This window comes from Neolamprologus multifasciatus, chromosome 4, assembly GCF_963576455.1.
Source record: "Neolamprologus multifasciatus chromosome 4, fNeoMul1.2, whole genome shotgun sequence".
Lineage (NCBI taxonomy): Eukaryota > Metazoa > Chordata > Actinopteri > Cichliformes > Cichlidae > Neolamprologus > Neolamprologus multifasciatus.
The window spans coordinates 6279212-6423390 of record NC_140442.1 but is presented as its reverse complement, the minus strand read 5'-3'; the positions used below and the strand labels follow the sequence as shown (position 1 = coordinate 6423390).

At 40.0% G+C, this 144179-nt stretch overlaps 1 protein-coding gene across 3 annotated transcripts; it reads right to left on the bottom strand.

The window, feature by feature from the left end:
* Positions 1 to 26714: 26714 nt before the first annotated feature.
* Positions 26715 to 143216, bottom strand: spop (speckle type BTB/POZ protein). Of its 3 annotated transcripts, none has more exons than XM_085158240.1 (11): positions 143098 to 143216; positions 127952 to 128087; positions 94322 to 94525; positions 90899 to 91020; positions 87113 to 87264; positions 75428 to 75555; positions 58281 to 58458; positions 50010 to 50065; positions 46958 to 47080; positions 45085 to 45227; positions 26715 to 42458 (listed from the first exon to the last, which is right to left on the bottom strand). In XM_085158240.1, exons 3-11 carry the CDS (start codon positions 94406 to 94408, stop codon positions 42314 to 42316), a joined length of 1134 nt encoding a protein of 377 aa, XP_085014366.1. In that variant the 5' UTR covers positions 94409 to 94525; positions 127952 to 128087; positions 143098 to 143216; the 3' UTR covers positions 26715 to 42313. The 3 variants fall into 3 exon arrangements, with proteins under 3 accessions (XP_085014366.1, XP_085014368.1, XP_085014367.1); XM_085158242.1 differs by lacking the exon at positions 143098 to 143216 and adding an exon at positions 129424 to 130136; XM_085158241.1 differs by lacking the exon at positions 143098 to 143216 and adding an exon at positions 129452 to 130136.
* Positions 143217 to 144179: the final 963 nt, after the last annotated feature.

The window sequence follows — 144179 nt, the reverse complement described above, 5'->3', positions numbered from 1 at the left end:
GCGTGTGGTGGCACAGGGGGGCCACTCGATGGCCCGTCCTCGCCTGTGCACAGCTGGAGCTCGCCCAATGACAGCGTGTGCCACCATTAATAACATACAGAAATTACTGTGGCGCTTATTAGAAAACAGCATGACACTGGAGATCGGATGAAAAACAATCTGCTACAATAAAGAAGAGAAGCCCTCAGAACGGACGGGAGTGATAAATGATGTAAAATGAGGAAATAGCAGATAAATTCAATGGTCCTCCGTGCTATCTGACAGCGGGTGAGGACCTAGGCATAAAAGATCAAAGACAACTGTGGGAGTGTGAAATCATTCTGAGAGCATGCATGTGAGTATTCTTGGTGGGCGCGTGGAACTTTAAGCTACATGTAAACAAGCGGGAGGGAAAAACAAACGGGGAACGTGCAGATGAAAGTGTAACGTTCCGTCAGGTGATAGAAACGGTTCCGTGATGGTCAAACAATTAACGAGCAACGCTTTTGCAATTAGCACGTCGGCCATATCAAGGAGGAAAAAAAAAACCTAAACAAAAACAAACCATTGCAATCATCTCTGCTTTAATAGTCTTGGTGAGGTCCCCTGAGTGTTTACTGAACAGAGTGATTGCAGTGGAGATTTGAATATTTAATAACAGGAAGAGATTGGAGAGGAGCTGTGTCTGGGGAGAACAACAATCCGTTTGGATTCACTGGGCAAATGAGGGAAACTAGGCTGAGCTCATTGAGTTTGTCCCTGTGGTATTAATGAATTTTAAATGAATTTTAGGGAATAGCCATAAATACACTTCGAAAACAGTGAGCGGGAGTGCTACTCTGCTTCATATGGTGACAGAATAACTGTCTCTTTACATTAGAAACTGGTGCTCTTTACAATGAAGGTGCCCTGCAACTACAGCTCTGGGTATTAGGGAGCAGACAGACATATGTAAGACTTATCAGGATTGGAAAAACTCTCCGAGGTAGATTTGATAGAGACATTTATTCTCCGCCAGCTGCAGTCGAAAAGCCCTCTCCACTGGGGCACACATATTTTCAACTCAATATATTCCTCAATCCAGCACATCCATCATGTTGGCCACTTACAGGGATCAAACTCACCTACACATGTAAACTGGGTTATAAAAAACACCCCACCAAAAACAAAATATGAAGTTGCACAAGTTTTAAGTTCGCAGTTCTTTTTGAACTCCTATCAGACCGGCGACAGATCCACGACACCCATTAAAACATCAAAACACCGCCAGTGTATAATATCTGCAATCGGAGGAGAGCTCTGTACCTTTAACCTCAGTCCAGGGATGTTGCCATAGAAACGGTTTAGATATTTTTTAATTACATGCAAGTGCCTCGCACACAGATCAGCACAAGAAAAGGTCATGCGTCGTTCTATTGTGTTTTCAATTTAAAACTTCTCAGCTTTTAATAAATCACTTTACGGGGAAAGCATGTTTTGACAGTAATTAAAATCAACTTACAAACATATTTGCACATCATAGTGCTCGAAAACAATCTATTCAATCAGTATTTTTCACATTTTCAAACGCACCTTAATGGTAATGTTATGACATATCAAAGGTGTTGATTAGCATGTACTGTAAACTGGAAGATTTCCCACATAGTCTTAAAGTTGCTTTTAAGTGGATGTGGCCAAGTTTGCAGTTATTCATAGTTTTCAAATGATGTCACATTGTTATACAGAAAAAGAATGCTGTTTCCCCCCACTTTCTTCTTCATTCAGTTTCACAACTACACGGAAAGCACTTCACAAGAACCCATTGCTTAACCCTGACATGCAGGTGCGCACTCAGCTCCTCTTCGTCAGCAACTCAATACCATCAATGCTGGGTCATTTAAACTGATACTAGGTATACATTTGTCATATAACTTATCCACTGCATTGTACTAGACTGTCACCAGTGCCAGAGTACGGTAAATATAAAATTAACCATCCACGATAGCTAGCCAGCTTTAGCTAATAAGCGCTAACCATTGATTTGATACTAAAGAATATCTTACCGTTTATTTTCCAAAAGGCAAATGTTGTATTTTTGAATGGTTTCTTCTGATGGCAGTAAATGGGGAAGACTCTTAACAATAGAAAATATCACCACGGTGAAGTTCAGGCAGGGGTTGCTGTTTTCAGTAATCAAAATGCTGCAGAAAGGTTGTATTTGGCTAGCAGGTGCTCAGAACTTGCAGACTGCGACATATGCTTATTTTATTTTTTATCTATTTATTTATTTATTGACGTAAATACAACCAACTTAAAACATTTGAAAAATCACCAGAAGCTTGCATTGAGGAGTGAATACAGCTGCTGATCTTCTGTATAAAAAATGAGCTATTAAAGGTGCTTCTGACATCTGGTTAGGATTCTACCTGGAGCTTTCCTGTGCACCCCCAACTGGGAGGTCACACTGGAGTACACCCAAAACTCTCCGTACACATGATATATTTCGTCTGGCCTGGGAATGCCTCAGGATTCCCCAGGGGGAACTGGAAAGTACTGATGAGGGAGGAAGACATTTGGGATACACTGCTTGGCCTGCTGCCCTCATGACCAAACTTCAGATAACCATAAGACAATGGAGGGATTACATAAAATACTACCCTTGAATTATTTCCATTAACAGGGGACAGCCAGCATTGTTATATATTATCAGTAACCTTTATAAATCATTAGTCATTTCAGTAAATGCTCCAAAATGAAATATACTTATGTTCAGGTGGTAGCAATACCTATGATAGGAGCAAAGAAGGAGGTCAGAGCTCAAGCTATAATGGTCAGGTTAGTAGAGACCAGTGTTTGTTCTCTGTTCAAACCTAATCCACCTGTAGGGTGGATTCATAGTTGATGCACTGGAGTATGGCGACGTATAGCTTTTGCGTGGTCCATACAGTAACAATGCATTAGAGGGCTCAAGGATATCCACAGGGAACCTCTCATTCATATTCCCTCAGGTGCTGAATGCATAACACCAGCTCCTGTAACCATAAATTAACATTTAGCCAGTGTTTGTTACTGCATGATCATGACAGCCCTCTAAGCTTATCAAAGCTTTCCTTTAAACACGTGGAGCATATCTGTTGCTTCCAGAAACTCAGACAGACGTTGACTTTTAAATAACACAGATTCCAGTAGAACACAGTTAAATGTTGGACGTATGAACAGCACACACTGCCATATGTGCACAAACACATACAGACAAATTCCATGCACACACTCACTCACACAGAGTGAGGCGATTTCTTGCAAGCCCAGTCCAGGTCTATTAGTCAGGCATCAGGCATTCGCTGTGGGCCAGGTCTGGCTGGGCTCCCAGGTTAGAGGACGTCTCCTCCTGGCCCTCTCTTACCATCTGCTCTGTCCAGAAGGCCTGTACCACTGGGGGAGGAGGAGGGAACTGCCCCACCAGATACAACCCAGAGGAGGAGTAGGGAGGGATGGAGGGTGGTGTGAGGAGAGATAGGGATGGAAGTGTTCAAAGGGCTGGAAGAGGGCTTGGAGGTGGTTGGTGGCAAGGCAGGTGGGGCAGGGCAGGGCTCATGTGCCATCAGGGGAGGCACAGGGTCGTCTGTTACCTGTCCACCTCTAACTAAAGCCATCTGCTGCAAGGAGAGGGAGGAGGTAGGGGGCAAGAAGCAGACACCTGGAAAAAACTGGCGAAAAGGTGAAAAAAAGGTGCTGATGTGAGATCTAAATTTGTGTTACGCATTTAGGGTTTAATTGGTATTTCATATTGTTCCCAGCCTTTTCCGTTTTTCTAACAAGGCAGGCTAATTAAAAAACAGAAACGTAATTGAGAACGGGAGGAAATAATATTAATGATGGATTGAGAGGGTGAAGGAGTGAGGGGAGGAACAAGAACGCTATTATTCTTTCTGCATGGATATGAGAGTTTAATTGGACACTGTGCTTTTGACTGGGCAGATGTAGGTGCGGATGCTGACGCAGGGAGTTTTGGAAAAATTGAGTTTGAAACAAGAGGCAAATTTCTTCGCTGAGAGATGGAATGATATGGGAGAGCTAACACCAGACAAAGAATCAGGCACTGCACTTCATCTGCACATTACTTTCTACCCACGAGCTGATTCCCATTCCAAATTACATGCACAGAAATACACAGAAGTAGCAAAATAAATATGACAGTATTACATACAGGCATCGGATTTCTCATCCACATAATGCCCATCTAAAGAATGTACACCTTACAGCTGTCTTATCCTATTGTCCTGCTCATCTGGGGCACCGTCTAAGTCGATCACAAGGTGATGGTTTAAACTGATACCAAATACAAAGCTGTTGAAGCTTTTAAGATCTGCATTGCTGGAATGCGTAGTTATATTCCTGGGAATATATTCCCACCCTCTACTTGGAGTACAGAGCTATGGTGTAAGCTACGCTGCAGTTTTAACACAGTATTATAAATCAAGCATTAGAGATTTAGCATTTAGCCACTCATCCATCTAATACTTAATAAGTTGACATTAGAAAAGCATTATGTCCTCTGCAGTGACTGTATTGTCATTAGAGTTTACATAAACTTCCCTTTTATTATTTTAATTTTTTCTCTAGTATGCCACATGTCACACAATTTGTAAAATTAAATAAATAAATAAATACATTAACCAGTCTTGTTCGTCTTCTCTTGGCTGGTCCCTGGATTATCTGCCTCCATCTCATCCCTCCTCTAGCATCCTCTTCTGTCACACCAGTCCTCTACATGTCCTGTCATGAATCTTCTCTGTGGTCTTCCTCTTTTCTCCCAGCCTGGCAGCTCCATATTCAGCATCCTTTGTCCAATATATTTACTATCTCTCCCCTGCACATGTCCATGCTATCTCAGCCTTGCCTTCCTATTGTAAATACGTTGGCTAATAAAACAAAAATGTCACTGGTAATAGAAATCTGAACAAACATAACAGAATGATAGCAGGAAAGCTATCTAAATTTCTTCAGCAGATCAGAATGCAAGTATAGCGTTTGTGTGCAGTTCTCGTCATGGCTGCAGACATCATCACAGTTGTTTTTTTTTTTTTGAGGAGCAGGAAAAGTATGTGGCGTGTGTGCCGCTGTCCCTCCAAACCTGACAGACTGGAGTGTGACAAGACTTTCACTCACCAGCCACATTACCACAGGCACTACTTCTACCCATTTCTCTAAAAAATGAACAGACATTGATGATACTCTTTGAAATGAGTCCCAAGAGAGATGTTCGTCATATCATTTATCATCGTAGGACAATTTTTTGCCAAAAAAACAAAACAAACCCTCAACATGCACAATAGCATTCATATTGCAGGAGTGACGATCATCTTTAAACAAGTAAACATGATTTATTCTCATTTTTAAAGCAGATTGTTGTTGTTACTCTGCACCAAAACAATGGCTCTCTTTACTAACACTGCATACGCACAAATCTGTGATTTATCAGTAATTTTGTACTTGAATTTTCTTGCACTGAACTTTACAAGCAAACTCAGAAAGGCCTCTGATTGCACATATGAACAAATGAAGACTTTGCTTCTTTAAAATTGAAACTACGGTACTACTAATAAGAAGCTACTTTAGGCTGCACACTTCATTTGCCAGGATTTTTACACTGGATGCTCTTCCTGACACAGCAGAAAGGAATCTGTGGGCGTGGCAGTATGCAGAGTCTATGCAGATTGCCAGGGCCAGTTCAGAATGAGTCTGGTTTAGTAAAACACACACAGCGGTAAGAACAAAACAGGGCATTGCACACATTTCATAATTCCAACAGCAATTTTGTGTACGCTCTTGTTTTTTGCGCAGGGTAAGAATGTTTCCACGCACATAGTAGTAAATGAGGCCCAATGAACCTCATTCACTTGTATTTCCATGCAAATTGCACAAGCTTGTCCACAGCTTGTGCTCGCACACAGATTTGTGCCTACACGCTGTTTATGAATGAGGCCTAATGTAGCATGTGTGCAAAACGGGTCACCATGGTCTGTCTTATTTTGAGAGTCTGAGGATCTTATTTTACCATGCTGTCATGATTTCTTTTTCATTGATGTCGCAGTTCACATACTTATCTGCAAAGAATCGAAACTGACTATATTAAACTGTAGAATAGTCTTGGGGAGCAGCTGGGAAGTCAAAGCTTGAGTCAGCATTCTTCTACATCAGGTAGTTAGAGTGGTTTGGTGGCTGAGTTTTAATTGGCCACTCAAACGCCCTACACAGTGAGCTTTTATCTTCTGGATAAAAGTTTATTAGAGAACAACACAGTGTAGAAGTAGTTTTGTTCATGAAACAATACAATTCTGTGCCAAAGTCTTGAGCTACTCCTCATTTCTGTAGAAATGGGAAATAGTTAAATAGTATGAGACTAACAAATAATTACTACTTAATAAGCTGATTTATTAAAACATCTACAAAAATGTATGAAAATACAGTATATAAGGCAAAAACTGGATTTTTACAATTCTAACTAGCTTGAAAGTTGATATTTAGTACAAGGACCTTTATTTTTCAAGAAATTTCTCAGGAATAGTTCTCTATGCTTCTTTAAGGACATTTGAAGCTCCCCTTGAATTGTTGGCTCTCTTTTGTTTGTTTTTTTATTGGCCAAGATGATCCTGCAGTACTGCAATATTGTCAAGGTCCAGGCTCCGGGGAGGCCAATGCATTACTGATGGTGTTCCACTGTGTGTTCGTCCAAGTATGCTTTTACTGCGTTGGCAGTGTGTTTGGAATCACTGTCACGCTGAAACGTGGTGAAAGATGAAATCAAATACATTCCAGATGGTGGTGGATCAAAATCTGATGGTATTTTTCTGCATTCATAATTCCACCAGTTTTAACAAGATCCCCGACACCAGTGGCTGAATTGCAGCACCAAAGCGTGATCGAGCTTCTGTTATGTTTTACAAATGTAGACACTTACTGTTGTACTCTGTTATGACCTCCTCCATAAATACTGATGATAGTTTGAACCATAAAATTCAGATTTGGATTCATCATTCCACAACACCTGTTTGACTGAATAATACGGTGGCCCTGAGAGGCCAAATGGACTGCAACTTAGGAAAACACCAGCAATAAGAAAAATGTTGCAAAAGCACACAAAACACAACGGAAACAGGAAAAACGACAACGGAAATAAGAAAAACGGATTTCCAAAAGCATAAGGGAAGTGTTTCTGGGGAGACAATAACCCGACGGACCAGTTGCAGGAACCCAAAACATGGTAGGTGTGTTTTATCATGATTCATATAAAACCGATGATGGATTTTTAGGCTAATAGTTAGGCTAACACACTTACCTCTCATCTTTTCTTTCCTCACAAAACCGATAGATCCTTCGCTTCTTTTAAGTGTCTCCCAGCGCAATTCTTAGCATATTTTGGTTACTGCAACTGGTCCTTTTTTGTTTTTTCCTATTTCCGTTGTCGTTTGCTTTTGCAGCATTTTTCTTATTGCTGGTGTTTTCTTAAGTTGCAGTCTGTTTGGCCGCCATAAATTAATTGATTTTCAGTCCAGTTCTAGTGTAACGTGGTGTACCTCCGTCTTTCTCTCTGGTTACCTTCCTTGGAGGGTCTTCTTCACAGCCATTCCTCTATTGAGACCATTTGTAATGAGGCTTCAGCAAGCAGTAGGAGTAGCAACTGAAGGGCCAGATGTATCTCTCAGGTTCTGCATCAGGTCTTTGCTGCATTTTCTTCCTGTTTCTTAAGAAAATGATTTTCAGACACTGTTCCCCTCTTCCAGCCCTTTTGAAAACTTTAAGGACATACTGCACACCACTCCAAGATGTGCTGCTGCAAGTTTTCAGGTAATAGCTCTTTGAGAATCACGTCACAGAAATTTGAACAAATATGTTTCTGCAAAAGCTGCTAATACCAAAGTGCCTAAAGATACAATTAAAAATTGGTTTCTGTTTGGGTTGTTTTTTATGTACAGACACAACACTACCTTATCCCTTGAATAAGGTGGCTGTTTTTGGCTAAATGACTCATACTTCATTGTGAAGTGGTTTAAAATTCTTCTTAACGTAGTCAGGTACGAGGTCTGAGTTGACAATGAGTAGAAAAGAAGCCAATTTTGAAAGAAAAAGCCATTTAAAAAGACTACAGAACTTTTGCTCAAGACCAGTTTAAAAATCTTTGAAAAGTTTGGGGTTTTTGCAGGCAAACTACGGTGGAACCCCGACTTACGAAATTAATTCGTTCCCGAGGGTCTTTTGTAAGTCGAAAATTTTCATAAATCGAAGCACCCATCACGCCTTTTGGGTGAGGCGATGCTGAACGATAGGCTATAGGCTAACTAGAATAACAATACGTCGTACAAGTGGAACAGCGAAGCACAAGTACGAAAGCCAAGGGGTTGTCACATGATTCGGAAGGCATTGTGGGCATTCTGGGTTCGGCCAATCAGAGCCAGCGGATTTCGTAACACGGGCAGAGATATTGCCGTTCAGTGCCTTCATAACTTGAATTTCATTTAACGGGGTATTCGTAAGTCGGGGTTCCACTGTATATAAGAATTTTGCACAGTATTATATATGTGTATGTGAACTTTTTGTTTTAGTTATTAATTTTTATTTGACCTTTTCTTTAATAAACTGAGATGTTCAGTACCTTGAGTCCTTTTGCATAATGCTGTATTACGTTGGCTGTGTTATTTGTAAAATGTTTACCAGAGGAGGATTCAGCGACTGCAAATTAAATCTACTGATAGGTGCAAATAAACCAACTTGAACCTTCAGTTAAGCAAGTGCAAGTACAACATGGACTGGAGGTGCTCTTACTGCTTGAAAGTTTCTTCTGAGGAGTTTTTTTTCTGCTTTATTTCCTGGAGGTAGCATTAGTGATTTGTTTGAGATGCACATCTGCTTTATGTGACTCTAAACTTAGTCTAATATGCCATGTTTCTCACAAAAAATTGCTTCAGAAGAAATATGTTTATGGATTTACTCAAAATATTTAGAAGTTTAGGCTGGTCGGGGATGGGAAACGGCACTGAACAGTTAAGCTTTAACATATTCTTCACACTTGAAAAAAAAAGAAGAAGAGAAAAACAGCATGAAAATTGGATTTTACTTCAGCCTTTAAGTTATTCAAAGACTTGATTTTCCTCCTCATTAATCTGCGATGTACATGTTTGATTTAGATTTTTGCATTTTCAAATATCCAAAATTCAGTGGGCAAAGGTGGAGGTCATAAAGAATAATGTGTAGGCAGAGGTCAGGCCTTTTGATACTGCAACTCCCAGTGATCACCAATAGAGGTCAATAACAGACATATTTCATTTAATGCCCAGTTCAGGGTAAAAATCCATCAAATGAAAAGTTTTTCAAATATTGCACAGGTTAGCACTCTTGAGTTTAAGTTTTATTAAAATGAGCCTGCAAAGAAGTAGTGGTGACCCACACAAGTGATTTTTTTTTTAAAGTCAGAGCAACAGAAGAAAAGTTACAATATTTAGTTTCAAGAATGCATCAAGGTCGAAAAACAGGGCACTATGAGTCCCACCATGCAATTTAGAGAACTTTAACTTTCTTTACTAAGCGTCTCACTCTTAATCAATAGCCATTTTCTCCCATGCATCAAGTTAGCAACACAGTCTGTGGTTCATCTGGACTCCTTCTTGTTTGGTATTTTTGGTAGGTAAATAGAAAGATGGGGGACGTGAGTAGAATGAAGACCAGAGGTTGACGACCAAAGGTCTACCTTTGACCTTTTGTGTTTATATCTCTGAGCACATTAAGAGGATGTGCAGTGACTTCAATTTCACTTTGGGAAGGCTGCAGGTTGTAAATAATGAAACCAACAGTGTTTAGTGTTAAAACTTCTAAGACACTACTTCTGTGTGACCACAAATCCAAAAAGTCACAGCCAAGTGAGGGAGATTTGATTTTTTTAGGGAATTTCATTGCAAATGTGCAACAGTTTTAGTATGAATTGTCCCTTTAGCCATGACACTTATGTAAACATTGTTTTTCAGGCTGCCTTCCCAAACACACAGAAGTTGAGTCAACATCCTGATAGATGTAGCTAACAGATGAGGGGCCATGAGCCTCTCAGCCGGCGGGCAGTTGCATTGCCAGGCACGGCTGGTGATATCCAGTTTTTAGCATCTCACCCCTGCCGTGCCACAATTAGCAGTCATTAGTAGCTCTGGAGAACAGGGGGGGTGTGGGGGGTTGGGGAGCACCGAGGTAGGGGACAAACTCCAACAGCATGACAAGATCTTACAGCGCTAATCAGGTCTGCTTCTCCATCCCTAAATGCTACTCTTTCACGCCCCCACAGCAAACAGTCCTTTTGATGTGTGTCTGTGCGGCCATGAATGTCCACAGAGAAGCATATCGCAGGCAGTGCCACACACAAATGACCAAGTATGTACACACACACACACACACACAGTCTATGTCTGTCATGTAAAGATTGAAGCCAATGAGAATGAGTACTTAACACAGTCTAGAAATCCCACAGGATCAATACTTAGCCAAAGTTATTACTCGGTGTATTACATTTGTAATGGCACCACAGCTTAAAAAAAAAAAAAATTACTACCCAAGATGAACCATGTGAAATTGATGTCAAAGGTGACTCCACACCCGAAGAAGCATAAAAAATAATGAGGAAGTAAAAGCAAATAAAAGCAGAATGCAGACGACAGGTTAGCATCATCAGTATAACGGAGCAAACATTGATGGCCGTTCTAACAGATAAATACTCATTCGATGACCATACACAACAAGTGAGACTGTGAAAATGACATTGAATGAAGGTGCAGAAGATGAGTGCCTTCTCTTCCATGGCAAAAGACTGGCAGCTTGTCCTTTTGCTTGGCCCTCCCTGGCTCTCTGAGCGGCGGGACGGCACCATTTCGTCTATCCTGCTGTGATTTGTGCATCCGATCACAGAGGCAGCCACTTTTACAGCTGCTATATTGTCAGGACTAAGCAGGATGTAGCATGTGGAGCCACTGCTGTGTGTATTTCTCCATGTGTGCTGTGGTTGTGTAGCTATTTGTGAAAGGAGAACATTAATTTGCTGTATCATTTCATGCTGGGACAGTCACCCCCCCCCTCCTTCTTCCCCACACTTTTTTCTGCTCTAAAGCTATAGCATGGCTGGCCTGTCTGCCATAATAAACAGCTTGTGCTGGAGAACTGAATTTAAACCAGGGCCATATTGCATATTTCTGTACATGAGAGGAGGGGGGCTGAGAGAGAAACACATCAATAAAGATGACACCGTTTAAGAGGCAGACAACCTTTACAAAAGAGCGGCGGGTTTAATGGGCTGGCCGTGTGGCTCATAAACCACAGCCGCATCCAACTGCAACAGAAACCGAGAGCCAGCTTTACTCAAGGCTGCAGCAGAGAAATGGTACCACTCTAGATGCTAGACCAGCTGTTTTTCTGTGAGTCAGGCAGCTGGTCACAACTTCAAGCTATCACACAATCAAGACCCAAGTAATACCAAGCTATTAGCTAGGTGAAGCGCTGCAACTGCATGTCTCTGTGTGCTCAATTCAATTCAGTTTTTACTTATACAGCAGCATAGCTAGATTTGCTTTTGGATAATAGGGAGCAATCAGAGGAATTTTGGACAACTTAATACTATTACCTTAGTGCATTTCTACAAGTAGACTGTCCTTTAGGCTAAACTTAATCTTCTATGCGTAGCATGCTAAAACCAGCAATAAAAGTCAATGTTTTAGCATTGGAAAAGTTGACATTTAAAATAAAATTTCATCTAAACATTCCTGCTCAGTGTTGCACACGTGGACAGAGAGAACCTTCCAGGCACGCATAAATTTTGAATAACTGCCTTTGCTTGTTTTGTTTTTTGTTTTTGTTCAGGAAACACAAAAACACAAAGACATCAGTACAACGTGACTGCACTCTGCAGGCTGCCTGTGGAGCAAATGACACACATAAATGTTCACGTTCCTTCAGAACTGTATCCTTGTAAATCCACTCACACGGGCAATATTCTGCACACCCGAAACCTCGGATTCAGGATATCCGAGTTTATAGCAGGATACAGATTGTTACACTGCTGGTTTTCTTATTAATCAATCACTACATGAAGCATGTTTGACGCAGTATGTTAATGTACGCCGTAATGTTGTTTTCAGATTTGTGATAGTACATTACTCTAGGACACGTTGGTAAGCTTGTACATCTTTTTATCACTTCTGCTCACCTGGCAGGCTGGCATAAAAAAAGAATACAAGCACATCAGATCAATATAGCTGCACTCAGCAGGCTGTCCATGCACGAAATGATACAGGCCCCCTTAAGCTGCCCCAAGTGCCTCTATAAGAAAATCATAGGTAACCTACTAAAATATTACAGTTGTTATTGGAAGAGGTCAGCGGGAGGCTGTAATGCCAGCGATGATTCCTAAAATTATGTCCCCAAATAATGAAGCTGCATTGCCAGTGGAAACACATTTTATAACTGCCACAATTGTTCGTAGCTTATAAAAACAGACCTATTTTAACCTAAATTATGAAAATAAAGTTTAAATTTAAAATATAACATAACAAAGTGAACACACATTAGCTGTATTATACATTTAGCCAGGGTTTTGTGAGTGGCCAGGTGTATTTAGTGTGGGAGGGCTAAGACAAAATAGGTCAAATGAGATGAGATTTTGACTGTACTTACTTATCTGCTGCTACACGGATCTGAGGCGCAAAGCAAAATTAATACAGTTTACTGGTTTTACATTCTAAGACCAATACATTATCATAAAGATCATCGCCGATCATTTACAGCCACTCAAGGTTTATTTCTATAGAGAGGGACATCGCTACATTGGCCAGAGTCATCGGATAAGCCATTTATAAAAGACGCAGTGTTTCTCTGTAAGTGACGAAAACAACAAGGGTTTTTACAATTGGGCGATCAGTACATAAATTCAGATAATTGAAAAGGAAACAGTGGCTGCAAAAGAGACAGAAAGCCACTGGAATATCTGCAAGTATATCACATCATTTAGATGTAAATGCATGCAAATACATGCAAAACCAGACACTGACCTCAACTCACCAGACACAAGAGCAGTAAATATCCAAATTTCCAAGTTTTAACCATCTTCTGCTTTGCCACCTGCCAAAAACACTCAACATTTTTTCTCATTAATATGCAAATGTGGGGAATCAGATTTGTGTGTTGGATTGAATTAATCCCCGCCACCCCTTCTGCTTGTGCTGTAATCACAAATTACAGACAGGCGTCTGACGGTAGGCTAAAGCTTTGAATCCTGTCGGAGGGTCTTTTACCTCTGGGGAGAAATCCCAATCAACACAACTGGTCAGACACACAGATACGGCAGCAGCATAGTAATTTGCCACATCCGCTGTCAGTTTCAAAGGGATATTAATTTTCCCTTTTCTCTTTTCCTTATCTCTCTGTTCTTGTAGCGTCATTGTGGTAACAGCTACAGTAGGCCCACGCTGTGGCCAGTTTCCTGACGTGTTAATCAGTGGACAATTTGTTCACATTTAGCAAGGGGGATGTTTGAGGAGATAACGTATCACAGGATTCTCAGTGCACTTCCTTAGAATTCAACATTAATAAAGACAGTGCATGTGAAAACTTATCAGATTATAGAGACGTGCATGCTATTCGTCCTCCTTCAAAGTTATCCAGACAATCCAGATGCTCTTAATTGTGTGTTTGTCTTATATCACCGGTTGCAAACATATTCATAACATATTTTGATCCTTTTGTGAATCCTAATTCAGCTGAACATGTGGATATTGTCTCTCTTTAGGAGTCTCTCTCAGACCCAGATGGTTGCATGATGAAATAATAAATAGACATGAACATCCGCCTGTAAGAAGAATGTAAGCTGTGCAGACTGCTGAGGCATTCATAAGCAGAGTCACACTGAAGAGTGAAAGTGTGATGTCCCCCGTGAGCAGCATCAGTAGTTACATCTGTGAGAGAGGAGACACAACAAGAGGGGAAATGTAACATGCCTCATTCAGATGACAAAGAGGGACAGACAATGGGTGAACAGGCATTATTTCAGCTCCCCTCTGACAGTACTCTAATTTAATGAGGTGCACTGTGAGAGTGTGCAGGTGAATCTCTGTCTCACTTTGTCTGAAGCAAGGTCAATCTGCAAAAGCAAGGGCACGCGGAGGAAATAACAACAAAACAAAGCCAGGCCTTGTAAAGGGGAGGGGGAAAAAGGAAAAGTCAGATTACAAACCACCAACAGTGCAAACAAGAAAGCCCGCACTGGCAGCCCAGAATATCCCAATAATTAAACTGTAATAGCAGACATGCTGTAAACAGCGTTTGCAGTGCAGAGAGTGGTAATAGCATTTTACAGAGAAGCGGACTGGGCCAGATTATTAAACAGCGCTGTTCACCTCCCCTGATGTGCTAAAGTGCAACCCAGCAAACACAGCTACCACAGCCGAAGCGACAACAATCTTCCAAACAAACACACGCACAGACTTGGAGAGACTGTAACTCCAGCCTCTTGGCTTCACCACGTCCTTCCTCTCTCCATCTGTCTGTCACCACAGACACGCACGCCATTCTAGGCAGCAGTCGCCTGGCAACATGGCTCAGCCTCTGAACATATTTCCCAGTTCGGGTAAGATATACACTTTCAGCTACAGTGTTATTTCATTAGAACAGAGCATGTGGGTTTGTGTTTCTGCATCTCTGTCTCCAGCCACCTGCTTTTATTGGAGCCTGCCCCCGGAGTGTTTGCTGGGGGAATATTAAAAAGACGACTGCCGTTGAACGGGATATTATAACATAATTAGCAGGGGTTCCGGGCTGGCACACCACACAAAAACAGATGGCCTGCTAATTCTATTAGCAGGGCAAAAATGACCGCATAGCTTTTAGCAGTACTAGAATGCTGTGACCTTCAAGACCCTGGAAGAGGACCAGTGCGCAGAGCCCCAAACCATTACAAGACACTTTCAGTGACCCCAGACACTTCCTATTACACTTTTTTTAGAAACTGGCAGTGCTTGCGTGGGAAAACCTTTACAGTGAAGAGAATTTGAGGTCACATGATGTAGTTTTCAAGCTGTGTTATTCATAAAGGTTTATGCAAAGATAACTAATACTTTCTCTAACAGACTAATTCTGCTCCACTGCCACAAAGACCGATAAAGGAAATGTTTCACATGTAAAATAATATTGTTCCAAATGTTCCAAATAAAGGATAAATAAAGGATTTTTCCTATTCTCACCCTTTAGCAACCTCTTCTTGTTCCTATGGCATCAACTACTGCCATACATACTCTTAAAGCCAGTGGCATCTCACAGATACACACAAGGTGTCACTTGGAAGCTGCGTGTTGTGACAATACCAGACTATGAGAGCAGACAAAACAAAGTTTGCATAAGGATGCAGGGGATTTGGCAATATCTTAAATCACTTTTCTCCATAGGGTGCCTGGGCTCAGCCTTAAAGATGCGGTAAGGATGTCGGACATCTGGAGAAAGCTTGGAGGAGATGAACTGCTCCTCTGTGTCAGAAAGAGCCAGTTGAGGTGGTTTGGGCATCTGGTTTGGATTCCTCTGGGCACCTCCCACTAGAGGCTTTCTCAGCATGCCCTAATGGGAGGACACCCGAGGGTAGACCCAGAACTTGGTGGAGAGATTACATATCTCATATGGCCTGGGAATGCTCTGAGATCCCCCAGGAGGAACTAGGAAGTGTTACGGAGTAAAAGGACATCTTTCTACTTAGCCTGCTGCCACTGCAACCTGACGTCAGGTAAGAGGATGGATGTGGTTCTGTGTTATGTATGGAACCTTTGTTTTTACATTTACTTTCTGTATATTTTCTTGTGTTATTAAATGTACAAAACTACTTGGTTAGATTTAGGAAGAGATAATTTATGTTAGGTGACACCTAGTGACAACTCAGTACTCAGTTTATTTGTTGCCATGATGCCAGGTCTCTCTTGGAAATGAGATTTTTAATCTCAATGAGATTTTTTACCTGGATAAATAAAGGACTGATAAAAAAATGTGAAGCCTGCCCAGGACTTGTGACCAAGGGTTTTATATGGCAAAGTGTGTTGAGACCAAGCTTGGTTAACACCTAAATTTATATCCCCAAATGTGTGATTAAACTTAATGTGCACTATATTTATTAAATATAAGTACTGGCTGGTTGCCTGTCATAATATTGATTGGCATCACTGTCACCACTGTAATGCACACAATACTTATTTTCACCTGTCATTAAAGACAAAGCACAGGTGTAACTGAAAGCATTGATGTGATGCAAAATAGAAGTTTGCAGCCAATCACAGGGCTAATGGTAATATTTAGTGCTGCGCGATACTGCACATTTAGGTATTGATCTTTAAAATATTTTGCTTCCAAGGACCCAGATTTTCATGTCATTTTTTTAAGTGTTGTTGAGCAATAGTTCTCCAGACTTTCTGAAAGTCTTTCAGAGTTTTTCTTTGGACACTGGCTGCTTTTCCACTCATTCTCAGTCCAGTCCTTGTACCTGACCATTTTCAAAGGATTTTCTTTTCCTCTTTGTTGATAAAGATACCTAACATTGACCTTTCTGTCCATCAAGCCTTAAAAAAAGGCACCGAACCCGAGGGATGAACCAGAATTCCAACTTTAAAGATCAAACTTTAAATTGTGTCTTTAGGCCCTTTTTAATAGCAGCCTGCTGCAAAAAATAAAAAATTTTAAAAAACATCATAAATAAATAATAGACTGTATAAACTCTATTTATATTCATAGCCAATTCATCACCTATATGTCATTTTCATTTTAGGAAAAGATAAAGAAATGAGTTGTAGGTCAATACTTTTGCACAATACTTTATATACTGTTTGTTCTTTGTTTTAAAGTAAAACAATATAAAATGTGAAACAACTGGTTATAGCAATTTGAGCACTTGGATTATATTACAGTAGTTTCTCCTGTCCATTCTCTGACAGGTCAGCACCATCTCCTGACAGTCAGCAGCACAAGATTGTCAAATCAACTTTTCCTCCATGAAAGGAGGATGCAGTGATCACAGCAGCTCCTGTTCAGTTAGGATGTGTCATCAAACTGATGCGACACGCCTTCTGGTAATGCTGATAATTTGCTATTTTTATAATGCAGCTTTTAAAAAAGAGTATAATAGGGAAGATAAAGCACATGGGTTCATCTATTTAGCATAAAAATGAACAGTGGAATTACATATTGTATATTACCACTGACAATCCTGCTTCTCAATATATTTAATCATCTTTCTTCACTTTAATATCCCCATTTTGGGTCACAAAAGTACTAAAAGCAGAGCTTTAGAATACTATCAGACCATGAACTATTACATAAAAAATATATTCTTTTATGTTTTTATTAAAAAAAAAAAAGCGCTGCAGACGACATTCATGTGCATGAATTTTTAGAAACACTGCCTGAGCCTGGTCAAAGCATTTCTGTTTCTATATTCAAAGTATTGAATCACTACAGTGGATCCATGGTTCTAAAGCAGCTGAGCGCCATTTGACTGCCCAGATCCAGACCTCTGCTCTGCCCCGAATACTGAGGAGCTTCAGCCTTTGACTGTCATTCTCACACCCACTCACTTTTCATCTCTACCTCAGACTTAACGTTCTCCCTCCCAGGTTTCAATATGCCGTCCTTCATCCTTCATTTCTCAGAAGATTCCATTTACCTTCTCTATATATTTCACTGACACATTTTCAAGCCCTTTTCGCTTTTTCTTTCAGCCCCCTTCGCCACCCCTTCGCTGTCCCTCTCCCTCTAAAGCAATCATCCTTCTTCCTTTCTCTCTTTATTTACATGACACCAAGGTTCTCTCTCAGGCAGGTGCGGATGGCAAAAGGCAGGCTTTTACAAAACGGTTCAGGTTTAATATCTTTCCCTTGCTTTTCATCACAACCCAAGAGCTTCGTAGCAGAACTAACAGTCCTCTCGTAATCGCATTGTCCTTCTGTAAATATCATGGGCCCAGTCTCATCTTTATTTTATTACCACCTCTATCACTAAAGACCCCCAGTGAGGACCAATATTGTCTAGGCTTGAGGGCCAGTCGACGTCAATCTTATATCACCCACCCCTGCCCTGTATGAAATATTGCATGTGAAACACAGACGACTTCTTCAGTATGTCACGAACTATAGGAACCGTTATCATTAGAATATCACCCAGATATGACAATAAATAAAATTGGTTTGGAGAAAATATTTCCTGTCAACTTTTAGTTTAAAAATGTTTGTATTATCAGCTTGTTTGTGACTCAGCGTTTGAATGGTTTAAACAATGCCATTCATTCTTTTTTTGAAATGCACAGCTGAATAATCCTTCAAAACAATTACAGAGCAGAAACATTCTCCTCAGACTACTGCTCAATTTACAAAGAAAAACACAAACACTGTGGGAAGGGTTTTTTTTTAAATCTTTTATGGCACATTTTGTGAATAGATGGATTGGATGGACTGGGCACTTTGGCTCCACAGGTAGACTGTGCTATCTACTAATTGCACAGTTTTCATTTTGATTTCCAGCTTCAGATTTCAAAGTATTTTTTAGCAACTTTAGACACAGAACGCCAACAGATCTCGATGCTTACACCAGTGCCTTGCATGGCAGAGTATCATTGCATGAATTGTTGAGCACTTTAAATGAAACGAAAACATAAATACAGCCCATCAACAACCTTTTAAACCTCTTAAATTGTATTAGATGTTGATCAAATACATAGGCTGCCCTGCATTTGTGAAATGTAAATTTGCCTCCGTATCTTTGTCACATTAAAGAAACAAAAGATAAATGTAGAGCTATATATTGAAATGAAGATGCTTCTTAGAAAAGATTAAAAAAAATGTTTTCTATTACATAAACCTACGGATTGTGTGGTAAAGACAAAGAAAATCAAATCAGCATCTGGTGTTCGTGACCTTTAACTAAAGCAGCACTCGTTCTCATACACTTATGCAGATTTTCAAGAAAGTTTCTTCCAACCATCTTGAAGAACTTTACCCTGTTCGTCTGTGGATTACAGCTCTTTCGATATCGTTTCACGTAATCACCAAGTGGTTTGATTAGAGTTGCAGAACTCCTTGTTCTTTATTGCAGATAGTTAGCTCATTAGTTCTCTGGCTTCACTGTTATGTTTTATATTTACATTGTGACATATCAGATGCATCTATTATGGCGAAAATCCAAACCCCTAAAGCACTTACAACTTCTGCATAGTGCTGTAAATGCCTCAAAGTCAAATATCAGACTTTAACAAAGTCGGGAATGAACGATCTATGGCGTATTGAAGTAGAGCCCAGTTTGACATTAGCTTTTGTAGAGTAGTCACAGTCATTTTCAGTTCCGTTTTTAATTTTTCTGTGAGAACTAAAATGACCATTTCTGTTGAATCAGACACAGGGAGAGTAGCAAGTGGTTCACTCATGCAGAAACCTGGCCTAAACTTTACCTACTGAAGCAGACCATGAAGGTCCCAGTGCACACTTTTTATTCTAAAGGAGGTTTGGGAGTCTGCAGCCATTAAGTCTGCAGAGCGTTGGTGACTTTTGCGTACTGCATGCCTCAGCACTCAGCCACCACTCTGTAACGTTATGTGGTTTGCCACTTCTTGGATCAGTTGGTGTCATTCCTGCTTCCACTTCAGAATAATCATGGAAAACATAGCAGGGGAGAAATTTTACTGAAACTGAAATTTTGCTATCCTATTACAGTACAGTGCTTGAATTCAGTGAGCTCTTTAGAATAACCCATTCTTTTAAAAAAGTAAAGACAAATGCATGGCTACGTATTTGATCTTATACTTCTGTGTTAATGGGGCTGGAAACACCTGAGTGGGGTTCAATATTTTTGTCTATATGCATGTCTGGGTACTGCTGGGGATGAAAGACTGAAAATAACCCATTAAATTATGATCACAAAGCTCATCTGGACAGTGTTGGGGAGTAATGGAATACATGTACCGCCGTTACGTATTTAAAATACAAAATATGAGTAACTGTATTCCATTACAGTTACCGTTTAAAAAGGTGGTATTTAGAATACAGTTACTTTGTTGAAATAAATGGATTACACGGCGGTACTTTCCTGTTTCATATTGTCGCGGGTCAGGACTATTTGGGTTTTGTTTGACAGCTACGTTCTGTTGTTCCAGGCGGCAGCGTTACGGTTGCCATGGTTACAGGGTGACGCTCTCTCTCTGCGTGTTTCATGGGTGAGAGAGGCCTTTTTGTTGTTGTTGTGCTAAGCTAATAGGCAGAATGCTACCGGTATAGCTCTAAAGAATGTAGCATCATAGGCAGTGTAGTCCATGCTGCAGGGAGAATGGACTGCCATACACGTTATGTGTCTGTGAGCGAGGGAGGGAGAAAAAGGAAAAGTACGAGCTGTCATCGAGCAAAAACGGGAGCTGGAAGCATGTAAATATAATAATAACCACTGCAGCCAAGAAGAGTGCCTGACGAGCCCAGTTGTAAGTAAGCTATTAAGACTCGACTGTACACCGTGTTCGTTCCACGCCTCTCTCTGTCTCTCGCTAGCAAAGTTGACCCAGACAACAAAGTAAAGCTAGTTTTCGGCTACGAGCCCGACACAGAACCCACCGTATTAGCCAGAGGTCCCTTTACTACGGTTCGGAGCCGCGGACCTTCAGTAACAGTAATAAATCACAGCAATAGTACATTCACGCAGTTGTAAACAGCATGATAATATATTAAGTAATCCAAAGTATTCAGAATACGTTACTCTCATTGAGTAAAGTAACGGAATACGTTACAGAATACATTTTGGGGCATGTATTCTGTATTCTGTAATGGAATACATTTTAAAAGTAACCTTCCCAACACTGCATCTGGATCATGAGTCTTCATATTGTTAAAAAAAAAAAAACTTCATTCTGCTGATTGACTTCAACTCTTTCCCCCATAATGATGACATTTGATACCTTCCCCAGTACCCTTATTAACAGGTTTTGACAGGTTCTTTTAAAGGTAGCCCTAGTACACCATAAAGCAGACATCAGCCTCATTAACTTCTAATGCACACCCAGTCGTTTTGTTCTGGTATGATGCCTTAAATTTGACTGAAACTACTAATTTCTGAAAAAGGAAACAAGGGTTAACCCTACCTGGCATCCAAGGGGGCAAGAGTCAAATAATTATTTAATGTAATAATCATCTGGAGCATTAATAGGGCCACATATGCAAATCCCTGTGCAAAACTAACTTGTAAATAAAAAGCTGCACATGCAACACTCACAAGTTTTATTTCACACTCCTCCTGAACTTCCACAGAGGCTGAACAGATGTTTAGTCCAACAGAGATCTGAGCTACATCTTTTCCTCGACACAGAGGAGAGGAGGAAGAGAAAAAGTTGGAAGAAAGCAGAGAATCCCCATCAGACTCCATGTAAGCTGGCCATTCTGTAAACAGAAACTACTCACACCCACTGCTGGCCATCTAAAACGCAGCATGCCATTATAGGTAACTTTTTTCTTTCTGAGAGGATATATATAAAATATCTTTGCCAGTGTGCAGTCATGAGATATGTTTCTGAAGAAGCTTTTGTGAAATCCTTCATTATAATCAACCAGCACAATCTCTCCCCGCCGGTTCTGGTTTATAGCGTGTGTCATGTTGTCAGCTGTGTATTAATGGATTCCCACAGGAGCAGCACTGATTGCCGCAGCACAAGAGCGATCCAACCTATTTACCGTACGACCACTTTATGAAAACCTTCACATTGACATTTACCTTTCTGGGGGGTTTTTGTTAATCACATTGTGTTGGATTTGGGAGAAATGATGGAGAGATTGTTTTTATTTTAACAAGAAAAAACTGCAAAGAAAGAAACTTAGCGATAATGTCAACATTAGAAGTATGAGATGTAATACTCTAAAGCTTTAATCTGTGGCGAAATATTTGTTTAAACTCCAGACACACTGCAATTACACACGCTATATTAACAGCGATAGAGCGCTGCAGCACATTGTACAAGGCATCATGTTCATAGTCATTAGCTAAAGCGACAGCACAATGATTATTATTATTATCCCCGTCATTGCACACATACCTTTGTGGATCTACTGTAATTCATTTATTTTTCTTATTCACTCTGGATTTCATAATGATGTGGTTCATTAGCAGAACGCAAATCACCATGCATCACGTTTTAAAATAGAAAACATATCCCACAGAATGACAGGCCATGGAGACGTCGTGAACTAAAATGAAAGTTTGCATGAGCACGCACCTGCATGGTGGAGAAGTCTTCATTCGAATGAAAAAGAAATTGGAGTTTCTGAGGGAGAGAAGAGTTTGTTTCACCGTCATAATCTGCTGCTTCCATTGGAATGATTTTTTATCATGAAGCACTTTGGAAAATTGTTTTCCATGTGAAGCTTATTATCCATGTCTTGCCCTAATGAACCTCGACAAAAAAGAAAAAAAACATGCATTTGTCTTTCTGTTTCATATGTAATCAGAAGGAAACAGAAGCACCATGGTATTTTTAAAAGATAATGGAGGTTATTATAAAGTTCTACCCAATAAATAATGTCACACAGTTAAGCATTACTAAGGTATTAGTAAGTGCTTAACTGATCATTTATAAAGCATTATTCGGCCTTAGTATATAATTTATAAATAGAATAGAATAGAATAGAATAGAATAGAATAGAATGCCTTTATTGTCACTATACAGTTGTACAATGAGATACAGAGCATCTCCTACTCAGTGTAAACATGCTGGGGGGGGGGGGGTACAGTTCTGCAGCGCTATATACATATGGACAGTATTAACATAGGGAAAAAGATATATCTATATATCTATATCTACATATCTATATATCTATAGATATAGATATATATCTATAGATATATAGATATGTAGATATATATATAGATATATACAGATATATCTATATCTATCTAGATATATCTATCTAGATAGATATATATAGATATATAGATATAGATATATAGATATCTATCTATATCTATCTATCTATCTATATCTATATCTCTATATCTATATCTATATCTATATATCTATATCTATCTAGATAGATAGATAGATAGATAGATAAAACTTTATTAATCCCTCGGGTGGGTTCCTCTGGGAAATTTGGTCTATATCTATATATCTATATCTATCTATATCTATATATCTATATCTCTATATATCATATATAGAGATATAGAGATATAGATCTCTCTATATCTCTATATATATATATATATATAATGTACAAATATACAAGCCATTTAAAAAAACAAAAACAAAAAAGTAATATGTAATAAATACTAGTGTTGTGTATATACAGTTGAGTTATTGCACATAGAATAGATGTATATATAAATGTTTATTCTTGATTAATGAGCTCATATATAACATACAAGTCTAAATAAGTGATTAACAAAGTATTTGGAAGCACATTTATATCTATAATGATTATGATATATGCTCACTGTGGGAGTGTTAATATTGTAATTTATGGGTAATTCAGGAAGTTACAAGTTATTTGTTAAGTACGGATATGTTTGCATCTGCAATAAATATTTGTATATTCTGTATCTGGATTCTGTATTTCCACTTATTCCTGATCATAAGATGGAAAATGATGAGCTATGTGATCTGCAGTAGAAGGTAAATGAGCGACGGCCCCAGTGCCAAAATGTAAAACAAAGTTCACAGAAACAGACAGATTGTGTAATTGGGCCAGTGCAGATATGATATTTGGATTTTTCCCACTGAGAAATAACCGCACCCCCGGAGCACTCGTGAGAGAGGGAATGAGTGAGAAACAGAGAAAGACAAACTTGCAAAGCCTTACAAGTCAAGATAATTCTCAAGTGCAGTAGGGGGGAAATTGGCAGATTGGGGAGGTATAAGTGAGAAAGGCAAAAATCCTTTGCATTTTAATGAAAACTTTGAAGTGAACGTAAATAAAGGAAGGAATACAGCGGTATATAAACAAAGGAGGAGAAAAAACTCAGCGAAAACCGCATCAGCTTTGGAGGTTTTGATGGAATTTTTAACCGAGCGGGAGTGTGTGTGTGTGTGCGTGTGTGGGGTCGGGGAGTGTTACGCTGTCATGATGAGGAGGACTGACACACAAACTCACCTCACCCAAGTGTGAGGAGAATGTGTGATGACTTCAGCTCGGACCCATCAGCTCACCTGAATGATCGGGGACTTCTGCAGAAGAGGGCAATCGGGTGTTTGAAGAATTCATGAGGTCTCGACAGCAGCTTCTCATAAGCAGCAACTATTTCACAGAGTCAGCTGGACAGAGATATTTTACAACTAATGAAGGGTAATAGCCAAAATGATGGACCAACATTCCTCACAGTGACCTTTCAGGTACACAGAGGCTTGTTTGGGAGGTTGTGTGTATGTGTGCGCGCGCATGCATGCGGGTGTGTGTGTGTTGAGGGAACAGCAAGCCTGATAAAAGCGGTTAGAGCAAAGCTTCTTGAAGGACGAGTGACCTCATACATCACGCTGGCATTCCTCTGCACTGTGGTGAAATGAGGGATTTTCTGTCCCACTCCCTTCTCTCTTCACATGTGAGCACACTCTCTCACACACTCACACACACACACACCAAACAGATTCCTCTATACTTGTGGGGATAGTCATTAATACATTCTCCTGGCTGTCACTAGTCTCCCACATGGCTAACCCCAAAACTTTGCTTCAACCTAAACTGAACCTAACACTGACTGTGAAATCAATTTTACCTTCCTCTTTACTGAATGTCATCCCGGGGCTTTAAATGCTACCACTCAGTCAGATGCTGCCGGCTTCACAGAGATACAGACAAAGTGCACTTTGCCACCAGCACCTTGACACACTGGCCAGGGCAATATTAGACACCAAGAGATTCCAGCCCTCCTTAAAGAGCTGCAGTCAGTGGTTGGAGGCTGGAGGGGTGGAGTAAGTCACAAGCTCCCCACCTAACAGAATAAGGTTCATACTCTCTTAAGAATCTCCATTGCTTTGTTTTAATTTACTTATATGTTTTAAGTTGCTTTTTACTTTCACTTTTACACACAAGTTTGGTTTATATAGAAAAATCTAATTGTTTAGCAAAAGGTTGTGTGTGTTTTTTCCCACTTTTCAATGTTACAAACTGGGTCGAACATCCATGCCAAAAAAGATGCACAGATGCCAATTATAAGAGACCGTTTAAGTTCATCCCTTTCATTTAAAATAAACAAACCATGGTGCGTGTAGTCAGTACAATTAGTGGTATAAATGAGCGCATGGGTGAACAAGTGGTGTAAGCAATGCTGTTTAGTGCAGAAAACAAGGCCAAAAGGGTTTCTCAGAGAGGAGAGCCATGCAGAAACTGTTCTCTGGGGGCTTTTAGAGAGCACTGGCACACTGGGCCTGGGTGTGGCCAGTATTAATGATGAGAAATGAGCCACACCACCCCTCCAGCATCTGCAGTTGGGACCTGCCACATAAACTGGCTGAAAGGAAGGCAGGGTGGATTGGGTCATCACACCCAAAATGTAACCTGCGTGGCGTAAAATTAGGCTTACCCACCAAGTTTAACTGTGACATCAAGGGGTCCTTTATAAGCATCTATATGAGACTAAAAGACCAGAGGGGTATACTTCAAACAAAGTTCAACACAGCCAAGATTTTTATAATAATTGGCTCAATAACACCTAAAACCCCAGGTATTGTGGCGATGGTTATCAACTTTATCTGTTATACTGTTTTTTGCGCTACAGGCTCTGTGAGTGCTCACATAAAAAGGGGACGTTTCAGGGGTCACGTGACACTTTCTTGGCACAAAGTGATCCCTATGAGTGTCGCCGACTTCAGAGATGTTATCGGATGACGATCGTTATAAAATGGTGATTAAGAATCTACAGTATAAAGAACATAAAAATAATAACAGTAAAATGCAACACTGTTGCAAATAACAAGAGATGAATGCTTCAGAAAATCGTTAATGCTGAGATTTATTGCGCAGAGCTGTAAAAAAAATTAAATTAAAGTTTATGTATCGCTGAGCGCACTCTCAGTGCTGCTGTTTATTTCTAAAGTGACAGCTGCATGTTAGAGCTCTGAAACTCTGAAAATAGACACCTTTAAACGTTACTGTCCTATGGCCTAATAAAGGAGATATGGATTTAGTTGTTAGCAAGTCAAAGTGAAACTACTTAATAGGTATTCTGTATTCTACTTGCAGCAATTCCAGCAGGGTAAAAGAGACTTAGAAGTAAATCAGAATAAAATATAAAAAAAATTTTTTTTAAATAACAATAAATGAATATTAAATTTATACACAAACATTGCCATGACAATGTGACACACAGTTTGCACCACTAGAAACGTACCACTTAACATCTTGCACATTAAAATTCATAATGCACTTGCAACATGCTGTAAATGAAAGAATCTGTGAAAATGTGCAGCTTCCTGCAGATTTTAAACTGAACTCAGAACATAACCTGCTGCCAACCCGGTTAAGTGTTACCACAGTGATTTAGCCCAGTAAGAAGAAAGCCACTTTCATATCACTGAAAACTCTGACTTTAAGCTCGACGTAGTTTGCCAAGCCATTAATCTTGCTTCGTAGTACACGGTCTGTTGCACTGTTACCTTAACCCAGTGCATTAGATACCAATGACAAATGACACAGCCTAATAAAGGAAACTTAGTACCAGTAATATCATTGTAGAATAAACAAGTCACAGTTAATGCAGACATATAGAACATTACAGCTACAATTATGTTGTTATTGGCATTACAAAGGATCCTCAATTATCTTCCTGATGGTGCGACAGAAAAGAAAGGGAAATTACATTTCTCTTCCAACACACTTGAGCTCCAATCAGCTGATTTCAGTTCATGTGCAGAGTGAAGGAAAATGGAGTGGACAATTTTGAGGGGTGGAGACAGAAAGGACTGCATTATGCTGCCAACACAACTTCAGCTTGTTGCAGATATCTTCACAGACAGATGTTTGCACTAACACAAAGCTAGCAAAGAGCCCAAAGTGATGTTAAAGCTTAGTCTGCCCACCACAGCCTAGCAGCCAGAGCCTCGTCTTCAACAGGTAGTAAAGACAGTGACGAGCAGTCAGACTTTCTGTATTGTAGCCTTCATTTCTACCTCTACCGTGGAGTACAGTTTCTTTAGGGCTGGTTTTCAACCTTTGTGTTGTCAGCTGTGAGTTCAAACCTAAACGCTAAAAGAAAGATTGCATGTGTGTCCTCTTTAGGACAGGGATTTGTGTCAGTGTGTGGGAATGCAGCTTAAGGTTTACACTGCAGGATGCATTTCAGAGCATATTATGGAGAAACCAAAAGCAATGTAAAGAATAGTGTAGGGAATTACTTTCTTCGGGGAATAATTAAGCTACATAATGCATGAAAAGGAAAGAGGAATGTTTAATATCTCATCTCTCTCCTTTCTTTTTTTTTTTTGTTACAACCCCACATTGGATAAAGGTAATCCTCGCTCTGGCATAACAGAGCCACCAGATCCCCCACTAAAGAGGCCATGGATTTTTCCTTTAATCTGTCACCCGTGCGGTATGCTGAAACCACAGACAATTAAGAGGCCGCTGGTCTCTGCCCGTTTCCATGACACTGCCAACCTGCGGTCTGCCCTCAAACCGACTATATTTCATCAAACCATAAACACGTCCAAGTGACTGTATAAGCAAGTGGACGCACGCACACCTACACACAGAGATTAATCCGTTTTGTCTCGTCAATGAAGCTGTGTGACATTAGTGTGCGGTGTTGCTATCTGTCAGTAATCTGGAGATGTAGCAGGAAGCTCAGCAGTACTTCATCTGAGAAAAACCTGCTGATTAGCACTGGAATTATCCCATTAACAGAAATGATTTCACAAGCTTCAGCATACAAATGAGTCACTTACAAAACTTTCATCTGATACAACTGCAAAACTTATTAGATCATTTAATTGTGAGATTAAAGTGGGCTAATTTGACAAACCAGCACTAATCACAAATGACAATAGGACGGCCTCGAGGACTGAGCGGGGAGCGTGCAGCCTTGTGCTTATTTATATATTTCTAATGAGAGCGACTAAAGGGATACAGGGATGTCGGAGAGAAAATGAGGTAAACCAAACAGCTGAAGCTGCAACGAGGAAGAGAATGAACAATTAATAAATGCTTAAAGGGAAGAAGAAAAAAAAGAGTGTGTTTGGTTGGCCAGTTCAGAGCTAAGCTCCGAGACAATCACAATAAAGGCTCAATTGCTGCACGGTGAAGCAGACACACATGCTCAAAACAACGTGAGAGCCAGAGATGGTAACGCTGGAAGTAGCGGACTGTGATTAATCAGTGACAGCTAACCACTAATTACAACCCCCAATCAATTACCTCAACGCTCATTATCTAGTCAACACACCACCTGGAGAGCACTAATGCGCTTTACTTGCTGTGGGCAGAATCAGACTATATACTCGGTCTTTTGAAAGCACTGCCACTGAAAGTGAAAGCTAGCTTTGCTGAAGAACAACATTTGACAAGTGTGCAGTTGGTGTGTGTAATCCAGTGCGTTCCGGTAGACTCATGCTTGAGTAAGGGAGCAAATGCATAATCCCCTATATGTTTTTAGTGCACTGTGTCTTTATAAAAGAAGGTGAATATGCAAACGTGTGTGGTAAAGGGAAAAATCTCTGCTGTGTCCCAAAGCCTCCGGCGTTTGCTTTACATTTTAAGCGAGACTAAAGATTAAAGCTCTTCTCCCGGCGGTTCGCTTATAGAGAACAACCCAATTACACCTCACCAGACCTGCACCTACAACCAAAAGGGGAAGAAAGGCAGAGATGCACAAGAAAGAGAAAAGAGACAATGAAGACGCTGGAGACTACAGGGAGTAATAAGTGAGTTGCAGGGGGGGGGAAAAGAAAAAAGGTAGATGACTGTGGAGGGGAAAAGGACACAGGAAAAGATGTAGTTGATGTGAGAGAAGGGCAGTGTTGAAGGAATGAGTGCAATGCAAAGGAAGGTGTTAGAACAGAAAGTGGGAAGGGGGATTGAATGGAGAATATCAGAGGCGGGAGGAAAGCAATGTCAGACGTCTCCTTGGGGGAAAAAATACTGTGTCCAGTTAAAAGCTGGGACTCCGAATGACAGAAAGAGTTAACTACTTGAAACTTGAAGACCTCAAAAAGCATGAATCATGCAACATGACGTCAAGAAGTAGACAGTTTGCTCATGTTTCGCAAGCCAACTGGTCTGTTGGCTTCAGGTCACGGCTTGCAAACGAGAATGGACCCACAAAATGTGCAATGTTCATTTCTTTCAATTTTTTGTAAAGCTGTTTTATGGGTATAACTCTAAAGATGGCAATCTCTGGGTTTTTATTGGATAGATTGTCATGAGGTTTTGTGCAGATATCCAAAGTGCACTGCTAGCATACTAAACGAAAGGTAAAGGTGAGGGAACGGATCGCTATTCAGATCATGTAAGCGTGGTGATATTGGCATATTATTCAGACAACTGCAGTAGAGCCCTCACACAGCAGGATTGCTCTTCAGTTTTTTTTTCTGCTCTTCTTTCGAGCTAAACTGTTAAATTGTAAAAATGAACTCCACTATTTTAGTATACATACGGGGGAGAGACAGAGGCCGGACTTTAAACAGGGCACAGCCGATCTTTCCTTTTTTCGTTGAAAGTATACATTTCAAGAAGCGCCTTTGGTTTTTACTGCTATTCCAAATTCATCAGTACACAATTTATTCTGTGTGCAATTACTTTCTTGACATACACAGCATCTATCAAAACAGCCACGCATAATTTATTTAGCTGCAGTTTATCCAAATCTGATAAACCGTAGAAAGGCTAATTTAGATCTTTAGTCTTAATAAATACCACACTTAAATGAAAAATGGCATTAACACAATATTTTGCACTCTTGACAGAAATTCCAGGCTTAGTAAATATTCCCCTTGGTCTCGTTTAGTGGTGCCCCCTGGAAGTCGATGCTTCGAAGCATCAAGTGTAGATCCCACATGGCAAGCGCGCTGTGCTGGGGGGGTTGATTCATGAAAGAAGATAAAATCTAAGGCAGAGTAATACTTACCAACCGAGCCCTTCCCTTTAAGGGACCCATATCAGACATGAATCCAGTGTTGTAAGGAGTGAGTAGTAATGTTACCAGCAGCAGGTTTTTTCCCCCCAACTGTCACCTAAAACATATTTTTTGCATGAATGGGACCTTTTCTTTCCTGTGTTTGTGTGTGTGTGCTTAGGTGTGTTTGTGTTGTAATACAAAGGCTCAAATAAGGTAAAAATAAGAACACAAGATATTTCTAAAAATGCAATCAGAGGACAAAAAAAGGAAATCCAGTTGCTCAAATGAAGAAAAAACAATTTCCTACTATATCTACATTAGTCAGCATTTTCAGCTGAATAAAGCAAGATAACTCTCTTCTCTTTGGTTGGCAAAACATGAAAAAATATCACTCAGTGAATCAGATGTCAACAAGGTAGGTCAAAGGAAGGTACCTGAAGTTAAAAGAATTAAATTAAAACATGCAATCATAAAATAGTTTGGATTTCTGATGCTGAGAACATTTTTCCAACTGAATATGAGAGAAACCACACTCGCTGTTTCTAAAGCTAAAATTTCGTGTAGGCAGCATGCTGCAGACTGAATAGACACGTGTGATTTTATGAAGAAACCCATTTTTGAAAGGGCTTTTTTTACAACACAAATCTCTAAATTCTAATCCAGAAATGACAGAAACCTCCTCTTCACTTTCCTCCCTCTTAACATCCCCCCCTCAAAATGTTCAGAGTAATTATACAGGTGATGATTGTAGCTGTCAAAGAGTTTTACACAACAAACCCAAACAGAGAAGAAGTTGAAGAATAGAGATGAAACACGGGGAGAGATTAAAAGTGTGCGTCTGCTGTCTCCAAGCTTTACTTGCTTCTGGTAACAGCTATTCTTTACTCAGAGCCAGCAGAGTTTATCTGGTCTTCTGTAGCTGACTGATGATGTGAGTTTTTAGAAGCCAGCACCAATTTATCCCTAAAGTTGCAAGCTGGCCTTCGTGTGTTCCTGTGAGCTGGATGAACATTTGGACCCTGGAACAGAAATGGATTGAAATCAGATGCTTTAGAGTTTTTGGGTAATACATGGAAAATGTGTATAATTTAACACACACACACACACACACACACACACACACACACACACACACACACACACACACACGTAAACATTTCATTGTTGTCAATTTGATTCGTATGTGATGCAAAAAGAAAAAAAGTTTGTATTTCACACAAATCATCTTCAATTAAAGACTCAGATAAATATATTGCTCGGCATTCCACCTACTGACTGCAAGCACCCTCTTGCAGCCACTCGCCAGTCGGGTTGGGGAATACATAATTTTTCCTAGCAACCGGCTGTTACCGGGGGCCACTGAGCTGAGCCACTGACTGGGGCCTTAGCAGACCTCTAGCAACCACTCACAACTGGTCAGAGAATGCAGAGTTTTCCCTAGCAACTGGTGGTTGCTAACGGTACAGTCTGCTGCAACTGGAAGCAGTCACAACCCAAAAATAAGGAGCCACTGAAGACGACTGCATAATTCTTAACGGTTTCCGCTGGTTTTCTCACAATCTATAATTCCTTTCACAGCTTTGATTCATTCGATTTATTCTGCAAACAGATATAATACTACCGTGTCTGTCTCATTTCATTTTAAATCATAAATCAGACTTGAATAAAAGAAAACTAAAGTAGTAAGGATTCATCCTTTTTTTTAAACCAAGGAAAAATAATCTCATAGATAATTTGAGGCACCAGTGTGGATCAAAACGAAAGATCTCACTTTGAGACATGTGGCCAGCAAATATTGATTAGTACAACTTTAAATATTTGTTCAGCTACTGGCATATGAGGCAATTGACTTTCAAATTTAGGTGTGGATAAATCTGACCCCGTGGAGCTCGTCTAGACTTAAAGACGACTAAAACCACCTTTTTACTGGAAACTGGAGTGTTTTGCTGCATTTGAGTTTGGTCGCTGATTTCTGAGTTAATAAATGTAGTGGTCTAAGATCTAGGGGTGAAAAAAATCAGAGTATAAAATTAATCAGCGGAAGCTATTTGAATACGGCTTATCAAATAACTTAAAAGAAAGAAAAAAGAGAGACAGAGTCATTGCAGAATCAAAGATGGAGGAGGATGCTTGTATTATACATTCAGTGTATGAGAGAATGAATCAAGAGTTTCTCTCCTCCCTCTATCTCAGCAGAATCCAAGCTAAAAAGCTAAATAAATAAGAAATGGCAGTGGGGGTCGCCGAGCCGTGACCTTTCGGCCCATTTGCTTTAAGAGTGCAGGAGTGCAGCCTCAGCTAGACGCTCCTCCAAACTCTAGAGGGTAAATTTTAATCAGCGCCGTGCCAACGGCCGAGGCACTGCATCATGCTTAACGAGGCTAGAAGAAGGCTCTCATTTACCCATGCACAGGTAACAAATGGACCAGTGCTCATAAGACAACCCCGTTTCCCCTTTTTTCTGTGATGTCCTTCAGTATCTCTCTCCTCCCCCTCTAGTTATGTGCTCACTTTTCCTCACATTCAAAAGGTTTACACTCCGTAACCACACCGTTTGATTTTTCTTCCCCCGTATTTTCACCTGAAAACAACTGCTTTAACTCAGATACAATTTTCCTTTTATTTTGAGCAAAGCAATTCCGGAGTCTGCCATTGTAAGGATTTATCTGAGCAAAGGCTGCATCCATTTCCTACACATTTGTTTTATGTGCGTTTTCCACGTTGTGAGTTACACCCAAAGCAATCTAAAACAACTGCCCTCCAAAAGAAATCCTACCGCTACAAACTTTATACATAAACTATGTATAGTTTGTATTTTTTTAACAGTAAAACTTAAAAAACATAAAAACCTGCTTAGTTACTAAAGTGGGAGTGAGAAATGAATATGAAATGACCAGCTCACTGCCTTAAAAACGATCTTATATCTCAATATTTGATGGACTGCTGTAACATCTGATAATGGTATTCATCATTTGTTTTGTTTTTGGGGGGTGTCTTTATCTAGTATTCCATTTCTCCAGAACATTGGCTTATGATCACATCACTATGGTACTGTAGAGCTGTAATTTTTCCACTCTATTCTTTGTATTCATGTGCAAAAACCAAATGGTTCCTGTGAAACATTAAGGCACTACTCTTCTCACACCCTCTTTAATTTTCACTCATCTCTTCTTCCATTATGCTGTTCATCCTCAGCCTATTTTTACAGGATTAAAGGTCCAGTGGAAGATGGGTAGCAAAACATTGTCCATGCTACTTACGTATTGAGCTGACAATTCAGGGTGGAATTTCAGTTATTGCTAAAGTAGACGATGTAGCTGCAGAGTAGAATTTAGGAGGAAGAATGTTAGCCCACTTACCAGCAAGATTTTAGCTCTCTTGAAAACATGGTGGGTTTAAACTGGTTTGAAACCCCTGATTAAAAATAGATCTGAGTAAATTTAAGGCTTCTGACAGCAAAGATCAGGTTGACAAAAAGTGTAAAAAAATGCATCGCTTATTAACCTAAGAGTTTTGCACCTTTTTTCTTTCATACCATTCAGCTTAAATCTCTCCCTCTCAAAGTCTCCATCACTTTTGGCTCCACAGGTCTCATTAGAGCCAGGCCAGTAGGGGAGATTCTAATGAACAGATGAAGGGGACACACACACACACAGACGCACGCAACCTTGAAAAAGATTACACCAGGGACAAGCACAAAATAAAAACCTTGCACTTGATTATTTCACGTAAAATAAATCACAGCCCTCAGACACACACTCTAACCTCAAAGCAAGAAAAATGGCGATACAATAACATTTGCCATGAGAGCACGAGCAAACATGCAGCTATAGATGACAGCGCTCCTTGTTAAGGAAAAAAATGAATGCATACACACACGCGCACACACACATGCGCATTCAAACACACCCTTGGATAATGAAACGTATACACCCATGCACCTTCCTCTGTTGCACTGTGCACAATAAGTCTTGCTTCATTAAAGCCAAATCTCATCCACTATCAGTTTACAACCACAGAAGTCGTTTGAACCGCCAGGGAAATACAATTCCATTCCGTTTCAGGGTTATCTTAATATATGAGCTTGTCTCCGCCACATTGGTCTGCGGTTATGAGCCGGGCAAACACCCACAGCAATGCAATATTGCACCGACACATTCACACGACAGATTGGAGCACACAAAGCAATTAGCAGCTCATATATATGTGTGTAATTGTGTCCGCGTGTGACTAAACTCCCTTGTCTACTTCTTATTTTACTCTAATTTCTACATCCGGTGTTATGAGCAAACAGTTCATTATGGATTGCAGTTTATTTGTTTGTGTCCTTCCCGTAATCCTGAAGACAACATTCAGAGCAGAGGATTCACCGAATACGGCAACTAGTTACATTATGCAAAACTACACTGCTGCATTGTATCATCAGAGCTTTATGAAATTTAACTCGCCAAGACATGGTTGAAAAGAAGAACCAAGACAAATGGCGTTCAAAGAAGACAAATCTCTCAGCGCTGTCAATGTCTGAGGTGCTTTGGCCATCCATCCTCGATCTCTCCTTCATTCGCTATCTGTCTGGCCCTATCCCACCTGTATGACACCCGATCACTCTTCATCCCTCTGTACATCCATTACCCCTGTCACTTCATCCTTCCATTTCTCTGCCCCAAGGCCTGAGCTTCCCTCGCCTGTCACAGATGATACTATCAGTGTGGATTACTTGGGATATCATGAGGAATATATGGTCAAATATCCCCTTGCAGAGGTCATAATATGTTAAATAATGACATTGCTATTTATAGGTAGTGTTGTTTTATCTAGATTTTATAAAGTGACTTAAAAATTCTGAGTACTGACTTACTATAAAAGAAACAGTGAGTGAGTGAATGATAGTTACACTTTTAATAAGCTATTCATAACAAATATTAATTATTACCAAATCATTGAGAGCTGCTCAGATACTCAACAGGTCTTTTTTACAGAAGATAAATAGTCATATTTTCCATTATATAAATATTACTCATACTTTAATAGCTGCATATGCAACCTGATAGTTAAAATGCAATAGTACAGCTGCCATTGTTTTTTTAATTTTGTGATTCTGTGTATGTAATCGCAGTAAAATGTGTTTGGGTAATCATGTGCTATCATTTAGTTTTAAGCTCTTGGTCAAGTGTTTGTGCGTCTGTCTGTGTTTGTGGACAGACTTTTTCCAAACACAAGCATCAGGGAAGGATCAGCCTGTTGTGTGTGCTTATGCACCATGCAGCAGCTCAGAGCAGTCAGACTTCCCGCAGTCTCGGGTGGCCTCCTGAAAGGAATTCCATCTGGGGCAGCAGATTTCAGCTGTAGCGATAGAGCGAGGAGCTTCGACATCCAAAACAAGTAGGCAGTAGAGCTGCTGGTACTTTGAGTCAAACACAGCCAGCTGAGCAAAGCTCAGGTGGTTCGGGAATCTGATTAGGATGCTTCTTGGGTCTTTTCGTTCTAAGGCTTTCCTGGCATGTCCAGCTGGGAGAACACCCCAGGGTATGCTCAGAACTTACTGGAGGGATTGCACTGCTCCTCTGACCTAGGAATGCCTCAGGATCCCCCAGGAGGAACCTGGAAACTAGCTGTAATACCCTGCTTTGAATTAAGGAAAAGAGATAGATAGATGGATGGATGTGTAGCAGAAATTCTTCCCCTAGGGTGAGACTGTCAATGAAGACTTTAAAATTCAGTGCAAATACCCTGAACCATGAAGCGTGCCATAGTGCACAGCACACAGTTAATTGAAAATGCATATATTTAGCTCGAGTCATAGACTTGGTTCTCGGCGACTTTGTCCTCCTCCCCAAAATGAAATTGAAGTTGAATGTGTGTGATTTCAATACAGTGGAGGAAGCCTACTGATGAAAGTGAAAGTGGTCATGAGAGAATTTAGGAGCAGTCAAACAAAGGCAACCACACTGGAAACTGTAGCGCTTCTCAAGGAGATAATGTAGAAGGAGGAAGACCAAATTTAAATAAGGCATTGTTTTAATAAAAGTCAGTTGAACATCCTATTTTAAACTGCTGCCATGTGTGTATAAAGTCAAAGGCACTGATAAACAAATAGCTGAGGTTTGAATTCTAGGCCCTTAAACTGAAAAGCCCAACAAGGTCTGACCCCCTACTCGACACTTTACTTTGCTATCTCCTCACTGCTATCCATCCTCCTTCCCCTCCTTCAGGCCAGTGCAGACCAGCAGGCATCAATCTCAGCCTTGATCTTCCTTCTCTTTATTGATGGTGGGGTGACACAGATGCAGAGCTTGTTACAGGCTTTCACAGCACTGACCTGCCACGCCTTGCTCTCCTTCCTCCTATAAAAGGAGTGAATGATGGGGAAGCGAAGGAAGGGGGGGGCGACAGACTTATACAGCATGCATAACAACTGAGTACACCTCTCCACATGCATCATGCCATCCATCGCCCCCTGACTGTCTCATCTGAGGCCAATGGAGGTGCACACACACACAAACACACACACACATTTACAAAGACACCGAAGGTTGGCTGCAAGCTGCTACCCAAGCTGACTATCAAAGCTAAAAAGAAATCACACCCCGGCGCCTCAAACTCCAGCTCACATGAAGAAGGTCACACTGACAGGCTCGACTCCAGCTAACAAAGGCTTTTCCTATCTCAGGGACATTCCCCAAAAAAGCAAAGTGCTGACATGCACGCCCACTCAGAGAGAACCATATGTCTGCCATGTTCGCACACTCTCAGTCCGACACACATGCGCGCACACACACCGTGACCTTTGCAGCAAAATTCTCAAACTCTGAAATATTGGCTGGACAGCTTATTCTGAGGGTTATCAAGCAATATAAAGTGTAAACCATCAAGTCTTGTTCTCCACTTTTGGCATGCAGTTTAATTCTATAGTGCTTATCCCACTGCACCACAGTGGGATAAACACATACTGCCAGGTCTGAGGTTTAAGGTGGCATTCAAACAAAAGGCATGTTCTCCGAGGAATATAAATGGGCTGGTTAAAAAGCATAGATTGATATTACTCATATCAGAAATTTTATAGGAATATTTATTTTATTTCTCAGACTTCAGAACCTTGAATCTGAGAGTTTTGCAGACTCTTGTTATCAGCATTTCCTTAAAAACAGAAATTTCATTATTCCTGGAATTTGCTGGTGCCATTCATTCAGTTTTTCGGTCACTAATCCCATTGCCCCCGGGAACATTGGACGTTACCTTACACATCTGTTCGAGCTCTTCGTTCAGCATCTGGTGATTCTTCATCTCCTTCCTTTCGGATGTTACTATCACCTGGGATTGCCACATCTATCACAACTGCCCTCTTCTGCTCCGAGTTACCACCACTATATCCGGTTGGTTAGCCAGCAGCTGTTTGTCAGTCTGGATGCTGCAGTCCCAGAGGATCTTAGCGCCGTTTCTCTCAGCACCTTTAGGAGGTGTGCCTCATGACGACTTCAGATCCATGGGCAGTACAGATGTTTGTGAACACTAGCAAATTATTTTAGTCCCAAAAATATATCTGCATTTGCAAATGTTGTGAATATATTAATATAAAGAACATATCCCTTTTGCCTTAACAAAAACTTGTCTCCAAACAAAAAACAAAAACAAAAACAAAATCTCTGTCTCTGGCAGCTTGAGAAATCACACAAAGCACAAAGTGACTGGTTAAATACAATATGCAAATTCAGAAAAAAAAAAAAAAAAAAAAACACCAATGAATTGAGTCTATGTTAACTGAAAAAGGCACCTAAATGACCCAGTTGTATAAACCTTTTTTGCGCCACGGACCGGTTTATGCCCGACAATATTTTCACGGACCGGCCTTTAAGGTGGCGCGGATAAATACAACAAAATAAAACTAGTACCGGTACCGAAAAAAAGAAGATTTAGTCATTACACGTGAAAAGACCGAGTTAACGATAAAAACGATAACAAAATAACGCTGAAAACCGCTAAAACCCCTGAAAACCATACATTTCACACCTGAACCTCTACTCTCGCGGCCCGGTACCAAACGAATCACGGACCGGTACCGGTCCGAGGCCCGGGGGTTGGGGAGCGCTGGTATAAATTACTTTGTGGAAGTAGGGCTGTGCGATATGACCAAAATCTCATCCCGATATAAGACATTTATCGTCCTGACAACGATATGAATACAAAAATGTAATATTTTCTGTAAATTCTGTGAATCTCGGGCAACTCGATTTGCGTGAAGTTTTTCCAGCTGGGCGTCCTTTACCTCGAGTCGAGTGTTTTAACCGATGCATGAAACTATACATTTTTAGACATAAGTTGTAACAGCCACCATTTTCTTTCAAAATTTTAAGTCTAAGGTTTATTTTTATAGCACCTGAAGGCTCTTTTTTGCTTCTCATCCGTAAACTCTCTGCATACTCTTTCACGTGATTCAGTTTATTTTGAAATGTCTCAACAGGATCTTGAGCTTTATTGTGAAAGGTTTACATGAAAAACAAACGAGCGGACAGCGGAGCCATGGTTTTACGTCATTGTTGCTAACGACAACACGTAAAAACGGGCGCTTGTCCGTCTGTAGTGTAGTTATATTAAATATAAGAGAAAGAGAGAACTTTAAGAAATTAATAAAGCCACTACAGTGTCCATCGAAACGATGAAAAAAAAAAAATTGCCGTTGTTGTTGTTGTGCCAAAAAGTGATTGTCTGCCAAAAAGTGATTTCCGGTATTTGCCAAAAACTGATTGCTCGTATTTAAACTGCTATAAGTAACTTGTTGGGCTATAATATGTGAAACATGTTAAATGCATCCCTCATGGATGACATAAAGTCATATTGAGCCACAAACAACATTCGTGTAACAAGGTAGAAGCCGCAATCAGTTTTTGGCAGTGACTTTTATATAACCTTTATTTATGCAGTTAAAAAAAATCTCATTAACATTAAAAATGTATTTTGTCAGAGTAAGCTGGCCAAGAGGACAGCAGAAATGGCAGCAAATATGACAATAGTTCTGTAAAAATATTTTAAACGAGGATAAAGGACTGGATTGGTTATAATGTAAGTACAATAACACAGAGCTGTAAAGATACTTGAAAAAACAGATAATTTTTTATTTCTATATATAACCCCTTTGTAAACGCTGTTCACCGAAGTCTATTTACCAACATACATAAAGATATTACACATAAAAAAAATACACGGAAACATTGGAAATCGGTTTTTGGCAGGCAATCACTTTTTGGCACAACACCGTAAACAGTTCATTTTATGACACCACGAAACAAACGATAGCGTAATAGGAAACGATAGATGTTTTTATATCGTCATCCTGTATATATCGTTATATTGAACACGTGGAAGTGCTTTTACACACACAGAGATGACTTTGTTCACTAGTTAAGATCATAATTTTATGCATGTATTTGTCCAGCTCTTCTTCTCAATGCTGGTTTGCACAGATGTTGAGTAGTAAAAAGCCTGGTAATATAAAACTGTCCAGTTTGAAATTATTGCTAAATAAATATTTTCTTTAGAGAATGACTCACAACACAATAAGAACCACCGGAGGTTCATGCGTGGATGCTCTCCTTACAACTCTCTTCTCATTTTTCTACTCGCACAAACACTACACTCAAATAAAGGCGTAAAATTTGTTCACCGTGACTCATAAAACTGTTACATAAACTTGCATCATAACTTGATATCTGATGTATGTAGTTGAATCAGTTCTACTCCCATGTGCCCAAACATTAAGCCCCTGTATACTGTCTGTATCACAAATAATGGCCATTTGTGTGTTTGATGAGCACCAGCACAATGCCAGATTATCCCCAAAGACCGGCGGCCACGGCTGACTGTTTGATGAGGAGTGATTTAAAGGGCTCAGGGAAGAGCTTCCCTAAAGCTCCGAGGGCCTCTACTTTGGTCAACACAAAGAAATCCCTGTTAAAATACAGTCCGAGACAAAGGTCTGAGTCTCTGAAGTGATTACAACCTATCTGTTCTCTAAGCAAGAGACCCATTCAAAGAAGCCTGAGAGCTAAGTCTGCATGCTACACAACTTGGTATGAGACCCATGTGATCTGCTAAGGTCGACAACATCTGCACAGGAGATTGAACACTGATCACAGCAGGATTACACTGGAAACTAAAACGTGACACTGAAACACAGTGACCTAGCACCAAGCTGAAAGAAGCTGTGCATTAATTAGCCAGTGACCTGTATATGTGGTCAAACTGCATAATTAGAAAGAAAGAAAATATGAAGTATTAGAAAAAAGACACCAACATGCTGGGAAAAAATTCAAAAATATATGTATTTTACAGTTTTAAAGGGCAAAACGGTGAACAAGTCAAGGGAACACATTAAGGCATGAGATATACTTGATTTTAACTATACGGATGATGGTGAGTGTTTGGAGCTTCAGTTGTGAATGTCATCAAAAAATAAAAATATGCAAGAAGATTCAAGAAGCACACCAACGGTAAGTACTAGAGTCTGTATAGGCATGCTGGCATCTCTATGATGTGCTGTTGCCTCTGCAGAGAGACAACTACACTTCATTATCAGTGTCATCTTAGGTATATGTAAATTAGACATAGGAACAAACAACTCTGATTGTTTTGGAGCTCTGGATGGAGGTGGCTCCATAGTTTAGTGGTTTGCTTGCCAAGCAAAAGGTCGCTGGTTCAATTCTAGCCAGAGAGACAAATTCCCATTTTGGTTGCATGACGAAAAACATCAAGAGCTTTATCAATTGAAGTCCCACTGAGAATAAACTTCTTAAAAGAAATGGGCAGCCCTGATATTTACTGTTTTAGGTGATGCAAATATGGAGGCCCTCTGGTGGAATCCTCCACTAACACGTGTAGTAGGGAGTCAAGCACATAAAATGTTATATTATCACTGCAAGCGGATGTTTACGTTACTGCATGGTTAAAAAGCAAGTATCTCTTGCCTGAGGTCAACAGGTTAATGTAAAACATGTCATGTTTTGAAACTTGCAGATACCCTCTCTGTTGTGTTAGCTGGCAGCGCTCTCCTTTACATTTCATTTATGCTTATGTATCGTATGGATCAACTGACCACCAGCAGGAGTGTAACAATAAGCAGCCAACTTTCTCAAGTGACACTTCCAACACAGTCGAAACGAATAAGAAAACGAAATAATAGGATAATAGAATAATAATGTGTTTTAAAACAATGGCAAAAAAGCATTATTTTGTGCAATTCGACAATGAATGAAAAATAAGAAGACAACATAAAAAGAGCAGATACTCTGTGGCTGTGTGGTCTGTCAGCTTTGAAGCACAGTTAATGTCACAAGACAACAAATACTATGCCAATTATATTAAAACACTGCCCACTAGATATTAAAAGATTGCCCACTAAAACATGCCCACTAATAGGTTATAGTGAATACTTTGATCGGACTCTTGTAAAATTACTGTCATGTCCTCAGTCGTCCAAGAGCCGTACTGTTATCGATGTTGTTATTCAAACAGAGCGACTGCGCCTCACGCTACTTGCTAAATGACAACAATCTGGCAGAAGTTTGTCACCAGTCGGAAATTAGTCAAAATCTGAGCTAAACATCTCAACGTGCCTGCCTGGTTTTAACAGTTAAACAGTTTACATTTGTATTCTTTCATGGAAAAAATATCAAGACAATTGTTCAAGCCTTAGAAAAACAATAAACTGAACACCATTAAGGTCTCCAATAATGGGAAAACAGTCTTTCACTTTCCTGTTGGTTGATCCTCTTCACTTGTCTCTTCACAAGCACAGTTTGGGTTACAACACTGTACAAGACAAGACGTCACAGACAAATATTTTCAGGGACTCAGCGTTGACTTTTCACTTTCAGACAGGAGATCAGTTCTTTACGTGCCTGACAGGCAGGATAGAGTTGTAGCCTTCCAATATCATTGATGATGGATATGGAATAAGCAAGGCTTTGGGCTTGCAATCCTTAAATATCCAGGTCCAGGTCTTATGGTATTCACTCAGTTCATCTTACAGTGATGTGTAGTACTCCTCCTCTATAGCATTAGTCCAATAATTCTCTGTGCTGCCCAGCTGTATAGCTGCCCTAGCTATATATGTACCCAAGCCCTAGGCGTCAGTTGTGGGCATCTTGGGATGCTATAGGTACAAAAGTAGGATTGGGAGAGAGGAGCAGTGAGGCTGCTGGTACAGGAAGAAGCAGGGTTAGGTCGGGAGAATCGCTCCAAACCACTAGGACTGTTTCAGCCGTTTTCTTGGGGGACCCAGGAAGGGACACTGGGCCGAGGCCAGAGAATGATAGGCCTCTGCAACCAGGTGTGGGTGAGAGATCACCATGGATTTCCATCCTGATGTCTCCATCACATCAGCAGCGTGACTGAGAGAAAAAAAAAAAAGGGAAATGAAATACAAAGGAAACGGAAAGCGGGAAAAGATGTTAAATTAAGAAACTCAACAGATATCCAAACAAAGTACACAAATGAATCTTTTTTTCGGAGAGAAAGAGTTTGGGATTATAAGACTCCATCTGTGTGGAGAGCAGCTTTGAGACATTACAGATTTGTCATACCAGCTGGTGAGGCTGTTATTTATTTTATATTTTTAAATATTTAACCTTTGAGGTCATCTTTGTGATAAATAACATCACACAAATAAAAAGGCATCATTAAAGTTGCACAAATATACAAGCATGCGATAAAAAGGTTAAGTCATAATGTTTTTTTATATCATATCGTGAAATAATTACTTGATTAATCAGCTAATGAACAGGAAATTATTCAGGAAAGATTATGATCATTTGTTTATTTATGAGAGTCGATTTTTAAACAAAAATGTTAAACATTACCTTTTGTTAAGTTTTAATTGTGAGGATTTGCTGCTTTTCTGGGTGTAATGAACTAAATCTTTTGTTTTTTTGGACTCTTTTATACAATACTATTACACAGTACTCTTAACATGTACTATAATTCATATATTATAGTATACAGAACACACTATTAACAGAAAGAAGGTTCGTTTTAGAGACCACATGAAAATCTCACTGTGAAAAGCAAAAAAGGCACACAAATGATGACTAGTTCCCATTTTCAAAGCATTCCACGTTTAGGTTTCATTATTCACACCTTGTATTGTAATGAGGAGAAATAAAGATGGCTAGCATGTGCCTATTTCAGCTGAATTCATTCCATTAACTGTTCATTTGTTTGCTCTTGAAAGATCCTCAGACATTTAAACTAAATGGTTTTTCCTTAGCTGGGAAAAGGGGGGAAAAAGTTGGGAAGGTTTTCTAATTAAGTGCTGATCAGTTTACTTGTGGTTGAGCTTACACCAGCAGACCCTGTGGCAGTCTTCAACCTCCTGACACCCTCAGGGTGCTGGGATGCACTATCACGCACACCGCTGTGTGGCCTTTAATGACATTTTTCCTGTTTTATTGTGTGTAAATAAACAACCGCATGCGTGTGCGTGGACACGTGTGTTTATGTTTTGGCGCGTCTACTCCTGGCTGTTTGTGTGTGTGTCTGCGTGAATGTGTGGCCCTATGGTTTCCACACAGCAGCTCCAGACCTCCAGCCAACCTCTGACCCTATTCTCTGTGGAGGAAGTGAAGCCCTGCTCACAGTAATGGCCAGTACGCTCAAGCTGAGGGCAGCGAAAGGGCACGACGAGAGCAACCGCAGCAGGAGGAGGAGGGGAAGGGATGGACCGATGGAGGGGAGAAGAAGACGGCAGCAGTGACAAATAAAGAAAAGGGGAGGTGACAAAGAGTAATCAAACGTCACGGAGGGAGATAGGGAGAGAGTGACTGGGAGTAGAGCAGTGATGTGAAGGTAAATCACACTATAGTCTCCAGTCAGTGGTAATTATAAGTTACCAAAAAAATCTACTAAAAAGGCATTTTGTCTGTGCTTCACATTACTCATGTTGTGTTCACATGCTGGTCTAAAAAAAACTCTGTAAGCTTTTCTGTAAACAAAGTGGATTAGGAGAGTTTAGTTGCCTTTCCTCTCTGCTGCATCCCTGGTGAGGACGAATAAATGAGACAGAGGAAGGATAAAGAGGACTCTTATTGTCTCAACTACATGACTGTAAACTGCTTGTAAGGACTGGTGTGGAAAGAGGTTAAGGTGCTTCTGGGGGTAGGATTATTGGTTTCTCTGTGTCGTCCGTTTTCGATATTTGTCCTCTAAATTGATTTTTGTTTTGCTGCTCTTGTTGCTGTCGATTGTGTCTGCAGGAGCTGGGTTGATAACGCTTTGCTGGCCAGGAGTCCCCTGTGGCCAATTTTCCCACCACCACAACAACGCTGTCGCAAATTAAACTGTCATAACGCCCATAACCACAATTAATGACTGGGATTAGGGGGAGAAATCTGCATTACTGAACACCTTTAGGCACACACGAGCTCTTAAGCACAAAACAGAGGTGGGAGACGGGGAGAAAAGGGGGGGAAAGGAAAGGATAATGGGAGCGAATGGAAAAGGGAGGGAGACGAAGCCCAGGCGGGAACGAGGAAAGGACATGAAGCTGTAAAGAGAGGACAGAGGAATGAACAAAGGGATGGAAAAAGTGTCTGGCTCTAAGGCACACAGTTTGAACAAACACGGGTAAGGTGATAAGCAATTCAGGTAGCGACTGAGAGAAAGCTTTTTGTTTCAAGTGGGCATTGAAACACTGGATCAATCACCTGTCGGTGGACATAAGTAGTAGTCATTGATGCTAATAGGCCCCATCGTACCTAAACAGGCTGCACGCAACACGGTTAACAGCAGCAGCTGAGGTTTATTGCTAAATGGACCAATATGATACGGCAGCAAAATCACCTGATCTGGAGATTAAATTAAATTTCCTCGCGAGACAAAAATTGCTCCCACTGAAAATTAATGACATCCCCTGACAAAAAGCCGAACGCAGAAGCGCGCGTGCGTCGGTGAAAAAAATATTTGCATTAGCGTGGAGGTAGTTCTCAAGATGGATGATCTCAGCGTGAGCGTGTAACTCACTAGTTGATGAAGTCCACGGCCTGCGTCTTGAGCTGATCTGCACTGTGCAGGTCGGCCAGGATAAGGATCTCTGCGGCATTCTCCACAGACAGATTCGTGCAAAGAGCGTCCTCACACATCACCTTCAACCTCTCCAGAGCATACTACAAATGACAGAGAGGGAGGATAAACAGCAGGTAAACTAAATTACTTAAACAGCGCTGCCACCGACAACTGTAGCAGCGGTGTGTAATGATACGGTAACACAGAATTACTCCACCGCAGTGGCAACAAGCATTAAATTGAATAAGAAAAAAATATGGCAAAGAGAAGGGTAAGTGACAGATATGCATACTGAGTTGGAACTGATGATGGAATAGCATTACACGAGAAGCAAAAAATTATTTCCATGGAGTCTGATTACAAAATTGCCAGCTACAATAACCTTCTCTCATATACACACACACACTTCAAGATGACTCGTAGAGGTTTAGCGGAGGCTACAGTTTAATGTCGCAGTACTTCCTTTTAATTTAACAAGTTACATTCTCTGTCTATCTACATTCAGTGACATAAAGCAGTCGATTTAAATGATTTGTCATTAAATAAGACGTAAGTAAGCACGTGGAAAGATTTAAATAGGGCTACTGGTTCATGAAAATCCCAAAACTACCAGTTTCTATTTATTGTTGAATGCAAAAAAGACAGGAATTATCTGTCTTGCTCCAAAGACACAAGTTAGGAACTAGTGACGAGTTAACCTCCTAGGACCTGGCGTCCACATTTTGGGTTATTTAGACCAAAATACTCAATTTTGCTCTACAAGGGCCTGATATCCACTTACGAGGACATTAAACTGCTACTGTTCTATCGAAATTTTAAATGAATATCCTCATATGTGGCTCTTATTTTTCTTAGAAACAAAAATCAGGTTAAAAAACAAAAAAAAAAATCTGGTAATTCTTTGTTTTTACATTCATCAGGTCCCAATGTGCCCAAATATCAAAGAGAAATTAAAAATGCATGCCGTGGAAGAGTTCGGGTCTTAGGAGGTTAAATGTTTTATGGTTGCAAGTGTTTTAAACCCTTTGGAAAAATTTCTACAAAGTCTAAGATCATGGGAGCAGTGAAGCTATGCTGAGTCACATGGTTCTTTGAGCCAAATTTGCACATTAAGATACGACTACTAGATTATTAGATTATTAGATTATTAATATTAGATTATTAGATTTCATAATCACTTAAAATCACTTAAAAAGAAAAGAATTTGAGCTAGTAACTAGCTCTAATTAGTCTGATAAAATGATACATTTACCGACCACTATTTAACAAGCACGGAAAAATAATGCATTAGTGATCTACGATAACCAAGATGAGTAAAACAAGTTCAACCAAGGTGAATATAGATGACTTGGTATAAATACTAAAAAAATACAAAGGTAGACACTATTAAAGCCTTTACACTGCTTGGAACTCCTCTGTGAATAAATTAGTTCATACAAAAAGAATCAAACAAAAATGGTATCACATGCAAACTATGCCAGCTAAAGCTCATATATCATAAGTTTACCACAAGATCCTTCCGGTGCAGATGACTCACTCGAAATGTGATTTTACAGAAACAGACGGGAAACACTGAATATCCGGCGTGAGTACAAGAATAAACAATGAGGAAAATGATTCATTGGAAGTGTGTGCATGTCTTTACCTTGCACAGTTGGGTCGGCTTTATCCTTTGCTATAAAAGTATGTTTGGATGTGTAAGTATGTGTGTTTAGAGGTTGAGGAGCATTTGGTGCTTCCCAGGTGTATTTTTGGGAACATTATCATGCATACCAGCTTGTGTGTAAATGTACATAGTAGCAGGTGCAATGCACACACACACTCTTTGTACCTTGTCAGCTGCAGCCAGCAGGTCATCAGCCATCTTGTCCAGGTTGGGGGCCTTGCCTGTGTAGATGAAGCACATCATCTCTTTGAAGACATCTGGCTCCACGTCATTTATCTCCACACGGTTCTGAACGGGTAGAGAGGACAGGAGAGGCGAATACACGCAGGGTTTAACAGAATAAAAGAAAAGAGAAGAAAAACAAACGCTTTGACAATCCTTCAAAACTATGTATGGCAGCAGTGTCTTTTTTATTTCATGTAAATTTCCCAAAACCCACCTGACTTAAACTCTCTCACCTTGTTTAGCGCACACACACACACACACACAAACACGCACACACACACAAAGTCAGCCATGCAGTGATACAATAAAACATGTTCCAAAATCACAATAGAGAAAGAAAGAAAAAACAACACCTTGAAGAACCTTCTGAGCAGTCAAAACACGTTTCAGCAAAACTACATTCTAGTGAATTTATTTAACTCTTTTCAGCAGATTCAGGAGAATTAATCCTGAGCATTCATTCCTTGACGGTGCCCGCAGCAATCAAAGTAGGCTTTATCGCTCTATGGCACAGTGACGGTAACCCGAACCTTTCCCCTCCACGCTGACGAGAAGAACAAAGCAATAAACCAATTATAACAGTGCTTTATCGTCACCACAGTGACCAGCGGCGTTTTAGCAGGGTCAGACTGGGTGTACCAACAGTTTAGTGCATTTGTGTCAACTCTGACCACTCAACACCAACATAATCATACTGAGAAATAATCGAAGCAGAGTCTAAAAGCTTCTGGTCTGAGCCTGCAGTCTGCCATGGTAGCCTTTTGCAGGAATGCACAAATCGCACAAACACATGAAGACGTGAAAAAATTATTAGTAATTCTAACAGACATGCATAATATCAAAAACACACCTATTGTTTCTAAATTAACCTCAAACTCATCAGAATCATTATATTTCTAATTCTTTTCTATTTTTTCTACACTTGACCAATTTCATTCTGCTAATTTCTAACGTGTGTTGGAGCGTTAATGAAATAAAAAAGACATACTACCACCAAACTACCTTGGAAATCACATGAGAAAAAAAACATAACAGGACTTTCTCGCGTAATGAGAAGCCAGTGCCCAACCAGGTCTCATAAATAGACACAACTCCTGTAGTTACAGTGTCTGAAGCTCCCCTCTATTCACAGAGCAGTCCTCTATCAGAGTGCTTCTTTATGAGCTCATTTGTCTCCTTTCTATAGAGTGCTGCAGAGGAGTGTTAACCCACCTATCTGTTTCCTCTGAGTCGTATGGGGACGTGGCCCACAATCTCTCCCTCTTTCTGATGAAGACGCCTACTTAAACAGCAATTAAGATGCATTTCCTGGCTCTGTGCTTTATAATTTCCCCATTTGAGCTCTGCAGGCATCAATATTCCGCTGACATGACGGCTAAATCGCCACAGTTGAATCTCACCGCCTCCTATCAGATCAACACAACCAACTGTGGCAGAGAGACTCAGTGCATCACACATGTGCAAGCACACACAGACACAAACACTGTTTTGTTTCCATCACGTCAGACCTAAACTTAACCCTATTTACACTAATTTCGTGACCGAGCCTCACTAAACCATGAACTAATTTAATTATTTGTATTATGAGGACTGGAGGGGGAATGGCATCAGAGACATTATATTTATGGGATTTATGGGAGAATTCTGAAACGCCCCCAAAGAGCAAATCAACAACAGAAACAGGAAACAAATGAGCCAATCATGCTGTTACACTGACACACGAGAGGTTCACGACCCTTTCAGTTTTCTGGTGGCAAATGCATCTTTCTGCTCATTATTGTAGCAAGGGAGTAGCTACTTTTTAGCTCCTGTATCCCTAATGTGCATTAGAATGGAAAAAAGCAGAGACACTGATGGTGCCACCACCCTGTTATAAAAGTGAGGGGGGGCAAAAACCTTTATAGCTTATTCTGGGACAGGAAATAACTGCAATGATTCATTCCAGGATGGCTGTTGAGTTGCGACACTTGCCTCAAGAGGAACTTGGATTGCATTTACCTAACTTTACATAAATTTGCACATAAATCTTCAATGTTTTTTGCATCTCTTAAAAGTATTATCAAGCTATTCGCATGCAGAACTGTAGCAACAGGAAGCTTGAATCCACACCGTCAACCTGCTAATAACACTAATCAGTCCCAATAGTTCTCAGAACTATTCATACCTCCACAGTACTCACACTTTAGTTCTACATAATTAAATAAGAAGTTATAGGAGAGGCAGAAACTAGCATCACCTTTCCATCATCTCCACTGTAAATAGGACGACGTCAGACAGGTTATTTAAAATACACCCTTATGACACCGACTCCTGCCTTATAACTGTCTGCAAACCACTTCCCCTCTTTGGAGCAGTTAATATTCCCACTAGACTCTCTCTACTTTCCTTTAAAGGTCAGTACTGTCAAGACATTTTGCTACTGATCAATGGCACCTATGCATGTGTTAAAGTTCACTAGAGTCAGAACTTGTATAAAAAACAACAAATTGAGCAGATTTACTGTGCCCATTTCATTAAATTAATGAATTTTGATGTGAGGTATGAACATTTTGAGCAGCAGGCAGAAACTGCAGCACAAAAATGGCAAAAAAGTATGTATATTAAAAAGATTAAAAAGAGATATCAAAAGGAAAACCATTTCCCTCATGACATTGCAATTGAGTTCCAGGAACAGAGTGATCATACTGAAAGCAACAGAGACTTCAGTCATTTTGTCTGATACCGTCTTGTTAAGTCTACAAATAACACGCTTTATGCCATCAAAGAAATACCAAAGATTATACAAGTGATAATGATATAATCACTTAAGGATTTTTTTTCCATATAGTAGCTGTGATGACACCATATAATAGTCAGCAAGACATGAAGGAACATGTGCAGCCACACTTGTTTAAAGAGGCGAGTGCTTCCTGATGCAACAGAAGGAAAGATTGAAATTTAAACATTTGACTCACCATGCACTGAGGGAGCAGGAGCGACGGAGTCAACTCACCTTCTTACTCTCTTCCATCTCGTGCTCAAACATGGCACTGAACACCGGCGAGCGAGCTGGGACAGAGAGAAACAAAAAGGCCGAGACAGAGAAAAGAGGGTTTGTTATTGAGTGTAATGTTGATACACGGCGAGGTCTCTGATATCCGTTAACAGCTTGCCACAGGGCCGGAGGAGAGCAGGGACATGACTGACAGCAGTGACAGCAGTAGAGGCGTCATGTGGAAAAAGTCAGCTCCTTTCTGCTGACAGACTCTTGACAGCCTTTCTCGTTTGTTTAGCCAGTATTCAACGTTGATGGGCCGACTTGAGTGTTGCTTATCTCATATATTATGCCCTAATAAAGATCTGTTTTCCTCTTTTAGTTGCACTTTCACTCGCTACCACTCAACTGCCATTTCTTCTTTTTTTCCTTTCCTAGATATGGTTTTTCACACGGCTTTTGCATCACAGCACAGTCTACAAATCCTCTCAAGGAAAGTTCAGACTATTCTTCCATTTATAGAAAGTGATAAGCCATGAGAGAGAAACAATGTAAAAGAGCTGCTGGTTATTTGCCAAGTCACAACAAGAAACAAAGAGGGTTTGCAATGAAAAATATATTCTTATAATCCAAGTTCACACAGATTTCATATTGTATATTTTGCAAAAGACATTTCTGCACATTTTGACAATCTCCAAAATAACAAAGATAAAGTCTAGTAGGAAACAAAGAAGCAAAAGCAATGACCCAATGGCCCTAAAATGGACATATTAATGTATTTAATGTTTTACGTATTTAGTGAAAGCTTAAGCGCATTTTTCACTGTTGTTATCCCAGACGTGACCCCAGCTGGAGAGGTCATGCTTAATCTCCAGTACAGGCAGAACATGACGGCCCAAACAGAGCTCTTTAAAATTTCAAATTACTGCTGTCTAATAATTCTGCAGGCTTAAAATAATCACCGCATCTTGTCCCTGTAGTTCTGCTTAAGGCAACAACACTGTATTTTCTCCCTTGTCGTCCCAGTGGTGACAGTGGTGAGTTCTGGCACAGAATAAAGCACAGCCTCACAGATGGAGCTTAGCCTCTACTTGATTTCCAGCTACTGTTATTACTAGTAGAGTAAGAATGTGTTCCTACAAAGGTAGATCTTGGCCTTTTACTCAGAGTCGCATATATACTATAGCCACGCTTTTCTGACATGGTTCGCTTAGTTTGATTATGCACTGAAAGGGTAACAGTTCACATTAATATTCAGAAGTGAATGCCTTATTAGCTAGTCATTAAAATCTAACAAATGTTGTAACACATTATTAAGTATGTGTCAAAGTCAGTGATATAATAATTAATTCAGACACTTAATAATGAGTTATTAACGCAGAGCTATCTAACCATTTAATTACTCATTGGGTTACACGGTGTCATCCATTAAAACTGCCAAAGCCGCAAATAGCTATAATACTGTATAACTGAATAAGCATTAACAATGGACACTGAGGCTATAAGGTCAGAAACTGACTCGCTACAGGAGAATCTCAAATCCACTAAATAAAAATGGCTAACAGTAAGTCCCTTAACATTTTCATACATGTTATTTATGACACGTTTAGAGTTTTAGCAAAGGTGGGACAAATAAATGGTGTTCATTTTAGTTACTTAAGTTGTCACGGTCATTTTACTATAGCAGAGAAGATGATTTGATGAGACTAACATGAAAATACACTGTACAGACAACATCTTAATCTTTGAAGTCCCATTGCCACAGGTTTATAAAAATCAAGCACCATTGCAGTCTGCCTTTACTAACATTTGTAAGTGGATGGGACAATCTGTAAAAGGATGCCAGCCTTGCAACAACTCAGTTTGTGAAAATTCTTCCCATGCAGATATTCAATTCAATTCAATTTTATTTATATAGCGCCAAATCACAACAAAAGTCGCCTCAAGGCGCTTCATAGATACAGAGAAAAACCCAACAATCATATGGCCCCCTATGAGCAAGCACTTTGGCGACAGTGGGAAGGAAAAACTCCCTTTTAACAGGAAGAAACCTCCGGCAGAACCAGGCTCAGGGAGGGGCGGCCATCTGCTGCGACCGGTTGGGGTGAGAGAAGGAAGACGGGATAAAAGACATGCTGTGGAAGAGAGACAGAGATTAATAACAGATATGATTCAATACAGAGAGGTCTGTTAATACATAGTGAGTGAGAAAGGTGACTGGAAAGGAAAAACTCAATGCATCATGGGAATCCCCCGGCAGCCTACGTCTATTGCAGCATAACTAAGGGAGGATTCAGGGTCACCTGGTCCAGCTCTTACTATATGCTTTAGCAAAAAGGAAAGTTTGAAGCCTAATCTTAAAAGTAGAGATAGTGTCTGTCTCCCGAATCCAAACTGGTTCCATGATTTGATATTCCATGATTAATTGTAAGTCGTACCATTGCAAAGTGGATCCACAGCATCAACAGCAACACAGGCAGGGAGCAGCAAACCACATAAAATTCAGAACACTGTAAATGAGTGCCAACACTTAACAGTCGCCAATGCTCTGCAGAATTCAAAGCTTCCTTTGAATTCACATCAGCACAAAAACTGCAACAGGAGTTTCGTGGCATGTGTTTCTGGGGTTGAGCAGCCAGTAGGTGTAATGAGCAGGCGGTCCAGAACTTCTTCTGATACAATGTAAAATTTTATTCAATATCAAAGGAATTGCTCGTGTTCTCACACCAGTGAAAATGTTGAAACATTAAATAAATGATGGATAGCATCTTAACTATCAAGCTTGTTTAGGTGATAATGGAAATTCACATAACCTTCAAATATTCTATTCTCCCGTCTCTTAGGAAGGATACTTCTTTTGTGTATATATGAGATAAGACAAGCTAGCCACAAAATGTTTTTTGAGCAAATTAAGTTTTAAGAGAGTCTTGCTGTCCACAGGATATTAAGAAGTGCCATGTTAAAGACTTCAGCCAACTTTATCCATTTTATATATATATGGATCCATAACTGAAGACTCAAGACTAATATCAGTACTAGTACTATCAGATATTAGTACTGAGTCTTTTGACTCTTAGATGAAGTTAGAAAGTTAGGTCCTGTTATGCTTCAATGACTTGATTGGGAGTCCGCCTAGCCGAGACATTCTCTCTGTCTTAGGCTACGTTCACACTGCAGGTCTTAATGCTCAATTCCAATTTTTTTGATCAAATCCGATTTGATTGTCTGCTTGTTCACACTACAAATAAAATGTGACAGCAAACGCGCTCTAGTGTGAACGCTCAAAGCGGCCTGCATGCGCAAAAGAAGACGTCACACACAACGCGCTCTGTTTAGACCCAGAACAAACAATATTGTTTGACTGATGGCCCTTAATATAAAGACTTCGGACTTTACGTTTCCCAATTTTTGCTTTAAGTTATTTTGTTATTTACATAATAATGTAAATAACCTAATAATGATCCTTATTGCTGTTTTAGAGGAGCGGTGCTTCAAAGAATAGTTGTAAATTTCTGTCAGAATCTGCAGATTATACAGTACAAATAAAATGTTCACGTTTCTCCAACGTTGTCTTCCCAACAGATTCACTGACATCTACACTGGATGGCCAGGAAGCGTTCGCGGTGTCTTCTCGGGCGCTGATAATTGGCATCTGTCTTGTGTCAGTGACGTAAAAGACTGATTTAATGCGACATGACCATCAAACAGCAGTCGCTTTCTGAAACATCAGATATGTATCAGATTCAGTACCACATACGAAAGTGACCCAGATCGGATTTGAAAATATTGGATTTGTGCCGTTCACACTGTCATACAATGATCGGATATGGGTCGCATAGGGTCAGAAAAATCGGATTTGATGCGCTTTCGCCTGCAGTGTGAACGTAGCCTTTATGTCTGCATGGAAACTAAGCTTTGCACTGAATGGCCTGGTAGGACTCTGGGAACAAACCTACACCAAGTCTGTCTGGTGCAGCTGGTGAGCTCATACTGCAGTAGCAAAGCGAAAGGGTGGGTGAGAGAGAGAAAGAGAGAAAGAACAAGGAAGAGGTCACAGTAAAGAAAGCATGGAGAGGAGAAAGGAAGGAAGGAAGAAGAGGGATGGACATGGGGAGAAAGCGGAACTGAGCACAATTTAAGGGGAGAGAAAAGCATGAAAACCACTGGGAAGACATTTAACAATCAGAAAGGCGCAGATAAAAGACAGGGAAAAGGAGATAAGAAAAGAATACCGTCAAAGGAAGATAATAAAGAAGAATAAAGAATAAAAAAGGAGCAAAAAAATAAAAGGCCTGAGTGAAAGAGAAAGAAGTAAGAAATGTAGAAGCGGGTATAAAATTAAGGTAAGCGACGGGAAGAGAGTGAGTTGTACAAAGATCACATGGCCAATGCACAGCCAATTTGAGTTACTCTCCCTACGCCGTTTGATCCCACTCTGTCCGTCTCCACGGCGATTAACGGACAGCAGAGTTGTCACGGGAACAGCCTAGAGGGGGAGTAACGCGGAGGAGGTACGTCATCTGGACTGAGCGGAGAGAGAAAGCGCGGTAGCAAGAGAGAAAGGGGAAGACCCCAAACCACAGCAGCACATAATTAAAATGGCTCCTCACACACACATTTCAACAAATCCAATAATGAACAGCCTCCCCTCGTCTCCACAGAGACACACAGTTCACCAGTTTCTTCAAACTTTTCACTAGCTGATGCTGGCTGTCATCAAAGTGCCAATATCTGAAACAAGTTTATGCTTGTCTGCGTGAGAGCGAGAGAAACTTTATTTTCATCAATATGGATTCCTGAAGGCCAATGAAGACACACAGGTGCTGAAGGTGTCAATAGCGAATTCGGATATTCAATGTATTCAAATTTAATCATCCCCGTGGCGAGCAAAATTATTCATCAAAATTAAAAATTTGATGAAGTATTTCCCCCAGAATTTAGTTCTCGTCACAGTGGAAAAGCCTCTGTAACAGCATTCACACCGAAACGAAAACTCTCCAGTGAAGCCTAGAATAATGACAGACTCCTCTATGAATAATAACAAACTCCACCACCCTCATAAAACTTTGAATTCAAAGTATTTTAATATAAACTGTGGATTAGAGAGCAATGTCAATGAACTACTTTTTCATCAAATTTTAATATTTCAATTCAATCTAAATACAGACCAATTTTAACAAAGGCATTAGGTGTTATATTCTTTACCATCAGAGTAAATAAAAGAAGAATTGGTGTTCATCTGAACAACAGACTGGACTGGACTCATAACTCAGACGCCCTCTACAGGAAAGGGCAGAGCAGGCTGTACCTGTTGCGGAGACTCGGGTCGTTTGGAGTGGAGGGCCCACTCCTGAAGACCTTCTATGACTCTGTGGTGGCCTCTGCTATCTTTTATGGTGTGGTCTGCTGGGGTGGCAGCATCTCTGCTGGGGACAGGAAGAGACTGAACAGGGCCGGCTCTGTTCTAGGATGCCCTCTGGACCCAGTGGAGGTGGTGAGTGACAGGAGAATGGCGGCTAAGCTGTCATCCCTGTTGGACAACATCTCCTACCCCATGCAGGAGACTCTGACAGCACTGAGCAGCTCGTTCAGTGGGAGACTGCGGCACCCACGGTGTGGGACGGAGAGATTTCGCAGGTCTTTCCTCCCCACTGCTGTCAGAATCCACAATAAAGACTGATGATCTAACTGATCAAACACATCCACAAATGTGCCATAACACTAATGTGCAATCATCTTTTCTGGCATCGTTGTATTTTTACTCAGTTGTATATAGCATTTGTATTCTATTTTTTTCTTATTGTATATTTTATTCTATTTTATTCTACTGTATATAGTATTTTATTTTATTCTATTCTGTACAGTTGTGTACTGTATTTATTCTTATTGTATTCTAATCTTTGCTTCATAACTTTTGCACTGTCCACTTCCTGCTGTGACAAAACAAATTTCCCACGTGTGGGACTAATAAAGGTTATCTTATCTTATCTTATCTTAAAAGAAACAAGGTGCGACTAAAAACCTTTGAAACATTGCCCATATAAAAAAATAAAATAAAACATACCTTACTTAAATGAGGCCCTTTTCCCCATTCGAGGCCACTTCTTTGTGTACCAATGGACCACTTTACATTTGGTTCTGACTATTTGCACTTGTGCATCTGCAATCTCACCACTGACTTCAAACCTGCTTAGACAGCAAACCTGAACTTCTGTGTCAAACTGACCTTGCATATATTGAGGGGCAGCAGTATGTCTTCATGCCGAGAAAGAGCACTACAAACGCGATGTTTGCTTTGAGAGTGTTGATGAAGAAGTATAGAGAAGGTCAGAAAGAGCTCCACAGGGTCTCTGTAGGCCATGAGGAAGCATATGGTAGGGTGCCAAGAGAGGAACTATGGTACTGCATTAGAAAGTCAACAGCAGCAGAGAAGTATGTGAGGGTGGTGCAGGACATGTATGAGTCAAGCAAGCCACTGGTGAGGTGTGCTGTAGAAGTGTTAAATATGGAGCTGCCAGACAGAAGTAAAAGAGGAAGACCACAGAGAGGAATCATGAAGTAGGACATGCGAGGTTGGTAAAACACATATGACATGGTAGGGCCATGGTGAGATGGAGGCAGATGAGCTACTGTGGCTCCAAATAAAGGGAGAAACTAAAGAAACGGAAGCAGCAGCAGACCGGTGGTCATGGCAGGTTTGTGGCTGAGACCAAGAGACCAAACAGCAGTAAGTCTGAAGGGAGAACTCATGTCACAAGTCATCAGTTGACCTGAAACATGGTTCTTGTAGTCCATAATAACCTAATTTACTAAATCGGAGTGTGTGCCATAGTGCACCTACATCAGGCTTACCAAAAAGGCTGATTTTTGGGGGGCAACAACAACAACAGGGTATTAGACCCCCATTTATATCAATGCAAATTCATCCTCTTCTCTAAAATTAAATTCAACTCGGGGGTGAGCATCTTCATACAAAGAGGAAAAGAAAGCAAGCATCACAAACGTGATAAATGGTCAGAACGTCTGGGAAAGAATTTAAAAGGACACGTTGAAAGTGGTAGAGAGCTGCCCAAGTAAATAATCTTGAAGGAAGCATCATGAATGACTGCATGTACGACCATCAAACAAACAAACAAAAAAAAAGAGAATCCTAAAATGAATTTAATGCATCAGTGTTTAATGTGAAGTACTGTGCACAAAAACACATTGTGAAAAAGAAAAGACAAGTATACTCCTGGGAACAATCAACCAAATGTTGCCACTAGTCTAACAACACTGGCTGTTAGGATTAAAACAAACATTGCAAAGAAAGTTTGCCCATAGTTTGCCTATGGCATATCACTGTGTACTTTAGACAATGGTGTGATTGTTTTCTCAGCCCCCGCTGATTCCAAAGTCATATTGATGCAAAGTTTGATTAAAACAAGTCACTTGAATGTTCATAAAATGAACATGGCAGCTCCAGGCAACAATCGGTCATGTTTTATCTAACGGAAACCTCGGCGCTGTCAAATGAAGCCAACGTGTTGCAGTTTCTTAAAGGGGCACTTGTGGCTGGTTTAAAAAACAAAAATAAACAGTTTGTAATACTGACAGACGGTCCAAGAATTCTTCATGAAATAACACACAGAAGAATACATCCTGGTAACCAGGCTTGCCAGCCTTAGCTGAAAACTCAGACTCCACCCTCTTGTCCAATTATTGTCACTTCTGGTTTCCAAAAAATAAAGATGACAAGCTGATGTTGAAGCTTCAAAACTTAAACTTGTTTCTTGTTGGTGGTTACCAGGTATGGATATATTTTAGGGGGGATTTTGCTCCACTCCCAAATCTCTAAATCCTTCAAGGTTTTTTTTTTTTGCTATTGCTTGGCAACTCAGTTTCAGCTCTGTCAATTAATTTTCTATAGGACTAAGGTCTGGAGACCTTAATGTGCTTCTTCTTTAGGCTCTACTCTCCCTCTTTTTCCAGATTTATTGTCTGACAATCTTAACTGATAATTTGTCTCTCACCAATAAAATGAAACTACTATAAAAACTATGCGCATGAAATGAAACCTAATATATGTACTATTGCAAAGAAGACATTAAAGTTGGACTGCAAAAATTCTAAATGTCTTAATTTATTTATCAATCATAAACTTCATTAAAAGCCTTTTATCTTCACAGACAACACAAAGCAGTAAGTGTGTTGCTTTAAACAACGTTTCCAGCTGGGTTTTAGCACCTGAAGGCTAAATATAAAGCTGTAGCAATAACCTCTTACACATGTGACAAAGGATATTCTCACCTGCCAATATGGCTTTGTGTGCCTGGAATTTCTGGCCAGCAACACACAGGGAGCAGTCAGTGAATCTGGAGCTTGCCCACAGATCTCCAAGTTCTTCCGCCAGCCTGCAGTCAGGAACCCTCACCATGTTCATGGTGTTCTGGCCTGAGATATTCACAGAGTCTTGCACTACGCTCACCTGAAAAGACACACACACACGTTTACAGATTACCCCCCCATGTCGTAAATTTTGTGCCCTTTTTATTGTGTAAATCGGAATAACTTGTTTTAGAGTGAATAGTTCCTTTAGCACACTGACTGGTTCACACAGAGGCAAATAAACAGCATGCAATGTTCATAAAAGGCAAATAAATCGGTAAATCAAACATGCTGTGAATGCTTAATGTGGGTTCACTGTCTCTGTAATCAATACATCAGCCACTCAGTATGGAAGTAATTTGAAGAAAACCTATTGTTCCTTCTTTATCAAATCAGACTGGCTACACTCCCAAACAAGCCAAAAAACCCGCATTGAAGTCAAATTGGGAGTGCCAGTATGTGTGTGTGTGCATGAGAGTTGTCTGTATGTCTTCCCTGCTGACTTCACCACCTGTTCCAGACAATGTCAACCAGACTCATTTATCTCTCAACAGGACTCACTGCAAACACGCACAAACAAGCAGGCTCATGAGCACAAACACACCCACATATTCACACACACACTAATTACTAAGTAATTTCCAACAGACTGGATTGACTGACTTGCAGTTTTTCACCTGCCTGGAGTGCAATCTAATCAAAGAGAAAAATTAGCTAGCTATAGCCTGGTTTGCAACATTCTGTAGTTAGTTAATTAATTAGTTAGTTGTCTGGCTTTCAATTCATGACAGATTAGTCTAATAATGACGAAGTCCAGTCATTCTAGCTAGCATCCGCGGAGTGAGAGTTAAGTTCCAATAATAAACTAAAACTAATGGTCTAGTTAATTTTGTTAAAATTATTGGAAGATGTCCTGTTCTGATTGGATTATTATAATCTTGTGACGATTGAGTTTTTAGTACAAGACAAAGACTGCATTGACAAAGTTACCAAGGTTACAACTTTGATGTCGAAGAATTAATTTCAAAGAATAAAGAATATGGCTCATATTACCAATTATGATAAATTATCAGTGTCAGTGCTCAACAAAGTCTCCTTTAGTTCACAACTTGTAAATTAATGTGTTTTAAATTGTCTGGCTGAGGGCTCAGTAAATTGTCAAATTAAGATTTGGCTAGTTTTCTGTTATTATAAGACATTAAGGCCATACTGCCCAACTGGGTTGCTTCCTTTTTCCTTTAGATTAGGCCTTTTAGGGTCAGGTAAGTTTACGGACACTGTAATGACACTATATTATGATTTTTTGAAAAGAAGTGATCCCACTCGTAGTTTTTTATTCTTGTAACCATTTGATTAAAGAAAAGCTGGATCTTATTGTTACTATTAGTGTATTATTTTCTAAAATGGAACAGTGGTGAGCACCGTCACCTCATAGCAAGAAGATCCTGGGTTTGAATCCAGCCTGAGGCCGTTCTCTGCATAGCCTGCATGGGTTCTCTCCAGTTAATCTGATGTCCTTCCACAGTCCAAATAATGTATGGGGTTGGGTTAACTGGTCATTCTGAACTGGCTAAAGATGTAAAGTAAGCATAAAAGATTGTCTGTCTTTGTGTTAGCCCTGTGATAGATTAGTGACCTGTCCAGGGTGTACCATGGACAGGTGCCCTATAACATCTGGCACAGCCGAAACTCTGGATGGATAGATTCTAAACATGATTTCATTAGAATATTGTTGATTTTCAGGCTAAGCACTCTTGCATTCAACAAAACACTATTCAAAGACTTCTGACATGTTTTTTCTATCAACTTAAATAAATGTATTTTGTCATAGCTGGCAGTATTGGTGGTGGATGGAAAAAGAAATTTGCAGGACTTGGTTTTCAGTTACATTTAACACCACAATTAAGAGCTACGAGGCACCTGACACCTGATAAATAAAAGGACGCTTGTTCTCCTGTTTTTCTCGCTGACACCTTCAAATAGCTTTCAGTAAACTATTGTCAAGAACAAGGCCAAAAATCCCAAAACATCCCACAAAGTGACCTTGCTGTTAAAGCATCAACAACTGAGGCTGACACCAAAAAAATCCATAAAAAAAAAAAAAAAAAACGAAACTAAATTACAGCCCGGTTCCCTTCTCATCCATCCCCATTCAACCATCAGCCCACCTATTCGTCCAATGCCACATCCATCCACCTATTCAAAGAACACAAAAAGAGTCCTAGAAAAGGAGGAAAAGTGCATACAATAGAGAAATACGTGGCAAGCAGGAAATTGAATGTCAAGGAGCCTTGTTTGCTCCTGATGGAGGTTTGAGGGTTAGCCTGAAGGGGACAGAAAGACAGACTGATAATAAAACAGAAGAGTAAGAAAAGCAGGAGATTGGGGGGGAGGGGGAGATATAGAGATAAGAAAAGTGGAGAGAATACAGATGCAGAGATACCAAGCGACAGACAGACAGAATAGAGAGAAGCCATCACACACAAAAGAGCTAGGAGTGAGTGAGCCATTGGTGGGATCTACAGTTGAAGATGACCTCTCATAGTAGCAGCTCATTTCTGGTACAGAAATGACAGGGACAGTGTGAAGAAAATGTGACTATCCTGAAGAAGGAGAATTCAAAGTATTCCTGTGTGTGAGACAGTCTGGTTTCCACAGCTGGGCCTATTATTCACACTCCTAGGAGATGCAGGTTTGACTGACATATGTACATCTCAACACACTGACAGAGGAGCACTAAAAATAAAGCCACATTCACACGAGAAAGAGACATTCCTGTGCACAGACTTTGGCATTCATAAAACACTGATTAGTAATATAGAAGGCCTGGTAAATAGGGATTTGCTGTGTATAAGGGAGGAACAGGAGGAAAAACAGAAGAGAGAGACAGACGCACGGGCAAAGACAAAGAGGGCGGAGGACAGAAGTTCACCGAGCTCAAGCTGGAATGAAAAATGGCTTTAGGAGGAGAAGAGGAGGAGAGAGGGGAGAGTCCAGAGCTGTGTTCTGAGTACCCACTGAATAAAATAAACAAGTGCTGAAAAGCGAATTGGAAGGGAAGCCTGGGAGCTTGGTCAGTGCGTTTCGGTATAAATAGCCCAATTAGTATGGTGGAGCCGTCGTTGGGCTTTTAGATGCAGTGCTGCAGAGCCGGTCTAATTACTGGCTAACTTGACCAATTATTTCACTGTTTAACCAGGCAGAAACTAAATCGCAGCACCTGGTTATTTAGATACACTGGCTGCCCAGACAGTCTTCACACCATTAGCTGTCATCTTCAGTCATTGTCAGCTTCCTCAAGCTTGCATTTTCCATGTATACACTTGATCTTAATTCAGTCTTAGTATACTTTGTCATCTTAAGTCTTCACTTATTTTAGTAGAGATGGGCGAATGCTTTGTGATGAGTTATTTGTCACCTGACAACAAAAATAAGTCCTCCCAAGAAAAAGGCATTAGTGTTCAACATCTTAATAAATGTCAAAAACACACATACAGACTGTGTGACTCTTTCCCATCAAGATTTCCTCAGTGAAATTATAAACTCCACTAACAGACGGTATATAAAGATGAACGTAGCCTCCAGGTCTGTGAAGCCAATGCATTAGTGAATTAAATCCTCATTGTTTCCAAGCAGGGGGTGAGTCCCTCTATAGACGTCTGAGGACACAATCGTGCTGCTTGCGTGATTTATGGGTTTTATTGTTAGTTTCTAGTTTTTTTCTTAGTACAGCATCACATTAATTTAGATAAAGTTGTGCTCCCCACCTAGCAGTTGACAAGTACGAACTGTATGAAAGTTCTCAGTCACATCACATCTGGCTTCAGCAAAGCAAAAGCTCAGGTACAGGCTTCAAAACAGCTGGATGATGTCACACTAGTTGTTTTATATGTTTTTATATGAAGTCCAACTTATTATAAGAGAGTCACAGTCATGACATCCTCCCATCGTTTTTAATTAATATTAGATTGTTCAGGAAGACGTGTCGAGGCATCCTGGGTAAATGTACGCTAACGGAAATGTAAACTTTGCTCGCCAGAAGGATGTTTTTCTTTAAAGATACCTCAGTAATGGAGTGTTAACTGAATGTTGGTCAATATCACAATTTTAATATCGACTTTGATTCTAGAGTTTGAGTTTTGGTGTCAACGAGGTCAATAAGAATGATCCCTCAGAGGAAAACTCCATAGTAACTCTGCCAGCAGTGCAATTCAATGCAATGAAAGAACTGAATTAACCAACCAACTAAATGATTGACTGATTTGTATTTATTACCCAGTAGTTATACCGATGATTATCGTGATGATGATGACGACAGAAACCACTTATGTATACAACCTTAGGTAAGAAAATAACAGTAATGAAGAATCATTGCAGCTATATCACCACAATCATCATTTGTTTTGGTAATTAAGTTCCAGAGATAAGTACTTACTAAAGCGCTTGCCTCCCAGTTAGTTCCTCAGACATCAAGATGAATCTCATTGTAAACCCTCCAGGCAACGCAGAGTTAATATTGAGTTTCAGCACCCAGATGATTTATTCATAATGCATCAATCTTTTTCTGCCTGTTTATGTGTTTGTTTATGGATTTACAGTGTTTTGCCATGCGTGAAATAGTTTGAAAAAGGAAAAAAAAAAAAAAAAAGAGATTCAAATCAAATGAAATTCATTAAGTTCTGGAACACTTGTTCCTTTACCTGCCAAGACTCATTTTCTCGGTGCGGTCTTTTGCATTCACAAACACGTAAACACGGGCCGAGATGACGGACGAAGGAGACAGACATATGGTCAGACGCATGCATACATACAATCATCTCAGCAAACTACACACTTTCTCACACATATGACAGGACACTACTTGCTGCTGATGTATTATTTTAAAAAGTGTCATTTCCTTCTTTCGGTTATTTTTTACCATAGATAATTTGCATAAATATTATTTGACTTTCCACACAACATAGTTTTAATGACCTGCTTTGAGTGAAGGCAAACTTCTAACCTGAAGACGTGCTATCTAGACAGACAGCACTCAGGATGAGAATAAATATCCACTAGTTCTATGCAAAATAGAATTCCTTAATGCTGCTTTCTCCCAGACGTCCTCACCACACATTTTCATGACTGTCCTTCCGATTCGGCACATCACGACCAAATATAAATCTTTCAAACTCTTTACTTCTGAGATCATTAAGGATGCCATTCGATAAACAAAACAAGTCTTAAAATTAAGAGTATTTGTTATGTGGTTTTTTAAACAATAACCTGTTAAAGGAGGATGTTTTTCACAATTATTCAACAGCTTAAATTTGTTAACTTTTTGGGTCATTCTTCTAAGAAAAAAAACAAACAAACCAATGAACATAATGGGAAAAACAAATTCTGTCCATCTCTGCAGGCGGAAGCAAAGTCTGACAGTAAATGGTTCAGAAATGGTTGCCAGGTTGGCAACGAGCCGCTGCCAAAATGGTAGCCTTATTTTAATTGTTTGGAATTGGAACAATTATGTCCATATTTCGAAAATAAAACCTGATACCAAGATCGTCTGAAAGCAATTTACATAACACAGATGTTATTTTTAATCGTCTGTATGCGTGCGACACACACGTACAGAGGAAATGTTACCATTGTGCCTTATTAATTATGCAAATTAAAAATATCAGTGCGAGGCTGAATGCATTTGAAATCACACATTTGCAAGTTTTGGGTCATTTGCCGCCACTGAGGGGGAAAAAAGGCAGATAACAGTTCCACATTTGAAAAACTGCATTAAATGAAACTGATTTACTGCATGTTTTCCATCCTCCTCCATTTATTAGATCAGTGTTGCTCCCAATGAGTCTGTCTTTTAGTATCAGTACTCACACAATGATACACTTTATTTTTCTTTAAGTATAAAGTCAGTTTGTTGAGTGTTATATATTGTTTTGTTCAATCATTTCATTCATCGTTTTATTCCACACCTCACTTTTGCCTTTAGATGTGACAGTGCGATGTAATGCAGCTCTAACACACTCATTTGCCTTGACAAAGATTATACACTGAAAGCACTGAATAGACATGAAAAGTGCTTCCTACAGTGGCAACCACACCATACTAAATGGCTGACAGTGATCCAAATCTGGCTGCCTGGGGTCACTAAAAACCTACTATTGATCTCTGTGGAGGTAACTACAGAAGCATTAACAAATTAAATCAGACAAACATCTTTTACAGCATTACCCACATTATATCACCGCTTTGTTTCAAATCAAACACACTGCTAGTCTGAGGATTCACTACTAGTTGTGTTTCTACTGCTTCAGTGGAACAATTGTGTTTAAATAAATCATTACAAATGTATTACGAGTTAGTTCGCAGTTCACAGCCATACTTCAGAATTTCATTTATCTGTTATTTACATTTTTAATGGAAATTTGATTGCAATTGAACCTGAATCAAATGTCAGGGGAAAATATCGCACATTACGCATTTTATAATTGATTTTTAAGACGCAACAACAAGGTGAGTGCATGCTATCTGAGGAATAAATCTAATAACAAAGTGCGTGCAATTCCACTATTTTTCAATAAACAACATAAATACACACTCATGATGTACACCTACTCATTTCATCGACAAACTCTCAAAAGATCTGTGATCTTTGAAATTGTCATTTGAACCCCTAAGCACAAAAATTCATCACCATCTTTTTATAATGTACAACTTGCTCTCCACTCTCTAGCCAGCTAGAGTAAACAGGCTTGATGTCACAGACGCGCTCTGCAGCTCTCTTACTCATTCCCTGCATCTACTTTTAGATTGTATTGCTCACAAAAATCAAAAAAACAAAGCGCAACGACAGGATGTTGGAGTTTGGAGACCGTCTAATACACGGGTCTGAGTTAGTGGCCCTCCGGCAGCTGCAACAGGTGACAGAACTGATTAAAGCGGAGAATAATAGAGGAATCTGATTTAGTCCTGACACCATTAAACAAACATAGCCCTAAATCCCAGAGCTATTAAACAAAAGTCAGAAATAAACACTGTTCACAGGAAGGCGACAGCTAAAACCGCCACCTTCTTTAATTAAAGGCTATTCACTTCCTCCCAGCTGATCATTGTTTTTTTAACCTCCTTATTCCACCCATAAGGATTTAATGGAAGCTCTTATATTTCCAGTGTTTGCTCGGTCTTCCCTTTGGTGAACAAAGAGTAATTAATTTTATTTCTCTTTTGTTTGCAGAAAACTTAGGAAAAAAAGAACCAACCACTAAATACTGGATGACTAGTCTGAGCAGCTATAGACACGAGCCCCAATCAGACAAAGAACAGTGCTGCATAACAACAAAAACACCACCATAGCTGTTTTTGATATAGCTTGTGTTTACTCCTACTATGCAAGACCATAGTGCCATAAGATTGTTAGCAGTAGAAACCACACTTTCATTAAAGGTGACCTATTATGTCGTTTATTATTCTTGGAGATACGACACTAGAGCAGCTTTAAATGATTCACAGTTTAAAATATACCTTATCTATCTTATACCAACTCCTGCTGCAGCCAGTCAGTTCATCCTCTGTCTGAAATAAGCCATTTCATTTCCTTCCCCACCCTCCCTTTATGATACCTTTCTTCTGAACCAGCTGTCCCTCACAAACAAAAGATTTCAACAGCATATGAGTGGGGCTTTGTGCGGAGAAAAAAAAAGTCATGTTAGAGATATCTCCTCTCACTGACACTGTACATAGCTAAGAAAAGACGGTCAGACAGTGTTTAGAGCTTTTGGCTAACAGGGATCACGTGCACATAAAGTAGATTAACCTCAATATTTGAATCTTTGTTTGTGTATGTTAACACGTATATTAACGTCTTTAATATTAGTTTACACACTCACCGACCACTTAATTAAATACACCTGTTCAACTGCTAATTAACACAAATATCTAATCAGTCATTCACATTGTAGTAACTCAATGCACTTAAGGCTGCACACCTGGTCAAGACAACAAGCTATAGTTCAAACCAAGCAAAAAAAATGGGGAAGAAAGGTGATTTCAGTGGCTCTGAATGTGGCAAGTTTCTTGGTGCCACACTGGCTAGTCTGAGTTTTTCAGAAATTGCTGATCTACTGAGATTTTCTTTCCAACCAGCTCTAGAGTTTACAAAGACTGATCCAAAGAGAAGAAAATACCCAGTCCTCAGGGTGAAAATGCTGGAGTATAGTCAGACTGTTTGGAGCGGAAACGAAGGCAATAGTAACTCAAATACCCACCAAAGCTGAGGATCTCTGAATGCACAACACGTCTTAAAGCCCTTAAAGCAGATTGTCTACAGCAGCAGATGACCTAAAATTGGCACAGGCTCAGCAAAACTGGACAATCAAAATGAGGAACAACACTGCCTGGTCTGACGAGGCTTGATTTCTGCTTTTATATGGTTAGGATTTGGCAAAAAAACCCAAAACAAAACATGCAAGCATAAATCCTTTCTGCCGTGTATCAATGGTTCATGCTGGGGGTAGAGTTGTATGGGTGTGGGGGATATTTTGTTTGGGCCCCTTAGTGTCAACTGAGGATCATGATAGTGCTGACTACGTGCATCCCCTTTCATTAAGGTGCATGTGTCTTCTCGTGGTTACTTTCAAATGACCTCTATAGTTAATAAATATCAATCTAAGACCAAACTTTCAGGATGTGGTAGAACAGCACATTGCATCATGCTATCATGTCAATATGGACCAAAATCTCTGAGAAAGTTTCAGCAACTTGTCTCTATGCCAAGAAGAACTACAAAAAGACAGCAAAAGAATCCAAACAAGTACAAGCCTAATACAGTGGGGGCATAAAAAAAAACCCCACACACAGACTACCCAACAGTCCACTGAAAGCTCAGGGCATATTTCCAGCAACGACATGATAACAAAATATCAATATATTTGGGCATTTCTGAGTTTATTTCTAAATGTTACAAAAATATACCGAACACTCGTTATCACATTTACTAAAGGAAATGTGGGAAAATGAGGAAAACTACTTTGCCAGGTGTAGCACAAAATGAGAATGCTGTTGCTAATTGCATAATGGGAAAAGCTGGATTATTGATAGCAGTTGTAATCCAAGGTAAGAATAATTAGTTTTTGGCCAAACACAACAGTAGCTCTTCTTTTCCAATTCCGACCAACAGCACACTACAAAGTTAAGCCAAGAAAGTTAAAGTTTTCACAAAATATTAACTATAGGTATCCATCCTGGTCTTACAGTGGTCACTTCACTGGCTGTGTGCAGGGATCCCGCTGTGTGAATTTCTGTGACTCTGCTCATAGACATGCCTACTGCCCTGCCAGTGACATGGTGGTATTTTGGTGAATCTACACAGACAGAGGCATATTTCATGCATGATTTGAAGTCAAGCTGTTGAACGAGTATCATGGCTCAGGTCCTGATTCACAGCCAAGTGTGCTGAGCCAAGCCAACTTTGTTCTTACACATACAGGCGCACACACACACTCAGACGCAGTTCCTCTACACACATGCACGCACAGACAGACACACACATATAACCAACACACGCTCAGTAACACCACTAGCTGCGAGCATGAGCCTCTGCTTTCAGTCTATGAGAACCAGCTATTTGGGTCTCCTTTTAAGTAGCTTTGTTTTCTCTGCTGGAAGATCACAGACGCCAAAGTGATAGCTTTGAGACTCTGATGCCCGATCTAAGAAGCTTGAAGGAAATGTTTGGACAAAGAAAATAAATAAACAGGCAAAAGTTGCCTGTTTGTTCAATTTTCTGCAGTCTTTACTCTGGGAGAAGCAAAGTGCTTTTGATGGGAAATGAAAGAATATTTATGTGCTGTTGGTGCGAAAGCACTGCAAAGATAGTATCTATTAAAGGATCCACTGTGGCTCAAGTCACATTGTGAGACAGAGGGGCGGGGGGTCAAGCTTGCACTCTGTTTGCTTTGTTGTTTCACCTTCAATCAGCAGTTTTACATATCAGTCTTTGATTAAATCCAAATTTACACCATTTAGCTACTACAAAACAGAACTATACAAATATATTTCACCTCATTTCCCTTTTGCTTAACAAAAAACAATTCCCTCTGCGCACCCTTTCTCCCACGCCCCTTCTTCCTTGTGTCTCCCACCGCTGCCTCTTTATCCTGAACCAAGTGCTGCTCATGTGTGTGAGTGTGTGCATGCCCGTCTTGTTCAGTGTGCAGGGAGAGAGCAGCTGGAGCATCTGCAGTCGTCTCCTCTGACAGCAGCACAGCATATGGCAGGGCCCTGTGAAGGATGGGTGCTGTCACCCGGCAAAGTGCTTACCCACCGATGGGAGAGGCGAACCGCGCTAACACCATGAGGAAGAGGAGGAAACAGCTGAACATCAGCACTCCACTCATTTATTCTCCCACCCTAGGAGAGGTGTACCGGAGGAGCCTTGAAGAAAGAGCTTTTACTCTAGCTATGGCCAAAGTCACAAAATAGTATTATACTGTAAATCGCATCAAAAATAGTTATTCTGCACGAGTTAAAGTTTCAAGAGCAAAAAAAGAAAAAGAACAGACAACAAATTGAACCATCTTCCAGGTAACACATGCAAGTGCTGAGCTTCACAAATGAACTCATTACCGTTTTAGGACTCACACAAAAGTGCATGAAATTTTGTGCAAAGTTGCATGTATAGTTTTGTAAATGATGATAATAATAACTATTATTATTATTACAATAACAGTATTATTATACTATTATGCTACTACTATTACTACTACTAGACACTTAACCTTTAGATTTGAAAAATTCCTGCTTCTAAGCCTCTGCCCTTTTGCTTGAGTATCTTTCCCATTAATGTTGCTTTTGTGCTCAAAAGTTTGAGCATAAATCTGAAGAAACTTGTTCATTGGACATGTAGTAACAAACTAGATAAAATGGTTCATTTCTGCAAGGGAAGAAAATCTTCTTTTTGTAGCTTTTCACGGCTAGCACTGGCTATGAGAAATCATACGCAGGTCATTATATTTCTATTTATAAGTCATTAGTTGCTCTCTGGACTTCTTTTTCCTTTTCATTTTGGCTTTGTAATAAAATATAAACCTTGTCCATTAGGTTGCACCAATATTTTCAGCGACCACAAGGAGAACTGAGTGCTCAGTCAATCCAGTCAGAACATTTATCAAAGCTGATGATTCATTTTTAGTGTCTCAATCATTCAGGAACACCAAGATTCTCCGATTCTGGCCTCATCAAAGCCCAGTCTGACTGTGACTGCTTTTGTTTTCTTCCTAACGTGGGAATGCTGAGCACAGAAACAAGGTTTTGATGATGCTTTGTTTTCTAGGCATTCCTGTTGTTTTTCTGCCTCTGTCGCCATCTTCCAGTTCTCTGGATCCAACAATGTGACCAACTGTCAAGCTTAATCCTGTTAATGATCCATGAATTTTGTTCTGCCCATTGTATTCAGATACGTTTCCTCAGCATATAGTAAAGACTGATACACTTACCACAGCAATAGTCAAACTCTAGCATGCAAGTAGACCGCTGTGTGCACACAAACCTGTCATTCCTTGAACCTTCACAATAAAGGTTAAATATACAAAGTCACATGACCACAGTAATTGGAACTACATGAGGTTGAAATAAACTGAAATTGTCATTTTGAACATGTCTAGTAAACATCTTAGGTGGCCATGAATAAATGTATCCAATTATGGAATGCTCTACCCAACATGCGACACATGAGCCATCTTCACCGCTAGCTTGAAGACCATGGCAGCCAGAACTGTGCTATCATATTATGAAGGGTTTTCATTTGGAAAAACTGTTCCAATTTTCAAAAACTGTGGTCATAGCCTGTTTTACTAATTTAATTTTCCTCTTCTGGATCAAACAGTGTGGTTTGGCTATGCTCTTCTTCAACTCCTTTTCACTTCTTATCTCTCTGCAGCTTTCTTCTATGCTATATTTACTAAGCAGCCCACATTTATGATTTAGAATCTTCTTATAATTAAACCCACCTCCATACATATTCTGTTTCAGTTTGAACGACGTCACTCCACTGCTGATAAAGAAGCTCTAACTTATTAAACAAACTTGCTTTTTCTCTTTTCTCTGTGGCACTTTCCAGTGATGTTTACAGAACCTGAATCTCCGGCTTAGCGGTTAATTTATGTCTAAATCAGACAGACGCCAAATATGAAGTAGTTCTCAAGTTTACGAGTGGTTGGTGCTTGAATGGAAGCTAAAATCAATGCCAATCCAGGTTTTATCAACAGTCATTTTCCCTCTGCATACTCCCCAGTGAATTGAAGTGATTGTTGCAGGGGCAAAATACAAACCCTGATTGTGGATGGGAGGGGGGAGGGGGGGGGGAGGAATCAACAGGTTCCAGTTTGGTTCTCACACTTGAATCCTGTTTTTCAAATGTTTTCCTTTTTAAAATTATATTTGTCTTTTTAAGATTTGACATTTTGACCACAATGTTAGCAATAAAGAAAGTTGTGTGTGTACAACAAAAAAGGTCAAAAATATTACATACTGGCTCATCTCTATCCAAGGTTAAGACAGAGAAAATGTACAGTTTCTGCATGGTGGAAACACATGCTGTTGTGTCTGTGAAGGTTCTCAGTCATCCAGGTCATCGTAGTCAAAGGAGCTTGCAAAGAAAAGCGTCTGGACTTCTTTAAGTTGCTTGAAGATGTTTCACCTCTCATCCGAGAAGCTTCTTCAGTTCTAAGGTCAAATGGTGGAGAGTCCCAGATTTAAACCTAGTGGGAGTATCCCCCCAAAGAGGGACAAAAGGACCCCCTGATGATCCTCTAATCGCCTGAGCCAAGGTGTGAAAATGGGTGTGGTTCACAATCAGCCAGGGTTTCGGGTGAGTTCATTGTGAAACCTGACCCTACCTTATCATGCGATTTCCTGAGGTCAGATGGCCCAGGATGTGAGTGGGCGTTAAGGCGTCTGGGGAGGGAACTCAAAACTGGATTATAGATGGCAGACAGTTGGTGTCGTAAACCACCGCCTCTGTTCAAAGATGGTCGCTCACAGTGGACATAGATGGCTTCTTTCACTCCTCTTTCAAACCATCTGTCCTCTCTGTTCAAAGTGTGAACATTGGCATCCTCGAAAGAGTGTCCTTTATCCTTAAGATGCAGATGGACAGCTGAGTCTTGTCCTGTGGAGGTGGCTCTTCTGTGTTGTGCCATGCGCTTGTGAAGTGGCTGTTTGGTCTCTCCAATGTAGAGGTCTGGGCATTCCTCGCTGCACTGTACAGCATACACCACATGGTTAAGTTTGTGTTTAGGAGTTTTGTCTTTCGGGTGAACCAGTTTTTGTCTGAGCGTGTTGCTGGGTCTGAAACGCACCGGGATGTCATGCTTGGAGAAAACTCTCTTGAGTTTTTCTTATACACCGGCTACATAGGAAGTTTGACTACTCTCCTCCTGCTGTACCTGAACCAACTGATTGTGGTTTCGATTCCTCATTCATAAAGTCGCTGTCAAAGCTCGATGCAGAGCAAACCAACTGCAGAAGTTTTTATTTTCACAAACTTGAAAATCCCAGTACTTAACATAAGTGCTAATCAATAAGATGCTAATTTAAGGATGAAGTCAACTATTACGTCAGATTTTACATTTTAACACTTACTGAAACCTATTAAACATTTACTTAATATTTAAAAAGGGTTATTTATATAATTTTAAAAAACTGCCTGAGGGTGGATAACTAAAGTCACAGGTCAATTCGTAAACTGTCTTATCTGTTTCTCTGACATTTTTTTCACTTGCATTTTGTCCCTGGCAGGTTGAAATGTGAAATAGGGATTCCAGCTTCTATTGAAAATTCAAGTTGTAACCAGTATTTAAAAAAATAGTATTTTTGTATCAAACTTTTATTCTGTCTATGTTTATGATAGAGCTATACAAGCTAAGTCTCATGGTGCACGCTCTTTTGGTCCGATGGATTAAAATGTTGGTCCGATGATGGCTTCCTTTCTCTAGTCGTGCACATGCTTAACTCAGGAAGAAAATACTTAGAGCTGTCGAAACTTACTCTGACCCACCATACTGGAGCAGGACACTCAGAGTTGCTGAACTTTGAGTTTAAAAATAAACTCAGAGTTTGTTGAATACACTTCCTGGAATAAGGCCCTGAAGCCACAGCAGACAGGACAGGAGGAGAAATAAACCATATCTGTGCAGCAACGTCAGTTCTGTGACTCTAGTTCTAACGGAGTAAAAGGGGACCACTGTGCCTCTGCTTTTCAGTGGCCAATTTACAATGACTGACAGGTACGTTTCACTACAAACTTTCCAAAACAACCTCTTCTTTCCCCTTTAGTCAATCAAAACAGACTTTCTGACTAACTCTTACATTGTCAGTAAACACGACTCTGCCAACAGGCAAATAACGGCAGCCCAAAGTTGTTGGGTTTTTTTGAGGAGCCACTGGTCCTCCCGAGTGAGTCAGGCATTACTATAAAATTTCTCTTAAGCATCTGCATTACCTGTAGCATGAACAATAGGATAAGCAGTGGTTTGACCTTAGAGCTAGAGGTTGAAGGTGAGTTACAGAGAGAGAGGGTTTAACCTCCCTTACCTCAGCATCCCATTAGAGGAGGAAGCAAAATGAAGGTAAAAAAACAACAAAAACAAAAAAACAACTCCAAATCCAATCTCGGCCTTTTGTTTTTGTCCTTTATCATCTTTATTTTTCCATCTTCATCTGTTCTTTACCCCTGCGGCTTGATGCCACCCATTGTGCCCACATTCGCAAGAAGGCTTTTCCTTCAGTCTCTTCTCTCAGCGCCTTCTTCCCCTCCTTTTTATCTCCCCCTGTCCCTCATGCTCTCTTTTGACAGCCAACGCAGCACCTTTAATGGGAGCTATCTCCCATTAAATACCTGCAAGGTGTCTGCAGTGGTTTGGCAGGGATAGAAAGACAAAAAGAGATGGAGACAAAGGAAGAGACCGAGAGAGAACACATCAGCTATTGTTTAGGCACTTTCTGACATGACACATAGACAGACATAGACAGATTTCACTGTGTTAAATTTGAATTACTAATGTCTCTGGAGGCAACCGAACCGAGCAGAAAGACCAGGGGGTCAGGAGGAGCGGCTGAGTCAGTTCCCCCCTCCAACCTTAATCTGGCTTCTTTTCATAGCCTTTTTTCCTCTGACACTCTACTAGAAATACTAAAAGAGGAAGAGTTAAGGGAGGGAAAAGAGGAAGGAAGTAAAAGTAGAGAAGCTCAGCAGATGGGAGAGGCAAGGGATACGAAGCAGAGGTGAAGGTAGAATGAGGAGAAAAAAGTAAGAAACTGTGATGCTCCAAGTGGGAGGCAGCAAAGACATGAAAGGAAAAGGGAAAAGAGGAGGAGGAGATTGGGTCTGAATGAGAGATAAGATGGAGGGGAAAAAGAGGAAGGAGAAGAGATGAGAGAAGAGAGAAGAGGGAGCAGGCTGGGCTCTGGGGCGATGGGGCTCTCTCAGATGCAGGATGGGACCATCTGGACGAAAGTGGAGCCAGGTCTCTGACAGTAAACACTGGGCATCACTTTCACATGGAAAAAGACCAGGAAAAGAGATTCAAACACCCGTCCACACTTTCTTACCACCATCCACCCACTATGCTCCACCCAGTAACTAACTCTGCCAACCATTCTTCACACATGTTGGTGAAAAATACTGCCACTCCCCTCAATATTGGCAATTTCATCACTACCGCACAAAACACCCCACTTCCAGACTGCCTTTTTTCGAATAACGCACTCCTTCGCGGTATTTGTTTTCTTTCAGAATTGATTCTAAAAACACTGCTTCCTGTCTATATATCACATCTGACTTTCTCTGAGAAAATAAACTCTGTGTGCCCCTCAGGTCACCTGGGGACATTCCTCCAAATGTTTCTAGAGTTTAAAAAAAATGGTTAATGATAAAAACTTCCAATGTCTCCATCTTCCATTTATCTAATTTTCATATATAGCACTTTTTCTCTCTAAAATGTGCTATATAAATGTCCGCCGTCCTGCTTGTTCATCAGCGCAGCTGGCTAATTACAGCAGCAACAGATATTTACAGGGAGGAAGTGGCCACCGAGGACTTGAACCAGCAACCCCATCTCTTTCCTTTCAGGAGAGTGGATGAAACCAAACACACACGCACACAATATGTATACGATACCACACACACACACACACTCAATTCTATCCCCTCCCTCGTGGCTCTGGAGAAGCAGAACTGCCCCTCCTACCCCTCTGTCGATAAGCCCGGTTTGGAAACACTTTAAACAGACTTGCACACTGCACCGCTACAAAAAGGGAAAACTTCAAGACATGCTCCCCTCCATACCCGCAGGGTTAATTAGAATTGTTTTAAACAGCCACTGCCATGCTTTTTAAACATTTATGGGGTGCATGCATTACAAGTAAGGCATTAACATATCCGGAAAGTTTAACCTCTTCTCTGCTCCCTGGCTCCATTACGAGTAGCAGAGGGGAACGAGAGAGAGGACAGTTGACCTCTGCTGCCCCCTGTGTTACAGCTGAAAAACAACAAGGGAATTTTCAATGAGGAGCAGCAGCCAGATTTGGATCAGAGGAATCGGAGCCAAGCCACCATGCAGGATGAATGACAATCAGCTTGTATGTTAGTGATGAAAGAGAGACACCCAGAGAGTATGTAGTAGCAATAAAAACACACATTATTAACTAAGAGGGACATAGAATAAGTAGTAGTGACGAAAAACAACTCAGTGAAATAGGAGTTGTGATCACTTGTGGGCAAAACCACCAAAACACAGGAAATGTAGGTATTTCAGCAAAATTGTATAATTATAGGTTTGGCTTAATAAAAATGATATATTCTGGGTTAATCCAAATAGCTCAACTAATAGAAACACAGCTCAGAACATGATGTCAATGTTGAAATATCCCATTTCATGAACAATCATTTTGATGATAAGGATTTTCATTTTTGGAGGTGCAGCCTGTACTGGGAATTTCTACTGGGAAGGCTTAAAAATGAAGACACCGTGAAATTAGTTCAACAAACAACATGAGTTTTAATGAACAGTTCCACCTCTTACCTCACAGAAAAGAGTTAGTTTGTCATCAGGCAGCAGACCGTTGGCCTCATCCAACAGGAAGTCCCTCCTTATGAACTTCTTGAAACCCCAGTCCTTGCCCTGGACAAAGCGATACGCCCTCTGGCTCTCTGGAAAAGAAGACACGCGGACAAACAAGGAGAAACAAGATTACTTGAAGACTTTCACAACGTGATTAAGCTCTGCGTGTGTGAATGTGTGTGCGAAAGAGAAAGTTTGTTATGAGTCATGGCCATAAGCAGCGGAGAAACAATGGCAAAAGAGGCTGGATGCAGGAAGTAATGCCTGCAGGGAGCTTTTAACACTTCAGAAGAAAACAGAATCTCTCTCTCTCTCCCTCTCCCCCGTTTCACTCTCTCTATCCTCTCTCGCTGCCACATAAAGACTAGTGGTAAACATGAGACAGAACTGCTGTGCCTCTTTGGCCAAGAAGTGAGAAATTGCAGGGATCAAAGCAGTCCAATTATCATGTGTTTATGGAGTGCCAATTATCTCTAACAGTGGCAGGAAGGATTCTGTAACACTCAGTTGCACTACAAAGACACAGGAAAGGTGGTGGAGTTCTTGTGTGTACAACAGGCACACTGTGGAGGCGGTCGCAGCTATCTACAGTCACCTAACAGTCACAAATACTCACATACAAGGTCAAAACATTAATGGCTTTGAACTGCGGCAGCTACAGAGATCACAGCAAATTAAAGCTAATTGCAGATAGAATAAGGCCAGCCGCTAACACATAAATTTTGCAAGTAACTGAAGCTCTGTTGGAAGAATAAGACACCATTCTTTGGAGAAATTACATCATTCACCATTTTGCTAATGAGAAGAAAATGCTTCCTTGAGCACTGTTCTGGGATTACTGAGCTTAAGCGACAGACCCTTTTTGTGCATGGAGCCATCACTGTCCATTCCTGTAAGCAGAGACATAACGATACGACATGACACGGTAATATATTAAGGTTTTATGTCTGGTTTTTTGCGCGCCTGTAAAGGATTAGATGACGCGACAGGAAAAAGCTCCACAAGCTACAATGAGAGTCAATAGAAATCCGTTTATTTGCCAAGTCCTTGTCATTTCTTCCCCATTAAGATCTTTCCAAGGATGCTCTGTAAAACACAATAAAAATGTAATCATCCATGCTTGAATTGTGCTGGCACTAAGCAGAAACAAGAAGAAAATTTAGTAAGGACATACGGATAAACAAATTGGCAAATTACCAGATGAAATTGTGCAATGCTTGGTCATACTGACAAGAGTATAAAAGCAACGTGTCCCCAGTCTCATTATAGTATATTAGAGCCACGCAGTTTTTAGGCAGTAGCAGTGAGAATTATTTCTTTTAATAAATCATAAACTTTTTTTTACATCTTCTATTAATATTTGTTATGACAACCCATTTTGCCTTCAAATTGCCAGCAATTCTCCTGGGTACACTTGTGCATAATTTTTCAAGATAATTGGCATATAGTTTGTTCAAAGTATCTTCTGTGCATTCAGATTGTTTCAGTGACTTCTTCCCCTTCATGTAACCCAGACTCACTCCACAATACTGAGATGAAGGCTCGGCGGAGTCTCTGTGGAGACTATTACAGGAATCCTTTTCTTTTTTCGTGTCACTGAAGATAGTTCTTTATGACTCTGGCTACAGAGATGTACTTGTTATCATGCAACAGAACGAACACAGGACAGCCAGAACGCTCCCTGATGGCATTGGATGAAATACCATCAGGTGTTGCAAAGTGCAAGAGTGTTTTACATGAACCTAAATAGACACATAGATTGTACAATCCCCCAAATTGCTTTGATAGATGTGGCTAGTTTTGCACCGTTTTCCAAACACAGTCAGAGTATGTTCAGTTCATTATGACCCAATCTGCCAAGAGCTGCGTATTGTCACAAACTAACAAGATATTTAGCTGGGGGTCGTTTCTAACAGGGCAAGTGCAGCTTGTTAATTGTAAAACGCATAGAAATGTAGGTCATACACATCTATGTTAATTGTAGGCCTACAGTTGCAGTCTGGTAGAGAGTTGTTATAATGCAAAGAGGATTCAGGAACTGACAGGCAGGACTGTAAACCAGCCGACAATAATTGAATTCTTTTGCATTCTTCTATAAAAATAAATTACATCACTTTAAACTGGAAATGCCTGATTGACAAACATTTATTTCTATGCAAGTGTACAATTTTTTAATCCACTGGATTTGTTTAGTATGGTCGACCACTTATGTGAACATGGTAAAAATGTACGCACTGTCCATGGTCCTGAAATTGGTTCATTTAATACAGTGGTCCCTTGCTATAACGCGGTTCACCTTTTGCGGTCTCGCTGTTTCGCGGACTTTTTTTTTTTTTTTGGTGCAATTATACGTTGTGTTCTGCCTCCTGATTGGCTGTAGACCATCGTCAATCGATCTCCTCCGTGCCGTGTCTCCTGTACAGTACAGAATGCTTTCAGCTTGTCAAATTTACATAAATCCTTGATTGCTGGCAGTGTGACCCTGAAAAGTGCTGTACTGTATGTTGGTAAGTTTTCTCCCCAACAAACACAACAATGCAGACGAAACATTTTGCAACGTCAAAGGCACCTGTGGTAGCATCCAAAAGGCAGAGGAAGATGCTAACCATCGCACAAAAAGTTGGACTTTACTTTATTTTTCAGACCATAAGGCACACTGCATTATAAGGCACATCAAGCAAAACAAAACAGTCAGATAAGTCAAATTTTTCTCAACTCATTCCTCATCAATGTTGAATTCTCTCGCAGCTGCTCAATTTCCCCTGAAAACAGGGTTTGATCTTTGGTTTCATTCTATAATACTGGACTTATTTTTCTACGACGGTTTGAACTTGAAGAGTGTTTAAACAGGAGAGAAAAGTGTGAAAAGGTTCATGCCTGTCTGAGAAAAGTGTATAAAGTGTGTTGTGATGAGTTTTACAGCCTTAAAATATCTATAATAATTGTAAAAAAAAAAATAGAGCTGGCTACTTCGCAGATTTCACCCGTCACAGGTTATTTTTAAAACTCCCGCGCTAAATGAGGGACCGCTGTATTTTGCTTCAAACGTTTGGACCAGTTCAAAACATCAATATAAAAAATGGGTCACTATAAAAACTTCCCATGCTTGACATCCATCCAAGGCCTTATTTCCAGGATCGGGTCCAAAGTCAACATTGTCATCCCTCTGTTCTCCTCATTCTTCAGCCACTTTGAACCCCACAGCACAGCCTGTTGAATTCTTGCCACAGAAGCCCCAGCATGTTTAAAAGAACCCGACATAAAATCTGGCCCAGAGTTGGCAAACCTAACAAATAATTTTAAGTTGTATGAGTTGAGAGGTGGACCTGTGGCACTTCCAACACCTCTTTATCAGACTCTGTTGGTAGGAAACCACCACTATTAACCAGGATCTACCCTCAAGCTTTTGCTCTTTCAGGCACGCTCTGACACAGCTGGTTGACAATAAAAACCTGACCCTAGCGAAAGTCATAAAGCTTTTTATACCAACAATGAGAACCATCAGCATCTATTGTCCAGACCTGGCCATCCATTTTCATTGACTTATCTGCGAACAGGTCACAGGGACAGCAGACTAGCAAGAACGCCCAGACCAGCCACCTCCTCCAGCTTATCTGAGGGGACACTGAGGTGTACCCAGGCAAGCCAAGAGACACAATCTCTCCAGTGTGCCGTGGGTCTGCCCCGGGTCCTCTTTCCAGTGACCTGGACATACTGCATACAATGTTGATTTTTAAGAAAAGCAGAGTCAGAAAATAGTGAACAGAATCCACCTATGCTTGAGTTCTTACAAAACAACTTCACAAATGTTTTTAATCTCAATCCAATTAATTTATTCAGTACTTTAACCCTTTAAGACCTACCATAGAACCAAGTCCGCCAGAGCTTATATTATGTTTTTACATGTTATAGAGACATTTTTGGGAGCATTTCAAGTTGCTATACATCAATACAACCATTACAGCCTAAATTTTAATAATATGTATGCATTAAGTGCATAGTAATTACATAAATTGCAAAAAAGTGCAATAAACTACAAAAACATTGAAAATTGTTTTTGTTTTTTTAACATATATTTCTAGTTAGAGAAATTTAAGAGGCTTATCCCTCAAAACTGTAAATACAAAAAAGTTGCACAAAATAGTTTCCCACCACAGGAAATTTATTTTGAGTGTCTTCATAGTTTTATTTTTGAAATACACCAATTTTTATATACTGCAGGAAAAATGAAAATAAATATTATAATGCAAATTTGCAAAAAAAAAAAAAAGCAGCATGTGCATCAAAATAAACTATTTCCAGCAGTGCGATATTAGTCCTAAGCATCCCAGAAACGACACAGAAAGTCATAAAGTCAAAGATAACTTTTAAAAACACCAGTATAGGCTCATGAGGCCCTGATGGTAAAAAAAAAAACAAAAAAAAAAAACTACATTTCTGCAAAAATGACATCACTTCCGGTTTTGGGCAGGTCATGGCAGACATGCGATAGTTACGAACAGCTGATTGGATCGGCAAAAGTGTTTCTGTAATATTATGTTTTTGTTGCTGCAAGTGCTTTTTATGCAGTTTTTGCAAAGCTATATGTGGAAGGAAACCGTGACCTAGGACAAGCTGATGGCATAAGATGTAAGTACAACTTCTCCGGTTTCATATGCAAAAAAAATTATTGCGCTAGCTCACGTGGTTGCAGTGCTACCGGGATTTAAATATAGTTGCGCAAAACGGAGCGTGCTCGCTCCGACCGGTTTTAAAGGGTTAAAAGGGTTCAGGTCATCACTGACATTTCAGACTTCTGTTGAACTTCCAGGCATATTACTTCCACTTCAAGTCAACATTAAATTTAACTTTAATGTCAGATGACGAAATATGCTAAAAATAACCACTGTATCACTGAGACCTGGTAAAACAACACAGTGAAAGTCTCGTGTTGATTCCAGCTGACTATAAGATACACAATTGTTTTCTTAGGCGTGGGTTGCAGCCCTAAACAATTCCAAATATTAGTCGAACTGCATGTAAAATCAAATGTTCAAATCTGTCTTTTCCCTCACAACTTCCCACTGCAAAGTATGTGTGATGTCCGGTTGAGCCATGAGTAGGTATCATCATCCTGTATTCTGCATCCACAGCCAGAATCTCTTTTGCTGATGTTAAAAAGCCTAATTCCAGCTCCATGTCCAGCCAGACTCTCCCAACAATGTCCAGAGGTTAAATGTGAAAAAGGCTACAGCCACCCCATAAAAGATCATGTCTAAGGCTCATACATCTGCAGGGTGTGTAAACTTAATGTGTATACTCTTGCCACTTCAAACAGACTCCTCTCTAGCCTACTCTTGCGTAGAAACCCCAATAGGAGATCTGCTGACAGTTCACAGTAGGAAGCACTAGGATGAAGTGTCAATGCTACTGTAAGATCCTGTGTCTAATCCCCTGTTTGGATCTGAGAGAGCAGGCAGCCAAAGAGGGGATAGGCGGGGGAGTGCAGTGCATATGCAGTTATTCCCACCACTGCTCATGCAGGGGGTCCTTCACTGTAATCCTCTGCCTCTAGAGGCTGTGTACGCAAAAGAAGCTGACAGGAATCCACATGCAAACCGATACACAAATAAGCTTGACTGAAAGTCAATTCACAAAATGTATTTATGCACTTTACAAAGCTACTTTATTCATTGTTCTCCCAGCTGAACAGTTATTCTAAAACGACTGAGGTTTTTTTTTAAGCCAACGGTATCTCCAGTAAAGTCTAGCAGGTTTGAAGACTGTGTCAAACTTTTGCTACACTGTACCTTTTGTGGCTGGGCTGAGACAAAACATTAAACTTAATGCAGGTATATTTCACAGGCTCTCAGTAAAATCTTTCTTTAGTGACTTTCACCCACTCTTATGTCCTTTAAACATGTCTGATGGCTCTAGCATGTGTGACCCAGATGAAGCCCCAAAGCACAGAAGCTACTTGTGAAGTTGTGTTATTTGGGTAAGTAACAAGACCAGTGACGAGTGAATAGTTCCCCAGTGGCAGTATCTAAAGCTAATCTAGGGGGTGAGGAGAAAGGCTGGCAGCAGGAAGAGATGGGGGGGGCAAGAGGAAGAAGTGAAGAGAGGTGAGAGGGAATGCTGAAAGAAGCCCCAGCAGACTCCGTGAAAAAAGAAAGAGAAGTGTGATTTCTTCAGTGTTCAGCTGTGACAGTGAGATGACTGTGGGTGCATGTGTGGATGTGTGCATGAATACAGGCACCAATGATGAGGGCTTTGTGTGTGCTGAGCTCAGCTAATGCCATGCTATCATCTCCACTGGGGCATCAGAACACGGCACTGGCAGAGAATCAACTGCAGGTCAGATCGCTGGCGCTCACTCTTTCAGTGAGCTGGCCAAGGTGGTGGGAGTGCAGCCACTCTGCCAGAATACCAAAAAGAGCAGGGCAGCGGTGGCGGAAGGGGGGTAGGTAGGTGCAGCTGAGAGATCCGTACACATTTAGTGGAGCTACACATACCTCTTAATGTTCGGGGAAATTATAATGAACTTTTATGAAAAAACAAACAAACACTTATAACAAGTATGAATCAGCGACAAGTGGAGATAATTGTCAAGTTTTTAACAACGCCGCAGTTGCACTTCGATATTTCACTACCACTGAAATTTCGCACCCTGCCAAAAGAGAATCTAAGGTGATGCTGAAGGTGAGAAAAATGATGTCTAAACTGGCAACAGCGAGAGAAAGACTGAAGGGGAAGCTGAGCCAGAGTATTTAGGTGTGCAGGACATCCATATTCAGGCAGAAAACTCAAGGGTACGATTGGCACACAAAAAGAGAAGGTCGCCAGAAGACAAGCTGGCATGTAGAAAAATAGCAGCTGACAGAGCAGCCAGAGTCAACATCTCTCTTGGTGTCTGTCACTTTTCTGGACTTACTTTTTACCACTCAATTTTAGCAAAATCCCACTAACCACAACTTCTAATTAACAACAGACTATACTGATCCGTTTTTCATGCACCAACTGTTCAAGGACAATTAGTCTAGCCTTCAGTTAGCAGTAATAGGCATTCTACTAGCTTTTAAAAAGCTGAAAAACCTAATGTAAAACATTGCTCCCATTTACACACGGATTCAAACTGGCTGGCATAAAGAGATATAAACGTGACAGCTGTTCACACAAGAAAATCTAACCTCTACTAAAGATCGAGCTCTATAAGCTAATGTCAGCACAAACTTGTCTATTGACATTCTTGCTAGCAATGTCAATACAACCTGATTATATAAAGACTGACCAATAACTTCTACTCTATTACACGCTGCTCCACTCCCCCCCCCCCCCCCCCCCACCTAGAATTCCTGATCGCCTCTATCAGTCACTGAGGGCAACAGACTCTGACAAGTTCACATTCACAGCTTCAGTTAAATGAGACCAACATTTCTCATTCTTAAATTACAATATAAAGCAGACCACAGCCAACACACATGAGCTCACTTAGCCTTTGGCTACAACACAACAAAACCATTGTCTGAAGGGGAGATTTAACATGGAGACCATTTGAATACAAAACAGCTTGCGGCAATGGTTGAGAACTTTCCATCTCTCCTCTCTGAGCTGTCAGAACAGGAGTCTGCAGGGGGGCAGCTGTTTTCTCTGGCAAAAGGAGGAGGGGGGAGGAAGGAGTGTGTGAGTGTTGGGGAGGGGGGGGGGGTCAAAAGACAACTTACAATCCACCCAGTAGCCTCAGAGGGGAGAACCAGCACATTAAGCAAGAGAGAGAAATGATGTGGCCAAGTCTGGTGTAGGAAAGGAAGGGGGGGGTCTGCCGCTGATGTTTGAATCCATCTCCATTATTAAGTACAGACCATCAGAGGATCCACAGACAAACACTCTCTCTAGTGAGAAGCTCAAGGGCTGACTGATGCAGATCGGGTGTTTCATTAGATAATGTCAAGCAAATCCGTCATAGTATATCCTACACCTCCTCTTATGTAGTGCAGGAATATTCATATTTTCCATATAAACAAAACCAAAACATGGGAATGAATACATCTGTAAAAATGGAAAATCTAAATATGTCTTTACTTCTCCAGTAAGCTAAAAAATATATATAAATGGAAGCAAAGTTAAGGTACTGGAGTTACTCTACTTTAAGTTCTCACTAGTTTTTCTAACCATTTCTTCCTTCTATTCAACTATCCACATTAAAAGTATAACCCAATAACTATTATATTAAATATGGTCCCTACAGGAACACAGCATAGAGGCAGACAAATCACTGTCCTGCCACATAAACAGTCCACAGCCGCTCAGCTTTCCTAATTAAGCCAATTTGTTTTTATTTGACTTTTTTTTTTTTCCTAGAGGCCTGGATTAAATTGGATTCTAAATGATCCAGAACCAATAGAGCAATCTTTACTACCATATTCTTAGACACAGTGCTTGCTAAAGTGTCACAAATATGCTGGCAGTTGGGTAATTTTCTCCATTGACAATGCAAGTGCAGTGGAGAGCCCAGGTTTCCCCAGGGGGAATGTGGGAAGATTGTAGGAGGGCATATGGCAAGAATGGGATGGGGTGTGCACCGTGGAGCATACCATTTATTACAGAAAGCCCCTTGAGACAAAAAGAGAGCAAGAGAGTCAGAAAAAGAAGATTCTTTTTTATTTCACTTGGCATTCCCAAAATTCAGGTTTTCTCTGGCGATTTAAGGGAGCAATATTACCAAAATTCTAAGGCCTTGAAATTATACATATCCGCAGTGTAATTATTACTTCTACCAAAGAAAAATCCTCCATGCAAAACTAAACTATAGATCACAAAATACCTAATATCCAGTATAAGCACCACAAGAGAAACTCTTCTTCAGTCGGCCACTCAGAATTAAGATTTAGTTTTCAAATAGTGATGGAATTAAAAAGGATAAAAGCGAAAGAAAACGAATTTGTGAGTGAGAAAAATGGCAAAGGTCTAAGTGAGCAAATGAGGTACCTAAGTTCACATGGGGGAATGTTTCTCAGCAGGAAAAATGATTTCCCTTTCTACACAACCTGCACCGCAGGGTGTTGTACACAACTTCACTGCATATGCCTCTCATTCAAACACATTTCCGCCTCCCACCTCTTCTCGTCTCTCTCTACCTCCCTACCTGCCCGCCCCGTCTTCCCTCCTCCATGCTTCCTGTACAGTGAGCTGCAGGGTACTGGGAGAGAGGGAGGCAGCCAAAAAGCCTGATAACCAGGAAGCGGTCACATCTGGCCCTCACTAATTCAATTCCACACAAGTTTGCTTTTCCTCCCCATAACATAACCTAATTAAAAAAAAAAAAAAAAAAAAAAAGGAATTGGAGGTGCATTCACTTCCAATTTATCAACAGGGAGTGAGGCTGTCGAAGACTTCTAAAAAGGTTGGGTCTTTTTTAATTAAAATCAAAATTGCCCCACACTACTTTGAATTATATATTTACCAGAAATGAATCCAGCCGGCAGTGATTACTCAAGCCCATATGGCTATCAATACCTTACGTTATTAGACACACTTGGGGTATTAGACACACTCTCCACCTTCTACATTACAAATTTCAGTGCCCCAAAGACACAGGTGTGACAAGAGTTTTTCATTTTGAAACTCTTAAACTTTGAGATATCCCTGGCTTTGTGCTGAATATAAAGTCTATGAGGACAGCTTACGTTTTCAGCAATGAATTTGAATATATTTTTCTGTGTCAATTAGAACAAGTTAGGATTTCAGAAAATAAATAAAACTGTGGACTCCCATGTATTTTTAGATGCTTGTTAGTCTTAACCAGTGTTGGGAAGGTTACTTTTAAAATGTATTCCATTACAATTACAGAATACATGCCCCAAAATGTATTCTGTAACGTATTCCGTTATGTTACTCAATGAGAGTAACGTATTCTGAATACTTTGGATTACTTAATATATTATCATGCTGTTTACAACTACATGAATGTACTATTGCTGTGATTTATTACTGTTACTGAAGGTCCGCGGCTCCGAACCGTAGTAAAGGGACCTCTGACTAATACGGTGGTTTCTGTGTCGGGCTCGTAGCCGAAAACTAGCTTTACTTTGTTGTCTGGGTCAACTTTGCTAGCGAGAGACAAAGAGAGGCGTTGAAAGGCTGCTCCAACGGAACTTATTGTTTTTGGAGGAAAACACAAACACGGTGTACAGTCGAGTCTTAATAGCTTACTTACAACTGGGCTTGTCAGGCACTCTTCTTGGCTGCAGTGGTTATTATTATATTTACATGCTTCCAGCTCCCGTTTTTGCTCGATGACAGCTCATACTTTTCCTTTTTCTCCCTCCCTCGCTCACAGACACATAACGTGTATGTCAGTCCATTCTCCCTGCAGCACGGACTACACTGCCTATGATGCTACATTCTGTAGAGCTATACCTGTAGCATTCTGCCTATTAGCTTAGCACAACAACAACAAAAAGGCCTCTCTCACCCAGGAAACACGCAGAGAGAGAGCGTCACCCTGTAACCATGGCAACCGTAACTCTGCCGCCTGGAACAACAGAACGTAGCTGTCAAACAAAGCCCAAACAGTCCTGACCCGCCACAATATGAAACAGGGAAGTACCGCCGTGTAATCCATTTATTTCAACAAAGTAACTGTATTCTAAATACCACCTTTTTAAACGGTAACTGTAACGGAATACAATTACTCATATTTTCTATTTTAAATACGTAACGTCGGTACATGTATTCCGTTACTCTCCAACACTGGTCTTAACTTCTTGTGCCGGTGGGGGGGTCATGTATTTATCATCATGTCAAAGCTACTCATATAAAACAAAATGTTACCATCTTGATCACCTGTATTATAAATATGTTTTCTTTCATCAGTGTGTGCAATGAACTTGCAATCTTGTCTCTTTTCAAATAGTTGCTTCGAGGACAGGGTCTAAGATCCACATGCAGACAGTTGGTGTCTTTAAAATAATTTGACTGTGTCAGCTATTAGTCTCAGTTTACGATTGAATGGGGTCAAGCAGCAATGGCATTTAATGGTGAGCAATTAGATCAGTGAAAATTGCAAATATGTTGCCATCTACATACACAGAAATTCACACTAACAACTTAAATTGAGAGTATAGCCAGAACCTCATTCAGAAATCCCTCCACAAATACTGACATAGTTGCTAGAGATTGGCCATTTAACTGTAGACTATGCTTTTATAGGAATATAGCCAAAATGCAACCAGTTGGCAAAACTGGTGTCTTATTGTAAAGAGATGCATCGCAGATGAGTTGTGCCCAGGTAGACCAGCTCAGATTGATTGCAATGTCTTGCAATCTGTCTGTGTTTATGAATTAAAAAGGAATTCCATGCTCTTCATCAATCTGTCTGAATGTGGCTGCAGTCAGTCTGAGTCAGACTGTGACTGTTTGGAGACAGGTTTTCTTCTACAAAGTGATCTGTGCAATCACCTTGTGACCAAAAGGAGTCACCTAAAACTCTCTGGTAAGCCAACAGGTCGTCACGCCTACTTGAAATCAGTCACCAAATTTGAAAACATTCACAAATCAACGATTTTTTTTTTCCAGTCCAAGGAGGTTTTCCTATATTGACTGAGCCATAAGGCTATATAAATAAAACTGACTGCCATTGTTTAGGGCCTGGTGATTCTGACTTACCCATGGCTTTGGTCTCCTCTCCCTTGGCATTGAGGATAGAAAACTTAAACTTGGCACGCACTTCACTTTTTGGGCAGCTAACCAAGAGGAGGTAAAGTGATAAATAGTCTTTGCTCTCCTCATCCAGACCTTTAGGATTCACACGCAAACACCTAGGGGAAAGAAAGGGAAGAAACACACTAGTGAGACCAAAAAAAAGAAGAAAAAAAGGACAAAAGGGGGAGTATCAGTTCCTGGAAGTATCTGCAATATTTGTAAGTGACAATCTGATTATTCTTAGATGAAAAGTATTAGACATTATTGACAATGATTTTTACTTTTCATCTGATATGTACTTAAACGGTCACTTCTATGCTCCACTTCAGCTTTTAAATGATGTGTTTTATAATGACACAAAAACTTCTTCCTCATCAAACACGATCAATTACTTGATCGATTTATGTTTTAGCCAGTATGAAGCAATTTCCCTTGATTTCACAAATTCTCAAACAAGTTGTTAAAAATCGAATAATATCCTTATTCACAAAGCAACATTTAATTGAAGCTTTAGACTACATCAAAGCACAGAAACCACAGCAGTTAAGGCTACTAAAGATCTGCTTAGCAGCAGTCTCAGACTACTCTTCATGTCCAAAGCTATTGTCACCACAACCCTCGAGTATCAAAGGAAATGATGCTCAAAAGTAAATCTATAATCTGTATGGTGCACTATTATGTTACTCTGACAATAAGCCAGACAGACTCACACTTGTAACATGGTTTCAGGGACAGTGAGACAATACCACTGTGAGGTAACCCACTGCTGTGCCATGGTTGGTTAATGATCCTATACACTTAAACAAAGCCACAACAGCAATAACGCAGTATTATAACTCATAAGGATCAGGATCCGTCACAATTTGCAGGTTATTGCAGGTAAAATGCCAAGCACGGTTTGGATGAAGACCTGTTAGGTGATCACCGTGTCTATGTTTGATTAGATTCTGACCAGGAGGAGTAGCGATTCTTGTGACATGTGGCTGTATGGGAAGACCGACAAATCTCCAGAGGCGCTGTCACGGCATACATTCATCAGATAAGCTAAAAACATATTTTGACATTATGACACTTGTGAATAAATAAAATACATAGGATTTAATATATTTCCTAGTCACTAATTAACCACGGTATGCATTAAAGTGGAAGATATAGTCATTAAAAGGGTAGGAAGTAGGAAGCAAAACCAATATAAAGTTTCACTGTACTCACAAAAACCCAATAAACAACACCTGATTCTAACACTCCCAATCTCCCCTCAAAGTCTTCTTGTTGTTCTTTGCTTCCAGCAAAGCTACTTTTATTACAATGCACCTGAAAAGTCATGTTCCAACACCTCACACGTGTGCATCAAGAGTTCCACCTTTGATCTCAAACTTGTGCAGACTTCTGTGTCAAGATGACCCAACCTTTATGTCAAGGATTGTCACTACTAATAAGAGCCATTTTCAGTAGAAGTACACAGTGTCCATGGTGAGATCCGTGATCAGCAGTAAGCTCTTTGGGTTTTGTTTTTTTTTTTTTTTTTGTTTATTTTGGGGGGTTTCCCTCCCCCCGCGCATTTGGGTGGTTTGGGGTTTTTGTTTTTTGGGGTTTTTTTTAGGGGGACATTTAACCCAAGATCAGACCGACTGTTGAGGGCTTCAGCAGTAATTGAATAAGGAGCCTGAGGGAGAGCATCCAGTGCAAACTCATGACCTGTGGTGCGTGTCAATTGTACACCAATGCACACAAACTGAACTTTGACCACACAAGCACAGTCATCACTCATCACCCGCCATACTTGCCAGATCTAGATCCTTTCGATTCTCCTCTTCCACAAAAACAAATGCAAGTTGAAGATCCAGAATCTTTCACAGACGTGAAATTGGTCTGAACAGCAAGAGTATCCTCGAAAAAGTAGTGTTATAGGCGCTGCCGAATTTCACAAGCAGACTGGAATCGGCCAAATTGAAATGAGGGTAAATCCAGCAGAGTTTTATAGTCAGTAGTGGTACAACGTAGTTGAGCAAAGAGCAAAGAGTCTGAGCTTTCCTAATATTTCAATCTGAAACAGCAAGAACTATAAATAAACATCAGAAATCTAAAATAAATCACAGGGAAAAAAGGGCCCTCAGCAATGCAACAGAAACCAGTTTCACAAAAGAATCATTGCTTTGTGTTTGCAACATATGGATTGTTTGTTGCACAGCCTGTTACAGTTTAAGTAGCATCAAACACTTTACCATGGCCATATGGACTGTTAAGCACCTGGAAACTGTAATTCTGGAAATTATTTTAGACAATAATATTTTACGACATCATATGAATTACTGTAATAATCCTGGCATCACGTCATAGTCAGATGCCAAGTAAGTCTTACATTTTTCAAATTAAATAACCTCTACTTAAAAAGTATTATAAGGTAAAATGAACTGAAAATTAGATTTTTAGTTATGGTAATATACTACAGAATAGCCATTTCATACATTTTCATTGTTTTGTTCTATAATGTAGCAAACCTGGCCTGAATTCTTAACAAGTTTTTATTAATTCATTTATGTTTGTCTCTAGTTTTTATTGTACAACTTGGGGGGCTGATCTGCAGTGCAGTGCGCTGGAGAAAGATGCAACTGAAAAAGAGTTATGCTACAGACGGTTAAAATAAAAATAAATAAATAACAGAATCGTTCACCCGGAAACACAAGACTAATTAAGTCATCATTCTTTAACATGACACAGTTTGCATCCAATTTAAACAAGCAACTTACGTAACCCAATGTGACTACTGCATTGTTTTATCCCAGGACATAATCATTACCTTCATCTCCCTAAAATATCTTTGGCCGCTACATAAATGCATGAGATTTTAAATCAGTGACCCTGACTTATGTGGAAATGAAATCACTGGCATGTCATACTTAACACAAATCTTTGATGATGTGGATCCAAAAAGTACTCATCAGTTCAGCCATCTACCGGTTTGTACAGCAGCACTCTCAGCAATTAGGTACATTTCCAACACCGGATGGAATAAGTCTGTCAAGTCATTTCAGGGCAAACTAGTACAAAATCAAATCATATTACTGCCTTCAAAAACTTAGTCTTGACAAGGAAGGATAAGCACTGTAGCACCTTAAACATAACAGTTTTTTCTTTGAACATTTTTTGCCACACTTTGCAGGAATCAAACAAAGTCCAAAGCTACGATCTGGAAAATTCAGCATACAACTATCCATTTTCCCCTGGTCAGACTGTGAATAATAGCGGACGAAGAATTATAGAGCAATTTTCTGTGTACCTAGCCACATCCTCCACATCCCTCAGTTCTTCCTGGGGAGTTGCCAAGATGTTTCAAGGAAAGATGGGAGGTGTGAGCTACACATACTCAACCTATAATTTTAAAACACGACAAGCAGGAGGGTGCTCATCTCAGAGCAAAGTCCCCTCATCTCAGAGTAAAGTAATCCAATGTAAATGTGGGTTTAACCTCAGATCAATTCATGCATACTAAGGTGTCATGCAAGAAGGTTAATTTTAATTTCAAAACATATGCTAATAAACACTGCAAACACAGACACGTTAAAGGCACAGAGCAATGATTGATACTCCACGTGTAGAAGCATGTGGATCACGTAGATCTACCTTTCAAAGGTGCATAAGTTGAAAATCCTTAAGACGACTTCTTGAAAGGACATTCTCCAAAAGCACTCTTAGAGCAGGAATGCTGTACTTTATATGCGATAGCTAGAATGATGAGACTTTACTAACCATTTGAGTTTGTCATTGGCTCCTGAGGAAAAAGTGGAGCTTTTGATGACCTCTCCCATCTCCTCACGACAGAAGCTGAAGTTGTTGATGGTCCACATGTAGGAGAACTTCACCACTTTGATCTGCATAGAAAAAGCACAGGATCGGCTGAAACCAGATCTCCTTTTTTATATATTTATCTATTCTATATGGGTAAGTGGTCTTTGGTCAGCTTGGACTTCAAAACCGCACATCAAAACTGCCTTTCATCTTAATAAACACTGACAACAAACGAAGGGAAAGAAGAAAGGATAATGGAAAAGTAGCAAAAAAAAAAAAAAAAAACAATTTTGCAAGGACGTAGCAGAGATGAAAAAACAGACATCATCAATGACATACTTTATCTACCTTTGCTCTTAACAGGAAAGTGTTATCTGAGCTAGTAAAGCCTACACTGCAATAACTATAACAAATACAATTTCATAGAGCAGATAACCATTAAACAAAGAAAAAATGTAAAATGACATCAATTTTTATTTTAAAAAAAAGTTTGGCTGGTAATGTAGAAGCCAGCCAGGGAAAAAGTATATCAGCAAGCTAGATTTAATATTGCACAAATACCAAAAAAGTAAAAAAAAGATTCACCATTAAAGATTAGCCAAAGCTGCACCAGGCTGATTAAAGCAAAAGATGCATATTGTGTAACACTGTTCAAGAACACCTTTATGGCTGAACAACTCCTCCAATTTAACACTGCACCTTGTAAGTTTAGAGAACTTTTTTAACATTCAAAATTGATGCAGCAGAAACAGCGATATCGCCACCTTGTTAAAACACAGAACCTAGTTCACCCGCAATATAGGTCAACGTCTGACAGTTTATCTGGAAATCTGGGTGTAAATTATAGTAGTAACTGCTAAAATAGCCTTGAGCCTCTAGCCTCAAGCAGAAATAAGAAGCAGGCAACAAAAATCTCTTACCAACAAACCAACAATGTTTGAAGAAGCTTGAAGCAATTTGTCAGACTGTGCATAGCCAATTCTAAAGCAAAGATTGTACTTTATAAATGATTAAGATAATTTTGCTTGCATGAATCAAACTGACATTTGATAATCTACGGGCAGAAAAAAAGAGCATCTCATCCTCCTGACTGCATGAAAGCATCCAACGAAAGGGACTGATTACCAAGTAATTACCAAATTACTCAATTCAGAGTTCTTCTGGAGTAGAATCAGATTATTTTGCTAAATCCATTGGTACTGTGCAAAAGTCTTGAGTCAGGCCTCAATTTGTTATATTTTGCCTCCAAGGAACCAAACGTTCTTGTAATTTTTAAAGTGGTCTTGAGCAGTAGTTCTCCTGGCTGGTTAATCATAGTTTCATTTAAAAATTAGCTGTTTTTTAACTTATTTTCAGACCAGAAAATATGAACATTTTCACCAGCATTTTTTTTTGGTTTGTTTGTTTAGTAAGTCACTTAACTTGACTCATTCAAGCATAAAAAGGGAACTTAACAAAAGGGATAAAGCAGTGTTGTATCTACACATAACAGGAAAAATGGCAACAAAAGGTTTTTAAAGGTGCTCTGTAGCAAACGGTCAGGTCAGTCAAGTTTAACCTGTAAGAAATGCAGCAAAAAACAAACAAACATTGTTTTACAGGCATAATATAGTGTTTTTGCAACACCAAGGTGATTCCCAAAGAGCTATTGGCCATAAAAGTGGCCGGTCTAAAAACCACTTGCAGCCACCAGTGCTAACCCTCAGCCTGCTAGAGGATACACCTATAGTATCGATTTCAAAAGTGACTACATTCAGAATTTGCCCTGTGACCTTAAGATAAAGGTCACCGGGATTCAAACCTGTCTGAGAATTTTAGCAGATACACCTATTGGTACCAAGACTCCTATGCTACCTCGTTATGTTATCACATTAAAAAAAAAAAGCAGCTTGTCCGTGTTGCCTGCCCATCTAATGGGGTTATAATAACAATAACTAAAAGTCATGTTATTCAGCAAAGACCAGACACAGGACCTCAGAAATGTATTTGGTCCATCAGTTGATTGATCTACTGTTTGCTGAACCCTTATCAGAAACGGTCTCAGTGCAAATGTGGCTGTCAGAAAGCCATTTTTAAGGAAGCGAAATGAGAAGAAAAAGCTGAGGTTTGCCAAATTACACAAGAACTGGGTTGAAAATCAGTAGCAAAAAGTCTTAATGAGTGCTAAATCCAAATTTCTAATTTTGATATCAAATCGTTTTCAAAATGTATTAAAGAAGTCAGAGGAGAGGTACAACACAACAACACAGAGTCATCCTTTGGTGCTGCGTTTCAGCCAGTGATCTCGTCAAAAACGACGGAATAATGAAAAAAGAAAATACTGTCAGATTTTGATTCATCATGCAATACCATCTGGAAACTGTCTGATTGGCAACAGCTTCATTTTTCAGCATAACAATGATTCCAAAAACACTGCCAATGCAACAACAAAACAAAAAAAGCACCTGGATGGAAGAACACACAATGGAACACACAACTATCAAGGCATGGATTCACATCCCCAGAGACTGGACTTCAAAATTATCTAAACAGTTCATCTGGACAGAAGTGAGCAAAAGGCAGATGACATCCAAAGAAGATGTCAGGAATTTCCTGAAGAACTATTCCTTATAACTACTTAAAGACATTACGAGGAAGCTTGCCGAAGTGAGTTCGGGCTGGTTCAAGACAAAATCTTATAAATCCTCTAACATCTTTAAAGACCACAAATTAAATAACCTCAGCATTTACACGGGGTGAAATTAGAATTATGGTTACAAAAGTAGTCCAGTAAAATATACCCCATTTCTTATTTCTCAGTTTGTACATCTTCATTTCCTTTTCTCGCATTTTACCAGAGTATCAAATGAAGGAGGTGATAAAGAGATATGAGGAGAGAAGAGCTGAGGCAACAGGTGTTGAACAAAATTAAAAATCACTGCTTCAGAGCCTCATTTAAAATGGATTTCTAGCGAAAACAACTATTGCCACAGGTGTGTCATAAATTGCTTTTACTACAGCTGTATTTGTTTCATCTCAGATGGTCAACGGTTTTGCAAATCAGCAAAATATTATTTATTAAGTCTACTTTTTATTAAATTAAAAACGTGGTGCAATGTGACCAGATATACTTATTTTGTTAAATCACACACACACACAGATAATTTTCACTTCAGATGCATTTTAGGAATTGAGACATCCTTCAGCATTGTGTGATTAATTTCCGGGCAAAAGGACAGGAGACACAGGAGACTGGTTAATGGCACTGGTTAGTGGTTACCACTTAAGTGACAATCTAACTATAACATTTTAAGATGCATTCTGGCCTGATTACAGTTCAGTTTAGTAAAACACAAGGAAGTGAAAAAGTGAAACACAAAATATAAAAAGTCATGCATTACTCACCTGAGTATAACACCAGCTCTCAGCCACAGGACTGCTGGACATTTCTGCCGGTGGTGGGGGACTTGGTACTCTGGACATTGCCAGCATTGATGCTGAGAGCACCGCGTTGGGCAGTGGCAGCAGCCAGATGTGGGATGAGGTGGTATGAGGTGTATGAGGGAGGAAAGGTCCAATAATCAGTCAAGCTGGCTGCCTCTTAAACCCCTGCCATACAAAGAACAGCAGAAAGTTGAATTCAGTACAACAGACTCTAAAATAGCTACAGGCTCCCTGTAGTGTCACAGAAATACAGCCATTAAAACAGTTTGACTTTTAAAGCAACAAAACCAATAACTAAGAAATCTGTGACCTTGTGCATCCCGTGTGTGTGTGTGCCTCTCTTTGTACATGTCACGCCAATTCTTAATTAAATGTTTGGTCTAATTGAGTGGTATTTCCCAGTAAGTAGGAAGCAATGGCTCTGGATTTATTTGTTTTAAAAGAGTCTTTGGCAGTCAAAGCACACCAGCAGCGTGCACTCGGCTTCACTAAGGGAAGCCTTCCTTTATCTGCGCATGGTTTCGTCTTTGTTTTGCTTTGAGATGAACAGAGTGCTGCGCCAGCCATGTGATTCCAGCCAGGCTGCACCCATCCGCTGTGGCTGTAAGCGAAGGGCAGGACTTAAGACTTTCATCTCAAGCAGCCAGTCTGTACTCACAACACACACAAGGTCACACTTTACTTTCAAACGACTAAGAAAAGGTCAAAGTTTTGTTTGATAAGCACCTGTTCCAAGGCTGTTTTTATTCCAGAATACTGCGGTACAGATTTAGACTGGAATGGCTACATCACCTCTCCGCTTCCATTTGAAGCAAAGTGGAGTTTCCTCATTATTTTCCTATTCTAATTTTTGGTCCGTTCTATACAAGCAGTCTCAAATGCCTGAACATCTTACTGAAAAATAAAAAGGAATATGCGCGGTTTGGTTTCAAAGTGTAATTTCTCTGCTGTCTAAATCTCTCATTTCCTCTCGTCTCATTCCCTTACGCTCCTTTCAAGTTCCTCTCCACAAATTTCATACCTAAGTCATCAAGGTCTCAAGATCTGGCTTTTCTCACTCAACCTGCAAGTCCCCCTGATCTCCTGCCAGAGAAACCCTTCCACTCCATTGCTTAATTAGTGTCTGATTGAAAGAGAAGTTTAGGACCTAAGAAAACTTGGCAGAAACAGTACTGGACCAAGAATCCAGAGAGACAAAAAAAAAAGGGAAGGAAAGGGGTAAAAAGTAAGAGGAACCTCTGTCTCTTGGTGAGTGGATTGGAAACAGAAGAGGCGACACGCGGACCTCACCGGCTCTAGAACCAGACAACTTAATTAATGTTTAGAGCTAACGCCTGAATCTGATCATCTCAATTCAGTGCCCCCTTTTCTTCTTTTGTGCCACTTGTATCTGATGAAAACACTGGTGGCATTTTCGCTCAGTAAAACAATAAAATATTAATCAAAAAAAAAGTCGGGAGAAAAAAGCTGTACTCATTTGCAATTTAAATTACCTGAGACTTCCTGGCAATTAATTACAGTCTATACGAGTGAGCGAGGGTGATTTTTTACATGCGTGTGTGTTTCCTCGTGTCATCATTCTGGTATTGTATCGCAGTGTATTCAAGACACGATTTACCAAGTGGCTTTCTTGTATCATGTCCCTTAAAGAGCACCATGAATGCCTGGTAATCACAGGAAATCAATTTAAGAAAACATGACAACACTGGCAGCACTGCTAACAGCCTCACAGCTTTCTAAATACACCCAGATGACACTTAACCAGAAAAAAGCTTGGGATGTTTTTTTTTCCCTTGTTTTTCATGACAAACATCAAGAGCAAAGCAGTAGGAGAAAAGCAACAATAACAACTGAGAGACAGAGGAGATGCGTGCTAATCATAGGACTCCCTCAGGAGAAATGTCTTCAGACAGTTCATTTGTCACAGGAATCTGAAGATGACGGTGTGAACGAGAGGAATGGCTAATAGGTGATAATGCATATGATGTAGGGAAAATAAATATTGTCACATTACAGTGTATGGCAGGCACAAAGACTGTGCTCTCCCAAAGGCAATTAAAAGACAAAGGAGAGAGGTAATCAAGGTGCTGTGGTTCAGATAAGGACTGAAGAACTTTTTGCAGCTACTTGGTAGCCATCAGCACTTCCAAGGTTGGATAAAAAGCAGTGAAAATTAGGATGAGGATAAGAAGTGCTTAGAAAGAGAGAGAGCAATGCAGAAGGACAACAAACAAGTTCAGATTCTGCAGAATACACATCAAAATTTCTCTGCCTGCAAATACAGCAAACTAAAGAACTAGACAACAGTTTGCTATTCTGTAACAAAAGCATACAAACGCTGTGCTAGGGACACTGCATTGTGAAGACTAAATGACCTGTCCTTCTTTACCACTGCAATTTTTGAGGGCTATTGTTGTATTGAACACCACTAAAGTAAGAGGTTCTATTTTTAAATCTGAAAAACTAATGTCACATGTTCACCAAAGTATTTTCTGCATGGTTTTCAAATCCAATTTACAGGCCATATAAAAATGAATTGAGTCACAAAGATGTCACCACTTGGTTTGTAAACTGCCATTTCGAAGACTCAGTTTTAGCATTGTGGCATTGGCTCTCCTTTTTTGTTTGTTTGGGGTGTTTTTGTAACTGTTAAATTACAAGATAAATGGTAAATGGTAAATGGCCTGTATTTATATATTTTACTAGTCCCTAAGGACCCCAAAGCGCTTTACATATCCAGTCATCCACCCATTCACACACTGGTGATGGCAGCTACATTGTAGCCACAGCCACCCTGGGGCGCACTGACAGAGGCGAGGCTGCCGAACACTGGCGCCACCAGGCCCTCTGACCACCACCAGTAGGCAACGGGTGAAGTGTCTTGCCCAAGGACACAACGACCGAGACTGTCCAAGCCGGGGCTCGAACCGGCAACCTTCCGATTACAAGGCGAACTCTTGAGCCACGATCGCCCCAGGCGATAAAACTACAGAGCCTGGTTAACAGTGCTGCGATGGACTGATGGACTACATCGCACAGTCACAGAAGCCTGCTAACGCTAGGCGACTGTTAGTCATGACAAAATAATGCTAAAGGTTAAATGTTCACAAAAATGTGTACAGGGGAGTTATTTAAAAGTTTGCCCCCGAACAGCTGTTGCAAAAATTGTCATTTCTGCTGGGCATTTCAGCATAGAAGTCCATGGGGACTCATCTTCAGAGCAATTTGTCATCATTTGAGTAACTGGAAATGAGGAACCGTTTCTGGCACTTCTGCATGAGCCTTATTATAGTCTTGGATGTTGCCACTCTGGTTTTAACCCATTCTGCACTTACAATAATTACAGTTTAATCAAAAACAGAACGTGCACGGTAGAAAAGAGAAAATGTTCTGCACTCCTGTCCTTCAACATCAGTTTTTGCACATCTTTATTGAAAATGTCACTATCACAACATCTTGACTGACAAGACACATCATTCTTGATTTTCTGCACAACAACCTCAGCAGTAAAACCTCTCGCAACCATTCATTTTTTAACCTATGGTTCACTTCAAGAAGTCATGTTTTAACAAATGTTCTTACTTTACATTCACATAAGTGTCAAAATGGTTTATGTCTCTCCACATGCTTACACTTAATGTCTCTCAACACACACTTAATCTTAAATGATATACAACAATTTATCAGCTCTTTGACATTAGAATTTCCTCCGTTTTTTACATTTCAGGACTACAGACAGTGAATAATTAGAAAAAGAAATAGTTTACACACTACATAAGCAGAATAAATGTACCCTTCAGATCAGAATTCAGTGCTATGTTGGGTTATAAGTGTAACTTGTGTGCTTCCTTAGGGCATGTCGTCATTTTTTACCTTTTACCTTGCAGAAGATTGTGTTCAAGATGCCCCGTTCAAATGACAGCATGGCACAAAACAAGTTTGATCTTCTGTTTTCTGCATGTATAATGCAGAAGATGTGCCTGTGTAGCAAAAGGAGTAAAGGAGGATGGGCCAACCTAAACCCACATTCTCATCCCATGGCTGCTTTCAGAAAGGTAGGCCAGATGAGGAGAGTGAGACCTGGAGCCCATTTATATTCATTACAGAAAGACAGTCTGCTCTCACTCTACCAGTCCAGTCACCATCTCTCTCCATCTCTCTGTCACATACTTCCACACGCCAGGGAAGAGACTCTGACAAACCAAAAGACAGATAGATTCAACTTCTTCTGCATAAACAAGAGGTAAGCGAGGTGATGCTGCGTCTGCCTCTGCCATCGGGATGAGAGCTAGAGGCCACCAGCTGTCCAGGCTGTTACAGCCCCACGGTATACCGGTACCGCATCACTAACATGTTACACACTAAGTCAATACATGACACTCGGCTCATGGTGTAATAATTCCTGTGCTGCGATATTCACTCCATCTGTACATTTTACGTGGTGATAGCATATTCTGCGCATATGTTACCTCCATCTGCAAATCTGATATCGTGAAGAGCTTACAATGCATATTTACACTCGAGGACACATTTCTGTTCATTTGTTTTTCCATCTGTGCTTGTGACAATCTGAATAGCTGGTGATGCACATCGCTTGCACAGCCTTCCCAACCCAACCTCAGTGTCAGTGAGAACAATGCATATTTAGCTTGTTTACTTTTAATATGTCTAGCTGTTGGAGTGTTATCTTTACTTCATTGCAGGTTAAAAGATTTATTGGCCCTTCTAAAAAAAAAATCTTAACAGTATCAAAGAAATGCCAAGTTTTCCAGACATTTGATATTTAAAACATTTCCAATCATTTAACTGGACTTGCTTGGGTTTGCCAGATAAAACGTGTAGATCACCAATAAGATCTCCGTGCAGGATCTGTTGGTGCACAGGTTAACAACCATGGTGTAGATAGGAAGAGAACTGGATAATGTGAACAATGTTGTAGAGGTGAGGAGAATATCAGCCAGGATCATGAGTTTGAAGGTGGAAATTGAAGCGTTGATGCTGAATGTTCTTCGATGAAGAAATGCAAGTAAAAAGGAACAGGTGTGATGAGGTGGTGTTAGATAGATATAGTGTTAAAAAGAGAAAAGCAAAGTACAGATGGCAGCGAAAAGGATGGATGAGGTGAACACGTATTTCAGGAAGAGGCAGGAACATAGGGTGACAAAAGGTAGGGAGGACTGGGAAAGTACAGCTGAAGTGGTAAGGTAATTTGCTAATAAGGTGTACCCTGTGGACAGAGAAAAGGAGAGTTGGGTTTGAATGAGGAGGTACAGGAAAGCATTCAAAAGGGTTAGCAAAGAAACAAGAGGGATAGTCAGGAGGATGAGTAAAGTAGACAGAGCATTGGGAGGCTAGGTGGCAAAAGAGAAAAGAAAAGGTGTGTAGTGATTTCTATGTGAGGCTGGACACTAAGGAAAGGAGCTGAAAGATGTTGAATATGGAGCTGCCAGGTAGGAGACGACAGAGAAGATTCATGGATGTGGTCAAGGAGGATATTCAGAAGGTTGATGTGACAGAGGAGGATGCTCGGGATAGGGTGAGATGGAGGCAGATGAACCACCGCAGTGACTCCTAAAGGGAGCAGCCGAAAGAAGAAGCTCATGCATAGAAATGCTGGAGAGTGCACATTGTTAAGCTGCTGGGCTGACAGAGCATACATCAGTTGTAATTTTCTCTGAATTGTTAGCCTGACTTCTCCCAGATTGTGTTCTTTTAGACCAACTATAAAACTCAAACGAAAAACATCTTTGACAACGAACATTTGCTCATATTGTTTCCTCAATTACACTGAACAGCCATAATGCTAAAACCACTGAAAGTGTAATGTTCTGGGAAACTTCAGATCCTGATATTTACTTGGATGTTATTTGACATGAGGCACCCCCTAAACATCCTTGCAAATGATCACATTCCCATAGAAATGTCACTGGCAACGGCCTGCAGTACAATGCACCATACCACACAGACAGACAGAAAAAAAAAGAGTCAACAAACATGACACAGTGTTGACTTGGTCTCCAAAATCCTGAGATTCTAATCCGATCTAGTACCTGCAGGCTTTGTCAAAACAAAACCGGTCAATGGAGGTTTTGCCTTATAACCCACAAGACCCAAAAATCTGATTCTAACATCCCGGTTGCAAATACCACATGGCACCTAAGAGGTAACATATTCATACCATGGTGGGAGCTGCAGGAGGTGAACCTGTATAATATTCAGCAGGTTGGATCATCGGCCTATAATATCTTCACAGATCAATAATTTGCAATTACGCCGGTGACTGTGGCTACAGAGCCCGTCGTCCTAACATAACATTCTTGGCAGTCCAGTAGGGTACCTGTTTCAGTGTAATACTTCACCTAATTAACTGATAGTTACAGCCAGGGACCTCTGCTGCACTGCACATTTTCTCTTTATGCTGCTTCTGCTGTCATGGCTAAATAGTAGCAAAAACACATGCAGAAAAAAAATATTTAGCTTTACTATCCCTACATATAAAATGTCGCTGTTGAAAAATTACAATCTACATTTACCATCACCACGAGTTTTTGGATTATGAACAAAAGTGTAGGCGGTGTTCATATTCTAAAATTAATACTTGTTCCAACATAATCTAATGTCACCTACTCTAACTTTACAATATATTGCCATTCTAAAGATAAACGGATCCTATTGTGGTTACATAAGTTATGTACAGTTATAGCAATGTTTTTGTATGAAAAGGTTAAGTTTGGTTCAGTATGACCATATGGCAGGGACTTCAAGCAACCTGGTCTACTGTGAAATAGGAGTGACAGAACAAAACAACAAAAAGCCTTCTGGAATTCATTACAGCTATCGCAGAGTCTCAAAAACAGAAAATATATTCATTATACAAAAGAAAAGGAAAAACACATTCTACATGCAAGCACACAAACACACATCAATACACAATTAGCCTGTCACTATCTTAATTCCCTTTACATGGAAAATAAAATGGAAATGTCAAAAATATTAAGTTACCTACTATCCTCTCCCTCAGAGAAACAGGTGGCAAGGTGCTGAGACATCGCCACCAGGTGGACAGGGGGTGGAGGTGCGTAATTTGGCCGCTACAAAGAAAAGCCAGAATCACAGCAGGGATCCTGGAGTGTTTAGAGGGTCACCTTGTGCAACAACAGGCACAGAGCAAACCTGTGAGGTACACAGACGGGCTGCAGAGTTGAGAGGGACAGACTACAAACACTGAAAACCTGCCAGAAAACTGAGGTTAAGTGACAAAGTGCTGCAGACTTCAACGTATGTGTGACGCATTTCTGAACGGAAATCAAATGCCCACATGCTAACTCATCTTTCTACAGCTTAGAGCCAGGCCATGTTCTTCTATCACCACCACCACAATTCTCTTTCCTCCAGCTCTGGTGAGCAGTCTGACAGAGGGTTAATCAAGCCTGTTCATTATAACGTCAGATTTCATAAAAAGCTTAGGCAGTATGTGCAGATCCATCTGGGGGGTTAGCAAGATTGATCAAGTAAAGTAGCCGGCCCTCATTTCTAAAACTCGCAGACAGATGGCTGGAGGTGCACATCCTGTCAAATAAGTACATGCACATGGATCATAAAAAAGGAAGATATCCCAAATATTCGTTATGAGAGATTCTGGATTTGTAGCAGGAATTAAGGGCAAGAACACTGAAAATATGTAAGCTTGCTGCAGGAGACACTGGCAGGCAAAACATGAAAAGGGAAGGAGAAAAGCCTCTCAGTGTTGAGAGAAAGAACAAGTCTAGATGTGGAGCATGTATAAAAACACTGTAAAACAGTGTCTGTCCATCTTGCCCGAGGCAGTGCTGATAGCCCTGACATTCACTCGGAGAAAGAAAAAAAGAGTGAAAACAGGGATAAGAGAAGGCCAGGAGCAGTGGGCACACATGCATGACAGAGCTGAGCATGAATTCGTCAGCGGGTTGGGAAGACGCTGGAGTGTGTCGGATCCAGGACCGCAGGAGGTGTGATGGATTAAGAGGCACTGGCAGAGACAGAGGTCCTCCCTGAACCGTGGAGCAAACTCCAGCGAAACACCATCACTATCCCTCTCCATATCACCAGTCGTCTTCTCTCACTCTCCATTTCTCACAGCTTCCTTCTCTCTCCCCTTTTTAAATCACCTAAACTCTCCGTTTTCACTTCTCTTAATCCTCCTCAAGACTGCTATAAAACTGAGCAACCATGTCTTACCACATACCTTACTTCAGATCTACTAATTCACGTGGCATTTTCTACTTTAGATGATTTCAAACGATAAAGGTATTACTTGCAGCTAAGATAACAAAACTACTATGATGCTAGCAAATAAAATGAGATAGCTTAGCTCAGAATAATGAAGTTGATATCCCCAGCTGTACTGCAACACAAAACATACACTACATGCATCAGTATGTACTGTAAGTACGTCACAGTGTTTGCTATAGTCATACCAAGAAATAATTCCATTTTCAATACAGTAAGTCAAATCTTCCAAACTGGAGGAGTTCCAAACCTCCTCTGGCATCAACATTAGCACAAAAAACATTTGCTAGGAGCTTCATGTCATGGGTGTCCATGGCTGAGCAGCTCCTGTCGGTGTAATATACAAGTAGCCCGGTACGTTTGCGCATCTAATGTAATAGTAAGGCTGAAAAGACAAGAAGAGAATATTTTGACAGCATTTGACCTTTTCCATCATCCTCTCTTAAGTCCTCCCACTTCTCCGTCATATTCTGATCTTTACCAAATCTCTCCATTGGTCTTCTGTTGCAGAGCAGACCAGCTGCTACATGACTCAAGTGCACATAAAGGTTATATATATAAAAAAAAGAAAGAAAGAGCAGCTTGTACACAATTTAAACTACAGTTAAAACGACTTGAGAAGTTTTAACACATGCAATGCAGTCCAGAATTTACACATGAATTACAGGTCGGGCAAACCTGTAGGTGAGAATGTAAACATCTAATTCAGTTGGAAAAGTTATTAGATGGTTTTTACCCTCTCAGCTCCCTAGTATAAAGTGTACATTGTGTTTCCTGCATCCTATATACTCTAGAAAGGTAGCAAACCTTGTCTAAATCAAACAGAGTAGTTCAAATCTATAGCCAACTATCTCATGCTATGCAGTGTAGCACAAAAGTGGTATGTCCACCTTTGTTTTTCAGCACAGCCTGATCTCTCTTAGCCAAGCTTTGTCGCATGGAGTCACACAAACCACCTGCAACTCAACACCTCAAAGACTAAGGAACTGGTTGTGGACTTTGGGAGGTCCAGAGCCGGTTCAGATAGAGGGGGAGGAGGTGGAGGTGGTCAACAAGTACAAGTACCTCGGGCTGTGGGTGGACAATAAACTGGACTGGTCATGCAACACAGAGCACCTGTACAAAAAAGCCCAAAGCCGACTGTACTTCCTCAGGAGGCTGAGGTCTTTTAACATCTGCAGGAAGCTCCTGAGGATGTTTTACCAGTCGGTGGTTACTGGAGTACTGTTCTATGCTGTGGTGTGCTGGGGGAGCAGCACAGCAAAGAAGGACTCATCCAGGCTGGAAAAACTGATCAGGAAGGCTGGCTCTGTGGTCGGCATGAAGCTGGACACTCTGTTGCCATCAAACTGTTTAACTCCTCTCTGGAGGGGAGAGGGAGGGGAAACAGGAGGACAAAGGAGGGGGGAACAACTAAGCTGTAGTGCCTCTCCACTTCACTGTGCAATTACCTTTTGTGCAATACTTTTTGTTAATAATCAGCAGTGCAATAGACTCCATACTTGAAATGTGCAATTCACTTGTATTTTTATTTTTATTTTTATTCCTATTTATTCTATTTATCCCCTTTGTATATTTTATCTGTATATGTCTTTGTATTTATATATGTGTGTATATATATATATATATATATATATATATATAATATTCTTAACTCTGTAACTTCTGTCGGTGCTGTGCTTTTTTGGAAAACAAATTTCCCAGAAGAACCCACCCGAGGGATTAATAAAGTTTTATCTAATCTAATCTAAGCTTTCTTCTAATTTCTTTAAGTGGTCTTCAGGAATAGTTCTCCAGACTTTTTGAAGGACATTGCAAAAGTGCTTCTTTGCATACCAACTGCCTTTTGTTCCATTCTCTGTCACGCTGATCCCACGCCGTTGATCAATGTTGCGTGCTCATGTCCAGGCTCTGAGGAGGCCAAACCATGACTGATTGAAATATGTCACTTCATAAGACCAGTTGCCACCAATTCTTGTGTAATTTGGTATAACTATTTCTACCCATTTCCCACCTGGAGAACTAAAACTCAAGACTACTTTACGAGTGGTGGCTCAAGATTTTTTGCACAATAATATATGTGAGAATGGGAAACCTCTTGATTCTCCCAACACTATTCAAATTGTGTGTGTCAAAACACCTGCGGTCTGTTCAAAGCTCCCATTTTTTCCCCACACAAAGATGCAACGTGTGAATAAATATATGAAAGCGAATGGCCTGGTATACTTCCTTACACATGCCAACTGCTTTTCTGCCTTTTAGGATTAGAAAAATGCAAATTAATCTGTTTGCATACTGGCAATATTCTTTTCCCATATTTTCCCATATAAACTCCGATAGAAACCATTCCAATGTAACATTTTTATCAATCAAATCTGCAAAGATAAAGGACTTCTCTCACATATGGGGTACCTTTTGCAAGTGGTACGGAAATACAACCCCTGTAAATAATGCGCCATGCTATGCTGGATTTTTATGGGCCACATCTCAAGCCTCTCAGTCTGCATTCACACAGTTTGTCCTTGTACACTTCTCCAGTGTGATCAATTAGCTCTATATACTTACTGACAACACAAGTGACAAACTAGTACTCCTACTAAGCGTAGACACGCACAAACAAACACACACAAAGACACACAGCTGCAACAGTCAAACCCACTGTGAAAATTTCAGCCCTGAAAAAATAAAAATTATTATATACTCTGAGACAGACATCAAATCATAGTGGGCCCATGTTGCCAAGATAACAACAGAGAAAAGCTTTCTAAATGACAAAATGATATTGGCTGCAGCAAGTCCACAGGTTTTTCACCGTCTTCTTTTCCAGTGCCCAAAGCAAAGCCTGTCTTACTATCGAAATAAAAATCTTCTTTTGGCAATGTATTTCTTCTAAACTAAACTGATACAAACATTATTTGTATAACGTTTTCATACACTCACTGAGGCAAGGCTTCATTCAGCTTCACCAACTGTTCTCTTACATATAACTCTCCCTCTTTAATTTCTGCCCAGCAGAGGCTCTCCGCACGAAGTTTCGGTCTCGTGAAGTGAGCTGAGCTTGAAGCAAAAGGGAGGAGTGAATGGAGAGAGGCAGAGTTGTTTTGTTACCGCACTCGGTGCAATGATGCAATTTATAATTAAAATGCAAATGGAACGACAGGGAGTCTCTCTTCACCTTGTTTTCACTTTACTCCAACATTCTCAGGGGAGGCTGATCTCTGCCCGGGATCTATGTATCCAAGTCAGTAAATCAATTTTTATATGAAGCACTGAAATCAATTTGAGACTTAGGCTATACAAAAACTCAAGTACAAGACACTGTTTAGCTGAGAAAAAAAAAAACTTGAGATGCATAGATGGACACATCCAGCCTGTGGCTATAAAACAGTCTTTTGCTTTGCTATGATGATGTGAGGGATTTTTAAAAGCTCAAATCCCTAAATTGAAAACTAAAAGCAATTATTCAGCAACAAGAAAACACAGACCTGTCTGACACGTCCACCACTGACCTGTCTCTGTTTTGACTATAGCTTATCACAAAAGGTGGTTCAAGCATCCCCTAAGCTTTAATCTCAACAAACAACAAAGATAAACACTGTGGAATGAATCATTTGAGAAAGTTTCATATCAAAAGTGTGCCAGACAGAGAAAACGATGGAGAGGAGGCCTTTTTTAGTGGTTGTCCTTCAGCATGACTTTGTCATGTAACACATTTCCAGCTCAATTATCTGCATCCAGTGGATTTCAAACACATTTAGCAAGGACCAGAGAGCTTGGTAATTAGCAGGATCCCTGGCTCATAAGGGGACCAAAAACAAAGCCTGTCTTTAGCTCTATCTTTATCCCCTTCGTTTGTCTAATCTCTTCTTATCCTTCTCTTTTCACAAAGGGTGTTGGACATCATGTATGCACTCTGTCAGTTCCTTTGTATGCCAACAGGTTTCAGCGTTTCTGGACCAAAGCATTATGCAAAATGAGAAACTTGGAGTAGGCCTGAAAATTAGTAAACGGGGACTATTAAATTGTATCCCACATAAAACAAATTCAATTTTAAAAAAACCTATATATTGAATTACTCTCCACTTCGTTGTTAGGTACACTTTACAAATACTGGACCCCTTTTGCCTTAACGGGTTCCCTAATTATTTATGGCACAGATTCAACAAGATGCTGGAAGCATTCCTCAGAGATTTTGGTACATATTAACACAATAGCTTATAAATATTTGTCAGCTACACATCCATGATCCAAATCTCCAATTACCAGCAGTGTTGGGGAGTAACGGAATACATGTACCGCCGTTACGTACTTAAAATACAAAATATGAGTAACTGTATTCCGTTACAGTTACTGTTTAAAAAGGTGGTATTTAGAATACAGTTACTTTGTTGAAATAAATGGATTACACGGCGGTACTTTCCTGTTTCATATTGTGGCGGGTCAGGACTGTTTGGGTTTTGTTTGACAGCTACGTTCTGTTGTTCCAGGTGGCACGGTTACGGTTGCCATGGTTACAGGGTGACGCTCTCTCTCTGCGTGTTTCCTGGGTGAGAGAGCGCCTTTTTGTTGTTGTGCTAAGCTAATAGGCAGAATGCTACCGGTATAGCTCTAAAGAATGTAGCATCATAGGCAGTGTAGTCCGTGCTGCAGGGAGAATGGACTGCCATACCCGTTATGTGTCTGTGAGCACGAGGAGGAAGAAAAAGGCGAGTGGAAAAGTACGAGCTGTCATCGAGCAAAAACGGGAGCTGGAAGCATGTAAATATAATAATAACCACTGCAGCCAAGAAGAGTGCCTGACGAGCCCAGTTGTAAGTAAGCTATTAAGACTCGACTGTACACCATGTTCGTGTTTTCCTCCAAAACAATAAGTTCCGTTGGAGCAGCCTTTCAACGCCTCTCTTTGTGTCAAGCAAAGTTGACCCAGACAACAAAGTAAAGCTATTTTTCGGCTACGAGCCCGACACAGAACCCACTGTATTAGTCAGAGGTCCCTTTACTACGGTTCGGAGCCGCGGACCTTCAGTAACAGTAATAAATCACAGCAATAGAACATTCATGTAGTTGTAAACAGCATGATAATATATTAAGTAATCCAAAGTATTCAGAATACGTTACTCTCATTGAGTAACGTAAATACATTTTGGGGCATGTATTCTGTAATGGAATACAATTTAAAAGTAACCTTCCCAACACTGATTACCAGTACGATCTATGGACTGTGGAGGCCATCACGGTCATATTCAAGAAACCAATTTGAGCCATTTGCACCCATCAGAAGTTGGTTACACTCGGGTCATAAAGGGATGGAGATGGTCAGCAACAATACTCAAGACAGACTGTAGCATTTAAACGATGCTCAATTGGTACTAACAGCCCCAAAGCCTGTCATCAAAAATATCCCACTAAACCACTGATGGAAGGCAGGATTGATCCATGATGATGTTTACAGCATTTTCTGACCCTACCACCAAAAATCTGAGACTTTTGCATTCTTCTATTGTCCAATTTTGGCGAGTCTATGCAAATTTTAGCCTGTGTATCCTGTTGTTAGCTGGCAGGAATGGCACCCAGTGTAGTCTCCTGGTGCTGTAGTCCATGTGTTTCAAGGGTTGATATCTTGTGCATTCAGACACACTCTTCTGCATACGTTGGGGGTGATGAGTGAGTTTGTGAGTGACAGAGTCTGTCTCAGGTTCAGAGGAGAGTGGCCAAACTACCTTTCTCCTGTGAACTCTGATGTCAAACAGGCATTTTGAGCCAGAGAACTATTGCCCACAGTATATTTTCTCAATTTCATACCCTTCTCTGTAAACCGTAGAGAATGTTTTGTGGAAACTTCCCAGGAGATCAGCATTTTCTGAAATACTCAGACTAGCCAGTCTGCCACCAATAACCATGACACATTCAAAGTCACTTAAATCACTTTGTCCTCCATTCTGATGCTCGGTTTAGACTTCCCTAGGTTGTCTGAATCATGTCTACATGCTGTTGGTGACTGGTTGATTAGTTATTTAAGTAAAAGAGCAATTTAAAAAGGTGCAACTAATAAAGTGGCAGGTGACTATATACTCACGGGACCCTGTAGCATAGCACAAAATGTCATGTATAATGAAACAAAACTTGAATAAGCAGGTGAGTGCAGTAGTTCAGTCCTGTTTTTTTCAGTTAAGACAGCTAGCCAAGGTAAAGCCATACCTCCCAGCTAACGTCTTTGAGCGTGTTATTCACCTTTTCCTTACTTGCAGATTAGACTACTGCAATTCATTGTATTATGGTCTAGATCAGGCCACCATCCATCATCTTCAGATGGTTCAAAATGCAGCTGCTCACCTGCTAACTGGTACCAAATGGAAAGAGCATATAACCCCAGTTTTAGCTTCTTTACACTGGCTTCCTGTCTCCTACAGGATCCAATTTAAACTTTTTGTTTTTAAGTCACTTAATGCCCGAGCCCCTCCTTACCTGTCTGAGCTCCTCTCTGCCTATGCTCCAGGAAAAACCACGAGGTCTAGCTCAAAACTAATGCTGTCCATCCCACGGACTAATCTCAAATCCCGTGGTGATAGATCCTTCTCTGTGGCAGGTCCCAGAGAAATAGTCTCCCCTTAAATATTAGATCTGCACAAACACTTGAGCAATTTAAATCATTACTAAAGACACATTTCTATGCCCTGGCCTTTAACACACTATGACCCAAGCATTTTGGTCTTATTTGAATTAGTTTAGTTATTGTTTTAATTATTTTATTGTCCTATTATTGTTTTTTATTGTTATTATTGTATTACATTGTTGCTTTTTAATACCATTTTTATATTGTTAAGCACTTTGTGCAGCATCGGCTGTTTGAAATGTGCTATATAAATAAATTTGACCTTGACCTTAACAGACCTCCAAATGCAGCATTGTGTAAACTACAAGGAGTATTGAATATCTGATAAAATATACAGCCTGAACTATTCCTACAAACTTGATAAAGTACTAATAACTACTGTGCAATTCTGATTTACAGATTTCATGACATTGTTAAAACTCAAGGTATTAAAGTTAAGACCATAGCACACTATGAATGTCCACCCACTTTCCATTTTTTGTTTCCCTTTTAATTATGGCTTGAAATCCAAGCAACTTTGTGCATCTCCAAACACTCATAAGGTTTTATTTCAGCAAGGAATAATTTCATTATCCTTAACAATGTTCACTATGGTGCTCTGTCTAGAATGGCTGCCTATGCTTGCATTTAGTAGCTTTGAGTTTGAATTCAATAACAATCATTCAAGACAATTATACTTTTAAGTACCATAAAGCTACAAATAATCCTCTTTCAGAAAAAAAAATGCAGATTTAGGGGTTTGCTAGCGATTTTAAGATAACGGTGGTGGGCTATATATACAGTAATGATTCCAAAATCCCACAGTAAACTACTGAGAGCTTAAAATATTTACTATGTAGAAACAGTGGTGTAGGAAGGAAGCAATTTCAGGCACAATGAGATTTTCTGCCGTTTTTTCCATTTATTTCCTCTTTACCATTCCCTCCTTACTCTCCAACAATTATAATGATGAACTGTGCCGGCAGCAGTACAAGTTACTGAATTTGTGGGATGTCATCCTCAACAGAGCCGTGTGTCTGCAGAGTAAAGGAACAATCACAACACATCATGTGAATCCACTGATATTGGATTTGGGGGGAAAAAAGAAAATATTGTAGAAGTTTGAAAGCATGTCTTCAAATACCAAGTGCCATTGACCATTCACCAATTTATCTTTTCTTCTTGTATTGCTCTCACACGAAAAAAAAATAAAAATCTGTGAAAATCATCAATGAAGCAAATATTAATGTAAAGTATGAACGTCTTTTTTGTGAAGTACATGTATCCCTACTGCTGTCTTTCCATTAGCATTACAAAGGACATAAATCCCAGTTGGATACACACCCACACCCACACACAAGGAGCCAATTAAGTTCAACTGTTCGCTTAATGTGTCATACTGTCACATCACTGTGCAGCAATATTGGGATCAAGGGTGCTCCAATGTCCTCGATGGTCTACGCTGGGATTCTCTCACACTACCACTCGTCTTTACCTTGGGGAACAATATTCCTGCTTCTTACCAGATGTCATCTCTAATCTCCTTCTGCCTGAAGAAGTGAACAATGGAGACCATTCAGGACCAACCACTGAAGCAGGCAGTTAAAAGTACAGGGTCACCATAAGCAATGGTCCGGGGTAATCTTTTCTTGAGACTGTCCTCACAAAATAACAATGGAAAGCAGTACAATTGGGGCCCAAGAACAATTCAACAAATGTTAACAAAAACTGTCCAAGACTGTGTAGCTCAACCAAGGCTACTGCCAAACCATGAAGGATTTGAGTCCCAGAAAGATATCTGGATGACTTGTGTTTCAATTTTCTTCAAAACAACAACAACAACAACAACAAAAAACAACACGTCTTCTTATCTTTCCTCTATCAATTTGATGCGATCCAATATGACTAATTTTATCTCATCCCTAAAGATTTCTTCCCAAAAATTCCTAGATTCAAATCCAAATATGGATCAACTCAAAAAGTAGATCAATACAAGAAACCAATAACAAAACCTGGAAAATGAAATGGGGGAATTAAAACAAACAGCATTTCTCTCAATTTCTCCAACTGTATTACTAGTTACTAGTAAGTAACTAGTAATATTAGCAATACTTTCTCTTGTGACTCTTAATCACAGTAGTATAACATCACAAAACATATTTTTTCTCCAATAGTGACTTTTTTGGATCGTCAGTGATACAATTCCCTGCTGATGGGGCATCTCAGAAGTATCATTTTACATCATCTAAAGCAGGGGTAGGCAACTCCAGGCCTCGAGTGCCGGTGTCCTGCAGGTTTTAGATCGCACCCTGGGTTAACACACCTGAATCAAATGATTAGTTCATTACCAGGCCTCTGGAGAACTTCAAGAAATGCTGAGGAGTCATTTAGCCCTTTAAATCAGCTGTGATGGATCATGGACACATCTAAAACCTCCAGGACACTGGCACTCGAGGCCTGGAGTTGCCTACCCCTGGTCTAAAGGGAGCAAAATGACTCAGACAAGTAAGAAATGTCACACAGAGACTCAAGTCACTCGCATCTTACGTTATGTTTTGAATTTGCCCAAGTCTGTATCAGTGAGCTCGACCAAATAAACTGGCTTCCTGAATCCAAAAACTAACATCAACAAAAAGAGTCAATTCTTAAGAAATAGGCAAAGCAAGCCGTGAGGCTGTATTTTAAAGTACCTACAGATGAGAACAAAGAAATACTCCTAGTACAAATGTACTTCCTAAATTAATACAATCACAGGTACTTTATATCCAATAAGAGAATACATCTGAATGTATGATTTAATATAAACTGTCAACAAAGTAATTCTAGGAGATGAATGAACCATTTAAGAAAGTTCATTCCTCTCTTTATTTAATAGAGCTACAGAATTCACAAAAACATCCTGAAACCAGGCAGTCTCACAGACCATTGATGAGATTTGGAGACAGATGCAGTGCTCTCTGTCTTATTGCTTTGCTGTTGCTCTTTTCAGTAAAAGAAAGGAAAAGGTAGTTGTGCTAATAAGTTCAGTTCCATCCATCGGTTACACGTGGTACGACAAGGGTTGCTCCTTTGTGTGCCCCAACGTCACTCTGCTTCCCAATTACCACGCTTACACACATACCCACACCGACACCCACACATGCATACACTCATTTATATTCAGCAAGAATTTTAAATGCTCTTCATTAAATTCCTAAAAGATGGACCAATTCTTAAATCCAAAAGTGATCTTCTCACCTTTTACACATTGTTATCTATACATTAAAGAGCACAGATATTATACAGCGAGGGCTGAAAATTACCCATCTCACTCGGTAAAGTGCCAAACCGCAGCCCTGATAATAAGAATGGAAATGCAGGTAGCACTAACAGATAAAAACACTGTTGGTCAGACTAAGCATTAACAGCGAGGATGCGTAAACTTTTAAAAGAGAAATGTCAGAGAAATAAAGGACAGGTAAACAAGCATCGGTCTATTCTTTCAAACTATATTCGCTCTCGTTTTTAGATCATTTGCATAATGAAAAAGCTGAATGTTTCATTTGTAACAAGTATGGTTTGTTAATGTAGCTTCAATAAATTTTTTGGCGTTTTCTCTTTCATAAAAAGAAAAAAGAAAAAAAAGAAATGACATTTAAAATGCTAAAATTTCAAAAGTTTTAACTTAAATGTAATTTTGAGCTGACATTTTCAGTATTTACTTGGAGGAACCCCAGTCGAGATAGTGGTGAGCGCTGGGTGCCTGCAGACGAACATCTCTGTTTGTCTCCTGACACCTAAATGCCAACCTCTATCCTTGCACCACTGAAGTGGAAGAGACTGCAAAGTTGCAGCCAAAAGCTGATACCACCCAGCTGGAAATGTGTCATATCATCTATATTAATCAACCAGCATCCTGATTTAAGATCAGTTCATTACCTGCACAAGGGAGCTCACGGAAAGTTGGCACTGGCAGAATCAAATCTAAATTCCCATGAAACTATTAAGATAACAGCTGCAAAATAACTGCTGGTGTTAGTAAAGGTGACAAAACCTTGTGAGTCACCCTCCAAATCTAAGCCTTTCTAATTTGTGTTAAGGTTACAAGTGTTCCCCTTAGTATTCTCTGCAGCACTGAGCCTTTTGGAGGGTCATCAGATGTAGCTTGGTACCACAGTCAGTTCTGAAAACAGGAAATGCCAGGCAGATAAAGCTGCTAGACTACCACAAACACACATTCGCACACAAACACACACTCTCTCTCACACACAAACACACAGTGACATTTCAGATCTTCACAGTAAATCTGGGACCGTAACCAACAGTTATGCTCTGAATTGAAGCTTCCCTAATTCATCTCCTTCTCTTTCACTATCTCTGAGAGCACTCCTGCCACTATCAAACTTTTAGCACTAAAACTCATCTTCCTCGCCTGTTCTGCCATTTGAAATTACTCACGTTAACCATTTCAAATGTTTTGTCTTTTGTCTAAATGGCCTTTGTTGAAGAATGCCTTTGGTGAAGACCCCCTCTGAGATTATCACTCTCTCTAATGAAGTCATTTGTGTCAGGCAGGCACATTCCAATCTCTAAACAGCCAATCAAAAGCACCAGAGAGACTTTCTCTGCTCTGGCAGATGCCAGGATGGTGGCAACAGTAGACAGCGATGGACTTAGAGATGGAGGCAGATAAAAAAAAGAATGACAAGCCTAAAAAACAACATATAAGACAGCACTCATTAAAAAAAGAAAGAAAGAAAGAAAAACGTTAAATATATAAACATAATAAATATGTAAAAAGTTATTTAAGATGGTAATGAATGGGGAAAAGGATGGATATAAATGGAAGCATACATGCAGACACAGAATGAGTAAGGGAGAAAGAAAGCAAGGAATGTCTTTACAGACAAAACCTAAGAACACAAACACAAAATCCAGATGTCAAAACAAATCAGATTTCAGTCTCTGTAACTTTGGATAAGCAAGCTGGACATGTCTGGATGAGCCATTTTCTTCATATTTGCAAAAAGAATTTTCAAACAAATATTTCATTGCAGTTTTCACAGTGAGATCTCATTCACTACATAACTAGAGCCACGATGATTCCCACAAGAGTTGCTCCCAAAGTAAAATAAAAATTAAAAAGTACTCTCTGGTTTCTAGTTTGGTCACTTTTTGTCAATAAAATATCTCGAACAACTTTTGTGCCGTTACCCAGAGAGATCTGTGAAAGGAACAAAATCAGACACAGTGAAGAATGGAAGATGTAACAATAGAAGAAAAAGGAAAGCGGTGCTGGACAATAAACAAGCATGAACCTGTCCAGTCACACAGTATGTGAACAGTATTGTACTGGTTGGTATTAAAGTGAACTGGGCTACCTGGCGGTATGCAGTCAGTCAGATCATTGGCATCTTACCATTTGCCAGTCAGTACACTAATTAGATAGGCTGAAGATTATTTCGTAGTTATACTCAAGTACATTTTACTGATTGTTAACTTTAACAAGTAGTAAGATTTAGCTGAGATCAAAAAAAGAACAACACACTAGGACAATTTAATCTTTTATATTTGAGTTGAAGTAATGTGTAATCATCTCCAAGCAAGCAGAAAACAGGACTTCAGTGGGTATACAAATATATATCAAGCATTAAAGATATATCAGTGAAGTACACTGGTAAACTGCAAAAACCATATGTGAGAGAAAAAATAAAAAAATACTGGAGACCGCCAATGCTACCCTTCAGCCTCCAATTAGGCAGACCTATCGATTTCAAAATCCTACGTCACCGTGTTCTTCAGTTATCGCATTCACAAGATTTTCAGAAAACTTGACCTCTGACTCCGACTTTGAGGTCACTGAGATTCAAACCCATGTCAGATTTTTAGCTGATACAACAACAGTATCAATCTTAAGCTCCTTAAACGTAATTGTCCATGGCACCCACCCAGCGGGGTGACAACAATACCCCATTGGCCTTGGTTTTGACCATTTTCAAGTCACTGACTGTAAGTCCCATTCTAATCAAGTGCACATGCTCAGAAAGTACACGTCACGTTCTGTTTCATACAGACCAAAATTTATGTCATGGATCATCACTGGTGATAAGAGCTAGGTCTTCAGGGATGACTCAAAAATCAAACACCAGTAGTTTAGTAAAACAGGCCACATCACCGCGCCTGAAGGATGCACATCAGCTCAAGCAGTGCAGCAAGGAGCATGCTGTGCTACAGTTAGACTGTCAATGAGGAGTTCTACTTTAAACATCCTGAGGTGTGTGAGTGAGGACATTTGGTGAAAACAACCTGAACTGCTTGGCTTGATACTGTGCCATCATAACATTGTGAAAGTTTTCTAGCCACCCCAACACAACAGCTGCTCACCACCTTCCCTACTCAGCATATATGGCTGCCTTTCAATTCTTTCCCTAGTCTATAAAGAAACTCAAATTAAGAGGTCAGTATTTCAGCATAGCAGAAAAAACTCCATATGCTCAGCAAATGCCAACATGCATAAGTGTATCAAAAAAAGTAAATGAAAAATACAGTAGTGGCTCAAATGCGCAAGAAAAATACAGCTATTACTGGATATCTTAAAAAACAAATTATGGAGTGAATATCATGCACGTAGGAATGAGTCTGATGAACTCAGTAGCAAAGAAAGGTTCACATTTGCTTAGAGAAATTAAAATATGAGCCTTCTCCACATACATTTTGTAGTCATAGCTGCTCCATAGTCAAATGCTTTAATATGTTTTTTTCAGTAGCAAAAATAAAGCTGCAAGACTTGACCTGCGACTTACACATTAAGATTAAAGAAAAGCTGCGACTCAATTAATACAAAGATAAATTGAATACATTTGTGGTTTATTGTTTAGTCATATTAAAGTAAATCTATGCAAACAACACATTCAATCTAATAATAAAAATCTGAAAAAGTACAGGTATTGGTTCTCATCTGTTTTGGGAGGTTTCTTTGAACTCCAATCATGAACTCAGAGTTCAACGAAACTCTGTTTGCATTTATGTAGATCAAGTTTAAACAATCATACAAGGCACACTGAGCAAATTAGTTTGCACTGCATTAGCAGTGAGAGTCTACCTCGTGTCCTTGAGAGACTGTTTTCTTGCATGACTGACGGCTAACTGTTATGAGAAAAACAAGAAAACACAAGACAGCCAGCTACAAATCAAAACAGGAAGGAAAATAAAAAGGCAAGAAAGAAAGCAAACGAGTAAGCGAGAAAGAAATAAAATGAAGATACAGGACATACTATAAAGCCGGGCTTATTCAAGAGTCAAGGCATGCGTGCCCTATCAAAAGGAACCCTACCGCAGGAAAAATATAAATAAAACACAATCATTAACCAGCTCTGCCACACTTAACAAGGAGCTCAGAGAGATGAGGGAGGAGGCATAAGTGTAGGGAGCCGCAGGGTTACCGCAGCAACTGAAATTAGAACCTAGGATAACAAGAGAAATGAGAATGTGTGGGATGACCCAGGTGAGGCAGACCAAGAGGGGGAACAGACAGAAGATGAGAGGCAAAGGAAGAAAAAGATTCAGAGACAGAATAACAGATCCGCCTTCATTTTGTTGAGCAACCCTTACACAACAATGTAATAAATTAAATGCTGGTAGGTGTTGTCATTTAAAATCTTAAAGCGATGTCAGCACCTTATTCCTCTGATGCATCAGACAACGATAAATATGCTCTCCTGTAGTGTGACGTTATCATCATTTTTTCTTAATTGTACCTGTTTACATATAGCTAAAGAGTTATACAACTGTGTGGAAACTGATGCTATAAATAGTGTATGATAAATTATTATAACTTTGACTTCCAGTTATTAATTAAGTCAGTTTTATTTGTATGGCCCATAGTCACAATGATTCTCAAAGGATTTCTCAATACCCACACTATAAAAATACATTTAAAAAATGCCTTAAAAACTCAGGCCCTCGTTGGAAATGGGGCAAATCTCCAACCAACACAAGAAAACTGGCAGCAAAGGTGACACTATAAGGATCACAAGGGGCCACAACCACCAGTTTCTCACTGGCTGTGCTCACGGCTAATGTGAAACTGATGGTTGGTGACATTCATTCACTAAAATCTCAAACTTGACAGTCCAAGTGCTAGACGCTCTGCCCCAGAAACAGCATCACCAGCCCGTTTCTAGACCAAAAAAATTTATTTGTGACAGTGCATACGAGATAATCAAGTGAATGGTTACAGAGTAATGTTATCTGGGTAAACAGTAATGTACAATCTGGACACATTATGGCAGTTATCACAATATGTACAGTAAGTTTAAACCAAGGAGTAACATCAATACGAAATAACGCTCTCCTATTACAGTTCACTGAAAGCACTGGGAGGAAGAAGCACTCCGATCTTCCTCTTCATTTGACAGCAGCAACAATGCCATTTTAAATATGTATACGATAAAACACACACATTTTATATCTATCTATCTACAAAAACAATGACTGTGAAAAATGTACATAAAAGAATCAAAGGCAGTGAATTGTAAAATCACTTCGTTTTGTTTTTTTCAAAAGCACATATGCTCATTTGAAATTTGAAACCAGCAATGTGATGCAAAAAAGTTGGTACAGCAGCATGTTTGCCACTATGTTGCATCATCTTTCCTTTTACCGAGACTGTTAGACTGTTGGGAAGTGAGGAGACCACTTGGGAAAGCAAGATGTTTTCCCATTGTTGTTTGAGTCAGAATTCAGCTGCTCACCAGTCTGGCGCCTTCTTTGTTGTAGTTTCCATTTCATAATGAGCTAAAAATGTATTCGATGAGTAACAAGTCTGGACTGCAGGGATGGCTGCAACATGACTGAGCAGCAACTACAGGGCATTAATGTAGAATGTGGTTTGGCCTTGTCATGCTAAAAAAGCTAATTATTTTGATGTGGAGGCTGGATCACAGCATGTGCTGCTGTAGAACCTGCATAATATTTATATTATATACACACTCAGCATTAATGGTGCCTTCACAAATGTGAAAGTTATAAGCATATATATCCTTTTTTTTTTTTACCTGTGATTTGTTCCTTTCACAATAGTTTTACTTTGCCTGTAGAAGCAACAATAAATGTGTTCCCAAACAAATTGTTCTTTAACATTCCTGTCTTGCCCATGCACAGATTTTCACAACAGAACAGAGTCGGATTTTAATGCAGCATTGTCTGGGGGCCCAAAAACATGCTTATTCAGCATTGGCTTTCATCCCTGTCCTATAGTTGGGGGGAAAAAATTGATACTGTGTAGTATCGTGATATTTTGTTTGCTAATAATATATCGATACAGGGACAGCAGAAATTGATATTTTGTTACAAAAAAGGTTTTTGTGGACTGGAACATGCTCTGACTTCAGAGCATGTTGATCCTTTTTCTGAGCAAGAATCCTGACATTCCTTCACTGTCCAAATGTGTTTAACTTTTTTTATGGCAGCAATAAACATGACAGTTTACTTATTTTCATTTAAGACATGTTTTATTTTAATTAAGTTTATATATATATATATATATATATATATATAATATATATGAGCAGGGCTCAGAGTAGAGCCGCTGCTCCTCCACATTGAAAGGAGCCAGCTGAGGTGGTTCGGGCATCTGACAAGGATGCCTCCTGGGCGCCTCCTAGGTGAGGTGTTTCGGGCATGTCCCACCGGGAGGAGGCCCCGGGGCAGACCCAGGACACGCTGGAGAGATTATATCTCTCGGCTGGCCTGGGAACGCCTTGGTGTTCCCCCGGACGAGCTGGAGGAGGTGGCTGGGGAGAGGGAGGTCTGGGCCTCTTTGCTTAGGCTGCTGCCCCCGCGACCCGGCCCCGGATAAAGCGGATGAAGATGGATGGATGGTAAAATTATATTTTGTTTTAATTTACTTTCAAATTCTTCAGTTGCTGAAGGGGCTGCATAGTTTTCATAAACTGCATAGTTCAGAATAGCTATAATTGTACCAGATGGTAAGTTGGACTAGACTGTAATACAAACCGTTCAGTTTGTCAACAATAAAACTGAAATGAGAGAAAGACTGAATGTGAGACTTTGTTATTAGATAAAATGAATATTGATAAAGTTTACCTTTATGTACCGAATCTGAATATCGCAAAATACTTTTAAAAATTGCAATAATATCGTATCGTGCGTTAAGTATTGTGATAATATCGTATCGTGGGATGTATGGTGATTCCCACCTCTATCCTATAGCACAGCGGTCCCCAACCCCCAGGCCTCGGTCCGTGAGTCGTTTAGTACCGGGCCACGAGAGTTGAGGCTCAGGTGTGAAATGTATAGTTTTCAGGGTTTTTAAAATCGGTTTTCAACGTTATTTTGTTATCGTTTACTCGGTTTTCCTGGGTCTTTTCACGTGTGTTATGAATAAATTTTCTTTTTTTCAGTACCGGTACTAGTTTTATTTTGTTGTATTTATCCGCAACACCTTAAAGGCCGGTCCATGAAAATATTGTCGGGCATAAACCGGTCCGTGGCGCAAAAAAGGTTGGAGACCGCTGCTATAGCATACAGAGATTTCTCTTGCTCTTCTGGATCTTTTAAATTTCAATTCTAATTTTATTTACCTAGCACCAACTCAAAACAACAGCTACTCCGAGGTGCTTTAAATTGCAAGACTCTACAATATTAGAAAGCAAACCCCTCAACAATCACACAACCCAATTGCTACACACTTAGCAACAGTGGGAAGGACGAACTCCCCAAGAGGAAAAGGCAAGTCGAGTAGTAGAGAAAATTTGATGGCATTCAATAAATGAAATGTCATGCAGTAGAATAATAAAGAAATGCTCAGTGCATCAATCATTCAATTATATTACATGCAGTGTATAAATGAAAAGGGTACATCGGTATACAATTCCAGTATTGATGTAGTTTTCAGCAAAGCTATATACATAATCAAGGCATAACAGAATTACTTTAATTCAGTGATAGATTTTGATGTCGGTGTGCCACCATGAGATTTTCAGAGCCCCCTTGTGAAGCATTAAAACATTTCTAGAGTCAACACTGCTTACAGGAGATACTTGCCTCTAAACAAATATGCAACATAATGATCTGTATAATCCTGATAGAATTTAAGGAAATCATCTAAGCACAACTGACAGTTATGAATTTAGATGTGAGCCTTTATCTAGCACCTTTGTTAGTCTGCTTGGAAGTTGCCAAGAGACAGATAATGCCAACTGGAGGCTGGCAGTTTATAAGGTCTGAGTGTTAAGACCTTAAATGCCAATATTTGTCCCAAGGGACGGAATAATTAAGGCGTAAAGATTTAAAAGGCTTGTCACATATGGCTGGCCAGCTGTCACATCTGTCTATTCATATTCATACGGGTAACAACTGGGCCTATACTAAAGCAGCAACAGAGGATGTAATGGCTGAGCACTAAATGTCAGCAGACTGAGCTACAGTATAACTAAAGACTTCCACAAGAAAGCACCCTGAATGAGTAGAAGCCTGGCATTTAAAACAATTCACAAGCCCCACTTCTCATTTTAGACATTCGCTCCCAAGTGGAGTGTTTCAAAAAGATCTATTCCCTATGGCTATACTGCACACATTCCCAGTTTTCAGTGTTACGGGAAGCAGCACTTCAGAACCAGCAGAGGGGGCACATTATTGCAGCCTCAAGTAACTCAGTAGCAAGATGTAAGAGATTGGCAAGTTTCACTTTTTACAGCATCAGCCAGACAATCTCTCAACTGAGTGATTTCTAGGTGCAAATACCTGAAAAATATCTGCAACGCCATAAACCACTGAGCTTGCTTGTCCCAGCCGCACACTTTCAGCTATTAAATTAAACCATGTAAATGCACCCTTTTTTGCATGCAACCTACCTTTGTCGTGGTTTCTTTCGAAGATAACCACAAACTTAAAAAAGTAATCTTACTTTAATTGTATAAACTATCATATTCTTTCATTTATCTATACCATGCAGGACCAATCTGAAATCTTCTTTGCCGTTTAGGTATGATTTCTTGCTGGTCAGACATCAAACTGCATGCTGAGGCAAGAGAAAAAGAGAATTTCTATGTCTATGAAGGCGTGACTTTATGGCCTTTATGAACTTCAAACAGCTTGTTTTGGTCCAAATCATAGAACAAGTTGTTTCTTTGTTGCATTTATAGAATGGTTACTTTATGATAACCATAGATAATTTTCAATTCAGCCATAATTTATCAACAAAAGCCATGTGGGAGACAAATTATTCAAAACAAATCCAATTTTAGTCCATGTCACTTTAGCTGAGCTTTGTGGGCTTGAAGTCTTGGATCTCTGTTTATACTGAGTTTTAACACTTTTCTTGTGCTCTTTCAGAGTTTAGAAATACCCATGAATTGGAAAAGGCCTTTTATTGCATCTCCAGTCCACATTTGCCCTTTTTTCATTTTGTTATGCTTGGCTTTTCAAGCATGAGTAAGTGCAGGCTATCAGATGACAACATTCTCCTTATAGCTATAAAACTGCAGTTCAGGGTCACGTCTTGTAAATGAAGGTCCAACTCATGAAAATCTGTGTTTCTGCTCACTTGAAGTCTATTTTCAGACCTCTTGGTATGTTTTTAACGCTTTCACTTGACTTTAAAATATTTTGAAAAATGAACAAAAGAAGTTTGCAATAAGTTGCATAAATGGTGCAATCATAAAACTCTGAGACTCCATCATACCAGAATAAAATCTTTCCACTCTCCCCTTCAAGATCAAGATCAAGATCTTCTAGTCTGAATCCAGCTCCAATGCTAATTTTAGATATGTTGCAGTTCCCTTGTACATCTCCGATTTCAATTTGGACCCAAATAAGCCCAAATTTGACTGTGGATCATCAATGCTGATAAGAGAGCAATTTTACATTGGGTTTGGAAGCTGTACACCTCAAAGGTGGAACTTCCAGTCAGAAGCATAACCAGGACCACTTCACTGGGTTTTTGAACCACGAACTTTTCTCACTTTGCCTTTACATTATTATCTAGGCCTTCAAAACACCAGAGTAAAAATGGTGTTTTCTTGGTTGCACAAGGGTCATTTTTACAGTTTCAGTCAGTCTGCAGCTATGAGTGCAACTCATCTGCTCATCAAAAAGTAACAAACACACAAACCTGAGTTACTAATGTTTGTAGCAGACAGTTTACTCTAAATTGTGCTAAATTTAACACCAAAACCCATATCTTACATATCTTGCTGAAAAACCTAGAGTGATATGTGGTTTAACGGACATGGCACACTAATAGTATCTTCACAAAGACATGGATGGCTCGGTATCTCACATGAATAATGTTTTGTGTTCCTTTGTACATTTCAGCTGTTACACATATAATAATTATTGCACTGTAATAAAAACACACTCTGGATAAATCATGCACTCTACCAGAGTCCCCCACCACAGGACTGCATACAGTGCTCAGCAATTTCTAGCAGAAGAGTTCACCCTTGTGTCATAAAAATATTGATTCTTATGCAGTTTCGTTTAATTTATCTGAACCATTTGCAGATAAAAGCAATGTCTAGAACCTGTAGTACTTTTAGTATGTTATTCACACTCTCAGTTTTGAGCAATAAATTTGCACTGCTCTTGGTAAAATGCATTAACTAGCTCTGTTTGTTTATAAATGTCTAAATTGTAAACTTATCCATTTATTTAGTATTCTGAGATTCTGCATGGTCTGCTGGTAGTGAGTTCCCCACTGGCTCCCATACAGCACTACAGGTCTGAAGTAGATAGATTTGCAACAGATATCACATCTATCACAGCTAGTCTCTATATCAAGCCTATTCAAATGGCGGCCCGCGGACCACATGCGGCCCAGAAGCAACCTGCGAGTGGCCCTGCCTGTGGTCCTGGCAGAAACACAGAGAAAACGCAAAAAATTAATTAATTTTAAAACATTTTTAAAAAATTAAAAATTCCTACAGCGTAGTGTAGACTGTGAATGCAACACTCCTAGTAGCCTAGCAATATTTAACCCACAATGCACCGTAATGTAAATATATTAAACTATCATTGTAATGTATGATGCGACAACAGCATGTCTTTCTCAGTCCAAAAGCGTAAAATTGACAATGAAAACCGTCAGTTTAACCCTGCCTGGACTGACAAATCCTTATTCATTTTACCGCCAAATCCAAATGCCAAACCTATGTGTTTAGTTTGGAGTGAGTGTGTTGCAGTACTTATGAAGGCCAGACTTTCTACACAAACTTTCCAGAGCGATCTCAGGAGAGGGCTGCAAAAGTACAGTTTAATTGCGAGTTTAATAATCTTACAACCGGAGTTGTACTACCATGGTGAGGGCCCTGTACAGCCCAAGAGAGAGCTGCCGCAGCTTCCCTTGGTGTTTGCTTCTTGGCAAAGAAGAAAAGGCCTTTCACAGAAAGTAAGTGTGACATCTGCTATTAAAAACGTACCCCTGTCAGACAGTTCAAATATTCATCGAGTTGAAGTTCTGTGAAGTTTTGGCGTCAGACGAGTTTGAAATGCTGTTAGATGACCTGAAGAAAACTGATTTAATGTCTATAGCAGGAGATGGGTTCACAGACAGAACTGATAATGCACAGTTGTGCCTATATGTCAGTTTTTTGGATGGAAAATTGCTCGGCTTACTACCGTTAGAGGGACACACAGCTGGCGAAATAATGTTTGAGAAGATTTCAGCTCTTTTTGAGGAAAATGGTCTGGATATGAAGCGTGTCTGTATACTTGTGACAGATGGGGCTCCATTCATGGCAGGAAAAGTGAGTGGTCAGCAAAAGATTTATTTTAATTTGAAAGGGAAATATCAAAATGTTTTAGTATTATTATTATTATTATTATTATTATTATTATTATTATTTCAAATGTGCAAAAAAAAAATAGTTTAGTTATACCTCCCTTTTTTTTTTTTTTTAATGAATGGACCTTTCGGTATGCATTTTTGAGAGGTCACCACATTTACAGGGGGAAAAGGAATAAAAAAATTACTTGTTTTTCCAATACAGTTGTGTGGGTTTGAAAGTGATCATGATCTGCTGCTTACTGGCTGCAAAAAATATCTGGCCCAGATAAACTCCTCTGTTTGAAAATCTGGCCCAACTAACTTCTTAGTAGTTGAATAAGATAAGATAAGATAAGATAAGATAAGATAAGATAAATCTTTATTGTCATTGCACAGTCATACATAGTACAGTAGTACAATGAAATTGGACAACTGTCCTACGTCGGCACTACATATAACACAACACGATATGACACATCACAACGCAACACAAACAACACAACACAGTATAATAACTTAGTAATAAAAAAGAAGAATAAGTGTATGTGTATTGCACACTGTTATTATTGCACATTAATTATTATTGCACCTTGTTATAAATATAAATATTATTATTGTTATTGTTGTTTTAAACATTGTTACCTCCCCCCTAAAAAAGTCCAGGGAGGTAGCCAATCAGGTCAGCTATTTGCATTGATCAAGGCTATTGCCCTGTTGTAAAAGCTGTTCTTGAGTCTATTTGTTCGGGACCTCAGCAGCCTGAACCTCCTGCCGGACGGCAGCAGTAGCCATGCTATATATTATTGTAAATAGACTGAAGGAATCAAAAACAGATGCAACTGAAAATCAATAGCAGATTAAACTGATGAAACAGCAATGAGACAGTCAAAGAAGGCCACTGACTATAAGTGGTTTCAGAACTGCTCCCTGCCTTTGAAGCGACCATTTAAAGACAAGGACATGACAAGGTGCTTGCACATGGTCAAAAAAGAGCTTTGGTCGCACCATGGTCAGCTACCACAGCCATTTAGTGTAAATAATTCAAATGATGGCACATGATAGCATTTTCACATGCTAGTATGTCATCATACTAGCTCACCATTGTATATAGACAGAGAAATAGAAAACACAGGAGCCTTTTGGCTAGACTAACATTTCTTTAACCCTACTCACCACATAAGCCTCATTTAATCCTCTTCACTTGAATAACATTAAAATGTTGTGTGCATCACAGAAACACAAGTAGTGGCCATAAAGAGACTACCAGAAGGAACCTTAAAATAACAAAAATAAAAAGCAGCAATGCTAAAGGTATGAAACACATGAGCAGATGAACTCTAAGGGGAGATCAGCTAAATTTAACTTTAGAAAGGTGTTTTATACTCATGGGCAAAGTCCCAGACCTTTATGATGGCACCTGATACAATACAACAGACCTCAGCTGTTTTCACACATAAACTCAAATGCTGGGAGAATTGGTTCATGGCTTTGTTTAAATTTGCCTTTTTCCAATATGTACTAGACAACATGTTATGTGCCACATATAGTAGTACATTCTCACTACATTTGCTCTAGCCAGAATGCTTCTGATGCATTCTCACTACAGGAAATACTCAAATTTGTGTGACAGAAATGCCACGATATAAATCACTTGATGTAAATTTGAGACAATTATGTGGTTTTTCTAACAAGATCCATCAAACAGACATTGTACTAAGGAGCTGGCAAGTTAAAAGTCTGTTTACTCCAAGATCCCAATATGTTGGACATTTGCACCTGTCAATTTCCAGTGAAGTGGGGTTTTTTTGTTTTGTTTTTTTAAGGTAACTGTGCGCTAAGTATATTCCCGGGATCTTTGTTATATCCTGGGTTTGTAGATGATGATGTGTTGGAAAAAGCTTGCGGGTGAAGCTGCTGACAGAAGTGAGTGACAGGTCAGGTGAGTGCTGTGGTCTGTTCAGGCATGCAGATCCAGCTCCTCTGAGTGATCTGAAGTGGCTTCAATTAACTGAAGCAGCCAAGTGTAAGGAAGGGGACTGGGGAGCATGGGCCCCAGACAAGCCTCCTGACAGATTTGGGAGGGGGGTGGGGATAAGATGAGTGGAGCCTTCTGACAGGTCCTCTAATACCCCACGAATTCCAACCTTTCTCCATCTCCTTTTAGCTAATTACTAAGTATCCATATGAAGACACTTGTCACTGTGATCACAGCAAATTGGCTGTAACTACAGGGTCAGCAAAGACCGTTATTCACTTCTTGTGTTTATATATATATATATATATATATATATATATATATATATATATATAAACACAAGAATACACACAGAATCCAACCATCTAATTTTGCAAGAAAACAGAACACACACAATACTTTTCTTCATCTCCAATACTAAAACTATTTTTAGTTTCATGGGAGAGCTGACGTTACCACCAAGAAATCTAATATCACCGGCACTGCTTCATGACCATCTGAAAAACCACATTCATGTTGATTTTTCATGATGCTCTTTCTGTGCGATAATACAGAAAGGAGGTGATTAAAATATCCCAGCATTTCTCAACAAATCCTACACAGAGATTTAATTTTCATGGGTATACACAGCAACACCGATGTCAAGAGACACTGCCAAATGAAATGTTAAATAAAAAAAATACTCTGAAATTCACTTCTGAATGTATGAACGTAAACCACACACCAAACATGTGGGAAGAAAGAGAAAAGGTTTGAACTGTATCTTGGAATTTCTTTTGTATTAATGTCAACACCAACCTTTGCTTTGAGTTTAAACCCAAAGTAAAAAAATAAATAAACGTCTTATCTTACATGTGACGAAGGAGTGGAGAAGCAGACTGATCTGTACACTAGTAGGGCAAATTAATGTATTTATCATTTACCATTTCGTCATCTCAGCAAATACAAAACAAGTATCTCATAGCCTCTAAATAAAAAGAGACTGCTACTTTACACTATTTTCACCAAGCTTTTTTCCCCTCCCTTCCTTTCTTTCCGTCTTGCTGTTCTTGCTAGTTTTACACTACCTAATTAAGAAGTTTGGTGGGGGAAGCATGAAACACACAGGACCACATACTTTACCCTCAAGGATTTATTTTATTGTTCCTCTGTTTTTTTGGTCTCCAATGTTGGCACATCCTCAATACCTCCACCCTTATTTCCCCTTCTAAAAACCCAAGCTTTTCCTTTTTTCACCTTTTCGGTCTTTTATTAGAACTGGGTCCAAATTCTGCTTATAAATGACAGATGAATACTACCTGAAATGTCTTATCGAGCTGCCGTTTATATGATCAAGTGTCTGCTGCTGTCTCTATTCTCTTGCTATTTGGTATTCCTTCACTGGCAGCCTTTAGATCTTCTTTCACCTTCATGCTTTTTGAAGGTTTGTGTTTTCTATCCAAACCATCAAGCTTATTTCTTATGCTGGACCATCCACTTCCTCTTACCCATAATTTGATTCAAAGTTAGCCTTATGAGAATACTGTAGGTGTTGGTTTCTTAAACAGCTAAACAAAATGTAGTTTACTTTAGAAGAAATTACATTTTTTTCAAGCCAAAACCTGTTTGGAGGAGAAAAAAATAAATAAAAACACACTTGAAGACAACTGAAGTTGTTCAGAAGTCAAAAAGGCAGCATTTCAAACTTAAATGAATGTGAAATTGCCTGCTTTGAAAAATGAGTACAGAACACGTGAACACAAAGACTCCAGTACTTAAACAGTTGTTGAAAGTTAGCTAAAAACACTTGGTTTAATAGTGCTGTCATCAAAAGAGAGATCAAAAGTGGTCATTTTAATGTTTTATCGTCATAGACTAAAATTGCCTCTAACAAGCCCTCTTCTCCGCTTCTCCTCTCCCCACCCACGGCAGATTTGCAATTTCCCAATATTGGTACAGACCGATGCCCCCCCTTCCCTCCACCAGATCCACACCTCATTTGGTACTCACCTAGATCAAAGTACCTCGCACATCTGTTCCGCTTGCAACTGCCATAACTAGCCAGCTGGACTCTCTCCGTCAGGTCTTGCTGTCTGTAGGTGTGTCAGTACTGCTCGTCTGTCCAAAGCCAGAGCTTCTTGGCAAGCTGCAAACACAAACAGCGAAAAGAATCAACAAGACTGTAGTTGTGAGAGTGAGCGTGGGCGTGAGCCAGTGCCTTATCATAGTCTTGCAAGAGACTCCTTGTCAAGTTGACTGTTTGTGTGTGCATCTGTTATGTAGGAGACATGAATGCAGAGTATTCCTGAGATAGAGCGAGTGTGTGTGTGTCTGTTTGACAAGATATTACAAAAACACATGTTTTACAGAGACTGTAGTAAGGTTTAAACAGCGAGGCGGAACAAAGCGGGACAGGGGCCCACCTTCCACAATTACACGCAGCTTTAAAATACTAATCCAAGCACAAACTGTATCTGGACTGTATCCAAACGGCAAACCAAAAAGCCACAGGTGTAAACAGAGCAATAAAGCAATGCAATCTCAATCCCACAAATGAAATAGTGCTGCTTATAGCAATAGCATTCAAAGCAGGATCACAGCAAAGCAGGCTTAATGCTTCCCTGATACTTTTTATGCTATATTTACAGTGGCCCATAAAAGTGGATAAAAATCTTTGTAGATAAAATTCACCACGTTAATGTGATGCATAAAAGGGCCCACACAGAGCCCGATAGCAAAACAATCATCTGACGGAACAGACACACGGTGGCTTCAACTCTGCAGTGTCATTAAAATCCTCCAAGTCTAATTCTCTTTCAAATACCACCTCTACCTAAATAAACATGACCAAGGACGCTTACTCATACTTCACATGCCTGCCAACCACAGATGAACAGGATTTCACAGAGCAGACTGGGTGTGTTTTGCCAACCATTACTGCAGATTGTGACAAAATGTCTCGAGCTAAACAGCCACGGTGATGCACTTTGTTCTCATAATAAAGCCAATCCATAAAAATGTCTGACATTTAACATGCAACTAGAGAAAGCTGTGTGATTTAAGTCAATTTACTTTGACACTTGGATCATAAAGAATAAAACAGGCGTTGACTGACTTCAAACTACGGCAATCCAGGGAGTGACAAGTTGCCTCAGAAGTGTAATAAACTGCAACTCTAAGGCTAAACACCGACTTAAATTTGGCTCAGAAATACTGCACCGAGAGTGTTACTTTTTATATTTTGGTGCTTTGTATTCACGGCCGGCATTCAAACTGCCTGTGGGCTTTTACCTCAGAGAGAGAGAAAAGATGATCTGCATGAATGAATGAAATATCTTAAGATCCCTGTGTTTACACATATATACCAAGGAAATGTCAATCAGATGCAAAATACAAAGGTTGAGCCCTGAAAGAAATGTCAAAAAGGTAGTCTGGCTCTGTGATGTGTGAATGGGACCAGCACCATTTGATCAATAGCTCACCTGAAATGAATACAAGATTCGTTCTTACCGACTCAAAACAGCAGATGTGGACTCCAACTCCATTTGTCACAAACTTGGATGAAACCGTTTCAGCTGATAAAGTGGAGACTGCCTAACATAACACATTTTTAACTATTCGTTATTGGTTGCTTTCCATTTGTGATGTTTATCTGAGGCTCTTCAGAAGTGTTATGCTGAGTTGTTACCACAGGAAATTACATGAAGTATAACCTGAAACAACCCTGCCAGGAGTATGAAAAAACATAACGTTATGTGACCTTCGTGTTCTTCCTGTTTTTTTTGGTCTTGTATCATTTGCCCTGCTCAAGTCAAGTGGTCAGCTCAAACAGGAAGCGATAACAATAGGCAATACAACCAGCCGTGCCACCAAGACACGTCAAGCTGACCCCAGCAATGCTGGGACGCCATGAGACAGCGAGGGCTGTCTCAAAAAAAAGAAAAAGATAAGATTGAGGAGGGAGCTGACAGATGAGGAGGTGGAAAACAAAAAATACAAGAGGGGAGAATAGAAAGCAAAAAAAAAAAAAAGAAGAGTTGTCGACAAGACACAGAAGAGGGAGAGGCAGGATGAAAGATAGGTCGATGTACCACAGGCTGATGAAATAGAGCGAGAAAGGCAAAGAGAGAAAGGAGCGGAACAGCAAGTCAGACAATAGTCAAACAGAGGAACAAAATAAAAGACACTAAAGGAATAGGAGACAAATTAAGGAGAGGGCATGGGGGGGTGGGCAGAGACAGGGGGAGCCCAAATATAAAGACAATGTCAGATTCAATACTTCTCTTAAACGAGACAAGAATTAAGGAGGAAGAAGAAAGAGTGGCTGTTCTCTATCTCGCTGCTCCTGAAACCTGAAAAGACCAATACGTAGAAAGGAACAAAACACCGGGGGGGTTTAGATCAAGCGCTTGACTGCATTCAAAAGAGCCACAGAGGGAGTATAAGTGACACAATTAAGAGCATAACTGTCATTACAGCCAATCAACCCAGTGCCACCCACATGGCCACTGAGCAACAGAACCGTCATGAAGAGGGATGAAGGACTGCTTATTCCCCCTAGCAATGCAGCAACGACTGTTAATACTGACGAGCACACATACCTAAAAGCCCTAAAGGCCATTGCATCGTAATGCAACAGAAACACAAGGCACGTGTACAAAATCGTTCCATCAAAACATGTTCTTGTCTCATTTGCATCTTGAGAGAAGAGCTGACATTTAAATATAATCCTGCTGACATGCAAACTAAGTGCAGCCAATTCCATAAACCACATGTGCATTAGAAAAGGAAAAAAGAAACGACGTGTGCATCTGAAACCAATCACAGTTTGATGTATACTCTCACTCACTAAAATAAAAACCAAATTTAATGAGCTTTCAAGCTCCTCCACAGTGACATTTCCTCTCCCAATTCTCCATCTTTTACAACCATCATTCACCTTACCTCCATTTCTCTTCTTCCCTGCTACCGCTTGCCTTCCCCCAAACCTCCCTCACTTAGTTTTTCATTTTAAACCCACTACTTTGCCTCCATCTTCTTCTCTCTCCATCCAAAACAACGGCCATTCCAGAAAGAGGGCCATCAATCTTCTTCAATGAGACCAGAGTGCGAGAGAGTGCCAAGGCTACAGCAGATTACTATCTCTGCTTACCTCCACTCAACACTGGATAACATATAGAAGAAGAGAAAGGGCAAATGGAGAGTCAGGGAGGGTCGAGAGTGAGTCAAAGAAACCCTCTTAGATAGAAGATGGACATTAGATCTTAAAAGCCTCAAAAAGATTTATAAAAAAAACAACTTCCACTCCTGTCACCAGCAGAGGCTTGTCAAGAAAAGACACCCAGCAGCTGAAATTAAAACCTCTAATCCTAAGTGGCAACTTCAAACCTGATCCTTGATTTACTTCCACAGAGAGCTCTGCTTATGGAGAGACATGAGATACAAGTCTTCTGTTAGACTGAACATAAATCATACTCTGCATCCAAAACAGAGTTACAAATTCAGAATCAAAATGTGGACTGTTACTGTAACTAATTTAGTTGTTAACTACGGTACCAACAGGTCATTACGGTTCAGTTTGAACGGGAAAAAAGTGACGGTGCATGTATAGAAAGGAGGTGGGAGAACATGATGGACAAGCGCTGCTTAATTACTTAAACACTACACAGAAATTGTTGTTAGTGCATATGCGAATATTTCTGCATGTTTCACAAAGTCTTGTAAGCCAATTATCCCGCCTGATGATATTTAGAGACTTCTGAAAGCAATGTGCGAATGTTTGTTTGACAAAGAACTGACACAATGGTGGAAAAGCCAGAGCTGTGATCTTGCAGCAGAGAGGGGTTTTTAACAAGCTGCCTCACTGCCCTGTGTGGTGCAGTGGCAATAATCTGCACGCACACTGTGCATCGCAGGTAAATCCAAGGCTGAGGACGTCCTTATGTGAGAAAAAGATTGGTTACATGGCAAAGTAGAGTTTTTGCATAGAAAAGTCTGGGTATTTTTGTTGTTTTTTGTAATGCAGTGCAGCAAATGCTCAGTGAACTCTTATATTTATAAAACATGGCCTTCTCAAGCAGTCCAAGGACGCGAGACCACCAGGCCAGCTCTGACAGCTACATCCACAATTGAGCATGATAGGGCTAATCGCTATGCAGCTTTCTCACGGAGGAAAAAAACTTCGTGGGGGGAGTTTTGTCAGGCATAATAAACTCTCCCTGCATTGTCACACCGCTGTTGAGGAGGAAGGTTAAACTTAGAGCTGTCTGTAAAGCTGTCCCCCTGCAGCAGCAGTGCTCTGACTGGGGATCAGCATAGTGTGGCTTCTGTGGGCCACACAGCAACGAGTGGGAGGAGGCAGCAATGGGGCTCAGCCAGGCGCTAAAGACTTTGACACTAACATAATCACTGATAATTGATTCTGCTGGTGAGGAAGGTTTAACATTAAAGGATAAAAACAGCAACGGCGGTGGCAGCGCGGCGCTCTGGCTTAATACGAGCTGATGGGACTGACGCCACCTGTCACACACCATCTAATCACATGAAGACGAGATTCTCTAGACGAACACATATCATCAAATCACTACCGGCCTTGGACGCGCTCGGCACCCTCAAAGCAGCTTTGATCAGCAGTGGGTCGAGAAAATCGAGGGGGCACGGAGGCTAAGGGCGGCGGAGGAAGAGGAGGAGGATGAGGACAGGCAGACAAATAAGACAAATGTCCTTCACTATTGCAGGACAACAGCCCTGAGATATCTCATGACACGACAGAATAAAAGCACAGTGTTTCAAAGAGATATATAGAGAAAAAAAACTGCGCACTAAACCGAATGCAGTTATTACGAGCAGTGTGAAACATTTGCTCCTTACTCGCGGTAATGGCAATTGAGCTGCAGTCAGCTGACATTGCAGTTATAATTCGGCTAATGTTATTCTCATTAGCTTATAATAAAGTGACTACTATTATACTATAATAATCTTCCAACTGCCTTTTATTTTTAAACTGCCAGCCTGTGGGAAACACTAATAAATCTGCGGCAATAAACCCATTTTAACCCGTTTCACCTGTGATCTGAGCAGACTGTTTTTTAAGATGGCTAACCACAGAACACTATTTCTAGTCGGCCTCACAGATTTGTTGTTAAAGTATAATGGAGACACATGAGCTAAGTCTAGTAGCAGTGACTGGGGTGTGCCTATTTGCTGAGTGAACTGATGAAGACGGAGGGCTCCCTGTAGCCTTACAGTCAGAACACTGATAAATTGGCCAGCATCCACCCTTTCCCCAACTGCAAGAAGGATATGTGTGCATGAGAATAAGTATGAACGCCTGCTAGACTGGAACTGACAACATAAAGTGGCAATGCAACTGATTTCATGAACAACACAGGAGCACAAAGGAAAAGGAAGACCTCCATTATGTCACTAGCAGACGTGTCACCACAAAGGAGACAGTCGGACTATCGGTCCTCCAACCTAGCAATGGCAGACTCACCTTCTTAAATTAAAGGGTGCTTAATACAAAGCATGTCCCAGACAGACAAACACAAATTTCCACCTTGGGCTGCAGACATAAACACACATCGCTTCATGTCGAAAATGACTGTGTGGAGATCAAAAGGTTTAAAATATGCGAGGGTCAGATATCTTGCAGGGAAATAAAGGAGGAAAGATTGAGGCTGAGAGGGGAAAAGGTAGCAACGGCAAATAAGAGATGGAAAGGGGACCAGAGAAAGCCCCAGGCTGATGGCAGCGGGGAGAGAAGAGGCAGACTGGATGATGAGCTAGTGAGAAAATGTAAATGAGAATCTGTCATGCAAAAAAAGGAAAAGAGGGGAAGAAAACGTGAGAGATTACTATAGGAACTGTTCGGGAAGAAACTGAAGAGCAGAACAAAGCTCAAAGGAGGGGGAAAAAAGGGGGTGGGCAGTGCACAGGAGGAAACAGCAATCCAAGAGACATGACAAGCATGCACTACGCAGCCTTTTGCTGTTAAAATGGGCCACATAGTTTCTAATATGTCCTTCAACATGTGGTGAAATCAGTTTTGGTCACCACGGAAAGAAAATGCAAAAAAACCCACAAAAGATAAGAAAGGTAGCAACAAATAGTGAGAGGTAAAATAAGAAGACAGAGATGGTCCCTGAGGAGGCGACTCATGGCATCCCTTTGTCAAAAGTCAAGACCACAGGGAGGAAGAGTAGGAGGAGTGTAGGCAGTAAAAAGGCAGCTCTTTTTCTCAGTCGTTCACTCCCTGGCTATCCTCCACCAGCAGCTGGAGGCTAAACTTAAGCTCCAGCAGCCACGAGGGAGAGAGGAACGGCCTTGGGAATAGGTCATCCACAACCACAGACCAAAACAAAACTCCAGCATCTGCATCATTAGCAAAGGAGCCCAGAGTCCCCTGATGTCTACCCACTGCACAACAGATCCCTCAGAAATGTGGCCACAACAGTCCCCATGCACACAATCATCCGCTGCACAATCGCCATACAGCGATGTCAGCCTCCTCTTCATGAATATTCATCTGCCTCATTAACACTCAAGTGGGGAAACACAGCATATTGCAAGAGACTCCCGTTACTTGGAGAGAATGAAAGTTAAAGGCAGGGAGGAAAGGGGAAGAAGAGATGGGACACATGGTGACTGCAAAGGAAGGAAAGGGGAAGAAAAAGAGTAAGAGGCAAAGGCTTTGTTTCTTTGCCTTCAAACTTTTTTGAATCTCAGGAGAAGAGGGGAGGAAAAATGTCCTATATTGTTCCGGGAGCTTATACCCTCCAGTCGCTTTTCCTTATGAAGCCAGATAGGGCAGTATGAAAGCAGCGTCAGCAGCAGGGACATCGCAGCGGGAGCACAGGCTAAGAATTACAGACCGTTTTACCCTGTAAATCCTACTGCAATAAAGGCTTTAAAACAGCTGCAATTTCACCACTAATGTCTGGCTGCTCGCAGTAACTGCTAAACTGTGGGGGATATGTGTGAATACACCTCAACGCAAGCTGCAGCTGAACAGACACTCATGTGACTCCCCCTCCCTCTGTTCGGTAACAAAACACACTTACAGACGTAAGAAGCCAGGCTATATCGTACACAAAGTCTGTCAGTCCACTCGGCCACACGCTTTCTCTCAGAGCCACTTGCCAATAGAAAGACACACAAGCGCGCACGCACGCACGCGTGCACAGACACACAAAGAGAAAGGATTATTTTCTCTTCATGTTGTAATGCTAGTGAATCTCTTAACAGGAACTGCCAACAGGGGAAATCTTCCATCCTGCAGCTGTGTCCTCAGAGAGACTCTGGAAACTGTAGAAATTTCCTTGACTCTTTTCTCGTCGTGGCTTTGGTGGCAAAAACAGCTTGGCCATTCGGGTATGAGGAGACGAGGCAGAGTCAGGTGCTTTTCTATAACGTTGCCCCACCAGAGTCGCTCTAGTCCTTTAAAAAGGACAGCGGAGGGGAAAAAAAAAAAACTTGTGGTACCAAAATTGGACCAGGTCTGTGGAAATCAATACTGCTGCTTACATGAGGGGCCTCCACTAAGGCTATTTCATATTTCACCATATATACACAGTTTCTGAGGAGAAAGAAAAAAAAAAAAACACAACCCCTCAATTTCAGAACAGTATGAACTATCGATTTCGCAGTCACGATTCTTACTCTTTCTCTGCCTATTTCTGTCCTCTCTCTTTTCCATTCCCCACCTTTGATGTGGAACTCCTCCCCCCCAACTTCTGTTAAATGAAAACTGTTTATTATTAGGCTTCTCGCGACGAAGAGGTCGTTACCGTCACATTTTTACATCTTTCACATTTCTCCTAAAAGAAATGTTTTTCCCATTGACATCACGAATCGATCGATCTGTAAGGTGTAACAGAAAAGCTATTTCTTGACAAAAGTGAATACCACTGCCCTTACCTTGTACACTTTTGAGATATTAAAAGGTGGGCCTCACAGAGTCACTTCCAATGGCACGCCGTAACAATGCGCTGCCTATTATAATGACTATATTGTGACTTGAGATGCATCACGACATCTATTTATTCACTGCTGAGGTCTGTACTGTGTACTATGGCCTTAGTGAGGTAACTTGAGATTTAACCCTGGGTTTATTTAGTGCTACAGAGGTGGTTCACTCTTACCCTGGAACACCAACATGCTAACTTAGATACATTTTTTTAAAACGTCCCTGAACTTTTTTTTATTTCAACCAGTCTTCTCTTAAATTTTGAGTTTTCGACACCTACAAGTGATATGAATTTTAAATGCCAAACACTGTTGGAGCTTTAAAAAAAGTTGGATCTGATGTTCAGAGTATTTGGATGGGTCGCTGTTTTCCACAATCTAATGCCAGTGTATCAGCAAAACTGAATCTGACTTTTGGGCAGTGGCGCTTTTAACCAACTGTGTTGTCATTCATTTATATTCATACAGCTTTCCTGGGTCATGTGTTTTGCTGAGCAGTCTGGCAGAGACCGGGGACCTGGCCAGTTCAAATCACAGGTCCAAAGTCAGCATGCATGCATGATTTAAATACATCTAAATGGCAGATGGTGAGAGACCTGGCTGGGATCTGGCTTCAAGACAGAAGCAGTAATGCAGGAGAAGCGAAGGGATTAGAGTGAGGGATGGCTTGGCTTGTCTTTAAGATTACTTTTCCTCTTAAAACATTCACTTCATCTGTGTCACTTCTGCTCTCTACTTGTTATTGGAAAATAGCTTCATGCAAGAGAGGTGGAAAACCATTCGACGCCGGCTCTGTCTGCATCAGTCACACACTGACACGCACATACACAAAGAAATACATTTCATCCTCCATATCCGAAACAGCCAAAGCACTGGCAGGCATTTGCGACCCCAATCCATATTTCAATTTCCCTCCTCTCATGCAAACTAATTCAATACTTGTTGCCTTCCCTCACAAGCGATCAGCAATATGAGAAATGAGCTTCTTCGCATGTTGCATCTAAAAAAGGTCCAATCAGAGACATTTTTGAATGCCTATATTAATTATGTCTTAGTAGCGCCGTGCATATGCAAATTGTCCTTAGGAGTAGCATTGCAGGATAGAAAATCTAAGCTACAACGAAAAGGAAATTTTTTTTTTAATCAAATGGTGTGCCATTTGAAACTCATACATTACACCACTGCCTGTGTTTGTATCAACAACTTCATGTTTTCAAAACATTTGAATAAACATTAAGCTAACAGCATCGAATGAGTCAACCGAATGAGTAATTTGAATATGATGTTCATACATGGATTTCATTCCCTTAGTTTTTCCTTTAAAATAAATCACTTCAGCTTTTCACAAAGCCAGAATAAGAAGTATCAAAGCTGTATGCTGTGATGTGATCAGCCAATACTTTTTGCGACACAGCTCAGAAGACTGGACGGTATGGGCCGGGTTTTAGAGGAATTTGTGCATGTTCTTTTAATCAGGCTCATTAGTGGAATAAAATCTTAAATTCTGACATATTAAACATTTTCAGTAACACCCAATTTCCTTACCGACTAGTATTGATGTACTGACCGATTACACCGTTACACTCCAAACAAATTCACACATCTTGACATCTCCCACTGCTGCACACACCAAGAAAGGAGTTCTCAGAAGAGCAAATAAAAATACAAATCTGTAAACATAGGATACAGTCTGAGCCTGATGGAGAAATGGTGCAGTGCTGAAACATTTGTTTGTTAAGGTCCACCACACACTCTGCAGTAATTCACTTTTCGCTTGACATTATATAGTGGATAGTATATCATTGATCCATGTTTCAATGCGCTCTGCATTTGACCCTGAAAATACACAAGCATGTGCGCACACACCGACGTACTCATTTGGTGCTGAAATGAGCAAAGATGAGTAACATCGTCTCAAACTCAGGAACACGGGTGCACTCTTTGCCCATGTAAAGAGAGAGGCAAGCAGGTAATAGCGACAAATTTAGGGGCTTAAACAGCGACAGCTTTACGATGCCTGAGCGGCCTCTATGACTCCATTCCTGTCAGATTCTATTAGCCTGGCCTCCACCGTGTGCTTCGATTGGCTCTTGGCCTATTCCCAGCAGTTACAGAAGCACCACCCGTAAATAAACCAAATGGCTGCATCTTGTAGTATATGAAGGGGCGGGGGGCTCTTTGCAGCTGGGCGCTTGTGTGTAAAGAACATCTAACAGAGTGGTTGAATAGTTTAATATACAGCAGCGAGCTGAATGGACACAGTCAACTAGAGGGAGAGCGCGACACACATCACTGTAAGAGTTTAAATTTGAGGAATACGAGGAGCGAGAAAGGCACTTTTAAATCAAGACAAGTGGTCTCAGTCCACACACACACACAGCTAGATACAAAAGGAAAAAGTGGGCCTATCTGCCAGCTGCCAGGTGGAAGTCTATGGAAAGGCCACCTGTCTAATAACCACTTTTGATGCATACAGCTCAGCAATATGAAACACAGCATCTGGCCTGTCCCCTCCAAACTGATCTTGTTAACAGCCTGATCCGTGTTCCTCTTACACAGAATTTATTTGGGCAGTTCAGTCAGATACAAAAAAAAAAAAAAAAAAAACCCCACACAACTCACACAAACAAGAAACACAAAAACATAATTTTGTGTTTATAAATTCAACCACTACAGGTTTTAGTTTTTTTTAAATGGCTTTTGAAGAACTGTGGAAAAATAGTAAATTTCCTCGTACAAATTAAAAATTAAAAATTAAAAAAAAAAAAAAAATGCTGGCCTAAGCGTGAAGAAAGACTGACGCTGGCACAACAAAGTCACAGTTACCTATATGTTTAAATTAACAGTATTATATCATATTATATCATGCATACTAGTGGAAAAAATATAAAAAGAACATTTACAATAGTAATAACATAATGATCTCAACCAAATGCTAGCTTCATTGCATGCATATATTCACTGAGCATTCACAGCTAACTATAAGAAAAGGTATAATTAACACAATTTTTATAACCCAAAACCATGTGACTAAGGAACCTGTTTGGTTTTCTTTTGTTGTTTTGTTTATTTTTTTGTTTAGACTCAAAAACATTACTAATTATTTGTAATTAAAATAAAAGTATATTTATGCTACCGATTCATACAGTAAAGCTCTAGCATCACATTTGAGTGAACTGTATGATTACTGTAACAAAGTGCTTTAATCAGACAATGTAACTGGAAAACAGAGTGCTTGTCTTCAAAGAAATAAATCATAGGATTATTGTGTTTATTGCAACTTGGGAAATATCTGTTATACCTTCAAAACTCTGAAAAGCTGCTCCTCTGTGCCTGTCTGTGGCAAAGTGGCCTTCAGCATTAACAGGCTATTACTTGTGAAATGTAACCAATCAAATTGGAAAGGACATCGCTCAAGACCACAGAGCGGCGGCTAAAGACAGACTGAGGCAGCTGCACCACAGTGAAAGCAAAACTTTTTTTTTTTTTTTTTTTTTTTTAAATGGGACACATGAAATAAAAAATGTTTTACTTTATTTATTGTAATCAAAATGGTTTTATTTTAATTGAAATAGGTTTAAAAAGTTACAACAATAAAATGTAAGAAAAATATGAAATATTTATGACTAAAGGGCCATTAAACTAGCAAAGAAATTGGACTGGACACCTGGTTGATTTCATTTATACATCTACTTTCATTTATACATCTATATTGAAATATCTACCAAAACTACACTGTTAGTTTCATTTGTCTTGTTCTTAAACAGTAGATTAGTTCACCTGCATTCAGAATATGAACCGAAAGTTTACCAGTTTGTATCTACTTCCTTTTCTGACAGACACAACAATGTCCGGAGAGTGAACAAAACACTTCCATACCAACACAATAAAAACAATGATGTGACATCACATCTTTTACAGTCACAGCTAGACAACTGTGACTCTAGTGCCAACAGCTGTTACGCAAAACTGACGGGATGTTGAAATTCAGATCCTGAATCTGCATAGTTCGACCGTATTGTAAGCTTGAGGAATGAAGTCAGGATTTTATTTTGTGCAATGAGCTGCAGTTTAATAAAATAAAATTCAATTTCCCTGCACACCAAAACAAGTCACGAACTTGTACATCAAGAATCCGTCTTTTCCAACAGATATGTGAAGAATGTGTGGATGTGTCACGGTTTAAGAAGATAAAATGAGAAAAATGCTAAGCCAGTCAAAGAGTTATCTTTTGGGATTCAAATTTGTTCACCATAGACTCTTCTGAATCAATCCAAACTCCCATTCAGAGCTTTTCTGAACTCCCACATGCCCTTTGCTCATGCATACAATCGCAGCACAGCTGAGCAGAAAACTCTGTGGGACAAACCAGCTGAATTTTTAGCGAGCGCTTAGCAGATCTTTTACTAGGAAATTCAGCTTTGCAAAAAAGTGTTCCACCAACTTTTGTCACATCACTGATAGAAAATACGAAATGAGACATGTTTACCTGCCCTTTCAGATGGCCACCTAATTATTTTAAAGATGCACTGTTAGATCTGGTCATTTATTCCAGCATGATGTGAAAAAAACAGCTTTTGGTGTCCTCATAGCCACAATAGTGAGTTTTGGGTTTTAAAACATGAATCCAGCAAGGAGAAGGGCCATTACAAGGCAACAGGATGAGAAACCCTTAAGCCTCTTAATAGAAACAACTGGGGATAAATTTTATGCCATTAAATGATCAGGATCCACAACCACACATTTTGGTGCAGATCTCAAAGGTGAATTGACATTCAGCACCAATTCAGCACCAATCAAGTCCAGTGTCACTTAGCACAGTAACTGTCTTGTTTTGTTCCATTGGGAACATGGTGCAACAAGAATTTTACTTCTTCTTTTGGCTGCTCCCTTTATGAGTTGTCATAGTAGATCATCTGCATCCATCTCACCCAATCCATAGTATTCTACTCTGTCACCAACCCTCTGCATGTCCTCCTTCACTTCATCCATGAATGATCTCTGTGGTCTTCCTGGCAACTCCATCTTGAACATCCTTTTTCAAATATATCCCCCATCTCTCTTCTGCACATGTTCAAACCATCTTAGCATTGCCTCTCTGACTTTGTATCCAAAGAGCTCAACCTGAGCTGTCCCTCTGAAGTAATTATTTCGAGTCCTGTCCATCCTGGAAAATCTGAGTTTCATCAACTCTGCCACCTTTTCTTTCACTTTTGCTGACGTCCTTCTGTCACAAATCACCTCAGGCACCCATTGAAACTCTTTCACCTTCACCGATATACCTGTCTCCTTCTCATTCATACACATTCTGTCGTGCTTCTACTGACTTTCATTCCTCTTCTCTTCAGTGCATACCTCCACCTCTCCAGGTTCGCTACCACATGCACACTACTCTTACAACAGACTTCTTACTCCCAGATTCTACAGGAGAATCTTAATATAAAGCATACATAAATATAATACACCATAATGCACTACACCCACGTTATCAGAGCCCAAAGAGCTAAACTTGACACACTAGTAAATCTTGAGCTCTGTCCACACTTTGAAGCCGACTGCTCGTCCCTGACAGACATTCCAGGCTCTAGTTGCCTAGGTAACCCCCTAATGTATTTACCACCAGGTCATATGCAAGTCAAAGGTATTCTCTGCTCTTTTTGATAATGCTGTCCGTCGCTCGCCTAGAAGTTCAGAAAAGTTGAAACCAGGTTATTTTGCCTGTAATCACTTAAGTTGCAAAATTTCCTTCCCTTTCTACGGTCTCTAGTCATCACAACGCTTCCAGTATGGACACAGCTTTGGACCCCGGAAGGCTCTTACCTTTATCAGATATAACAAGGTTGCCTAGCAACCACCAAGCAAGGGACTTAAATGCCCTGTTTTTAGCAAGTATGCACCTATGAAACGCTATGAAAGCATCTGATCATGTTTATTTCACGGCAATAACATCTATTAACTCATATTTCAATTATGTACGAGATATTATGATGCCAACGACTGAGCAATGGGCTAAAATTACCTGTTTCTTGCCTTTCTGCAGCTACAATATTTTATGAACGCATCCTGTGGTTTTACTTTCACGGCCAACAGCCCAAACAGTACCGTAGCACTGGCATGTACTAGCGTCAGCACAAATCCATCTGGTAGTTCCTATTAGTACTTGGTTTCAGTGGAGCTGCACAAGTTAATAATTATGAAAGAAGCAGGCTACTAAATTAGGTAAATGAAATAACAAAATTCACAAAAAAAGAAAAGAATCCCTGGCTTCCTCCAATGGCAATGGACTTGGCCAATTAGCAGTAGATATTTGTTCAGTCATCCAACTCTAATGAATGCAACAGTTATTGCTATTACTGATTAATCTGATCATTATTTTTTAATTAAACTTGGTCTATATGTATCAGCTAAACTAAAAAAAAAAAACATTAAATTAAACAAAGCAAAAGATAAAGTCTTCTCTCATTTTAATAAAAGCCAAATCCCCCCTAGGGGTTTCTATAAGGTCTACTGAAATCTTAAAGACGTTTTCTGATTTTTTTTTTTTTTCATAAACCAACAAACTACTAGTTTTTGTAGCTCCAGTACCAAATGTTTGCCATTTGAATATCACAAAAAAAAGTTATTCATACAACTTTGAGTTCATTACTTTATCTAAAAGTCACCAGTTTTTTCCCAGCCACCGTGCAGAGGTACTACAGCCTGCATTGCAGTAGCCTTTCTGCTTGACTCTCTTTTCAGATGCTTTCTGGCAGACTGAAACCTGCAGCTGTCCTGCACTGCGCATTGAGAAGCAACAGAGGGGAGAAGCCGTGGTCACTATTTGGCAGGATACTGAGGCATGATGAAGCATAACATGTTTTTTTCTAACATAGGTCTCATTATTTTGCATATCCATGTGGAAACGTTCAGACTGATAACTTGCCGTGACAACCCAGACGTGACAGTCATGGCATAAAATTGCACAAAAAATTCGCGGAAAAGTGAATCAGAAACGGGAACAGTATAAATAAGTCCCGAGCCGCTACCTACCTGCTAACAATAGCCAGCTAGCGGCTAATATTGAAGCTCTGTAAAAGTGCTTCCAGCGTTAAATTACGGCCAAACTTTAAACGCACTTTACCATAGAGGAATCAATAAAATTCGTCAATAACAGGCATATGAAGAGCTCATTTTACATCTTTAAAACTCACCTTTGTTTCGCACTTGAACGAAAGAGATGAAGGATTTTTGACAAGAGCTGTCACTGCACTTCCGGGTTAGACTGTGACGTATCCGAACGCCCAATAAGCGACTGGCCATGCTGGGATTGTTTTGGTTTTGACTCTGGGTGTCTGTCTGTCATCAAAATCAGTAGACTAGCACATTTACTATCACTCGTAGACAAACTACATTTTCTTTATTTTGTTTGGTTTAGCTGTAGGAATTTCTTTTCGTTTTTTAAGATAAGAATTAAAATAAGCAAAGGGCACATAATAAGAATAAGCCTCAGATAAGAAATTCACCGAGTTATGGTAAAAGGTTTGTAGTCTGAGTTGTTCTAAATTAAAGATTGAGTCTTTCAAACAAGGAGCTTTTCCCTTGACCTCAAAATAATTTAGTGGCCTTTAATTATAACCAGAATAAGAAAAGAAGAGAAGACATTTTAAAATAATTGTTAATTGAGAAACCAGAGATTGCTGAATCAAACCATCAAGGATTGTCATCCTTTATCTCCAGATTATTATTAAACCATCAGGCAGAAACCATGAGTGCATTTTGAGACAACAAGCTCTTTTGTCCTCACACGTTATATCATTGCTATAGCTAATATTTTCTGTGTAGTATATATAAATACTTATAGTCACATTAGATTAAGTTTCTATGGATGTCATATTTTATATGCACTGATGTGTGAGATTCATTATATTATTAGCTGTAAAATCAAAAAATAATAAATAATATTTGTGATATTATGTGTGAAATTCCAAAGACTTAACACAATATGACAAAACCCTTTAAGTATTTCAGAAGTCACATTCTGTACAACAAATATACATAACATAAAATATATATAAAAAAACATATCTTCAACTACTGCATCCCTTCAGCTTATTATCCACAATACATTTTGATCATCATACAATTATATAGAATTGATGCTACTACATCTTTCTGTCTTTGCACCTTTTGCTAATTTTATAAAAAGCTAAACACTATCAGACATGCCGCCTTCACTTACCCAGAACTTAAAATGAAAGGCATCTACCATACAGTAAACAGCACCAAGTATCAT

Bases quoted from the DNA above. Each gene is read 5' to 3' on its own strand.
- spop (XM_085158240.1), bottom strand. From the start codon at position 94,408: ATGCTGGCAATGTCCAGAGTACCAAGTCCCCCACCACCGGCAGAAATG. The intron at 75,556-87,112 runs GTAAGTCAGAAT...CTTCTTTTCCAG, and splicing joins AGAGGAGACCAAAGCCATGG to AGAGCCAGAGGGCGTATCGC. The intron at 42,459-45,084 runs GTGAGTTACACG...TTTTTCTCTCAG, and splicing joins GCCGTGGACTTCATCAACTA to TCACGCTGCTGATGTGATGG.